The sequence below is a fragment of the Leguminivora glycinivorella genome, chromosome 6 (assembly GCF_023078275.1).
Source record: "Leguminivora glycinivorella isolate SPB_JAAS2020 chromosome 6, LegGlyc_1.1, whole genome shotgun sequence".
In the NCBI taxonomy this organism is placed as follows: domain Eukaryota; kingdom Metazoa; phylum Arthropoda; class Insecta; order Lepidoptera; family Tortricidae; genus Leguminivora; species Leguminivora glycinivorella.
In genome coordinates, this window is record NC_062976.1 from 16,816,478 (window position 1) to 16,947,956 (window position 131,479).

A 131,479-nucleotide genomic window follows, 5' to 3' on the forward strand; every position below is an offset into this window, starting at 1 on the left:
AAATGTTTGATTGATTGATTGACATACTTAAGGGAAGAGCATGTAAAAGACTGTAATGAAAAGCTTTACCGCCAATACGATAGGTTTCCAAGTTATTCGGCACAACAACATATAAGAGGTTTTACTATATCGAGATTAGATCACGATCTGTTTACGTAAGGAATAAAGAATGGAAAGAGGAGTTCTTAAGAAGCAAGTTGGTTTTAAGCGCGCCCTGTAACCGCTATAAATCGGCCGTCCAAAATTTACGAGGGCCCTCCGCAAATCGGTTTATATTTTCGATAAATAAAATTGGCGCGGGTTTTGCTAGGTAAGCAGAGACCGTTAGGAGCGCGTCGCCGCCGCCAGCTGCCGCGCTCACATAAACCCGACTACCCTCGCGTTTTCTTGCTGACAATTTTTTCCTGCCCCGGTCATTACACAGCTGGGCCCCGAGACAAAACGGCGAATCGTTTAAGCCCTCTCCGGAGACCGTCCAATTTTATTGTGTACCTAGTGGAAATTGATATGCCGCGTGAGTGTCTGTCGTCGTGCCGCGCCTGTGATGGACACACCGGCTCGCCGGCACATTTGCCGCCTCGCTACTTTGTCTAACTAATACCATACCTAAAACAAATACATGATTTCTACTAGGTACTTAAGAGCAACTTAAGAGTTGGACTTATACCGATAACAACCATAGTGGAATGCATACCAAAGAGTAAAATACACGCAACAATGAAACCTCTTTCTAGCGCAGAAAAAAACTAAGGCAAATTTGCTTTTAAAGACAGTTGTTGTCACACAAATGTCAGGCGTCAGCAAGCGTGTCACGCGTTATCAAAATTTCCAATGAAATTACACTTTTCTTCCACAATCATTCAGATTATTTTGGGCAACACTTATGCCTAGTAACAACGTAGAATGGGACTGGCCAACTATAACGGGTGCGCTGCTGGCCTTCTCGCTGCCCCTGACCCTGCTAGTGCCCGATTTCTCGTTGTGGACGGTAGTTCCTAAAGTGCGAGTGACCCGTTTCCACATCCTCGCCCAGCACTTCACGTGGTTCCAGTTGAATACAGCCGTTTTTACTATAGTATTACTTCTGTTTTTTGTTCAGCTCGAAATTAGAAAGCGAAAGTAAGTACCAAAATTACATAATCATTTAATGGTAGAAATTATAATTGTTACTCAGGTAGATAATACATTTCGCATGTCAGTAACTACGTACGTACTTACTCCACCTAAGTACATCCTGGGTAGAAATTACAATAGTACCTACCTAAAATGGATGATCGCTGCAAAGTAGGTACATAACACTTCATTTACTCACTCATAGGCAGAGATCGGATTTTTGTGCGTCATCTCATACTAAAAGTCATTAAAATGACGTAAGTCACTAAGAATGTCGCAAATTCGTCCGATCTCTGCTCATAGGTGTACCTAAATGACCACGCACCGCGCGCTTTTCTGGCCGCCGATTTTTAAACGTGTTAATTTTCATTGTCATTTGTTTTAGGTTGGATGAAATGGTAGAGAGGGTGATGCTAGTAAGCCAAGCAGCGGACAAGACAGTGGAAGAGGAAAGCTTCAAGCAGGCGGGAGCCATGCGCGCGTGCGTCCAGCTGCTAGACACGTCTGCCGAGCAGTACGAGCAACTGGTTCTGCTGCGACAGGAGCTGGGCCAGCGGGGACGCAAGCAGGGCCCGCCTGGCATTGACAGCTCGCAGGATATCAACGACTAGGTGAGTGAACAGCTAGTAGTAGAAGCTGGATACCTATACCTGGTGCTGTTGCGGTAAATGCTATAGGCCACCGTGAGCGCAAGCAGGGCCCGCCTGATTAGGTGAGTGAACCGCTAGTATGTGAAATACGCCTGGTGCTGCTGCCTCAGGAGCCTGACAATGTCATCAAGGGCTCAACAATATGACTGTTTGTTCTAACGAATAGAGTCATGAAAGGTAAGCTGTAAGAAGGTTTTCCTTACCCCTACCCCTTAGGTACCCCTAGGAACCTATACTTATATACCCTGCAGTGAATTGAAGGTACCTACCCTAATCAGCAATAAAAAAAAAAACATTTTCAACAGCACACCAACTGTAAATTCACGTTGTACGTCGTTAAGAGGACCGCTGCGAAGAAATTCGATTTTTATTCAACGCTCTCAGCGCTAGAAGTGTTCATTAGAGTGTACTGGGCCCCGCGGGACGTTGTCGACGCGAAAAAACCAATCTGGAGCCGGCAATTATGGCAAATGACCTAATTAGACTCGGGACGGTCGCCACCGCACGATTTTTCACCGCGTCTTTGCGGTGTTTCACGCGAATTGCCTTTTAATAAGCGGTGAACGATAGCCGTTTGGTCGGTTTGGTTTAAATTAAGTCGCAAGGATAGGGCGCAATGTTGTGACAATGTAAAATGTAATAAAAAATGTAAAGATAATGCTCTGTTCGACCACATAATAACGCCATTGCTTGCTTTTGTTTTACTTGAGAAAAAGTAGTAAATAAAAATAATTCAACCGTCAATAAACGTTCGAAAATTGGGGTTGTTGCAAAGCGTACCAAATAGGTACGCTATATAAAATGTAGGTAATTAATACCTGCGAGTACCTAACAACAACAAACGTTTGTCGTCGTATCAAAGACATGAGCATCGCGTGCTATGTTATGTAGTTACCTATATAAGGTCAGTGTGGGGAAGACCGTCTACCCGGAAAGACCGTCTATTGACTATAACTTTTGTGTTTATATATCTACGCCTCTCACACCTCCGAAGGTATACTAGTTTTTCATCCTCAAGCCATTGGTCTTCAATACATATCCCTAGGACGAACACTAGTTAACAATAATCTTGATTTGTGTTTCGAGCTCGAACACCGAGTTCAACATGGTTCCGCAAAAAATTAAAATAAAATAGAAGCAGTCGGAATATTTGTATATTTTATATGTAACGTAGTCATTTAATAACCGTTCTTTCTGACTAGTACTATTAATCTACTCAAAACGCGCTCAATTTCTAGTTTTATGTTCTGAAATATGTAACTTAGAAATTGTGCCTACTCAGAAAGTCCGGCATAAAAGAGAAAGGCAAGACCGGCATATGATAAACAAGGAGTTGCCAACCTTTTTTAGGCTTTATTGAAAATAAGTCGAGTGTAAACGATATCAATATATAAGTACGTTTTTGGCTTATGGTAGTTGTACCGTTTTTGATTTTAACTTCGAAATACAGTTTTGGTAATAATTCGTATGGTGTTACTAAAATCATTCGAAAGTATTAAGTAAAAATAAAATATATGTGACATGGTTGTGAAGAATGATAAGAGGTGAACAGAAGTAAGCCTACACTGCATTATTCATCATCATATATAAGTTGGTAGAATTATCATAAGTTCTACCCGTTTTTTATTATTTTTGTTATGTAGAGTGTGCAAAATGCGGCGACAAATATTTCAAAAGAGAGTAGGGTTTCAAGTTGGTCATTATTTTTATAATCAGCATTACCCAACAGGGACCGTATAGGTACCCTTAAAACGGTTTTGACCGACTATTTTACGGCTACCCGACCCTTAATTGACATTGCGGACTGCCACTTTGACACAAAAGTGGTCATGGGTGTCATCAAATATGTTTTCGGGAGTGCTGATTTAAAAATTAAACACCACTTTGGAATCTGACATTGCTGATGACTGTAACTTTGACACAAAAGTGGTCATGGGTGTGGTCAAACAGGTTCTCGGGGGTGCTCATTCCAATAACCATTACAGCCAAAAAACTGTTTGATGACACCCATGAAAACTTTTAATTCAATCTGACAGTCAACTATATCAAATTCTAAATTGATCATTAATTTAGGAATCAGCACCCCCGCAAACTTATTTGACGACACTGGACACACCAGACGACTTTTGTGTCAAAGTGACAGTCAGCAATGTCAGATTTCAAATTAGTCATTAATTTTGGAATCCTATCTGACCTATCTGACGACACCTATTACGACTTTTGCGTCGAAGTGACAGTCAGCAATGTCAGATTCCAGATTGTTTATTAATTTTGAAATCAGCACCTCCGAAAACTTATTTGGCGACAACCATGACGACTTTTGTGTCAAAGTGATAGTCAGTAATATCAGATTCCAAATTGGTCATTAATTTTGAAATCAGCACCCCTGAAAACATATTTGATAATGTCTGGGACATTGCTAAGAAATGTTACCAAACTATTTCATGTACCTAATATCCTATTACCTTTACTTAATAACCAAGTTTCAAAAACAAATAAGTAGTTGGATTTATATGAGCCTGTAATATCGTGACTAAATTGGACCTGAAAAGAAAAGGTTATGAACCCCATCTACGGGACATATGCCGGTCTTGCCTTATAAATGGAAAAATGCTTCTATGTTTAAAATTTCAACGTTATTTTATTAATTATCTAGCACATTCTGCCCTGTTATTACGTAAAATAACAACGATCATGATTTTGGAACCTAGTCTCATATGAAATTACGGGACAACAAGCACTAGACGGTCTTCCCGTGCTCACCGCGGGGGGACGGTCAACCCGCCGAGCCTTAAAAAATGAGATTTTTATCACTTAAAATTACCTTATTTCGCCAAAATATTATAAAAGCTTTGTAAAATATAATATTTGCTACCCCATAGGACCATGCGCATTACGGCAGACTACATTAATTATAGAGTTTTATCCACTCAAACTTTATTTCAAATAAACTATGCCGGTCTTGCCCGCACTGACCTTATAGAGAAATAGTAAGAAACAAAACGGGGCAAATCTCGACAGGGGGACAATTGTAACTAATCCATTTTTTCCATTATTCAAAGAGGCATTGAGTTCTACATGTATCCACCGAACACGCCTACCATAACCGGTGGACACTCTATTTAATAATGCAAACATTGTAAAACATGGAAAAATGGACCAGTTACATTTGCCCCCCAGTCGAGATTTGCCCCGCTGTGTTATTAAAGAAGATTATAGATATCATGCTTTCCAATAAATGTATTATTAGTTGATGTCCCGCTAGGAACGTGTGACAGTGTTCGGTTTACGACACGGTTTACGAGAGGCATTAATTCGCGACCGAAACTCGCGCCCGTGCAAGTTTGTTACAAAGAGCACTCCGCCAGTGTTAACAATTAATTTGATTTAATGCGGCAATGTGTTCCACACTTTAATTGAAGTCTAAATAACGAAATAAGTGAGCTCACTCCGAATTTATTTCCGGTTTAACGTCGGTTAAAATTTGAACGATATATTCGATCAATTAAAGCGTTTTCTTACTTTGTAAATTACTTATTGTATCTGGGTATGAGCAGGTGAAGTCAATAAAACATTAGTGTTACTAATATATTTCAAAATATCACGATATGATGTAGGTATGTCTTGATATTTGTGTGTACAAGTTTCTAATGGGTTGGCAACGCGCACGTGACACTTCTTGAGTTGCAGGCGTCCATAGGTTACGGTGACCGCTTTCCATCAGGCGGACCGTATGCTTGTTTTCCACCAACGTAGTATAAAAAATAAATCTAAAATAATACCTATGTGTATATATTTATAATAAAAATAATAAATATGGAATGCGGAATCTAATGAGCACCAATTTATTTTATTTCTCTGTGGCCAAGAGTAAGCCCATTTATAATAAAAAAAAATTTTTTTGGACTGGATAGTAGCCGAAATATTTTTGCACAAAGTGTACATACTACATGACTACGTAGTTAAATAAGTACAACTAAATATCAATTTCTTGTAACCGAAAAACGCTCTCACATCTACGCTCCAAACGTTCGCATAGTAAGTCACAAAAAACGGAATAATATTTCATGCATTTGCAAATACCGGGTCGTTCCCATCGGAACAAGCAGTTTGTCATTTGCAATTCGCGTGCGACGAGCCTCGGGTCTAGTGTTGGTAGGAACTCGAGTTCTTTGAGTCTAAATGAAGAACTCGAGTAATTTTTACGCGACTCGGCCGGAGACAAAAGTCCTTCATTGAGCATTTTATGCGGACTTGAAAAAATATCTAGCGACTTCGGATAAAGACTGAAAAAGTGGTTTTTAATAAATGGACAATAAGGAAATACTTTTTATGTAAGTAGGCATTTATATGTAAGTAGGTAGAGTACCTTACCCCCTGAGTTTCATATGAAAACAATGAGTTTATCAGCTTATCTCATTATGTGGGTATTTTTTACCTTTGAATGACTCAAGTATTTAAAGAAGACGCATGTTTCATAAGAACTCAAGTTTCGACTTAATGATTAATGTCTGAAAGATCGAGTCGAGTCCCAAAGCAGAAGACTCAAAGGACTTAACCAACACTAGTCGGGCCAGACGAGCGTCTGAGGATGCGGAGCGGAACATCTTCCTCTATTTTCATTAGACGCATCCGCGGGGAGGATCAGAGTCTGGCAAAAATAAATAAAACTGTTATTGAGATAAGCATCTGCGCGGCGCGGCTTTCCGCTAAGTCCCGCTGTGTCGCGCTGAGAAATGTACCGAGATATGTCGGGATTACGCGCCCGCCTTCCGCGAGACGCTTTTCCGCAACGAGTAGTTATTGAAATATTTCTATTATAAACTAATGAAAATTGATTAAGTTTAAATGAAAATTGTTGATATTAGTTTACTTTTTTGGCGCGATGACCTTATTAGACTGGAACAATCATTAACATATGGAGCCACTCGACTCCTCTGGTTCATTTTTAGGGTTCCGTACCAAAAAGGTACAACAGGAACCCTTATGGTGCGACTCTGTCCGTCTGTCTGTCCGTCTGTCACATTCCTAAATATCTCGAGTACTACTAATGCTATCAACTTGAATTTTGGAATAGTTGTGAACATTGTAAACCTCTACAAATAGAAAGTATATTTTTTTTAAATATATTAATTTTAATTGTGGAAAATGGCCAAAATGAAAGGGGGGCAAACTGTAAATTTCAAGTTACTAGGTCAAGTGGGGTATCGTTGGAAAGAGCTCAAATTGAACGTAAATAAGCTATTATTTATATATTTTTTTGTTGTGGAAAAAAAAAGAATTTTGAAGGAAAATGTAAAAAAAAAATACCGTTCCCCCCCCCTTATCTCCGAAGTTTACCAACAAAAAATTATGAAAATTTTAGTAAACATTGCTTTTATGCTATATATTACAGGAAAAATATAATCGTGTTTGTATTTTGAATACTTTTTTTTAATTCACAAAAATCTTTTCAGATTTTTACTTTCAATTTACCCACCCTTGCGGATGTATATCGTACTTCAAATTAATACGAGGTGTTACGTAAACCATCTTCTGTCCAATAAAGTAAAAACTGTTTAAATCGGTTAACATTATAAAGAATTATCCCTGAAAAACCAGGTCGCACAAATTAGTTAGCAAATTGACCGGGAGATGGCGCTATACACTATAATACTCATTAGTGCCCATACTTTTGTCTTCTAGTCAAGTCATTAGAGTTATATGAAAATATGAGATTATTTTTACTAGGTAGTTTGAAAGAAATTTTGTACGGAACCCTCGGTGGGCGAGTCCGACTCGCACTTGGCCGGTTTTTCATGTATGAAATTAAATCCAATTTCATAAGTTTACACGAATAGGATGCTGAACGAATACACGGTGAGGAAACCGACACCACGCATTTTTGAGACCAAAAGAAAGATAAAATGTTAAATGACGACAAGCAAGATTCGCCGAGAAAAATTTTTTCACATAAAATGTAGGTACCTAAATGTTATTCGTATAAGCGGCATTTAAAATAAAATTTTACATTTTTTTCTCTAAAATTACTTTTTGCAATGAGTCACTTGTAACTATTTTATATCTATCAATGAGGATAGTAAGATTATCCCCGATAATGGCATCATCGCCATCAAAAGAAAAGAAATACCTAATAAATAATTGTAATTTTTTAATATGCTATAACTCTGAAGTAGGCGAAATTCGGAAAGTTTTTATGACATTGTAGTCTTCTAAAGTGATCAGGAATACACTGTGTACCTAAATTATTCGGTTTCCTCGCGTTACACCGTGTATAATGAATTTGTGGGGATACACATGTCAATCTAGTCAATCTATGTATATGTATATTATGTGTATCCCCACAAATTTAACGATTCTCGAAAGTTGTTCAATTTTCACTGAGTGGTGACTTGGTGGTCAGTCAGTAAAACTTTTAGTACATATTTGCAATAGGTAAGTATAAATAATCCTATATAAGTATATGTATTTAGCAGTGGCGGCGCGTGAATATATTTGGAAGGCAACACAGAGCAAAAAATAAAAACCGGCCAAGAGCGTGTCGGGCCACGCTCAGTGTAGGGTTCCGTAGTTTTCCGTATTTTTCTCAAAAACTACTGAACCTATCAAGTTCAAAACAATTTTCCTAGAAAGTCTTTATAAAGTTCTACTTTTGTGATTTTTTTCATATTTTTTAAACATATAGTTCAAAAGTTAGAAGGGGGGGGGGGGGGGACACACTTTTTTTTCCTTTAGGAGCGATTATTTCCGAAAATATTAATATTATCAAAAAAACGATTTAAGTAAACCCTTATTCATTTTTAAATACCTATCCAACAATATATTACACGTTAGGGTTGGAATGAAAAAAAAAATCAGTCCCCACTTTACATGTGGGGTTGTACGTTGTACCCTAAATAAACATTTTTTTCCTCTTTTTATTTTACCACTTTGTCGGCGTGATTGATATACATATAGGTACCAAATTTCAGCGTTCTAGACGGTTACTGAGATTATCCGCGGACGGACGGACGGACGGACGGACGGACTGACAGACGGGCAGACATACATGGCGAAACTATAAGGGTTCCTAGTTGACTACGGAACCCTAAAAAACGCAACCTACCTTAATATTAGTTAGGTACCTTAGACGCCCATCCAAGTGCATTTATCATACAGTCCGCTATGAAAGCGCTTAAAAAAGCCATCTCTCCGCTTATAACTTATATTTAACTCTGGACGATCACGGCCTCGCGTGTCAATACATTTCTTTATTTCGAATGTTTGCGTCGAAAAACGTGTTGATTCATTTCGTAAGTAATCTATTATACAACAGTCAAAATGAATTAACGCTGCCATTACTAAACAAACCAAAGAAAGTCCTAACTATCTCTTAAAAACAGGTAGTATCTAACCTTGAAACTCTGGCTTGCACTATCACTAAAACACGACACCGAAACACTCCAAATCATTTAAATTTCACTGATATATTGCACGTAATGAGCAAGTTAATAAAAAAACTGAGAGAATAACACAAAACATTTGAAAGCACATGAAGCCTCGGTAACAAGCGGGACGCAAGTGCTGCAGTGATATGATTCCATTTTCACCCACGAATTTAAAAACCTTTTCATACAAACAAAGTATATCTCAAGAAACGTTCATTAATCACATTACTAAACTTAAATTAAATAAGATTCTCGGTTTTTTAATATAAATTATCAATATTTAAAGGCTTTTATTTAAAATAAATATATGTGCGATAACAAAACACAATAAAATTTTACCCATTAATACATTTATAATTTTAGTATGGCAATATTTAGCATGCAATTATTACACTGTAATATCAATCTTATTTGTTTCACTCAAAGCTTTAAATTCAAATGAACAAGTGCGAGCAATCGAATGTTGTGCGCTTGGCTGTCTATGTGTTCGCAAATGGCGGTCACCCTTCTCTGTCATCTCAATCCTGCTATGCGTAGAGTAAAAGAGATAGTTGCGCCCAAATTACGTACATAGGAGTTCGCGATAGGCAAACACTCACACGCGCGGACTTTGTGAATTAGTATGTGCGTGTTTTCAAATATAAACCTTATAACGCATTGTTTACGGTTTTTATTCAAATGAATAACTCGATAAGAAGCCGAGTTGCTTTGGAGTTTAGTTGAGCGGGCTGTCTTTATCAGCGTGTGCGTGATTTTTGTATCTGTGTGGAGTGACCATGAATGAATATGAAAGCTTAGGCATAAGTAGCTTCACTTCGCGTTCGCGCGCCCGATAATTTTAGTTTAGGTACATATTTGAATTTAAGCAAATGGTGTTATTATTTGTGAGGCAATACGTAATGTTTTAATTATAATTATTATAAGTATATTTTTTATTTTAATGGTGGTTTGTAACTTTGGTATTTGTTGCGGAACATCTAGGGCAACTCGGTGGGAATTGGATTGTATGAGCGCGCCGCCACTGGTATTTAGTAATTCGTTGCTAAAGAGTTATTAAATAGTTATGCCCCTCAGAAATCGACGTGTTACACCTTTTTAGTGCGTTTTTACATTGAACGATACGATATCGGATGTCGGACCGATATTTCATACATTACAGGCGCCATCTTGGATTTTTTCCATTCAAATCCTTCCGACATCCAATATCGGATCGGATAATGCGAAAACGGCGTTACGTGTAAGATGGCGATGGTCTGACGTCCGACAAAGGTTTCTGTTGCACTAGTTGCTAATTCCTTCATTTTTATAATTTTGACTAGCTCTAGTACTCTTACTTCTTCACCTGTAAATTAACACACGAGTTAACCTTTTTTTTATAAAATTCATCATCATCATCCTCCTTGCGTTATCCCGGCATTTGCCACAGCTCACGGGAGCCTGGGGTCGTCGCTTTGACAACTAACCCCATGATTTGGCGAAGGCACTAGTTTTTACGAAAGCGACTGCCATTTGACCTTCCAACCCGAAGGGTAACTCGGCCTTACTGGGATTAGTCCAGTTTCCTCACGATGTTTTCCTTCATCGAAAAGCGACTGGCAAATATCAAATGACATTTCGCACATAAGTTACGAAAAACTCATCGGTGCGAGCCGGGGTTCGAACCCGCGACCTCGCAGTTTGAAATGTCGCAGGCTCTTACCGCTAGGCCACCAGCGCTTTTTTATAAAATTCATACCATAACTTTTATATACCTATATGTGTTTTAAATTCAAAGCACGTTGCGAGGGCTTTTGTACTTTTTATATTAAAGGAAAACCTTATAATATTTTCGTAGCATAAGCCTGATTATGCCAACTTATTGTTCAATTTCGCCAGACACAGCCGTAAAGACTGAAGCAGGGCTTCAAGGAGTTTATTAATCAAGTAGGACTGGGCTTAGTGGCATTTTTCTCCAAGGATGTCGTGTTCATTATTTCTCGAGAAGGTGGGCGGCATGATGAGAAATTAATCCGGGGGTGGGCAGGTGGCCGGCCGTCGCCGCAGGTGCTGTGGGCCAATTTGCGACAAACAGTGTCGCCCGAGCCTACCCGATACACGGTGTAATCCGGCCAGATACGTCTTCGACTAATACCTCGCCGCCTTAAGATTTTTTATCGCCGAGTTCCCGGGCTTTTCATTTTTTCCTACGTGGCGTGGGGCAAATTTGTATGACAGCTACTTATGCGCGTATATTAATAAGACTATAGTCACGCAATGTATCGTAATGTAAATAAAATCTACCTTTGTCATAAGCAATATTTTCAGTCCTTTTAATTACCCATATCTACACACTTTGAAGGGCGTGCGATTTTTTAACTCTTACATATGATATGAGTTAGTTACCAATTTGTGCTGTCACTCGTTTTAGTTTTAGTTTAGTTCTTAGCTTAGTTTATTAAGTCAGGGTCCCACTGAAAATCAGCGCCTTATCTTGTATTTGTCCAATTTGATGTTAAATAAAGTATATTCTATTCTATTCTATTCAATTGTAGCATTGATTATTGATGATTATTTACTAATACATATTATATTTTAAATGTACTAAACATTTCACTGACTCAAAGTTAAGCGACATTTTTTATTAAAGTCGGAATTGGCGCTTCGCCGGCAGCTACCGCGGGTTAAGTAGCAATTGACAGTCATGTAAAATACAATTTAGGGAACTATCAGCTTTGAAAATTAAAGAAATCGTCAAATGGTAATGGCGGTCACTTTCCTATCTCCCAAGATTTAGATTTCGGTTCTAATTAGAGCCCTTAATGTGGACGAGAATCGGTGTTAACGTGGGTTACGTTTACGTGGGTACTCTTATCCGTGCGTTTACCAGCGGCAGACGCAAATGCCTTCAAGCTCTAAAGCACTTAAAATAATAAACTTTAAAATATTAGTGATACCTCATATTCAACTTAAAACCCTAATGAGGGCGGGAACCGGTGGTAACGTGTAGAATACACACGTGCATTTAACAGCGGCAGACGCATATGTCAATTTCAGGCTCTACGGATCTTGTCTCGCATGCGTAGGTATATGTATTATATTATATTACTTTCATCGTCGCAGTTAAGTGTTTTGTTAAATCTATGCTAGGCGTAAATCAGGGAAAATAATATGATTATTCATTCAATCTTTCATGGTAAGTACAGTTTTGTTAATTGATACTGACGCTAAGAAGGGAGGTAGGTGTACCTAATTCATTATTTTGCCGATATAGGGATACAGTACGCAAACTTAATACATATTTCAAAATGCCTTTTTAAGTAGTTATGCAATACATAAGTATGCATTCAGACCATTTAAACGAATTTATTCGTAGCAGACCGCAACGGATATCAACAAATTACACTGCTTACATGTAACGTCTTGCACCTTTTGCCCGGTATTTGTAATTTCGGAATTACCAAAATTTGATTTTAAATGGAGACATTGTGACCACAAAGTCACGAAGGCGACAGACAATGCCACAAGACGGCCGCGAGCATCTGTCGGTTTGTCGCTCTTTCTTTTTAATGACAGTACTTGAAAACAATTATTTGCTATGACGTATTATTGTGGTTGAAGTTCGCGCGAACACTTGTAACAGAATGCCTGGAGATATGTAAATTGAAATAACAATCCAGAAATTTATATACTTATTCCTGTACGCAATTGAAGTTGGTGAATGCGTTGTGGCAATCGTTATATAAGCTAAGAAAACGTAATTAACACAATCCACATTTGTGATTTATGATTTTCAAACAAAAGGTACCTAGCTAACACCATTAAATTACTATTTATGTACTAACATTATACCTCTAAGAACAAATTAAATTATTTTCATAGAAAATATTTTAACTTGTATTTTTTAAGTAGTAACACTACTATTATGTACTATTATGTCTCTCTTCGCTAGCTTGTAATCACCTGAGTTGATTCAGCTAGGAGGTCGAACCACACTGTTCTACCTCAGGGATGGCAGAGGGCGCCACGAGCCTTCGGGAATGTCATATACTTGGAAATTTCGACCCTTGCCTTCGTGCACCGATGGCCGAGTGGTTCAGGCATTCGCCCGGTAAGCGGAGTACGCTGGTTCGATTCCAGCTCGGAACACTGGAGGCCTTGGTCACTTTTTCTTTGTATATGACATTTATTTAATGTTTATAACATTATACCTCAATGCCTAACACTTAGATTAAATGTGCCAGTTTCCGTCAAACGCTATTCGCGTCCATTTGACAAACGTTTGAGTGGACGAAAACTGTCATAATGCAAACTAAGTAAATACAAAGAGGATCGAGTATTATAGAGAGTTACTGTCGAAGTAAAATGTGTAATCACAGTGCATAGACTGCCATCTCTTGACACAGGCTTAAAACTTTTGAACCTCAGTTTTGACAAGTTAGACCATATTCTTAGCTTGATATGTGTTAAAATGTCAAATATTAATATTAGCGCCATCTAGCTGAGCGTACCTACCCTAAAGGTACGGGGGCCTAGGCCCCCGTACCTTTTTCTGTATAATGGTACTGAGGTACGTTTCTTTCTTAGACTATCTGTCTATACGGAGTTACATATGTTTTTGGTAAATATAAATATATAAAAAAAAAAAATTAGGTATACGCTTGTTTATTTCATTAGGTACTTACACTGAAACGCCCTACAAATAATTTCCCTTATATGTTTTTTCTAGGTTGTTAGCAAAATTTTAAAGGTCTTTATGTAGGATGTAAGCACGTAGGTATGTTATACATATTGATTATTGGCTAAATAACACTTCTTTATATAGTAAGTAAGTAAATAGTCTTTTGAGTCTGGTTCATCACACAAATCATCCAATTTGTTTAGTAGCCGGTACTTAAGACAGTGAGTTCTTTTCAAACATAAATTTGAATTGTCTTCTAGACTTCGGTCAGAATTATTTATGTCAGTATTTATTGTATTAACATAAATTGGACATGAGTTATTTTATTGCCCCGAATGCGCCGAGAATGCGCTGCATAAAGGTTATGATTGTAATTCGGATTTGTCATAGCTCGTAAAGGCATGATTGTTTATTTGTATTTATAACCATGATGTTTTTCGTTGTATTCCGTGTAATGGATACCAATGACACGGTATTGAAGAGGATTTAGTAAATTTATTCGCTTCTAACACTATATTTTTGGTATTCTTGATCGGCTTACCTGAGCTATAATTTTGTAAAAAATGTTAATAAAAGCTCACGTACTTAGGTGAAAAAAAAAATACGTTGCTTAGTCCCGTCTGTAAATGTTCTATCTACTTTCATCTTCTTTGGATACGCTGAATCAAGCCTATATTGTATCCACGTTGTTTTTTTTTAATAGATCAATATTAAACTCAAATTACGATAGCGTCGCGTCATCTATTTTATAAAATGTCCCTAAACACCACTTCACCCTCATTGACATTTGTTGTCGCTAACCGTTCCATCATTCGTGTCCAAACACAAACACAAAATATCACATTGATATTATCCCGGCACAAATCTGTGTAGTGGTCGAATGGAGCATATTTGTGGGTGAAGAGAATGGCCCTCGAGCGGTGGGGGTCCGTCGTTCAACGGTCCTTGTGCTTTAATTTAATAATCGCATTTTGAACATGACGCTAAACCCACATAGCGTGGCCTAGCTGAAGTGACATTAACGCTACGTTGCGGTCGAAATGCAGTTTGGCTCCGTCGCGTCACTACATAAGAGCAATAAGGAGAGCTAGCCACAAAACGTAACCGATTATGACATTTGAGACGTTGGCTAAGTACCCTGAACGGCGCGAGTTACTGTGACATTTTCCATGAACTTAATGCGTTTATAATAAAGTTCAAAGTCTTTGATTTGCTGTGACATGATTGCCTGTCGCGTAGTATAGAACATCGATGCGACAGTCTATTATTGCTTTGCTTGATTGTTTATCTTTGAGTACAGATTAGGTGTTAGATTCAGAGGGATTAAAAATTAAAGAAATTGTTACGTACGATACTATTACGTATACCTATACTTTATGACGAATCCTGCATTAAGTTATCCTTAGTTAATTATTTTCTGATTCAGATTAAGGTTGAGAATGTATTTTAAATTGAGTTTCGTGGAAATTCTTCAACTGCAGATAAAACTCAGCCCTCCCCCCTTGCATTTTGTACCTATATATAGAAATGCTTTGCGAATAATATTTGTTACTATACTGCCTATTGCTGATTATAGTATTCGTGCCTTGACATATTTGAGACAGTCAGCCTTCCAAATTGCTAAAATGATAAGTATATCCCTAATATATTTCGGGATAGTCCCCTCCCTTTGATTTACCTGAACTTGGAGTATTCTATACCTGGACGAAGTGTCCACAGCCTCAACTGCTCCGCGCGTAATGGCGTATTGTTCGCGTTGGCGCCACGTGGATGCCATAAGTGTTGTCATGTTATGTAATATATCTCAGGATCATCAATGTTACAATGTCAGCCCCGTGTTACTGCGGTACACCCACACTGTCTTTTCTATTAGTATCAGGTACCTACACTTTTATAAAATAAAAAATAAAAATAAAAAGTCATTTTCCCCTCACTACCTCGGAAACACGTGTTTTGTCCTTTAATGCCAGCGGGTAAAAACGCATTTTATCCACTAGTGGGTAAAGTAATTTGACCTTGAATAAAGTCAAATTAACTGCTTTAAAATTAATAAAAGCAGGTGAATCTAGTAATAATAGTTAATTGTTATACAAGGGGGCAAAGTTGTATTTTAACGCCGAGTGTGGAATTGAAAAACGAGCAAGTGAAAGGATTCTATATTAGATGATTTACCACCTGTGGAACTACTGGAAGCAGTGATAAACGCATTTTTTGCGTTGTAGTTTCCTCGCTATAGTGAGGGGAAAAGTTTTGTGTTACACTCGGGTGCAAATGTATTTTACTTCTCGTGTGTTAAAAAACTCGCAAGTTCAGAATTCTATTCTCGAACCACTCGCTTCGCTCGTGGTTCAACTATAGAATCCTTTCACTTGCTCGTTATTCAATTCCACACTCGGCGTTAAAATACAACTTTGCCCCCTTGTATAACAAATAACTATTATTGTCGCAAATAATTTTAAGGTACAATTACTTATGTATTTATTTCTATCATGCAACTAAGAGTAAGCTACGCTATGATACAGTACAATCATGTCTATATTCTATATTAGCTATGATCACAACTTTGAGGACTAAAATAACTAAGTAACTACCAACAGTTAAATACTAGGTGCGACAATAGGCTCGAGACTCAGCTTGTGCCGCGAGTCTAGTGACTGCACAGCGCTGTTTTTCAGCCCGTACCTATTTCTTTGAGTGTATGAAAAAAAAGAATTGCTAGCTATCTGGGTAATGACTTCTAACCCGCGTTAACATTTGAATAGCTGCTCACAGGAGTTAAAATAACAATTTATAATAGGTACTAATAGCAATTTAAATTTTAAATTTTTGCCTATAAAGTTTTACATTGTGTGAATAGTACTAGTATTAACCCATCCAGAGATACATGATGGGTTTTCAGGGTAAAGCCATCATGTATCTCTGGATGGGTCCCTGATACCTATTGGTGTTACAGTACCTACACCCAGGCCGTATTTTCTACTAGTAGACCGGTCTAGTCTAGTTCCAGGCATTTATTTGTGTGATGAGTAAACATATTTGTTCCGGAGTCATGGATGTTTTCTACGTAGTATTTGCATATTACTACACAGACTATCTTGAGCTTATTCTGGGACTCGGTCAATCTGTGTAAGAATATCCTATAATATTGATTTATTTATTTAATACCTATCAATATTTATAGGCTGAGGCTTGTAGTTGATCTCGAAACTTCAGACTTTTAGGTTTTGCGCATCGGTGAGGAAATTTGCACTTAAACGCGTGCTATATTTTGCTACATTTGGTCTTCACGCACTTCAAAGTACCATTTTATAAACGCGTTTGGTTGTATATAGTAAGTAGGTAATGCTTATTCTAAATCCGAAAACCAGGCAGGCAATTATGGTCGCGCTATAAATGAGAAAACGACTGGCCGTCCCTATCGCACTTACAAATAGTGCGATAGGGACGGCCTGATGTTTTATCATTTATCGCGCGACCATACTTGCCTGCCAGATCTCAAAACACATAGGTGATGATATTTAATACATGGTGAACAAGTGGTTTTCGATTTACTTCTTAATGTCACAGTTGTTGGTCTTTGTTTGTATTTTTTAATTTGCCTGTTGATACTTACTGTGAATATAAAATAGGTACTTCATGTGAATGTCAATTAACACCATAACAATTATCGTATTCGTCACAGTCTTTCAATTATTACAATTCATAGACACACGATACACGCTAAATATCACTAAATATGTTATTTTCATAAAGTTGAAAGTTTCGCATTAGGTTACCTAGTGAGTCTGGTGCTCCTACACGATGCCATGAGGAAAGCTAGTAATGAGGGTAGCATATTTTACCAATGTTGAATTGGGATGATAAACATTTCATTATTATATTAAGTCCGGTTCAATAAAAGTGAACGCCTAAAATATGGAAAATTTATTTTACGACCGCATTTCAGAACCGTCTTTTGTTAAATTTCAAATGTTCGCATATAAAAAATCTTTGAAACGCCTTGTACTCGCCACCACACCATAAACAAAGTAAGTGGACGTTAATCATCACTAAATGTCTCTATAGTGAAGTACCCCCATTTTATTTCAAATGTTAACGATTCAGCCCCGACAGTCTCCGCTTCATAAGCCTTTTCATCTGTCAAGTCTTAACAGCCATGGAATTGGGCTATAATTTACGATTTTATCTCATACGGCACCCCGCATAGGGGTACTGGTCAGTGTTGTGAAAAAAAGTTGCAGCGGGTGATACAGGGATAATGGTGAGCGGTGACCGCCCGCAATGACCACCACGCCCGCTGTTGTGACTTGCCAAAATAGAGTCGTAATAATGAGAGATGGCCCGCGTATATTGCGCGTAATTTAGAGTGATCGCCTAACGAGTAGGCTGCGGCTGCGGCCCCGGGCTGTTTGTCCGGCGTGCTCCTGTTGAATTACTGCTCGAAGGGTGACTCAGTTTCACTTTTGTTGGCCACTTTACGTCCACTATGAATTTATGACCCAGGTAGATAATAGATTAAGTTGAGTATTACGTCACTCCCTTTATAACGCGGTCAGTAGTTATGACTCCGGCCGTAACAACAAATGTCGATAGAGCTGAGACGGATGGGCAGCTGTGCGGGCCGTGAAGCGTCGTCGAGATCGCTAAGCCAACATCCCAGATTGATGCTGTGCGAGTAGCAAGTGCCTGACAAATAGTTGGTCCGGCGGAGGCGTCGCAAGGCGTCTTGCCATAAATAAGGATTACTCTTGTGACCACGCAGTCTTGCGGAGTGGACGCAGCACGAATCCTGTGACGTCTTCTGAGCCCGCTCGAGTCGTTTTGTTCTCGTGTCAAATGTCTGCGCTGTCCGCATCGTTTATTACTATCCACTTGAGCCTGCCCCGTCCTATGCAAGATTAGTTATATAATACCTTCATATATGTACTTACGTTTGAGTGTGTTTAACGATACAACGCTTTAGCTTCAAGATTTCTTCCTTAAGTCGTGAATCTGCGTTATTTCGGCGCCTAAGCCCCGAATTACAAGTTAGGAGACGGGTATCGAGTGGAGTGCGGGATGCGTTAAGCCAGGGCCGTTTGAAATTCGGCGGCGATGTTTCAATTGCAAGTGCGCGGCTTAAAGTCACCCCGCGGGGAGGCGTCGAAACGTGCGTCAAACCCTATCTTACTTGCGCTTTACGCTATATAATAACTTTAACCTTTCAGTAATATAACGCTAACAGACTCTAATAATTTTAAAAAATCTATGAAGTATTTTGCTTATGCGCTGCATTTGCATACCACTTTGATGTTTTGTAATAGCCGCTTGAACAAAGTCAACAAAGTAAATAAAGGTGTGCGGCAAGGAGCCGGTATTTAGGTTGCTTAGCTTTGTTGATTGTTGCCATGTACATTTGTTAAACTGGCTGTAAATTGACACGCTCGATAGATCCGCAACAGAATTGGTTGAGTTTCAGAGTTGAAGTCATCAAGATAATCCTCGTTAGACTAATTTAGAGTTAGTATCAAAGTTTCATTCGTAAGGTTTACGAGTAGTTGCATTTTCCCATTTCGGAGTCGTGAATTGTTTTAATGACAAGTCGGTAATGGTCTTAAGTTTGTTACTCTGCGAGTTTGTCTTGTTTGTCTCGGAGATTGTATCGTAGGTATCATAATTGGTTAGGGGATGGTGTTATCTTGTCAAAGTTCTAATTAGGAGTAGTATATATGGATGTGGGCAGCGGGCAGCGGGCCGGGGCCGGCCGATGGCTAGTCTTCTCACGTCGTGGCTCGGACCCAATTACAACCCGCCGCAGCCGCCCCGATGCCAATATAGCTTTATTAAATATATCCATCCTCTTCGAATATATAAACAATAATCCTCACGCGCTAGTACTTAAGTACCCCAGACTAATTCGTCAACGTGCAGTCCGTAAATAACGTCGTTTCATATCAAACCCGAACCCTTCCCTTTTTATACAACAGAGTCAGAAATTAAAGGGTTACGTTAATATTACACCTACATATTGTGAATTCGTTACTTTTTTAAATGCCTTAATCACGGATCTACATAATAATGTGAAACGGGACTTCCCGTCCATCTGACAAGTTGATTGATGGCCGCTCCTAGATTTATTTGCTCAAAAAAGTAGCACGCCACACGTCCGCGGAGCTTTTACAGACACGGCCGCTGTAATACCTTTGTTTCATTTTTAAATACGGGTCTTTCATAATTAGCGTAATAAATTACAAAATGATAATAATGCGAGGGCCATCTTGTGACGCTTACTGCGCGTCGGGGGGCGCCGCCGGCGACCGCGTGTCAATCACTCTCCCGAATGTAGAACAATTCTTATTTTGAAAAAGAATAAAAAATACGTATCACATTTATTTTCTATCTTGCTCGGTCCAGTTCGCATTGCGTTTGTGCGAGGGGAACGGGGTAATAAATCGGTCTTGTGGTAACATCTGTGCTTTATAATAGACGCTTACGTAGGCTTCTTTTCGGGGATTCGATGCGAGCCCGGTGGGATCGCTTTAACATGATTGATCTGTTTATTTTACATTTTAAAGGAACATTTTTACGGTTGCTTGTCAACTTAATAACAAAGTGTTTTATTTCGGGACACGTTAAGTTGAGTTTTATTGATAGGTTTCTTTTAACGTTATTATTTTATTCGTTGCGTCGGGTCGAAATTGGAATGTCTCAAACATGCACGGTATTTAAAAGACTTGTTGTGTATGTACATTTAAACACGACTGAATTAACATACTGTGTTAAGCCATAATTATTCATAATGCTAATTTTTAAGGGTGTTTAATATTTGGCTATACCTACCTACCTACCTACTTTTAACTAAGGCATGTGAAGCATTCTTTCGAACGTTCTAAGAGTTTTAAGTGTTCACACAAAAACTGCTTACAATGCCGGCTGTTTATTTCTTGCAGCCACATTCAGCCCTTAAACTGAAAGCAATTAGTTAAGAGGCCGCCTAACATAAAAGCGCTACTGTCTGGTGTTAACTCAGACTCAGAGCCGCGTGCGCAACCGATAACGCTCTTAAAACTCACCAGACAGACAGGACAGACAGGTGCACAGATAACTGCTTCTTGGCCGATTCTTATACTATATATGGGATTACATTCATGATGAAAAATATATTATCACTCATCACAAATCCCTTCCTGTTCATTTCTGGCAGTAGATATATAGATGTTTGAGAGTTGTAGAACTCTGAAACCCAAAAAAAAGTTTACTTCGGTATGAAATGTAAAGCTGTCAATTTGGATTTCTTTCAACCCCTTTTTGTCAAGAGTGGCACTGAAACTTAGTAGTTCATGTGCTCTGCCTACCCCTTTATGGGATACAGGCGTGATTATATGTATGTACTTATGTAAAGCTGCAAGGGGTTTGAAACATCGGGATATATTAAAAACTCGTAATACGCAACATGGTCCGTTTCCATAGTTTTATTTCGTAAGCGATGAGCCCAATAAGTTCAAAGGTCGCCGCACATAAAAGCGCTACTGTCTGGCGTAAACTCAGAGCCGCGCGCGCAGCCGATAGCGCTCTTAAAGCTCGCCAGACTGACAGGTGCTCGAATTACTGCTGCGGTAATATCTTAATTGGCCGATTGTTAAATTGTATGAGATAAGGATATGGTTTTAACTTAACCTGATTTAAGAAAAGACGTTTTGTTTATTATGTAGTTCTCGTGTAGCTTCATTCTGAAAACTACAATCGGCAACTTAATGAAAACAACGAATCCCCAATATATAAAATACTTTTATTAAAAAAACGACAAGATTACAATTACACTTCAAATCAAACGATCGGACAGCAATTAGAATAATCGATGTTCTCGTGTCGAGTGCCAACCCCGCAAGAAACGCGCACAGCCGAGCATGCCGGTTTTGTTCCACGAAGTGGCGCCCTCTGTCGACCGGAAACTGCTGCTGCGTGCTACGATAGCACCACCGGAAGCTGCAGTCAGTGACGTTCCTTCTTTGTTGCCAACACGGCCATGCTGCATGGTGTCAGCGCCTGACGCCACACATGACGATAATATGATTCTGAAACATGTTACGGAATGTTAAAAGCTGTTAAAAAAAATTAACTTAAGTACCCAAAAATGAGAATTACTTAAACGTGATATTTATTTTGCATATGAGCCATATGAGCGCTATTGTCATACACCGAATCCTCGCACCCAAAGAGCAAACGCTACACTTGAGAGACCGAGTTGATTCAGTAGCTTCAAAATAGCTGCTTCATCTAAACCATACCTATGTTGAGCTTCATATATACACCTAAAGAGCGAACCGCCTCACTTAAGTGTATCGAAATACTCCAACATAAATATAGCATCATTTAGCTCATATGCATCACCATATCACAAAGTTTCTTTATTTTTCTTATGAAACTATTAATTAAATAGTTGACCTGGACTGTAATCGAACATTTAAATAGTCAATAAGCACTAAATAAGCTACTAATATTTTGGCTTTAAATATTTATTGGATTTGTAAATGCAATGCAATTGTTATCTGAAAGCTAATTAATAAACATATTTGCCAACACGGAATACTCACAGATTTCATAATACTTTAATCAGATGCCCAATCATCTATTTTAATCCACGGCTTCATATTTTCGGCTGCTGCCGTGCCTGTATAATTCTTATTAGAACGCTCAGAACCTCTTAAATCCGTCACCTCATAACGATCATTGCCTAATACGCTTTTTATTTGAAATGGCCCTTTAAAAATCGGCATCAATTTTGTACTTTGGCCATCGTTATTCTTACTCTGAATTTTAATAAGTACAAGGTCACCAATTTCATATTTTCTTGCCCTTATTCTTGAATTGTCGAACCTCTTTTTCTGACTAACTGCACTGGCTTTAAGATTATCATCCACATTCTTCCGCAAATAAGTCACATCCGTAAATAGCCCGTTATCAAGCTCTGATCCCATAATATTATCTCTGTCAGTTCTCAAGCGATACCCAAAGAAAACTTCGCTTGGGACAGCTTTTGTGGTTTTATGAACTGTGCTGTTTAAGCCTTGCTGCAAAATCGTAACGTACTGATCCCAATAATCCTCATCGCTATTTGCACCTAACGTTCTCATGGAATCTAGGATCGTTTTATTAAATCTTTCGACTTGCCCATTCGAACGAGGCATCCCGGTCACAACTGTATGTAGACGAATATTTTTAGTTTTACAATATTGAATAAAATCTTTAGATGTAAAAGCCGTCCCAGCGTCACTTATAATGCGCCTAGGATTCCCAAAGTGCTTGTAAATTTGATCTAATTCCCTAATGACTTCAGCTGAATTGGTTGTTTTTACCGCAGATATAAAAACAAATTTGGTAAAAGAATCTACCAATACTAATAAATATTTATTACCGCATTTTGATTTTACAAATGGACCTAAATGGTCTATGTGAAGCGTATGGAAAGGCTGGGCATATTTTGGCAAAGGATACAACTCTCCCTCTTTTGCACCACCCTTATTTTTGTAATAAATACAATTGATACAGTTTTTAATATATTTTTTTACTGTATGTCGCACTCTTGGAAACCAATACAAGTTTTCGATACGCTCTACCGTTTTATCTACCGAAAAATGACCCAGATCGTCATGATTGCTTTTTATAATCTGCCATATACATTTTTTTGGGACTACCCAACGACGACCTCGGGTTGTTCTTCGGTAGACTTTGTTTCCTAGCATTTCGTATTTACTAAATATATCCGTATTTTCCTCGGCCTGTCCTGATTCTAATATTTGTTTTATTCTAACTAACTCCGGGTCCTGTAATTGCACAGACATCAACCAATCAGCTTCCGTTATCGATAGAACTACTTCCGATTCGGCTCTCTCGCCAGATGGTACCGGATTTCGACTTAGCGCGTCAACATGTTGCATACGCGAACCCTCCCTATGCTGTATATCAAAAGCAAATTCTTGAGTTAACAATACCCATCGTGCAATGCGAGGGATTATTTCCTTTTTTGTTAGCGCATACCGAACAGCATTGCAGTCTGTTATGATTTTAAATGGTGCATCTAATAAATAAAGCCTAAACTTTTGTAATGACGAAATAATCGCTAGAAGTTCCAGTTCAAAGGAATGATAACGTTTTTCGTCGTCAGAAGTTTGCCTGCTGTAATAATGAATCGGTTTCTCCCCTTCATCAGTGACCTGCATAAGAATGCCAGCTACCCCCTCTCGACTCGCGTCTGTATACAAGATTTTCTCTTTTGCCGGATCAAAAATGGATAACACATTTCCAGAAATCAATTTCTCTTTTAACGTAAGAAATGCTTGCTCATGAATGCTTTCCCACATCCAAACTGAATCTTTTTTTAGTAATTTTGTCAAAGGTGATGATATCATTGCAAAGTTCTTAATAAATTTTCTGAAATAACTTGTCAATCCCAAAAATGAACGAAGTTGATGAATATTTTTGGGTGGTGGAAAGCATTTCACCGCGTCTAATTTGGCATCACTAGGCATAACTACGTTTGGCTTGATTTTATAACCCAAAAATTCGATTTGTGTTTTAAAAAAGTGACATTTTTTTAAATTAAGCGTCAGCCCATTTTTACGGAATATCTCGAGAACTTCCTCAAGTAATTTGAGGTTCTCTTCCACAGTTTTTGTAACTAAATATACGTCATCCAGGTAAACAATGACATTCCCAAATCTCAGATTTCCTAACACCTTATTCATCATATCCTGGAAACAAGACGGGCCGTTAACCAAGCCAAATGGAAGCCTTAAAAATTCATAGTGCCCGTCTTCCGTGATAATAGCACTTTTAGGAATTGATTCCGGACTCATTAGAATTTGGTAATACCCACTTTTTAGATCGAGACTGGTAAAACACTCATTTCCTTGTAACCTATCCACTAAATCTTCAATTCGGGGCATAGGATATTTATTTTTCACTGTAACCTTGTTTAACGCGCGATAATCTATACAAAGTCGCTTTTCTCCGTTTTTCTTATTAACTAATACCACGGGACTCGCATATGGAGAATCGCTATGTCTCAGTATATCGTTCGCTAATAACTCGTCGATCATATCACGAATAGTCTGCCTATCTGACGGAGATGATCTAAACGGTCTACATTGAACTGGTCGCGGGTCTGTTACATTTATTACCATTTCATGATTATTGGCCTTGCCTAATTCCTTGACGTTATTAGCTACACAGTCACTGTATTTTCGAAACAGCATCATTAACTCCGCGTGATTTGAATCCGCATCAAGTTCAGGCTCACCAATACTATTGCAAAATTCATTTAACGTTTTGACATAATCAAACTTTAACACTTCACCTATCCGCGAGTACATCAAGTCGGACCGTTCAGTCACATTACGTCCAATCAATATGTCACACCCTACCAGATCATCCATCACATAAAACTCCACATTGTTTACTTCAACCGAATCTAGTTTTAAGTTTGCCTTATAAACATTGGTAACAATTTTTGACGTATCTTTTTTATAGCCATTTAAAGTCACTGGCGAGGGCAACTCGGTTGTCTGTAAACAATGTTTCGTTGCTAATGACTGTGATATAATCGAACAGCTACTGCCCGGATCAATGAATGCATCGTGAGACAAGGCATGGTTTAGGACTACCCGTTTTACAAACTTGTTTCGAGAATTGGAAGATGACACAAATTTCACCTCAGGTTTATTAGTTGTCTGTTCTGTTTTAACATTTTTCTTTCTATGGCATGTCGATTCAACGTGTCCTCTAATTCCGCAAAACTCACACTTTATGTCACAATGCATTCGCTTATGATTTCCGCCACACAAGAAACATTTAATTGTTTTACGCGCCTGTGAATTATTTTCATTTTGACCGGCAGAACTAGACGGAACAGCTCGACTTGTGGCGGCAGTTGCTGCATTATTATTAGTGCTAACCGCGGATGATTGAGCGTGATTTGTCTTTGATACTGAAACACTCGTGTGTTTCTTTGTTTTGTATGTCCGGCTATGCAAATAACTCGCGAATTGATCACACGAACTAAATGAATTCGATTCTATGTTTCCGTCGCCTATATTTCCGAGTACTATTGAAATGACGTCTTGATCCGAAAAATTTAAACGTAACCCATCGATTTTACATTTCTGATCGAAATAAAATTCATATAGGGATTGATTATCCGCTGGTTTTCGTTCTATTATTTCCTTCAACAATTCAAACATGTTCCTTTGAATTTGAAAACTAACAGATAACCTAGTATGCCAATCCGACCACTTCCATGACGGCCATTGGTGATCAGTGCGTAACAATGAATCATACCACAACTTAGCTGAGCCTTTAAGTTTATTCAAAGCTTGATAACGCGTTATCTCGTCAGACCAAGAGAATGTACTTGCGTAAGATTGAATCACTCTAAGCCATGCATTAATGTCATCTTTCAGAGGGTCAAACTCGGGTATAATATTGTACAACGTAGGCGGGTTATTGTGACTTACAGTTTCGGGTCCATTTATGCGTAAAGGCTTACTTGCCCGGTCTCTTTTCTGGCGTTTTGGAGGTGGAGGTGACGGGGTTCGAGCTAGGGTTTGCAATCCGGATATTCGAATATCCGAATTATTCGAATATCCGCCAATATTTTTATCCGAAAATATTCGAATAATCCAAGTGAAATTATCCGGATAAACGGATAATTTCTATAAACATTATTTTTTATTTATAAGTAATATATTTAATAGAAAGAAGTTACTGAAACCAATTTCGATCAATTCTTAATACGGACAATGTTATTGCTAACAAGTTAACACCTATTTATCTTCAAAATCAAACTAATATTTACAAAACGAAGAATGCATTCGTGGACAAGAAGTAAGCAGAATGCCTCACCCCACGCACTTAGTTCTTATCAAATATTCGATTAATTGGATGATTAAAAAAAACAGAAAAACGTTCAAGTATTATTTTTTAATATGAAAACGTTACCCCAACCTACTTTCATTACTGCTAATAGCTAACGTGAAGTTATCTGTAAAACCGTACTTAATAAGGGAGATTTATACCTAGATTTCCTGGTCCCTTGTTTTTTTTTAAATTGAAATTTAGCGCCTCACTCCGAATTTAGCTGTTATCAGTTCCATGGCAATTTAGTACGCCAGAATTCCCTCCACTTCACTAATAAATATAAGGCAATTTCCTTTTAAGTCCTTAGTTAAATGCATACACAAAGATCGGTCTAATTACTACTTATACTTTGAAATCTTAGTCGATCTACAGATCAGCTTGGAAACTAAAACCCATAAAATCGCTGCCGAGCAAATTGAGGCGTTTTGGATTTGAATATTTAAATAAGTTCGCCTTTGTACCTCCTCCTTCTTCATTCTTTTAAATTTTATGTCTTGTATATTTTATGTTGGTGGTACAATAAAGAATTTACTTACTTATTTATCACCTCTCCCCTTCCATTGGTACTTTGGTACCAGCCACTGTGCAACTAAGGTCTAAAATGATCCACACCTGGATAGGAAGTGTCTTCTCTTTTTTTGGTTATTCTGTTTTGAACGAGTACCTATATCTTTCCTCATTCCTGTTCTAAGACCCTAACTAGGACGCTTTTGTTTAGAGCCTACGAAAAGAGTTTTCAACTTTTTATATTAAGTATCCGATCCGGTCCAAGATGGCATCTGGTACGGGCGTAGGCATTTATGCAAATGACTAGTGACTACAGTGGTAGTATCAGCATGGGCAATTATGCCACTGTCTTTCAAGCCGAGACATACGCAATAATTACCTGTGTACATAAGAATATAGTTAGACAAACCCAAGAAAAGAATATCTATATACTCAGCGACAGTTAGGCGGCAGTCAAAGCCTTCACATCGCCCAGAGTTGACTCTAGACTGGTATTAAACGGCATCCAAGCTCTTAACAAGCTTGGAAGGCAAAACAAGGTGCAACTGGTATGGATACCGGGGCACGAAGGCTTCATTGGCAATGAAAATGCTAATGAACTTGCCAAGGCCAGGTCTGAAGACAACGTCACAAGGAACCATTAAAACGGCTATGAAAGACCATACAAAGGCTAATCACCAAAAAGAGTGGGATGCCCTGGTAGGTCTGAAGCATTCAAAGCTCTTTATACGGAGGGTAGAATCTGGATGCAGCAAAAAGCTAGGAAAGCTAGGCAAAAGACAACTCAAAATTATAACGGGGGTGTTCACAGGCCATTACGGGATCAAAGGAATTTTGGCCAAGATGGCACACGCTGACTACACAGATTGTCGCATGTGCGGCGAAGAGGAAGAGACCATCAGACATCTAATGTGTGAATGTCACGCCCTCGCCAGACAAAGAATGAAGAACTTTGGAGCAGGCTACCTAGTACCAAAGGACATCAGAGAGCTACCCATGAGCCTCATCATCCGATACGTGGAGATGGTCGAGAAGCTCCTGAATAGCTGAAGGATCTTAAGATCGAAGGGGTAATTGCACAAAAGATCCCGATGGGTCGAAGTGTATCCGGAAGGGCCCCCGCAGATTTAAGATTAGATGAGTATCCGATCCGATCGAGCGAAGGACCGACTCCTATACATTCTCGAAATCATTCAAGGCGCCATCTTTGATTTTTGCCTTTGACATCCTTCCTATATCCGATATCGGATCGGATAATATGACAACGCTGTATGGCCCTATAACCATCATCATATCCAATGATGTTGTCTCACGTTCCACTCTACAGAAGCCATCCTCTCTACCATCCATTTCCAAGGTAAAGGTGTTGTCAGAAAAACTTCTCGTTATACCTAACACCTAACTAATCACTACTACTAACTGTCTTATATCAACAGCTCACTATCTGATTGCAAGATTCTAGTCATAGAACTAAAGATAGAGAGCTAGGCATGTTTTAATTTCTACAGTTTGCTGATTTACGCAAAAAATAAATAAAAATGTAGGTAAATTTCGCATTATGGCGCTCATCTATCTCAGCCGTTATCAATTCCATGCTTATACGCACCTGTAACATTAATTTTGTTCCCTTTAATAAATTATCCGAAATTATCCGAATTATTCGAATATTCGAATAATAAAAATTGTATTATCCGAATTATTCGAATATTAAAAATCCGTCGGATAATGCAAACTCTAGTTCGAGCACTCTCACTGTCAGAACTACTGATGGTACTAGAACTGCTAACTGATCGGGCGCGTTTATGTTTACGACTTTTCTTCTTATGTTTCCCCATGACACGTGGATAACCACTTCTGATGAAAACTACAATCGGCAACTTAATGAAAACAACGAATCCCCAATATATAAAATACTTTTATTAAAAAAACGACAAGATTACAATTACACTTCAAATCAAACGATCGGACAGCAATTAGAATAATCGATGTTCTCGTGTCGAGTGCCAACCCCGCAAGAAACGCGCACAGCCGAGCATGCCGGTTTTGTTCCACGAAGTGGCGCCCTCTGTCGACCGGAAACTGCTGCTGCGTGCTACGATAGCACCACCGGAAGCTGCAGTCAGTGACGTTCCTTCTTTGTTGCCAACAATTCCGAAGACGCGTTTACTCCAATTTTATTTGTACTATTTTTATTTTAGTTTTTCCGTAGGTAAGGTCAGTGCGGGCAAGACCGGCATAGTTTATTTGAAATAAAGTTTGAGTGGATAAAACTCTATAATTAATGTAGTCTGGCGTAATGCGCATGGTCCTATCCTATGAGATAGCAAATATTATATTTTACAAAGCTTTTATAATATTTTGGTGAAATAAGGTACTTTTATTTAAGTCATAAAAATCACATTTTATAAGGCTCGGCGGGTTGACCGTCCTCCCGCGATGAGTACAGAAAGACCGTCTAGTGCTTGTTGTCGCGTAATTTCATATGAGACTAGGTTCCAGAATCATGATCATTGTTATTTTACGTAATAACAGGGCAGAATGTGCTAGATAATTAATAAATTAATGTTAAAATTTTGAACATATAAGCATTTTTCTATTTATAAGGCAAGACCGGCATAAGTCCCGTAGATGGGGTTCATAACCTTTTCTTTTCAGGTCCAGATATTGCATAATACTGTTTTTACAACGAACACCTGCGATACAATTTAGTCACGATATTACAGACTCATATAAATCCAACTACTTATCTGTTTTTGAAACTTTTTTATTAAGAAAAGATGTCGTGAATTGGTTTGGTAACATTTCTTAGCAATGCTTGGTTTTTCTATAGTTACTACCAGAGTTACCAACTACCTGAGCTACCACCCCCGAAAACCTATTGACGACACCCATGACGACTTTTTGTCAAAGTGACAGCCAGCAATGTCAATTAACGGTCGGGTAGCCGTAAAATAGTCGGTCAAAAGTGTCAAAACCGTTTTAAAGGGTACCCATACGGTCCCTGTTGGGTAATGCTGATTATAAAAATAATAACCAACTTGAAACCCTATTCTCTTTTAAAATATTTGTCACCGCATGTTGCACAATCTAAATATACTTAAACAAAAATAATAAAAAACGGTTAGAGCTTACGATAATTCTACCAACTTAAATATGATGATGAATAATGCAGTGTAGGCTTACTTCTGTTCACCTCTTATCATTCTTCACAACCATGTCACATATATTTTATTTTTACTTAATACTTTCAAATGATTTTAGTAACACCATACGAATCATTATCAAAACTGTATTTCGAAGTTAAAATCAAAAACGGTACAACTATCATAAGCCAAAAACGTACCTATATATTGATATTGTTTAGACTCGACTTATTTCCAATAAAGCCTAAAAAAGTTTAGCAACTCCTTGTTTATCATATGCCGGTCTTGCCTTTCTCTTTTATGCCGGACTTTCTGACTAGGCACAATTTGTAAGTTACATATTTCAGAACATAAAACTAGAAATTGAGCGCGTTTTGAGTAGAATAATAGTACTAGTCAGAAATAACGGTTATTAAATGACTGCGTTACATACATGATATACAAATATTCCGACTGCTTCTATTTTATTTTATTTTTTTGCGGAACCATGTTGAACGTGATGTTCGAGTTCGAAACGAGAAACAAGTTTATTGTTAACTAGTGTTCGTCCTAGGGATATGTATTGAAGACCAATGGATTAAGGATGAAAAACTGCTATACCTCCAGAGGTGTGAGAGGCGTAGATATATAAACAAAAAAGTTATAGTCAATAGACGGTCTTTCCGGGTAGACGGTCTTCTCCACACTGACCTTATGTAGATTTTGTTCGAAAATGTTTAATTAACATTGTAAGTACATTTTTATTTACTTTGACTAGACATGATCTTTCCGTGTATATAATTAAGTACACTCATACATGCAAAAGAATGATAGATACAGTACAGGGTGAAATAAGAAGGACTGTTCAAACTTTGCATAGTGAATTTTGAGGTCATAATGAACAACTTTTATTATGGGACCAATGCTGAAATCGCGAATAAAAAAATTGACTATTCCATAGAAATGAGCGGCATCATGAGAGTCGAAATGTATGAAACAGCCAAATATTTTTTTCACAATTTCAGCATTAGGCTTCATAATAAAAGTGGTTCATTATGATCGCAAAAGTCACTGTATGTAAAGTTTGAACGGTCTTTTTTAGGGTTCCGTAGTCAACTAGGAACCCTTATAGTTTCGCCATGTCTGTCTGTCCGTCTGTCCGTCTGTCCGTCTGTCCGTCTGTCCGTCCGTCCGTCCGTCCGTCCGTCCGTCCGCGGATAATCTCAGTAACCGTAAGCACTAGAAAGCTGAAATTTGGTACCAATATGTATATCAATCACGCCAACAAAGTGCAAAAATAAAAAATGGAAAAAAATGTTTTATTAGGGTACCCCCCCTACATGTAAAGTGGGGGGCTGATATTTTTTTTTCATTACAACCCCAACGTGTGATATATTGTTGGATAGATATTTAAAAATAAATAAGGGTTTAATAAGATCGTTTTTTGATAATATTAATATTTTCGGAAATAATCGTTCCTAAAGGAAAAAAAAGTGCGCCCCTCCCTCTAACTTTTGAACCGTATGTTTAAAAAATATGAAAAAAATCACAAAAGTAGAACTTTGTAAAGACTTTCTAGGAAAATTATTTTGAACTTGATAGGTTAAGTAGTTTTTGAGAAAAATACGGAAAACTACGGAACCCTACACTGAGCGTGGCCCGACACGCTCTTGGCCGGTTTTTATTTCACCGTGTGTTTATGTGTATACTCTTAACATGTCTGACGCTTCCGTAGTACGAGTCATGAATGCATGTATCAATGTTGGGATTTAATTTATTACATTAATATCGTATCGGAACTTGATTCCACCCACGTTACTTTTAAACCATTTACCATTTTTGCTTGTGTAATAAAAGCTTTTTTGTTTAAAAAGAATAAGCAGCGTTTAATACAGTTTGTGTCGCTCGTTAAGCGCCTGCGCTGCGCTGCGCCGGCGCAGAAGCTATCGGAAGCAATTACACGTCGTTCACTTTATTAATTTTCATAACTACCCTCGCGACATCAAAGCGCGCCGCTGGCCCGCGCCCTCGCGCGGCGCTGTGCCGCAAGTGAGCTCGACAAGCGGATTCTAAATGATATATTATATTGATATAAAAATCTATAGAGGAAAAAAGTTAATTTTTTAATTGTTCACAAAAAATTCAAAGTTTTATACTAAAAAGGTCCAGTAAGGCTTTTATATTTTAGATTCCTACATTTCTCAACAGTAATATGTATCTGATAATTTAACTAATAACTGTATAATTTATTATTCTCACTATCCTATTGTTATTCTGACATGGTTGTGTTTATTTTTATTCATATTACTTGACGATCCTTTTTTGGTGATCATTTCATATTCTGCAAATTTAACTTATTTTAATTATATTGATACCATTTTCTTTTACTTTTTTGACGATCACAATATAGATTCTTATAAATTGACATAAATGTAATTTGTACTGTAATCATGTTGTGAAATAAATATATCTAATCTAATCTAATCTAATCTATCAAAAAATATGTATTTTTAAGACTGTCTGTGCAAAGGTTGGGTAGGAATAATTAGGTGTTTTATTTACGTTTGAAAAGATCTTTTGGTCTAACAACTTCTTAAGCCCTGAACTGATGTTTTGTTATAAAATTTTACTGAAAATTAAAATTTAGGTACATTTAATTTTCCATTCAAAAATTATTATTTTTTAGACATAGATTGTCTACTAGAAAATTTGTAATCCTGAAAACTTTTCGATTGCATACGTACGGGTAATGGCCTCCTTAAAAAAGGCACCAATGACTAGAATTTTCCTTTAAAATTACTCTTAATTACTTATTAGGTATTGAATACCAAAGAACAACTGGTTTCGCGTAACTTGCGCCGCATGGTACATTGCACCGGCGCCTCTGTTTGGCTTCTGAAACCCTTGAAGACGCAGCACTGGCACCGACGCCCTTTGATCTCCACGCGACACTTAAACGCGTATAGTCCACTTTTAAACATTACTGTATCTGTGTAGATACAGTCATGTCTATAATACATATCTACGACAAAACATCATATATGTATACTAACTAAATTAAGCAAACATTTAATTTATTAGGAATTAAGAAATGAAGATGCGAACATGTAATAAACTAAACCGCTCGGCTCATCTGTTTCATCAAATTCTGTAATAATTCCAATTTTAAGTCAGCAGTTCTTAAAAAGTTTGTACATAGCCACGTCAGCAAATTTAAATTGATCCTATTTTGTTACCAACATTTAGTAATATGAGTCGACTTTCGTAAGATATGTATATACAGGATAATTGTTATAATTAAGAAAATATAGATACTAGCGAACCTTAATGACGAAATAAAACTTACTAAAATCCCAATTCATCAAAAAAATCTTGGTAACAAAATAGGAATAAAAAAAACAAATTTAACTTTTTCCTTAATTTTTGTACAAACTTTTTGAGAACTGCTGAAGTAAGAGAAAAGGTTAGGGAGGTTTTGATTTTGATTAATACCATTGATTAGGTTCTTAGGAGAGTTCATCAATAAAAAACATATGTACTAATGTAAAATTTATTCAAAGCAAAAATGATCCAAAGCAAAAATGATGATATAGAGTTAACTTTAGTTAGAACTTAGAATTAGTATATAATAGTATCAATTGTAATTTCAACTCAATTTTAAATATTTTTTTAAATACCTATGTACATGTGACGTGTAAAAGTGCCCCTGTGGCCTATTTGCTGAATAAATTATTTTGATTTTTGATTTGATTTTTTGATCCCGGCGAAATTAATGAGAAATTTGAGCAAGTAAATTATATTATAAAATAAATACACAATAATTAGTCTTATTTAAACAATGTTTTCAGTCAAACACATATGCATTATAACTCTCATATGTATGAAATATATATGTAATATATCTATGTACTGTAAGAGAGTCGGCCTATCAGTGGAGAGCATCCAAACATTTAAACAACGCTTTGAATCAATATTTTTTTATATTTTAGGAGCTAAGTACAACCGTTCACTCTCAATCGCTGCTTCTATATGAATGCCCCATTGAAGTGTCTGTTTTCCTTGACGTTCTTATACTGTTCCAATTTTAAATCAGGGACTGCCAGTCAGCGACCATGACTGCTGTAAAAGGTTTCATTCTGAATGCGAAACCTCTTACATATCCCTCCCCCTTATGTTAGAAGCAGCCATTGTTCACAATACTACACCCTATCCTATCCTATTCTACCCTAACTACCGGTTGGCCCTACCTAAGCCAGGCCCCCCTACACACAAAAAAAAAATCTCCTAACACCCAATAGTGACAGCCTCATTCAAGGTAGCCAACATCTAACGCTCTTTGCGTGGTTGCCTAGTCCACGGTTGAGACCGCCATAATTTGGATAGTTGGACTATAGCCAAGGTCCTCGCAAATTAGTCAGATATGGACTATGGTTAGGAAAACCAATGGCAAAAACCTAACCCCTGCCCATCGACTAAACCCTTTTATTTTGAACTTTCTGACAGCTAATTGTCTGTGGCCATGACTAGATGACATTGACATGACAGCTGTTAGCAAATTCACCTAACTTCAAGTAAAAAAACAAGGCAAAACGTTTATTTCACATGAAAAAACATAATAAATTTTGAAGATGCCGATTCTTGTTGGCGGTGGCGTTGAAGTGGGGGCTTCTCATGGCCGCCAATCTTCCCGCCGCGCCGGTTGCGAAGTGAAGTGGAGCCCGAACGGCTCATGAAGATTGCTGCAGCTGTAGTGTGCTGCACGTTGGTGATGACGACGAAGTGGGGGTTGCATATGACCGCCAGCCATCTCGCCACACCGTGAACAGCTGGATCATCTGGTCATCTAGTCGGCCTTGTCTTGATACATGTAAAAGAAATGTGTATGAACGTTGTTCTTTGTAGTCAGGAAATTATAAGGGTGTTGTGACATTACTCTATAACTTTAAACGATTGTATCTATTTATTAAATATTTACAGTTTGGGGTGTGTTTTATTCCACAGTTTACATATTTTCATATAACTTAGCCTTATTGGTAGCTATAGGAAAACATTATGGAATAAATATGCCTATCAAATAGTTTTTATTCTATTCATTGCATAAATAATATGTATAGTATTCTACCTGTTATATATTGCGCCAAAATAATTAGTTCTACGTGGTTATTTACAAATAATTATCCTTTTTAATATTAGGGATAGGCAAATGACATTTTCTGTCACAAGTCGTTTTTCCTTTGAAATAATGTACATTTTAGTTCACAAATCACAATTATTCCGTAAGTTCTACAATATAATGTATAATTAAAAGATTGAAACTAACTTTACATTGCCTATCTAATGTAACCTACATATCTAGGAAGATTTACTGCATATGTGTATGATTAAGTATATAGGTATGATGGAGCTGATGTTCACGCAATTTGCGTCGACGCCCATGGTCACCGAAGAGGAGTCGTAGAGTTTCTTGAACAACACAATCTTGATGGCCCGTTGCTCTGTTGAATGTCTCGCATTCCATTTTTACGTCAATTCTGCACAGCTATATTTTAACTACGGAATGGGTGACACTGAATATTAGATAATAAGAAATATATCACCCGGAATAGCTCTTCGTATTGGCGACGATGGTCCCTTTTTTTTCCTTCTTCTTAAAGCGCGTTTGGCTTATCGCTTGGCATGCGCTTCCTCGCGCTGTGAGGTCGGGGTTCGTTGTCTGAAAACTCTGAAACCGAAACTAGGGGAAACTTTCAGACATTAGTGCCTCCACCATGTAAGAGAGTCGGCCTATCAGTGGAGAGCATCCAAACATTTAAACAACGCTTTGAATCAATATTTTTTTATATTTTAGGAGCTAAGTACAACCGTTCACTCTCAATCGCTGCTTCTATATGAATGCCCCATTGAAGTGTCTGTTTTCCTTGACGTTCTTATACTGTTCCAATTTTAAATCAGGGACTGCCAGTCAGCGACCATGACTGCTGTAAAAGGTTTCATTCTGAATGCGAAACCTCTTACAGTACTTTCAAAAATAAATAAAGGTAGAACCAAAGGATAACATAAATCAATAGGTATTCCCAAACAAACAAAATTTACATGCATCACGAGAGGCGAACACTGGAGCACAAGAGACTTATCTCGCTAAAACGATTCCCACATAAATAAAGCTCATCGGATATGAAACCGTATTTACATAAGAAAAATATAAAGAGGCCTAAACGATAGGTCCATAAGGGCGCCGTATCGGCCCCACTCGGGAGTCTTGAGACCCAGCTCACGTCCGCGGGGAGCGCCTTTAATAACAATACGAAATATCAGTTCGTTCCTCCGATCGCAAATCTACGTCAATAACATATCCAATAGTAGCGCTCAATTCATTTCGACATAATCTCGTATACCGGGGCACGTTTCCCGCCTAAATCTACCGCCACATGTCGCCAAGATGGCCGGTCGGGACCAAAGAAAGAGGAGACCACGAATCGGTAATATCTTTCGAGTCCATAAACTTAAACGTTTATTTGTAGCGATATTTTGTCCTTTTGCGGATATTGGTTTACTACGTAAGCAGCGGCCAGCGGGTATACAGGGCGTTCCAAGACTATGAGACATCGTAGATAGAATATTTTTCAGCAATTCCCGTCAACTTTGTACAAAAATTAAGGGAAAAGTTAAATTTGTTTTTATTAATTCCTATTTTGTTACCAAGATTTTGTTGATTAATTGAGATTTTATTAAGTTTTATTTCGTCATTAAGGTTCTCTAGTATCTATATTTTCTTAATTATAACAATTATCCTGTATATATCTTACGAAAGTCGAATTATATTACTAAATGTTGGTAACAAAATAGGATCAATTAAAATTTGCTGACGTGGCATTGTACAAAGTTGACGGGAATTGCTGTTTTCTGAAAGAAGACTTAGCGTCGTTTTTGAAAGTTAGTAATACTGCATTCAAAAATGTTCTAAAAATTACATGCTTCGTCTGGAAAACGAATAAAAATCACCCCATGTTAATGGAAAGAAGGAACAATACATTTTTTTAAAGGAACAACGTGAAATGTTTGAGTTCCACGACATTTAAGGTATTTTCCCAAGATATCTCATAGTCTTGGTACAACCTGTATAGGGGCGGGCATGCGGATAATAAGCACCTATCAAATATTTACGACTAGGTATCAGGAAGTAGGCCCGGTGAATGTTTGCTGAACTGACCCCGCCATTCCCTATCAATTGCTGTAATTACTTAATTTGGATTACTACTTACTTATTAGTCTTATTACACAGGTTTCCGAAGATCGACTATTATTATGCGTAATTTGTAGTTTCAATGTCCAAATGTAATGAACATTAAATTAAATTTGATTGACTATGATGAAGGTACTTTAGAAATTTCTTAAACCCATAAAAATACTAAATATTTACGTACGTAGTCCTACTGATCAATGCTAATGGTTACTATCAATCCATTGTCTTTTCTATTTTAACTGCGATTTAAAACTGTCAATTCATATGTGTAAAATAATGGGAACTAACTTCAATGATTGTATACATACTTAGAAAATACTTATTTTATGATCGAAGTAAATATCCCTACAATATTATTTATAGATATATTAATATGAAACAGATTCCGTAACATGTTTAACTTAATCACAGTATAATAAAGTGTACTATCGTACAGTATGGCCACTCCCGCTCCCCGCTGAAAGCGCCGCCCACCCCCTCTCGGTTACCTCACAGTTACCGCCTGTCTAAAACGCGAACAGTCGACCTGTCATATTTAACTCATCAAGCATGATACGCGTTTACCTACACGAGCTTGGACTGTGTGCTAGGAACGCGCCTCTTTCATATATTTGATCGCTAGTGCCCGAGATGTGACTTAATTATGTAGGTAACTCATAATAATTTTATTTAAGTCCGTTAAAAAGAAAAGTTTTATTATAGGTAAGTATCGACTTCTTATGTACAAAATAGTTGGTCCACAAAATCAATTCACCAGAATAATACCTTACTGGTATTTCTTTCCGTAATTACCCCGTACCTACACTTGAGGTAGCCACGTAGCTTCCTCAGCAGATAGCTGCACTTACAATGGAGGCAATTTGGGCCCACCGTCGCGTTCGTCAGTACAAATAAATCATTGACTTATATATCACTTTCTAAGGACGTGGCACACGGGAAACAGAAATGGCACCAGCACAGCGGTACCTACCGGTATCGTGTCGGTAGTTCTGGCATCAATGTTAGCTTAGGGTGCACTCGTGCGTTGCGGAGGAGTGCCGAAACGTACCTGCGACCTCGTCCTATAGCCCTGTGGCGGCAATCGAGGGGTTTTAGTGGGTAAACCATGGGTCTCATTAGTCCCACATAACCATTCCAGGCCGGTCCCTGCGCCTGGGATGGTATGCGTAAAGCATTTCCCCTCGAAAAAAAAGGGTGCACTCGTGCAGTCTTTGCGATCAATCGCACGCGTAATGCGAACTTATCATTAAAAAAATAAAGGTGTAGTGAAAAATGTTGTGTTTCACTCGGGGGCCAAATTTGTTTCACCTTCGTGCTTCAAACCTTCCCAATGCTCAAGATTCCACTTTGCGAATTTCGGAATCTTTCGCTTTGCTTGAGTATGAATTTTAGCACTTGAATGTTTAAGCTACTATACAGTCAAACTGAATATGTAGTTTTCAGCGATTTTAACAAATCTTCTAAGTACATACTATAGTTTCGGTTTAGCCAAGGCGGTTTCGATTTCGGCCGGTCACTAGGTAGTAGGTACTTAGGTATCATTAAATCGCGTTCAAGAGAATGCTCAGTGGAAATTATATGAATTATCCTTATCCTTACTTTCAAAATCTCCAAAATAAAGGCACGAAATAGTCTCAATTAAGCCATCCTTTCTAATGTACTGATTGATCAATCATCGGGCGCAATCGAAGTGCTGCTTTGTCTTGGCCGATTGTCCGCGCACGTGACGCGCCCGCTTTGAATTGTTGCAAAGACTAATGAAAATGGTAGAGCGGTGGATTTTCTATATGCTTGCTTATGTACGTATATAAATGAACAGACTCTATAGTGTTGGCTATATCGGGCTTCGGGCTATAATAGAGAGTTTAAAACATGGTAAAAACTAAAAATTTGTTTCACTAATTGGCTAAATGATCACTATGATCAGTTAGTAATATAGCTCATATTATCTACGCAGCATTTAGTTTATACATATTTGTATAACCTAGTAGGTTATTTGATTAATTATAAATTATTTCCAGGAGTGTGCTATCGTGTCAAAGTTACATAACGATATGCCAAAGTTTGTTATGTATTTAGATAACAGTATAAGTTACTATTATACCACTATCAAATAAATCATCATCGATTTAATGTATCTTAAATAAGCTAGAAAATAAAGTTAGATTAAGCTTCAATTTAAGCAAAAAAGTTCAATCTAAACCGTTTCATCCCTTTGGGAGTTAATTTGCAACATACAGATAAACACGTTAATCTTAAACCCTCTGCTTACGTCAGGGGTAAAAATACGGTTTTTAAATGTAGGGGCACTGATTCCACATTTCTTAGTCTATGTTAGCATAGACTGCCGGTGCCGGTTCGATTCGGATTGTGCCTGAGTGTGATTTATTCCATTGGGTTTTCCAGTGGTCTAGATTTATGCAATTTTAATAATTGACTCTACATACAAACCAGCTATTTCGTACAATACAAAATTACAAATACGTAGTATCAATAAGATGTATTTCGGTATCCATAGTCACTGTATTTTAGTGGTAATATCGATACATAGATAATCATATGTTATGTTCTAAATCGTGTCTAAGTAAATGTAGTATTGTAGCCTGCAATATTCATATTGCCGCCTCTGTCTATGTCGTCTACGCGGCATCCATACTAATATTATAAATGGGAAAGTGTGTGTGTCTGTTTGTTTGTCCGTCTTTCATGGCAAAACGGAGCGACGAATTGACGTGATTTTTTAAGTGGAGTAAAGGCTACTTTTTGTCTCTTTCTAACGCGAGCGAAGCCGCGGGTAAAAGCTAGTTTATGTATAAGTTTCCAGCCTTATTTACATAAATAAATAAAATAATTTTTAAGAAAAAAAAAACCGCCGCCTTTGGGGTTCTGGTGAAAGCTACTTGCGAATGTTGGATTACGTATTTTGGTTCTGACCATCACCAACAGTTCCACTGCACCAAATGTCACTATTCTGGACGTAAGTGCATGCTGTTCTTATAAAAATACCAAAGTCACTATAAACGTGCCGTTCAGATTTGAGGAGTTCCGTTCTGACCGTCATCAGCACTTCCACTGCACCAAATGTCACTGTTCCGTACGTAAATTCATACTGTTCCTTTAAATTTTAAAAAATTAAAAAAAAAAGATCCTTTGATGTGTGGACAAAAAACCGACACCAATCGGTTGGCCGGCAAGCGCAAGCGCCAACTGCCAACTTACGGCCAAGTAGCCCTCTACACGCTTGGCCAAGGGGGTTGGTGGAACCGTTGGCCATGTGTGTACAGGGGCCATAAGAGAAACTTATGACAGGCTGATTTGATTTTTTCTAACTCAATGAAGTCAAATTCTTGAAAAGTCAAATTCTTATACCTTTTTTTGTTTTTATATCTACCATTGTTGAAAATGTCAGCTCACATAAATATGAAGTAGCAAATGGGATCAAGCCATTATTTGAAAACCAATTGAAATGGATATGTTGAGAATTGGTTTTTTTAACTTTGCAAGCTCTCCACCATAACAGAAATATGGATTTCTACGTTCACGTTCATATTGTGTAAAGACGTTGTCCACAACTCTATTTTTGCTATAGAAACCCGTTAACTTTATCTGTTGTAATTATGTTTTCGTCAAAGATATCGCGGCAAGATACTCGTTTGCTACTTTCAATAGCCAAACATAATCAGAAAATAAATCTGCAAATCCAGTTTTGTTATAATTGATATAGCTAATATTTGGCAAAGAAAGAGCTATGGGGGTCGCGAAAAAATTAAGGAGTCATAAAGGACCGTGACACCATAAAGTTTGAAAACCACTGCTTTAAAAATATAAAAATCACCATATGTATGCCTTTCAGATTTGAGGAGTTCCCTCGATTTCTCCAGGATCCCATCATCAGAACTGGGTTCTGAGAAAAATGAGACCAATCTGTATGCATATACATTCAATCAAAAAAATTTTTTTCAAAATCGGTCCAGTAACGACGGAGATATCGAGGAACAAACATAAAAAAAAAAAAAAAACATACAGACGACTTGATAACCGTCCTTCTTGAGAGATATGAGGCGACGGTTAAAAAGGGATGTCCTGATAATAAATATCAAATCGAATTTTTGTTTTGAAATCTGGCCTGTACCAGTTGTACTGCACCTCCCATTCTCCACACTGAACAAAAAGGCAAAACAAAACAAATCCAAGCAAATAGACGAAATCAATCGCGCCTCAATCAGCGGGATGAAGGCGCCGAAGGTGGATGCAATTTGTCGGTGATGGGTCGACTCGCCAGCACGCGTCGAATTAAATGGAAATCAATAGTCGCACGTGACCGGCGACCCTTACATCTTGCCGCCGGACGGATAAGTCCTACATAGTTGCTGCGCGGTGGCCGCTAGCTGCCGCCGTGGTATGCGAGTTGAAAATGAATGTAGTATAAGCACATTGGTACCTGCATACTTAGTAGGGAATGCAAAACCTGGCCAATTTAAAACCCGAGTAATACACGAAAATAATGCGCCAACCAGGGTATTACCGGCTCTAAATATAACGGAGTACCCGGGTTGCACTAATACTTAAAGTCAGTTGCAACAAACCGTCTGTCACCACCGATAAAACGTTCGCTAAATTTTATTGTGTGGGAAGTCCTATAGACCTCTTCTGCGTGACGTTGATGCATTTGTCGAGTTTGGTTGAGGCAGCTGGCCCTACTGAAGAAATGGAGAACACTCGTGTGGATATACCTGTTATGTGCACCGGTGCATGTTCTAATGAAAACCCATCCTAGACTGTTAAGAGATTCATTAAGGTACACCGACATTATTATTGTCATTTGTGTCGTGGTTGCTGCTAGGATTTCAGCAGTCTGTATCCACAGCAACCGCGAATAAGGGCAGTATTAGGTTTGGCGATAACAAAATTCATTCACGCATTAAATTCCTAATGTCTAACAGACTTTTATCTGTTCAGCCTTTATATGTGATCGGTCTTGTGCTAATCATAAACAAGAGGAAAATTAAAGACTATGACGTGTTAAAGCCGGATCAGCAGCCTAAAAATCAGTTTCAACAGCGGAGGCTACGGAGGTCAATAAATAATCTATCCTTTCTATTATAAAACACAATGTACAGGTAGCGCCAATTTGAACTAATCAAGTATATTATGTCGAAATTGCCCAGTAGTGATCTTACAGAAAGTGATTGTCGTCGGTCGTCGAAACAATAGCGCGCGTGATTCTATCTCGGGGGCCTCCGCGCGCCGCGGCGATTACGGGGTCCATCGCTGTCCGGTAAATAATACCCTCCATGGAATCTTCAGCAGCTTTCCCGACTCTGTACAGCTACCATAATTTAACTCGAGTTACTACAGAAAAGAAAAAGGGTTTCTACGCCGCACACAATGTTCCCCAACATTTTTTATTTCGCTCAAAAGTTCGCTAATTGAATGCCGTCGTTTAGAGCGTAAAGCTTAGCTACTTGATCAATTACTTTTTAATATCTACCCTTTTTTTGGAATCGAAATTGTTTTTATACAGCCCAGTAAATTTAGAGATGGCTTACGCCGCCCAAAAATTAATTGATCGGATCTCGGTTCTCAGAGGAAACGGCGCGGAAGAGTTTTAATTAGTGAAAAAAAAGCACCAACTTCCGACGTAAAATGCGGGAGACAAGGGTGGGCGTAGCGGAATAAAAATCTCCCGACGTAATGCGGGCAACATTTGTGTTAGGAAGACGCCTAGTAATGGAAGACAAATTTCAATATAATTTGCAATACATAAGCGTGTTACTTTAATAGCCCAGAACCACCCTTCAAATTAAACGGGGCTTAAGTTTTATTTTATTTTTTCCTCCGCTCAGCTGGATCGTGTTGCGGGCGCGTAAGCAAGTGCCGGGGCGGGCGGGGCGCGGGACTCCATAAAGCGCCCGAGAAAAATATAATCCGGCCAAATTAATCGTCGTACTGGCAATAGTGCGCCCGCGATACCGCCAAATCAAATTAAGGACGCGCTGTAAAAACCAAATTAGTGCCCGTTTTAACCGTGAGAGGGTATTTAGTTCAAGACGTTAGTTCAAATCCCGCCATTTTCATTAACAATAAATATCCCCTCGCAGTCGCGCGGAATCCTTATTGTTTTACTTTTTACACCCTTGTGTCCCGGCGGGATATAGCTCGGACGACGTCTTGTACTAAGGCCCGAGCTAATTTGTTCTTTTTGTTTACTTACTTACAGGGCGAAGGTAATAAAAATTTGTGTTGCGCGAATTGTATGGACGTTAAATTTTATATTGCCGGTCCAGGCGAGTTTTGCATTTAATTGGGAAAAATTTAGGGTCGCCGACGCTTCTGTGCGGAATCTTAAACTGTAATTGAACGACCGTTACAACTTTTTTTTCAATGGTTTGGGCAATCGAAAGGAGGGGAGCGGAGATTTGCAGAATTATGCGGTTCAACTCTAAATGGCATTATAGAGATAGTGATATTGGTTACGGTGTGGCTTTGGGTAAATCTTTCAAATTGTTCCGCGTTGTAGACCGGCCGCGGTCACAGATGCAGTTATCACGAAGGGGTGAACTTGATGTGTTTTTTTGCGGCACATTGGCCCTTAATTACAGGCGATGCACTAAATTAGAGGGCGGCGGTGATCTAAAACAATAAAGTGACTGACATTAGCCCCAGCCGTCGCAGATCGGTCTCTCCATACGTAATTTGACCACATTTAGCCTCATTAGTACCTATCTATTATTCATTACATGTTCACAAATTAGATGACAATACCCCGTCATTATCCCGACTAATTTACTGCAGCTAGGTTGATATCAGAAACTATTTGTGAAATTGGGATATTAAATATAAATACATATATGTAAGTAACACCTTTACATTGCACCACAGTAAAAATACTTATAATGTTTATAATAAATGTACTTATTACACATTACTTAATTTATGTAATATATGTAAGTTAATTATTTTATAGGATGTATTAAACGACAACTGACATTAATAATTATTTATTAGCAATTTGTTAGTTCATTGAAACTAAAACAAAACCATTCCGCCAGAATCCATTTCACAGCCAATAAACCACCTTTGGGGTGAGATTTATCGTGATTATTACGAGTGCCATTCTGACCATCTGCCCGAGTCCGTCCCTGTGTGCGGTAATTAATTTAATTTTTAACGCAGGATGAACTGCCTAGTTCCTGGGCAAACACATTAGATGGATATTTTAAGGAAATTAGAGTTATTAATTAAATATGAGCAACGAGCTCGTGGCAGATATCCTTTAAAGCAGGTAAAAGGTAAACTAAACATTTTGCGTCTCTTGTATGTGTTTGGATTTGTATCTAAAAGTTTTGATTTGTACCTTGGGGTCCTTGGGGGTTTGTAAAGCGAACTCAGTAAAGAGTAAAATAGGTTTTAAGCTTCTTAATGATACTATGTATCTAAATTACTTATCATGATAAAAGAAAATTCGTTTCCGCGGTTTAAATAAATAAATAAATATTATAAGACATTCTTACACAGATTGACTGAGGTCCCACGGTAAGCTCATGAAAGCATAGTATGATAAAATTAAATTTGGTGAAAAATTGCTAGACGTAGGATTTAGTACATAAGTAGTTTATTAATGTAATATACAGGGTGAATAAAAAAGGATCGTTCAAACATTGCATACTTAGTGACTTTTGAGCTCATAATGAACAACTTTTATTATGGGACCAATGCTGAAATCGCGATAGAAATGAGCGGCATCATGAGAGTCGAAATGTATGAAACAGCCAATTTTTTTTTTCACGATTTCAGAATAGGGATGACGACTACATTAAAAAAATGAAATTCTGTTCAGTCCGTCAGTTAGATCGTCTAAAAATACTGAACACATATTTTTCGCTTCATCTAATTACTTAATAATGAAAAAATACAAAGATACAGAGGGCATCAAAGTTCCGGAGGTGGGGGCTTGTGACGTCACTTTAAGGTAAGAATTGTACCTACATAGGCGTGACGTCACGCGAAACTTCAAGGCACTGTAATACCGTACCGTCGTAATTTTTCGTTTACGAGAAAAAAAGGAAAAATAAGTGTCCAAAATTTTTTGATGATCTAACTGACAGACTAAATAGTTTTTTTTAGTCGTCATCCCAATTGGTCCCATAATAAAAGTTGTTCATTATGACCTCAAAAGTCACTATGCAAAGTTTGAACGGTCCTTTTTATTTCACCCTGTAGTAGGATAGGTATAATATAAGAAAAAAAAAATTGTATGTGGGTGCAGTAGCTTAAAAAATTATATGACCTTACTAAATAGGTCGAAGTAAAACTGTCACGTGTCATTCAAGGTGACATGTGGCATTGTAAAACACATCCCAAAATAATCGGTGGATATCAAAAGCGATATGTGTTTAAATGTCAGGGTGTTTTGTCCGTCATTACAGGCTGAAAAGCCGAATATCGTAATTATAATTTATTAAAATTACCACGATGATTGCAGGAAACGTGTTATTTAACGTGGAGCGATAGGATCTTATCGCCGCGATCCTAATTCCCGACGTGTGGATATTATCGTTGGAGCTGCCGAAATCGGCCGGTTGATGCAGCCGGTGGATACCTATTCCAATATGCCAGCTTTTACCATTTGATATGGCTTATACAGCATGTCCATTTTTAGTGTTCTTATTTTTTTTTTAAATATATTTATAGGCAAAGACGTGGCCTACGATGGAGTGAGCTCGCCCAGAAGATGCCTGTTCACTCTTGATTTGAAGGTTGCTGGGTTATATGAGCTCGGAAATATAGCCGCCGGCAAGGAATTCCACTCCTATCAGTAAAATAATTGAAAAATTAAATGTGCTCTGGAATAACGCTTACGATATATACTTATTTATACTTAACTAGCGATCAAATTGTAGAATAATAACTTCCTCGATAATCATCTAATAATCCATGAAACCTGCATCGAAAAGCCACCAAGTTTTTCAGTTATATCGCTAATACGCGTAGAGATGGATACGACAGGCGACTTGGTTTTTTAAGGTGCAGTGATACCTATAATTAAGTTAAAGATAATTAAAAAACATAAACGAAATTAACTTAATGTAATACTTTACTTAAAGGTTTGTTCTTTCTGATAAATAAACAAGGATAATTAAATACATAGCGCGCAGCAATTTGTCATTGTGATGGAGCGCGGTAGGTAAACAAGTGAAACACGATAGTCCGCGGACACCCCCTATAAGGCGTTATTATCGAGACAAAGCGGTCTGTTTGTCTATCACGATAATCTGTGGACTGCTCATTTCAATTCCGTGTTGTGTAAACGCCCTAATGGACGCCGGTAATGTGACACGCTTGACGATTTTACTCACAAAATTGTACGAAACTCTATTACAGTCTAATGACAGCCACCGTCTAATTGCAAGGTTATTACGTTTTGTTGTGCACGCGGCTTAATGATAGTGCCGGTAATTATTGGGCGAGGTGAAACCCTGAAGATGTGTCGAATTGAATCGTCGGGCGGGTAATGACGGCTCGCGGCCGCTGCCGGATGCCCTGGCCTGGCTGCCTCGGCGTGCCATTGCCTTGCTGTGCGCGAGCGCAGGCCCTGATCTTGAGTGATCCATTATAAATAGAACTCAAGATACGTAAAAATAATGCAGAATCTAAGAGTACACTTTCATAGATTCATCTGAAGTGTAGATCATAAAACATTCCTTTGAAATTGAGCGAATCATTCCTTAACCAAAATTTGCCATAATCGACTGACCCGTGCTCTGCAAGTGAGGCAGATCAATTAATGCATATAAATTAATTTAACACAGTTTTTCCCGGAGGCAATATCATATAATTTCCTTACATTTCAAGCTTGAGTTACACAACCCCGAACCATCCATCGTAAAGATCCGCATCATAATTTGACGTGTTCGTGAAAGCGACGTCATTCACAAAAAGTCAATATAATGTTGTCACGACTGTCATTAAAGTCTGTGAAATATGGAAACGCGTGTAATTCCCCATATCGCACGATCTCGTCGAAGATTTGGAGCGTCGAATAGTTTTCGTGAATAATTTACCAGACAATGGACTGTCAACTCTTCTATTCCATTATGTCGTGTTGTGGCATCGCATGACACGAGAAAGCCTGTCGGTAAATAACATCCCATTATTTGTTTGCGCAACTCTGTGGAAATTGCTTTTCATTCACAATGCGATTGATAGCTGACATTGTTGCAATAGAGGTTGTCATGTCATGTACGGTACCTATCCAATAGAAGCTAGTATTGAATAGGTAAATAAACCTAGTAATACCTACTAGTGTTATGGATTACCCTCTAAGGTTTCTTCTAACATAGTCTTGTATTTTTAGCAGTTATTCATCTAGTTATTTCTGTGCTCTATTAGCACATAAATAACTAAGGTTGACTTCTAAAAAACTTACGTAGCAAAGATTCTGTTGCTCAAGTCTGTTCTCAGATTTAGAATCGAGTTACACAAAAAATTAGTGTTTGTTTAGCTTCTAATGATTAAAAAATACATTTACAGCACCAACACCTGAAGGACGGGCACACGAGTCGATCCAGCGTAGATATATTGTTACTAAACCGTGTGTGTAAGCGGATTTCAGTGGCGACTCCGTGGTGCTCCGAGCAAGACTCGGTAGCTAGTACAGTAACAGTAGGACAGACAACTAAAACTAAAGAAATTATTGCTGTCCATTAGGATCTTGTTTTGAACCCCCGAAGTAAAAACGTCGGGGTAAGTTTGACGTGTCTGACTGTCTGTCTGTTTGTGTCTGTGTCTGTCTGTGGCATCGTAGCTCCCGAACGGATGAACCGATTTAGATTTAGTTTTTTATGTTTGAAAGCTGAATTAGTCGGAAGTGTTCTTAGCCATGTTTCATGAAAATAAGTTCACTATTTCGCGGTCGGGGGTTTTTCAAATTATTTATTGTGTTACCTATATACTTAGTGGCTATGTTAATAAAAAAGGGTTAGAATTAGGTATATTTGTTGATTCTTAAGACATCTCTTATGTATTGATATTAGCCCCTATTATCATTTTGCGCTCCAAGTACCTGGGCAATGGTGTTTATCGGGTGAATGATGATCTTTGGGGAAAATAGAAAATTCGTTTTGTAATCTCTTATCTTACCATCTGACCAGAAAACCCACCTTGGTTTTCATACCGCTTGTAACCATCTTCTTCAACCCAACAATTTTCATTGTACCTTATATGTATAACATTCATATGTCGTGACGTCCTTCTATAGTGCGCCTGTAATCCTCTCCTACTGTAGTTTGTTGTACCGCTCGCCGTGAGCGATGAAGGACCTATTAATCAGGCCCTATTAAGGCTACCTTAGTCCAAAAATCGTCATGTCCTCCCGTGGTAATGTTCTGCAATTCTCGCCCACTGTAGTTTGTTATACCAAGGCGCTCTAGCGACCTTTTATTTTTGCCGTGGCCTGAGACGGACGGACTGATTTACGGGACGAAGTGCGAGACTACCGACCCAGCTTACTCCTAGCTAAGCCGACACACACGGCACACGCCACACGTCACCGTGATATGGGTACCATTGGACCCTATTAGACTTTAACCTAGAAACTGTGTTGACAATGTAAAGTTCGGAATATCCATACTAATATTATAAATGGGAAAGTGTGTGTGTCTGTTTGTTTGTCCGTCTTTTACGGCAAAACGGAGCGAAGAATTGAAGTGATTTTTTAAGTGGAGATAGTTGAAGAGATGGAGAGTGACATAGGCTACTTTTTGTCTCTTTCCTACCCCCCACTTCTCTAAAATGGGGGGTGGAAGTTTGTATGGAGCATTCCGCAATTTTCGAATTTAACGCGAGCGAAGCCGCGGTGCAAAGGCTAGTTTAACATAAAATTTATTCATAATTTTGCCGTTCGGATTTTTTGTAAAACATTTTCAGTTTTGTTCCATTACAATCTTTATTTGGTTACGATATTCCACAGTTTATTCTTCACCTAAAACATTTTAATTTTATTAGATAACTTACAAGCACATTACCAATTTATAATATGTGAGTTATCAAATAATTAATTAATCTACGGTTGTACTCACGTTATTATATCACTATTGCTGCGACATGTTTCGGGCCAATTTGGAGGCGCCTCTTCAGGCATATAGGAGTTCACGCGGCGGCTACACTCCGTGGACTGTACCGTAGATTCATTATCATTAATTATTTGAATATGTCTCACGAAAGTTTAACGTGTATGTGAGTTGCTTTTAAGTAAGAATGTGTACTTATTAATAATGTTTTTAGATATACTTAAATCATTTAGAAGTAGTTAGGTTATGTTTGCATGAAATTGTCCATTTACCACTTTGTATTTCCTATACCTACTAACAATATTAGCAATTTATAGTGTTTCGGATACTCCATTCAAGAAATGACTGCATAAATTACGGTAAATCTCATTCACGTTTCCTGCGGCCCCGGTGGCCATGGTATTCTCGCGGCTAAAATCTTTACTTTAATTCAAAATTTCGCTTTTTAAGTTATTACACCTATTAAACGAAAAGTAAGAAGACACGTTCGGCCATTAAAGGAAGTCTTAAGATGAAAAAGACGGGCCGCGATAATCGCCTTTTCATACAAACGTCCTTATTTTCTTTCCTGGATATTATCATTACATTCATTACTGAAAATAATTTGATACAATTAGATGCATATTGACAACAGTCATACCCCTATATTTGATTTCAGCCATATTAAAACTGGTATCTAAACGGTGTTTATTTTCTAATATTTATAATAATTTAAAAAATCGAAAAAATTCGAACATCCCTTCGTTTGACTTGTTTCGATTTTTTGGCTTTAGCTTTGGTAATAACTAAATATTTTTCAGTACAGATGGTGTTTTTGTTACGCACTAGTGCGAGAAGTGGTTCATTATATGCCAGGTCAATACTTCGGAGAGTCATCTGTACTGAAAAACGTCGTACGATACACGTGCGAAAAGGAAGTTAGCAACTCGTGTCGATTTAAAACACTCCCTTCGGTCGTGTTTTAATTTATCGCCACTCGTTTCGAATTTCCTTTTTTACGCACTTGTATCGTAATGTACTATTACAAAACCCTGGGAGTAAAATGAGGACGACATTCATCTGGAGAGCCGGCCGCCCTCTTTCCTCTTAAACCTGGCGGGCTGAAGCGCAGGATATTATCGCGCCGCTTGTTGGCCGCGTAAAATAATAATGGGCGAAGTTCCGCCGCCGCCGGCCGACGGCGCCGCGCGGAAAACTCCGAGAAAAACTCCAGCGCCCCCGGCTCACACTTTACTTTGACCGCTCGTGACGTCACTTAATTTATAAACACGAGAGTTACTTTGACGGGTATTCGGGTAATGACACTGCGTTTTGGTTGCTATGTTAATGATATTATGTTATTTGTTCATTGACAAGTAGATAACTTTTCCGGATAATAATTATCTACTCTACTTATTTATTTACAGTTATGTTAGGTCAACAATTTGAAACGAATTGCCAAGGATTGCCTTGATTCTCTTTTCTGACTCCTCAATCAACAAGATTCGTATATAATATAGATAGCTATTTAAAACAGCTTCCAATGAGTTGTTCAATCATTTGATTAATTTTTCACGTAATGAATGTTTCTATGTATACATATGGCAATGCACCAATAGGTATTTTAGTTTGACAATGCACCTGCGATATATCATGTCACGCGTCGAGTCCACTTCGATAACAAGTGAAACTTTGACGGTACAAACAGTCGGAAAATCAATAACAGAAACCGCAGAGAGCGGCCACTCGAATAAATACCGCCCGACTATCCAATAAAACACGTGAATCGTTTACAATTAAAGCTTTAAATCGGCAATAGGTGTTGCCATAAATTGGAGGAGAAAACAATCAGCGGGCCCGCGTCGCTCGCAATTAGCGCTACGCTGCTCGATAAATTTGCATTAATGCTCGAAAAATCCGAGCGGCCATAATTTTCACGTGCCATCTGTATCGACTGTGCAGTAACGTACGTGTAGTGTCGAGCACTCTCGTACGTTTTGCTTGGCGACCGCTGCCAAACGGCGTGTTTTAGGCACTCAAATTTTTATTGACTGCGTCGGCCTATGTCCATGTGACGGTAACGGCCAGTTGCTCGCGTGGAAATAGAATTGTTAGGTGTATGTACTTAATATATTGATGTTCCATTGATAGAACACCGATATAATATTCAACAATGAGTAATGTTAAACAAGTCTGTTTTCAATGCATTTCATGAACAGCATGATCAGTAGTAAGCTTGTCAGTAATCTGACACTCATGATGTACACAAACAACACAAGACAAGCTTACGCATAATGTATAGGTATACCTAGTCCAAACACAGTAGATCTGTTTCACGGGGACTGTTGTCTGTTATACCTCGCTGAAATGTAAGTACCTACTTTTAAGTGATTTCACAAACAATACATGTTTTCAAATTGTAATGGATTGAATTCAGGCAATGAATTCGATCGATTAGTAATAGATATGACGTACATGTCATGTCAACTGACATTTCTTTAGTCACAAACGTCACTTTTCACACTGTCAAATCTGATCCAAAACAAACCAAAAACAATTTCATAGCCTGAAAAATCTGAATAATACTAATACCAGTGTAAAGTAAAACACAACCCCATTTCAGGGTTGTCGATTTGCGCCATCGTAATAATTAGCGAATATCGGAACCATGTCACGTAAAATATAGGCACCTACTTAGTGTGTTTTCATCACACATGATTATAAAGGGATTGGCAATATTGACACTTAGTATGTATCTATCCAGTTATTATATATTTATTTATCTATTGACAGTAGAAAATAGTTACTATCGGAAATTAAAATTTCATAACCTCTTAAAGTTCATTCTGCCTAGTCAATAGTTAAGTACGACCCCCGACGAGTACCGAATGTAGAATCTAGATATATAATTCCTTTACTTTGTATACTGAATTTCTGCCTTTAAAAACCAGTATACAGTATGTAAACTAACGAAAACCATTTACTGTAACCCGTAAATGTCCAGGTGATACTGAGAAACTTTTACTATGGGATCAACCCCGAAATCACGAAAATATCTTCTGACAGTTTCATAGGTAGGTAGTTTTATTTTATAGTATAAGAAGATGATATGATCCTTTGGAAGATGGGACGCCCTTTAGTTTGGGATGCTACATGTGTGGATACCCTTGCGGCGTCCCATCTCCCAGGGACTTCAAACAGAGCTGGTGCTGCCGCCAACTCCGCGGAACACCTCAAACGGCGCAAATATGCACAGCAATTGATTCCAGTTTCATGTTTGAGCCGTTTGGGGTGGAAACGCTTGGGCCGTGGGGTTCAGGTGCTCACAGTATCTTTAAGGAGCTTGCCAAGCGCCTCGTCGACGCGACAGGAGACAAGAAGGCTGGCACTTACCTAGCGCAACGCATAGGCATTGCCGTTCAACGTGGCAATGCCGCCAGCAGCCTTGCCACAGGGAACCGATTTAGAGCCGATTTTTTATTTATAAAGTATTTATTATATTATTTTTATAGTTACTTAGGTTAGTATAGTTTTTAAGTTAGTTTTATGTCATTTTATAGTAAGTATTTCCTATGGGAGAGTAAATTTTTATTTCGCGTTTTGGGTGTTGGTCCCATAGTAAAAGTTTCTCAGTATCACCTGGACATTTACGGGTTACAGTAAATGGTTTTCGTTAGTTTACATACTGTATTTCTTTCCACATTAAATAACACATTTTAGAAATATCCATCGAACTTCGAACCTCCATACCGTATGTTTTTTTTCGATCTTACTTCGTGGAATGATGACCATGATTCACAGTGTACCTATTACATAGTTAATTTCTATGTAGCTTTCAGTAACACTTGCCCACATCACACCTTTTGCACATTGCAAGTTTGGCATCCTCATTAATACCGAAATTCCAGTCAAATCTAGCCGATACACGGTTAAGCATGAAATACCCCATTTCAGCGGCGTCGGTACTCCGCCGTGATTTACGTAACGCCCCCCGCCTCACTGCACTTTACACTTTTGCAGCTCCGCGCGCCCGAACGCCTATTAATTGATATTCGCTACGACACACTCGCTTCTGATATAAACCCGCGCCAATAAAATCACACCGCTTCGCGCTTTGGATATGTAAAAAAAGTTTGGTAGTTAACGTTGCGCGCACTGTGATAGGATAGAGATCAAGGGAATTATTTGAGCAAGGGTGGCGCTGAAGTTTTTAAATCTCGATTTCATTACCATTTTCATCACTACATACTACTTATAAGAGTTATTAGTAGATAGGTACAAGCAGTGACAGTTAGAGCGTTTTTCACGGTTGTTTAACTTATTGTTATTGATTTGGCACATTCTTAATTCTCTTGCTATCAGTGTCACATCTGTGGAATCACACATATTATTTAACTTTCCATAGTGTGATTAAACAAAAGTTTTCCTCTCTGTTTTGTCTCATTACCATTCTATGGAATCACTACATTAAGGTACATGTGCCTGTTGTGCCTAAATATGTACTTGACTATGTCAGGTGATTTTCGAAGGTGTATGCCGATGTAGTGGCAACCGGTACTATAAATCACATTTTCCATAATTACCTACAGAAATTGTATTCACCCACAATGTAAATTTAATTTTCGTCACATTATAATGGAGTCGTAAAACAGGTGTTCTGTATAAGATAATTATAACATTTGTTAGTCAAATATTATCATCGATTCACCGAAGCCTGAGAACAGTGTCCCGTTGCGATATCTACGTTTAACGTAGGCGGTGAAAAGAATTTGGCGTGCTAACTAAGCCCCCCGCCGAGTGTCTCAGCTCCGTTATTGGACATCCGGAGATTCCGAGCCATCTCGGCCCCGATTTCTTAACTACGTCTCCAACCGATAAATAGTCAATCAACGTGCAAATATAAGAATAACTACTAAAAAAAGCATAGCTTAAACACTGAAAACTTCTTCATTGCTTTTTGATGGTGTAATTATTTAAAACTGGGTTTTTGTTTATAGATTTGTTTCAATTTGAAAACCAAATAGGGCGAGGGACGCACGTGGTGTCACTCCGGGCGTCAAGTCCAATACGTTTCGATGTTTATGTCTTGGCCGTGTGTTTATGTGGGCTGATTGCTTCGGCAATGGATAAACCAACGGCTCATTTGTCTGCCCAAACAGGATGTTAAGCGAACAATTATTTTGTATATGTTACACTAACGACCGTGTCACGAATACTGGCCCATATTAGATACATAAAACTCCTAATTAATTATGTGTACATTTATTATTTACAGTGATATATGTTGGTAAATTAACGGTAATTGTTGTAATTGTAATGTAAATTAATGTCTATAAACAATAAACATGATGTATACAAATTTATGTACGAATATCTAAGGAAGAAGAACTTCAGAGGACTTCATAGGAAGTGTAGACGGTACACTAATGACACAGTATAATAAAGAGTACTATCGTACAATATGCCCACTCCCGCTCCCCGCTGAAAGTGCCGCCACCCCCTCTCGGTTACCTCACAGTTACCGCCTGTCAAAAACGCGAACAATCGACCTGTCATATCTCACTCATACAAGCATGGTACGCGTTTACCTACACGAGTTTAGAATGTGTGCTGGGAACACGCCTCTTTCATATATTTGATCGCCTGTGTCCGAGATGTGCTAATGATTTACTCGTAGATATATAAAGTGTATGTAGTTACTTAGTTGAGAAGTGATCAAAATTTTTGTAACTAAAAATCGACTATTTACAACAATGTATGTATGTAGTTTAGCAGTGTTTTACACGCCGCGCCGCCGTCCACTCCGCCCACGCACGCCATACGAGAAACAAAGGCATTGCCATTGCTTACTTTACTAAGCATCCAGTATAAATGCGAACTCAGCATTCGTAACAACTGAACGCTCCCAGGGATCAAAGCATACACTGGTTTTTATGGTTTGCGATAGGAGCCAGGATTTACAACCCGTTGGTATGACTTATGTCGCTCGGTGCCCTTTGAGAGTGTAGCTTACTTGCATTACGAGTGAAACATATGCGTGTCACGAAGGAAACCGAGAGACTTCGCTAGGAATCATGAAGACCACACGGCACGACACTCAAACGTTTAGCTTATTTTTTTTTGTTTTCACAAGAGGTTTATCAAAGTCTGTATTAGGCTTCTCATTTGATGTCAGAGGACAGTATTTTTATGACTATGTACGAAAATGACCTCTGAAATTTCGGGAAAATAACAAGTACCTGTAGTCCTGTACCTAGGCAAAATTGTAACAGGGCCGGCCCCTTATATAATAAAGTGAGAAGTAACCCATAAAAAGCATAATTTTGAAAACTTTTAAATTATATTTAGGTCATCATCCTCCTCGCGTTATCCCGGCATTTGCCGCGACTCATGGTAGCCAACTCCGCTGTGGCAACTAATCCTAAGATTTGGCGTAGGCACTAGTTTTACGAAAGCGACTGTCATCTGGATTTCCAACCCAAAGGGTAACTAATAGGCCTTATTGGAACTAGTCCGGCTTCCTTACGATGTTTTCCTTCACCGAAAAGCGGCTGGAAAATACCAAATGAGATTTCGCACATAAGTTACGAAAAACTCATTGGTACAAGCCGGGGTTCGAACCCGCGGCCTCTGGATTGTAAGCTGTGTCCGCACGCTTTTACCGCTAGGCCACCAGCGCTGTAAAATTCAGCGGTGTTTAAATTATATAGCGGTGTATTAATTAGTCGTAAATATTTCGGGGCCAGGACCTCTAACTCGGGTGCATTGTTACAAAATAATATTTTAGAACGAAACCATTGATTTAGCGTTGGTATTTAAGCCCCCAATACCTGAACAGCTATGCTGGTCACCGTCACCGTTTTGGTGTTGGATACTAAAGTGTCCATGTAAATGATTAAGTGTTAAGTTACGATCATACGATGTCCACAGGCGCGCGCAGCAGGCCCCGGCCCATTCAATATTATATTACTCCGCACCACACCTCGCATCGACAAGATGTTATCGCTCCGGAATGTTATAAAATTGAATATTTCCCATATTTTACCTAATACGCTTACCCCTGCAGCGTCTATGCGAGTATGCGTGTTCCGCACACTCCACCATCTACACAAATATAACGTTTTACGATACATTTTATAACGAATAGAGATGTTATTTAGTTTCGTCGTCAACATGACCACGAATAATTTTAAATTTCGTTTCATTCAAATATCATGTTCCTACAATTGTGAATTATTGTATCTAATACGCTTCCTTACTTCTGTTACTTAGGATATAATTGTCATTGAAAACGTGAGAAGCATAACTAAAATACTTAAGTAATATCGTCTTTTATGTATTTTAAAAATATACGTCTTTGTCTTTGGCTAGTCTGTAAGCCCATTTATAATAAAAAAAAAAAAACTAATTCAAAGAAAAATAAAGTAAAAAAAACATGACAGGCGAATTGATGAAATTTTCAAATCGTTATGACCGATTTAGGACAACAGGGTTTTAGGATTTAGGACACCATCGAAACTTTCTTGAAACGATATTTTCCTGTGTATATCAGAGGTTTAGAATCTACAAGAATGTTAGTTCTAGGTATATTATTTGACCACTTCCCCTGTCTGTACTGTGTCATCAAGTTAATTTTTTCACTGCAAGCTACGTATAACAAATAAAGAGTTTTTAGCTGAAGTCCCTTGCTTGTAGATGCGGGTCACTCCTCTTCCGCTATACCATGATGTTTTTCTTCTCGTGTCGATATCGTGTCATAAGATATTGTGAAACTATCATCCTGGATACCCTACCCACTACTTCCTGTTTGGAAGGCATACCACTCACCAACCAGTTTAGTTATAACATATTTATTAACTTAGGTACAAAGCATACACAGGCATGTGTTGTAAATATTTCATAACAGGAAACTCAACGACGCTGTTTTATTAATTTACACGTATTCGACAAAAGTCGCAGACCTCTCACTGCGAAGGACTGCAAATAAAAAGTTCGCACTATAAAGCCATCTTCGAGAATTGTATACTGCCCGAATAAAAAATAATTCTGCAATAAAATAATCCGCTTATTGGTATTTTTAGCAGTTTCCGCTCATTCAGCAATAGGAGCTACGTAAAAAGATTCGACGATTACGACGGTTAATAAAATGATCATAATTTATCTGTTCTTAATATTAATGGATTTAATAGTACCTATTTAACAGAACAAGATCTCGTTTGCGGCTTCGTCTGCATGAATTACTATAATTCTTCATTCGATGGCCGATCTAGAGGTATATCTATTCTGAGGGATTTGTTTAATTGTCCCTGGGATACCTACAAAATATCTCGGAATTCAAGCAAAGCCAGCGTGTTAAATACAGGAATAAGGTTTGTCGACAAAATCATAATTAACATGTATACATATTATTATTAAGTTGAAACGCTAAATAGGTAATTTAAAGTTTATATCTATTGTCCTTAGCTAATCATTGACAGAAGATGTACCGAAGTCGTTATTGCAGAAGTTAGTGTTTGGTTTTAATTGTATGGAGCAAATGCTATTATTTAATGAGTGCATGGAGCGTCGACTCGTGCTGACCACCGGCACGGGCGCCCGACAATCCTGAGTTACGAGTCCGCCAACAAAGAGGCTGTTAGTTAACGCTGTCCTGCTGCTACCAGCCAGCCCATAACGCAGTTCATTATTTATATTAACAGTTTAGCAGTCAGTGGCCGCGTCTCATCCCAACTTATAGCCGCGTGAATATGCGTGGGCATTATTTGTACCCTTGTTAAGCGCTGAGGATATTATAAAAATGATTCCTTTATCCGTGCTGTGACACTCGCTGGAAATTGGTCGTTTAATTTATGGTTACCATAAAAAAGGATTCGAGCTCGGGCTGGAATTTCATTCATAAGAACGCAGAGGCGTATGGGTCTTTATGGATGGATGTTTTCATTAATTTAAGGCGGAACTGGGGAATGCCACCGAGGTGTCGGGTGTCGCGGACGCAGATCGAGATACGGCTCTTGCTGCGACTACTGTTCCCGCTGCCGCGCATTTGTCACTCAGGATTAACTGACGTCATTGCAACCAACGACACCTCGTGTACGAAATGCCAAGCTAAAAGTACCCATCGAATCGCCTTGATACATCTGACGTGAATAAGTGCAAGTCGTGATCGGGGCATGTGTATTTAAATATAAAATGAATCTTCATTCCTTAGGAGTCAAGTGCGTGACTTAATTTATAGCCACGACCGATGAAGAATAATTCTAAGATATTTCAGAAGACGAATCATTAGTCACGAGGGAGCAGACGGTGGCGATATAGTGCGCGCGCGGCGGGCGCCCGCCGTCGCCGGGTGCGCCGCCGGTAGAAGGCTCGAGTAGCCGCCGGACCTCAGCGCAGCCATCTGATAAGCGACAACTCGCGCTCCATATAATCTCGGAGACGCATTAGTCATCGCGGTGACCCGCCGCTCACCGACACGGACGGTTCGCCTAATCCACTAAAAATATTCGGAGACGAATTTGTCGGCCCGCTCCGGGGATCGAGTGATCGATAGCGCTACTCGCCACAAAACGATAGATAAAGGCCGATAAGTCACAAGAAATATGACGCGAACAAAATCGGGAGATGTACGTAATAAGATAAAAGTCAAACAATGATTCGACCGCGGATTCGCCGCGGCATAATTTATGTGACAACGCGTGATGGACGAGCGGCGACTTTCGGTAAACTATTTACATACGGCGGCGGCGGCCACGCTGTCGGATTGGGTTCTGTTGTGACAGAGGGTGGGGCTTAGTACCGAAAACAAATGTCACTGTTATTTATTAGGTTACGGTGCTATTAAGCCTAAGACGGGAATTATGGTACTCTGGAACCCGTAGTTCAAATTGCGATGGCGTAAGCCTTTTGCCAGACAAAAAAAATGATAATACGTCTAATCGATTCGCGCCCCTGTAGGGGCCTGTGCTTTTGATTTTCATTTTGGAGTGTCTTCGCAGAGTGAACTAGCATGACTGAGATGTGCTCCCGTGGCGATGGTTGTGGAAATTGAATCTAGACGCGGCCCTCACGGCGCGGCCGGCAATTCCCTCAGCGCGCCGACTTAGATTGCTTCCTCGAGATTGTCTTCTGCTAACTGTTTGTATCTACGCACATGTAGGGTATTGAATGATTTATATTATTTTGATAGGCCCTTTCCAAATAACTTAACCACAAAATTAAAATTTTGAAAAAACCCCCGACCGCGACATAGTGGACCGATTTTCATGAAACATGGCTAAGAACACTCCCGACTAACTCAGCTTTCAGACAAAAAAAAAGAAATCTAAATCGGTTCATCCGTTCGGGAGCTACGATGCCACAGACAGACACACACACAGACAGACAAACAGACAGACAGACAGACAGACAGACGGACAGACAGACACGTCAAACTTATAACACCCCTTCGTTTTTGCGTCGGGGGTTAAAAAACAGGTCAATTGATACCATTAGCTACCTACTATTGGATTTCAATTTGTTTCGATTCAGAAGTAGTCATCTTGTATCAAACATCGAATCGTCGTGGATGCATTGACAATAAGATTCTTCGTCGCATAGCATTTAGTGGGTCCAATTGGTCATCCTATTGCATTTTCAGTAAAATCAGGCGCAACCTGGCGTAGGTTGCGAATGGCGAGGCAGCATGTAACGCCGAAGACAGCGTGTCGCGGGGCTAGCCGTTAGCCGCGCGACAAGCCGAAGGCCGGAGGCGCGTCGTTTTTATCTGCTCCGCGCCGCGCTCGCTCGACCGTGTAATTGGATGAGAACGGCGCGATCCCAATAGCGCGCCCTTATCTGTTCGCGGCAAATCCACCCCCGCCCGCTGCCCCTCCGCACCCCCGCGACGCCCGCTGACGCTCCGGCAATAAGTTTTTAGTGAGTAATTCAAGATAACCCCTTGATGTTGTTCATTTTCACACTTCCTTTCGCGAGAACAGCTCTTTATTGCGTAATATGTAACTGTCTCCTCGCCGACGGGTGTCCCGGGGGCGCAGACAAACTTCGCCCCTTTTATGATGTTAATGCGATCGCCCCCGACCCTCCTATCTCTATAATGATAATTGCTTTTTCAAAAATTATTGTTTGATGTTGTCGTTTAATGTGATTTCTGGAAGTTCCGTAAATTGCCGTCTGACGTTCTGACGTTAACAGTTAATAGATTACGGTAATCTCCTATCGAATATCTACATCAAGAGCTGTAACAGCGATTATTATTTGGTCATTAACTCGTTTCTTAATGAAGTTTATCAGATATCTAAAGGCTGATAGCGAAGGGTTGCGAGTAGGTAGGCTAAATTTCGGAGGGACATCATAATTTCTAATTTAATGCATATGTATCATATTTTCTACAGTCTTCACCTTTAATACACGTTGATTTCGTTATTAATTATTCTAAATAATGTAATCTAAATCTAGTAATGTATACGATATCAGCGACCCCTGACGTAGCACTTCCCATCTCATACGAAATAAAAACAAACCTTTTATTTTTCCAGATAACACGGGTCTTAAAAATGCGCAATCGATAGAAAAATAAAAGATAGGATTGCGAGGGCCGGATACAAAGCGGGATGCTGCGAATTGTCGTCGTATTAGCCGGTATCAGATGGGCGCTGCCTCCCCACTGCCCACTGCCCACTACATTCTGCCCACTGCCCACTGCCTGCGCTGCCCACTTCCCGGTTATCGGCGCTAAGCCTGCTTTACAGCGAGTATTCGCTGAGAAAATGCACGGACCCGAGACATCTGGGAAAGCGCTTGCTCGAGTGTCTGAAATATTTATTTCTACCAACTTTTCTATTATGAAATAATGAAGAGTAACTAAACTGAAATACTAATACTAGGTATAACCTTTTTATATTGGTGCGTCGTAGCAAAAATATATTTCCGTGAATGATTTTAAAATCAATACAGTTTTAAGATTTTCAACCACAATCTATTTGTTTTACTCTACCCCTGACCCCCCACTAATAAAAAAAGAAAGAAGAAAAAGAGCACCCATTCTTGAAGAAAAATGATTTACTAACTACTTATACTTATACCTACTGAGTTTCCGTGTGCCTTAACCATAATAACTGAGGTCTCCAATTTGTACTATTCACATTCACACTATGTTATGTGAATACTTAGTACTCAATAGCTGTTGAAGCCTTACCGTGAACACCGAAATTCGCAATGGCATCTTTCTCTGTCGCTCAAATTACGCCTTAACCAGAGTAAAAGAGAAAGCGCTTTTCGAACTTTGGTTTCCGCGGTAGGCCCGCTGGTTTGCGGGCTCGCTTATCAGCCTGCGCTCGGGCTGCAAACTGTCGTCATATTCCATGGCTATCAGATGCCCGCCTATCGCGACTCGACTACACAAACTAGGACGACTCAGCTTTTTGTTTGTGTATAAGAGTATCTAGCTTTACGAATTCTCCACACAATTGTTTAGAACAGTAGTGGGCAAAGTACGACCCGCGGGCCAATTCCGGCCCGTGGGAGGATGTTATCCGGCCCTCCACCGGTCCATCAAAATAATTAGTGTTATTGAACAGCACTGAGTAAAGAATGCATTCTTGGTGTAAATTTGCAAGAGTAAATAGGTATCTCATAGGTAAGCGTGCTCCACCGTAGACCGCATCATCACTTACCATCAGGTGTGATCGTGGTCAAACGTCTACCTATTCATAAAGTGTGGACACGAAAAAATCTGGTCGGACATGAAATGGTATTTTTTTTTTTTTTATCTCGAGTGCACATTTTAAACCAATTTTCCATTTTTAATAATCTATATGTATAAAACTATATTTAAATAAAATCTACTCATTATAATGCATGAGAATGTGTGAGATTTTGCCAAATATATTCCATCATACATTTTTAACCGTCGCCTCATATCTCTCAAGAAGGACGGTTATCAAGTCGTCTGTATGTTTTTTTTTATTTTTTTTTTATGTTTGTTCCTCGATATCTCCGTCGTTACTGGACCGATTTTGAAAATTTTTTTTTGATTGAATGTATATACATACACTTTCGTCCAGAACAGTGACATTTGGTGCAGTGGAATTGCTGATGAAGGTCAGAACCGAACTCCTCAAATCTGAACGGCACGCTTATAGTGACTTTGGTATTTTTATAAGAACAGCATGCACTTTCGTCCAGAACAGTGACATTTGGTGCAGTGGAACTGCTGATGATGGCCAGAACCAAACTCCTCAAATCTGAACGGCATGCTTATAGTGACTTTGCCATTTTTATAAGAACAGCATGCGCTTACGTCTAAAACAGTGACATTTGGTACAGTGGAACTGCTGATGATGGCCAGAACCGAACTCCTCAAATCTGAACGGCACGCTTATAGTGACTTTGGTATTTTTATAAGAACAGCATGCACTTACGTCCAGAACAGTGACATTTGGTGCAGTGGAACTGCTGATGATAGTCAGAACCAAACTCCTCAAATCTGAACGGCACACTCATAGTGACTTTAGTATTTTTGTAAGAAAAGCATGCATTTAAGTTCAGAACAGTGACATTTATTTAGTTATGTTTGTTAAGAATATGGAGTTTACAAGTCAAAGTTTGTCAAGCTTCGATTTCTTATAATATAATCGGATTCATGAGGAATTGAGGAAACTCCTCAAACCTTAACGTTATACGTATATTCATTTGTGTTGCCATCTAATAATTAAAGCATTAAAAGCAGTTTTAAAAATACTTACACATTTCCAATTCGCAATTAGCTTTCACCAGAACCCGAAAGGCGACGGTTTTTTTTTTCTTAAAAATTATATTTCTTGAACAGCGTTTTTTGACAATCTTCAGTCGCTTCCTATCCCAATTACACAACTGGAGTTATATTTTTACAAGCTGTTTTACACACGTTAAAATGTATTTTTCCAAAAAGAAAACTTCCTGAACCCCAATTCGACCTTCGGAAGTCAGGAAGACTTTCTACTCCAAGCACTGAAAGGGAGATTTTCTATGGGAGAGCTTTTTTTGTGAAAACGTTGAATTCACCAAAGTTAAAAAACCTCATAACTATTTCAATCAGATTACAATTAGAAAAATGTTTACCATTGTGAAATGAACATGTAATAACGTATAAATTTTGATTATCTAATTAAAAATTAGACTTATTTTTAACAGGAAAACTTTGTAAAGACAGCCAGAAGCCACTGTTCACAAAAATAATGATACCATGGGTTATACACTGCTAAAATTCTTAGGTTGCCTATAGTTATAGTATGTTTCTATGTTATGATATCCATAAATTATTTGAAAAAAGTGCTGCTTGAAAATTCCCATTTGATTAAAAGATTTACCATTCCATGTCCGACCAGATTTTTTCGTGTCCACACTTTACTTAAAAAAAAAAACCTTCAAATTTTGGCCCCCAGTGGAAAAAGTTTACCCACCACTGGTATAAACTTTTGAGTCTGCGTCTAGTTAGCGCTATGAAAAGTAACGTCGTCGGTGAGTAGATAGTAGTAGTTAGAATTGACTACATGATTTACTAGGTATAGTATGAATTTTTTGAAACGAACGTTTCTAAACAAAGGTATTGTTCCTTTTGTGTTGAGCGGGAGCTTCTGTATTTGCACGCGCTAAGACAACAAGAAGCAACTGTATCCTGATAATTGTAAGGTTCAAATCTGTACAGCAGCAAATTTGAGATAGATTATTTTGGAAATGTGAAGCGATAGACCACACCGCTATAGGTGCGAAAATACAGCGTTTCTAATACTTTGATACTTGGTGGTGGTGCTGTAAGTAATGAAACACGTATATTATCACTGTTATTTTTTATTAATGATTTTGTTAACAATCAACAATTGTATATAGCAATATATAAATAGTAATTACATAAATATTAGGTACAAGTCTTGATAAATAAAATAACATAAATAACTAAACAAACCGTAAACCGTATTTATAACAAAACATAACAATGGCGGTCAGATTGAAAAACCTTATCAGTGTTTATTGTCACTTTGCGATGACACCTTAAGGTGCCAGGTGCTTATCAACCTTTTAATCTGGCAGTTTCGCTGTTTAAACGTGTTATTTTTATTATACAGACTGACATATTACCGATGATTATTATAACTATATGTACTATACTTACACCATCAAGTATCAAAGTATTAGAAGCGCTGTATTTTCGCACCTATAGCGGTGTGGTCTATCGCTTCACATTTCCAAAATAATCTATCTCAAATTTGCTGCTGTACAGATTTGAACCTTACAATTATCAGGATACAGTTGCTTCTTGTTGTCTTAGCGCGTGCAAATACAGAAGCTCCCGCTCAACACAAAAGGAACAATACCTTTGTTTAGAAACGTTCGTTTCAAAAAATTCAAACTATATGACTATTGATACATACATACATACAATACATACAATCACGCCTGTATCCCATAAAGGGGTAGGCAGAGCACATGAAACTGCTAAAGTCTCAGTGCCACTCTTGGCAATTAAGGGGTTGAAAGAAAACGAAAAAACTATTGATTTGATGACTATTGATTGACTATAATAAGTAGGTATAGGCGTTAGCACTCGAGAGGCGCTTATGTGGGGGTGTCTTATTAGCTTTTGGCTGTAATGAGAAAACAAACATATAAATCAGCTATCGTTTGTCATTTCTCTTCCACGAATCTTTGAATATCAATGAATTTGATATTGATAGGTACATCTTATTTTACTTAATTAATAAACATACAAGAACACGTGTGCTTTGGGGTTCTTGAAACAATTTGGCGAGATCAATGGGGGTAGGCTCGTCTAAAGCTCTGTTTACACAAAGCCAGTGCTGGCTTCAATAGGCCTTCGCTCTGTTACTGTTAGTGTTGGAAGCCAGCTGGTTATACGAGGCAAGTAATAAGCTAACGTTTTCTCTGGTGGCCAGCAATCGGTTCTTCTCAACCTAACTTTACTGCCACACGGGACTGGACGCACTATTGGTTCTAAAGTGCGTTGGGGTATCTTATACTTTTAAACGAGCAATTCTTGTATATTTATTTATTTATTTATTTATTTATTTATTTATATATTTATTTATTTACACTGACGATCTCGGAAACCGCTCTAACGATTTCGCAGAAATTTGTTATGTGGGGGTTTTTGGGGGTGAAAAATCGGTCTAACTTATCCTTAGGTCCCGGAAAACGCGAATTTTCGAGTTTTCATACGTTTTTCTTCGCGCGCCATCTCGTGTGCAGTAGTTGTACTGTTAAGACAGAATTCTTTCGGTCGATGTAAGTACTATTTATTGCAAACACTAGATGGCGACACAGGTCAAGGCTAAAACGAGTAGAAAATACACTATTTGAGTTTTTGTGGCGAAATGCGCGCCATCTCGTGTGGAGTAGTTGTGTTGTTAAGGCTGAGAATTCTTTCGCTCGATGTAGGTACTATTCATTTTTGAACTAGATGGCGACACATGTCAAGGATACGAAACAGAACCGAGCGAAGCTCGGTTGCCCAGATATTGATATTATAATAATGATAATAAGTCCACGGCCGATAAGGCCACGGCAACCGCTTTCAAGTCCGTTGCTGTCTCGTGTGATCGCAAGTTGCTGACATAAATATAACCGATCTTATTAGTAAATGTTCGCGGACATTGTGTTACTAGTTATATTATATTGTGAGATATAAAAATTATAACGTTACCTTTACATTCTTGGTCTCGATGATGTTGGCGAATATCCTTTATCTTTTGTTAGTTAAAATTGACAAGTCATTGATTATTCTAGTTGTGCTTTACATTTTCACATAGATTATTTATTTATTACTTAGAAAAAAACATGTTTACATGACATTACAGTAAAACTAATACGTCACGAAACTTAGATAACAAAAAAGAGAAGAACATGAAATAAAAAAAAAACAAACAAAAGTTTATAACTAAACAATTGATTTGGGCGATGACGTAACAGCGTGGCTCCGTTGCGTCGTTTGCCCCGGTGTAGGATTCGGCAGGTTGCCCCCATTGGTTGCCCCGGATCCGCCGAAAAACCACACCTCGGAAGCCAGAAGTCTGCGCTCGCGATGGTGTCCTGCAGCGGCCGCGGCACGCGCACAACGAACGAGCTGAAGTGCACGTAGTGACGCGACTGCAGTTGTTGCACCCTCAGCGTGTAGCCAGTCTTCCGGCGAACGTAGTCCACCACCTCATCTGCCACGGCGGAGTAGTGCAGGCGAGACACATAGAGCGCCCTACTCGGTAATGATAATGGGATAAATAATGTATGTCACGGTTCTCAAACCCACTTTTCTTAGATATTGTTACGATGTAATGTTTAAAAAAAAACACGGGATTCAGGCGCACTTTTTTAAACACCTACGCGTATTTCCCTTGCGGTTAAGTTTGCTTTGTAACGAATCGATTGTTGTACCTTCACGTATATAAATAAGTAAGTACATGAAATTGTAACCATAAGTTAAAGACATATGAGTAGGTATACTAGGCAAGTACTTTACACTTATTTTATAAATACTAAAAATAATTTTTGATAAATACAGCAGTCCAAGAGCAAATTTTTCTATTTTTCCTCAATTATGCAGACAGCGATGGAGAAGGGAAAGGTAGAAATCACACACTCCAAATTTACGTTAACTGGAGACGACTATGATTTATGAAGGAACCTTGTAGCTTGTAGTTTATGGATGCTTGTGAAAAAGCGAAATTCCTATTTATATTGTTTTTACATAGCTCAATTTACTTATGGATCTTTACGAAATTTTCCTAAATGATTCATTAAAAAAATGTTGCTCACAACATTCATATATGACGAAAATCGGTTGAGAAATGTTATCTGTAAAGGAGAACAGTTTAGACAGACGTTCAAGAGAGTACAGTCGAGTTCATTAATATCTGTACATAGTATTTTCACCTTAACTCGTTGCAATAAGTTGAAAATTGTAGACATATTTATGAATTCGACTGTACCATCTGTATTCTCCCATTAACTGGGTGTTGACACCTACCAAGAATAGTACATTACGATACAAGTGCGTAAAAAAGGAAGTTCGAAACGAGTGGCGATAAATTAAAACACGACCGAAGGGAGTGTTTTAAATCGACACGAGTTACGAATTTCCTTTTCGCACGTGTATCGTACGACGTTTTTCAGTACAGATGAGCCTCCGAAGTTTCGACCTGGCATATAATGAACCACTTCTCGTACTAGTGCGTAAAAAAAACACCATCTGTACTGAAAAGATAATTATCTGTCGCCCTGTTTTGGCCCCAAATATGGCCGATATGTTTACTAGAACTCTTGAATGCTGACACAACTTACAACTTGCTATAACACCCAGATATTCGAGATCCCTCAAGATCTGCCGAAAACGTGTTTTTTTAGTGTTCATTATTGAGTGAATTTACGTATACATATATTTACAACGTTTTAAGGTAGCTATAGCTACATATATGGATGAAATGTCTCCAAAATCTGCCCATTGAGTCTCAAAAGCTCTTGAACGCTACTTGAATACTTTTGACTCCAGCGCGGGCCGATTTTTGAGTCTCACGCGTTCGAATTCAGAACATTGTCACTGATGAAAATAATAAGCAAGTCACCGTTTTCAACCGGTATTTTATAGTGACAAAATCCCGTATGCGAGATTCAAAAATCGCTCTCCTGACACAACTCTCAACTGGCTAAAACACCCAGATATTCCCGATCTGCCGAAAACGTGTTTTTTTATTGTGTTCATTATTGAGTGAATTTGCGAGAGCATTAACTTGAGTATAGGGTGGAGGCGTCGGGGCCTATTACGCGCGCCTTGTAATCTCCTGCTGCCGATGCCGCTCGCATACCTGTACAGAAACACTGATACTGGTGACAAATAACTGATGAAATGAGTTTTCACCAGCTAAAGCGAACGATTATTAAATGTGTTTTCGATTCATGATAAGGGTTAGGTACATTTCTAATAGGTAACATCTGACAGTTTGAAGATACCTATACCTGTGCCTAAGGTAGGTAAGTTCGATCCGGTGTCGGATGTAGGACCGATATCCCATACATTACAGGCGCCATCTTAGATTTTTTCCATTGAAATCTTTCCGACATCCGATATCGGATCGGATAATGTGAAAACCGACTAAGTAGGTAGGTATATCATGATTGTTGGTTTGGTTCTTACTACCTACCTACATAAGATAGTTGAGTTATTCCTAAAAATTATGCAATATTGTCTGTAATTTTCAGAATTATCAATTTATCATTTGACGACCGGTCTGGCGCAGTCGGTAGTGACCCTGCCTGCTACGCCGCGGTCCCGGGTTCGAATCCCGGTAAGGGCATTTATTTGTGTGATGAGCACAGATATTTGTTCCTGAGTCATGGATGTTTTCTACGTATATAAGTATTTATATATTATATATATCGTTGTCTGAGTACCCACAACACAAGCCTTCTATCTTGAGCTTACCGTGGGCCTCAGTCAATCTGTGTATGTATACGTATGTATGTATGTATTTATCATACATTCTGATTTATTCGCAAATTTAATAGAATTCGTGGTACTTTTTAAAAGTGCAGAAGTACCGTCCTTTCCTCCAAAATTTGATTGTGTGATTTTTTTTGTAGTTACCTATATTATGCTGTGTGATATTGATACATGCATAGAGTATATTGAATAGAATGGTATAGAGTTATCAGTCACGATTTTCGATTGCAGCGCCATCTATTGTTAATTTCCCGCAACTTTTCATGTGACTTTCCACGCCTGCAGGTACCTTACAGCATATTAAGCATGTGGGTCCTTTAGACATGGAACGCCACATATTTACGGCGGGCTTTTTAAATAGGATTGATGTTTTGCATTCTGAGGCTATGTTCAGATGAACACGCGGCGATGCGCGATTTTCTCACCGCGCGGTTTAAGATTGTAACAAAATTAATGGCGTTGTGTACATGACCGCGCGTTGCCGCTTGTGATCGGTCATGTAAACAGCACATTTGATTTTGTAACAATTTTTTACCGCGCGGGCGGCGAAAAAATCGCGCGTTGCCGCGCGTTCCTCTGAATTTAGCCTGAGTCTGAGCAAACAGAACCCGATTACAGTTATCATGTGTGAAGTGAACCTTCAATGCATTTCTCACCAGGAAACTGCTACAGAAGTTCACACAATGCCTAGACCAGTAGGAAATCAGGAATATAATAAAACAATGAAGCAGGGGAATAGTTTTTAATAATTTATTTTAAAATATGTTTTATAGTTACGTAATTGGTGGTGATACTACTTAGCTTCAAAAACCAGGAAAGAACTAGTCGAAAGCGTTTAGAGAATTACTTCTCCTAATGCGTCTTAATTATTTCAAGCGCAGTGTTTCCTACCGACAATTTTCACCACACCAACACGAGCAATAAACGAACTGTAAAAAAACATTTCAACAATTAAATAAACATTTCCAATTCAAAATCATTACTAAAAGGTACATTCTACCAGCAGTTTAGAACTTCAATTTAAAATTTGAATCAAATTACTTTGCACTCTTATGAATAAAATGGACCTTTCTTATTAGTTCAAAGAATCAAGAAAGAGAGAGAGAGAGAGTGTGTGTGGGTGTGGTGAAGAGAAGATGTTCAACGATGAAACTCCTAATAGCCTTTTGAAAAGATGTGTTTGTGGATAGACACATAAGCTTTTTTTAATCTTACAGAATATTTTTCTTTTGTCTCAGTAAGGTTTTTTATTTGTTTGGCCAAACTGCTAGCTTCCGTGAAAAATCGGGGTGTGTGTCGTGGCGCGTGACCTGAAATAAATTCTGTAATATAGGAGCTGTTAGATATCACTAGGCAGTCGTGTGGAGTTAAAAATATAAAAAACTTAAATATGGTACTAGATATTTCATATACATTACATACATTTGATGTACAAGTGTGACTAAAATAACTTAACATCATCCAAAACTTTAAATATGTTTCTGGGCTTTATCGTCCATATTAAAATAGTGCATTGTGCAACAGGGGAGGCTAGGGTGATATTGATAAGGACAACCTGGAGTGAATTATAGACACGAGACTGTTTCTATACTGTGTAGGTACCTATAGCTTAATAGTCAAATTCTCTCAGTGCAACGAAAATGCTTGACATGATGGTATTTATTTTTCTTATCCCTCTTTTAGGAATAAAATGGTATGATGTAGTACTCGTTCAGTACACGTAGATGCAAGAAGACCTTTTAGCAGCAAATGTGATGAAAAATACACATTATGTTATTGATATTACTATATACTACTTATTTCAACTGACCTGAAGTTGACGGCTGAGAACTGACATCAGTGATGTTCCTCAAAGGGGCTCTGGGTATTTGATCATCTTGCATCGGTTCTTGAATATTGCTAGCAAATTGCAGCGATGCGGTTTGCTTGCTTATCAATTCCTGAAATACATATACATAATATATTTAACTAATTTAATGCTGAAATATTAGTACTTAAACAGTAATGTTATAAGAATTGAATATAACTAGGTAAATGTAAGAGGCAACGGGTAAATATTACCCTAATGTACCCTAATAAAAACAATTTTTCCACTTTTTCAGCGTGATTGCTGGAATTGCAATAGCACTGACCAAGTCGAGTCTAGTCTTCCAGATGAAGTATTCTATTTTTTGTCAAAGTGAATACATAATATATTATTGATACTACTATATAGAATCAACTACATTTGACTGACCTGAAGCTGACGGCTGAGATCTGAGATTAGTAGCCGCCCTGTGGGTACTGAACTGATTGGTGATGTTCCTCAAAGGGGCTCTGGGTACTTGATCATCTTGCATTGGTTCTTGAACATTGATTGGAAATTGCAGCAATGTGGTTTGCTTATCAATTCCTGAAAAAAATATACATATAAATATATTCAATTTAATTCCGAAATATTAGACAACCATATAAATCATATAATAAAGTATATTCAATTAAAGCTATAAATTAAAAAAATAAATGAATGCTCCACGACTCTTCTCTTTCGGAACAGACTAGACATAAGAACAAAAATCTATGCTCACACAAATAAATACCAATACCGGGATTTGAATCCAGGACCGCAGCTTTGCAGGTAGGATTAAGGATAGGAATAGGCCAGACCAGTCATCAAATGTTAAATTATTATTGTAACATCTTAAATTTAAAAGCTAAAACTTACCATACCCCAAGACCTCAATAGAGAAATGGGTAAAACGGAGCCTTCCGCTTGAAGTATTATATTTTTTCTTAAAGTGAGTATGACACAGTTTTCCATTGCTAACACATCACTGCCATTAGAAGAAGAAACCAGTCAGGCTCAATAATTGGATTGGGTCATTGGTGAAGAATCATATTATCTAATCCTGAAAAAAAACATACAGATTGTATTTTGATAGGTCTTATTGGAACTTCATAGATTTGCGAAAATACATACTGAATGCGAGCAAATTTGGAGCAAGTGGTAATTTTTATAAACTATTTTTATATGGCAATAGATCCCATTGCTATTCAGGATAAAAGGCTTTTATGAGACAAAGAAATCAAATTCCGGCCTCAAATCGAAAAACTTTCCCCTACTATTTTGTATCAGTTTCATAAGTGAAGTGAATCTCAACGAGGTCAGACTTTTATTCTAGATTTATGTATTATACTCGTAGCTAGAAAAGATGAAATACTTACGCGTTTTACCGCAATTAAGTACACAACACACAGCACTTATAACCATTGTTACGACAAACGAATCTAACGAGCAAATCAAAATCCGTTGAGCAGAGCCGGTATATTCACAAAAAAGCAGATTTATCGGAGTCCAGGGCAAGCACAGTCGTTGTATAGTTCAACATCATAATTTTAAAGTTCTTTCTAGCAAAGCAAAGCATCGAACATCACAAGAAAGTGAAGAATTGAAATAATGGCGTTATGGCGGCTTTGAAAAAAAAACATTCCGTTCCATGCCTTTTTTTTAAAGTTTATCATAAAAGTTTCGCACCTTCAGATTTTAAAACGGACCAATTTAAGAACAAAAACTTTAGATAATATTTGTTTTTTTTTGTTAATTATAATTAATAACATTTTAAAAGGCTAATTAAAAATAATACAACATTATTTTTGTCATATCTTTTATTTTGTTAATTGCGCGTAACGGAAACATGGAATTGGTATCACAGATTAGACAGGAATTTATAGAATAATTCAATTGTTTTTCACGCCCTCTATTGTCGTGTTCCCCAAGTATATCCAAAGTACATCGGATTTACTATTTCCTTTGAGTGAAAACACCGTGGATACATGTATCTTTTTATCCGTTTATAACATCGATATACTATATATAAGTAATTCAAAGGCAGCGCTAGAAAAGAAATGGCTTATTTAGCTAATTTTTATCGGATCTATAAATAACCAGCTATCAAATTTTATTCGCCTCGGATATCCGTTGAAGGTTAATAGTTTATTCAAGTCAATTTTAACACTTTCGAATATGAGGCTAAGTTATGGTTTAGTCCGTAGCATAGAGTAATTAAGTCCAGAAGGTTCGCTCCTTAAAAAGCTATACCTACTATGAGTTTTTTTAAAATCAAATAGCGTAAACTTCACGGAAAATGTAATTATGTAATTTTTGGTTCTGGTATGTTTTTTTATCATTTTCACGCTATCGAAGAACTTAAAAAACTTATGATAGCCATAAGATACGGGAAAAGTATGTTTTGTAACATTAGCAACGTATTTTTAAAGATCGGGACAATGCACCTGTTTGTGGCACGGGAGAGTAAAATAACCTATTTTCGGCGAGGTTATTTATTGAACCCTGAATGAAGCAAAATATTTTCTAATAGAATTCCAAGTATAGTTGTTAAACTGTAATCCTTAGTGTAGTGAAGGATTCAACGTTAACTACATTACGATACAGTGAAGTTAATTTCCTTTTCGCACGTGTATCGTACGAAGTTTTTCAGTACAGGCTGTCCTCTGAAGTTTCGAACTGCCAAGAAATGGACCACTTTGCGCACTAGTGCGGGAAAAAAGCCCATCTGTAGGTAGGTACTGTTTTTTTTAACTTGGATATTTCCTCAGCTAGTGTGCCCTCTGTATCGGTTAGTCTGCGGGCCCGGCAGCGGGCCGTTACTCGCACAACGCGCCATCGGCGCGCCCGCCCTGTAATTTCCTTCCTAATTTGCCCATTTTAAACCTGTGATCCAAATTCTAATTTGCATAAAAATGTTAATGAGACTTAGCGCAATATTCGATGTGTTAAAACAGCGGTAGACAATTTTGTTAGAAATAAGTAGGTAGGCAAATGGTAATGAAGTAGGTCCCAATAATTTATTTTATTTAGGATGGTTAAAGAAGCGAGTCTGTTAAAATACCGCATTTACTCGATACTTGATTTTTTTTGTGTTGATAGAGTATATTCGTATAGTAATATGTACAGTACTATCATATCAGTGTCTAAATAGTGGGTAATACTGTAGTAACTAGTAACTATCATTGCTGATCTTTGTAAAATAATTAAATATTTATTACTTTCTTGTACAGGCGAATTTAATTTCGAATTGATGAAGATGTATAAATTTATTATAGATTTTAGTACTTTTTTTGTCTTAAAATAACTATTGAAACAGACGGTAAGTAATCCAAAACACAGCATAATAAAATCACGCTGGGTGGCAATAACTTAGTTCACCAACACTTTATTGTAGTCAAAATAATGATTACGCGCGAGAGCTGGTGGCGTGTCTCCGGGCCGCGGCCTGTAATCTGGCCATTCCTGGCCCGGCCCCCAATCATGCATTTCTCACCCGAGCGCGTTGAAAAAATAACCACCTGAGTTTGTCTATAATTTGCCAGACGCCGCCGTTCGTAACCAATATGTAACAGCTGAATCATTTCTATTCTTTTATTACTTTTATTTAGACAGTAGCTTTCTAATACACACTCTATAATTTTTTGTAAGTCGATAGTGTGTATTACATTTTATTACATTTAGAACGTTTCATTATAGTTGGTTGAGATATTTTCCTTTTTGTTACGGTATGTAAATGTGACTTAAAGGTCTTAACTTTGGCGAGTTTGGCGTTTTAGAATAAGAACGTTAGGTTACTCGATAACTTAACAAGTATGTTATATATTAATTTTTAGATGTACTTTGACATTTAGAGACATACACCTTTTATTAATTATAGTAACCTTGTAAGTTTGTACCTACTTTAGTTGAATTCATATTATTTATTGTAAAGTTGACATGTAAAAGTGACCCTGTGGCCTACTTGCTGATTAAATGTTTGATTTTGATTTTTTTGACATTCATTCTATGTAGAACAGCACACCCAAAGGGTTACTTAGGGCCAGTTGCATCAACCATATTTGACAGACACATCATCGTCACGCAAAAGACGTCTATGAAACTTCCCATACAATAAAATTTTACGAACGCTTTAACGGTGACAGACGGTTTGATGCAACCGGCCCTTAATATAACTAAAAATAACAAACTTTTTCCGAGACGTTTATACACCGTGTTTCACTTAACACTAAAAACCTGAAAACTGTTTGTTCAGAATCGAGAGTAGAATCGATTGAGCTATATCTTGATGGGGGTAATATTTTTTGTTTTAATTTTAATTATTAGTTATTGTTTACGTGCCCATTCTACAAATTTGTAATACAACATTGTGCATATCATATTATTGGAGGTTGTATACCTTTTTCAGTATTTAAGGGTATTAATACTGGCTGGTTACTTGGACGATTATTTTTTCCGCTACGAGAGAGACGTTGTGCGTCAGTTTAATTTTAAAGTTTATCATAAGTCATAACAAATTGAACTCGTACCTAATTACAACCTTGTCATTTTGAATTGTAGGTTTAAATTTGCTTACTGAGTCACCTGTCCAATTTGAAGTTTACTGTGACACAGGTTAACCCTTAAATTGGCAAGAGTAAAAAATGTCAAAAACGAGTGAGATAGTATAATACCTTTATTGAGTAGTGTCTTAGGGTCTACAGAAAAATATTTAAAAAAATCCAGCATTAATAGTTTTTCAGAAAATCTATGTACATCACCATGCACGTTGCCAATTTCGTGGCAATAGAGCTACTTTCTGGTATGTACATGCTGGTTACCGCTGCCAAGAAGGTAGTAAATTATTTTGTATAAAAATAAAAGGAAAATTATACAAAAAAAAATTTTTTTCTCATCATTAAAGCAATTTCTTTTTTTCGTTTCTCCTACAACGTCAAAACAAAGAGGCATATTGTATTTGGTGCAGTAAACTTAGCCCTTGCAATATCTGCAGCGAACATTTTTCTGTCCACTCTCAGGAAATAAGTAGTAGTAGATTGTGTTACAAGGGAATAAAATAATTTTGTTACCATGTGACATATACTGATTTTCACATCACCTGTGAAATCCTAAAATAAGTTCTTAATCGACATTTTTTTGTACATTAGGTATATTATATGTGCTTACACGTTTTGTGCGCTAATATTTTATACTGGCAACATAAAGTTCTTAAACAGAAAATTGTCACTTTGCTCCCTCCTAACAGGGAAGAAAAGTACCCTTTCCGAATGGGTGATACAATGAAAATGTCCTATGTTGTAGAACCTAACACTATTCGTCGAACCTTACTGTTGCCTCGAAATATAAATTAGCTCAGGACACGTAAAGAAATTGTCAACGTATACAAATACATTAACAGTTTTTTTGTATACTTTTGCAAAAAACAATTACTATTTTACTACCTAAGGTAGTTGAGTTTCCGATTCGTTAAAACTGTATGCAACTAGTTACAAACAAAGAAGGAAAATTCTTCCCTTGCCCCTGGTTGCGAAGCATGGTTGCGATGACAACCGAAAGGGTATCCAGCATACATTACGAAATAAAAATAAGCCCCAATAATACTCCAGTCTTTACGAAGTTCTTACATACTCATTTTTGATGTTAATGCTATATCTTTACAACCTTTATAAGGTATCATCATTCTTATCTGTCGAATCTACATCTCTAACTTGCATTCAAGGTATTTGTAATTCAGCTTCTGATTTTATTGATGGAGGTGAATGATCAACTGTAGATGGAGTGGCTATGGATTGAACAGACTTTAATGTGGGCAGTGCATCATAATTAACTGTAGATGAAGAGGGTAGAACTTCCTCTATTATGGATGAAAGAGAAGTAACGTACATGCTAACAGAAATAATCGTGCTTCATGATATTTGTCAATTGTCAACCTAATCTCAGACTGACAAGACAAGTAGTCTAGCAAAATTTCATTTGATGTAATCGATCCAAGGAAGAATTTTAAGAAACTGGATCAGGGCTATTCTCAGAATCTTGTTGGTGCAGACCAGAAAAATCATCACTTCATCAGACCATGCATTTTCTACGGGCATCAAAGCCAATCTTATGCGATCGACTCTGACCCTCCAGCTAAAGAAAGATATAAACAAGTTAATTAAATGAATAAATAAACATAGTGAACGTAAAATTGTTACATTTCAATAAAAAAAAAGTCTCAGGTAATCTACCGAGTAGTTGGCAACGTACACGGTGGTTACCGTTGTTCAATATAGGTACTTCACCACCAACTTGGCAACGGTAACCGTGGTGTACATTCCAATTTATCCACGATTATCATTTTTAACATGCTTTACGCCAACAAAATGACTATTTTTTCGTATTCTTCAACTATTTTATTAAAAAGATCAAAACATAAAAATCACCACTTGCATACAAAAAAGTTGTGAAACTTTAATAAAACTTTCCCGAGGTACTGACAGGCGTCGCCGCGTCGAACTCATTTTTGACACAAACGTTAATTTTAAATTTGAGCCACACCAAATATTTTTTTTACCATTTAAAATGAAATTATTTATTCGTTTTTGGTAAAAAAAGTTTTAGAAATGTAATATATTAATGACAGGAATTTTCACTACGCAACGTACACGGTAGTGCACAGTGCCAATTTAAGGGTTAAGGCTAGGCTAGAAGTATAGGTTCTCTAATGAGCATAATTGTGTTTAGCGCCACCTCTCGACGAATTCGCGAACTTGCTTGCGTGAGGTCTTTTATAACGTTAACCAAATTCAACATTTTTTATTTTATTTTAAAGTAGGTGTTTTATGTAAAATTTCGTAGCTATAAATTTTAACACCTTTATTCATAAACGTACACTAAAGTTATCCAGCCGATAAAGTTCTTTTGTCCCTTTCTATCACACCAATACGTCGGAAAGGGACAACCGAACTTTATCGGCTTGATAACTTAGTGTACGTTTATGAATAACGGGGTGAGTATTACCGTACTGTAAAAATGAATTTAATATAGATAGGTAATTATTGATATGTGGCAAAACGAAGGAAATTGTTTACACCTTCGCAATAAGTATCTAATGATATTTTTTTAATTTACCATGTTACTTCACGTACCTACTTAGGTACTTATTTTAAAAACTCTAAAAATGTCTATTGAGTTTCTTTTGGGGGTAGGCAATAAAACTGTCAACACATCAGCTGTAATTAAAAATATATTATATTATATTAAAGTAATTATTTGGGATAAAATACAATTTTTCTAATGTATATTTAGTACCTGTTGCTCACCAGCAGTTATCTCCATTCTCCACTCACTAGTTAGATTTCTTCACTTCACAAGTTTATTCTAACCTAAATCTACACAATGGATTCTGTCAAGCAGTCAGTTCACGATATGACAAAAAACTTCAACGAGCGGATGGCAGCCTTCCAGAGCCAGCTTGAGAAGAGTGCCCAGACGAACCCCACAGTTTCATCGCTGTCGGCTGAGTTCAACACTTTTCAAAATTTTACATTAAAAGCACTAGAAATGCTACAGCTGCAGATGAAGCTGCTAGAAAAGCAGGTGGACCAGATGGAAATGAGAACCCGTCGTAAGATGCTCCTTGTCCATGGTGTAACTGAGGTCAAGGATGAGAACACAACGGAACGGGTACTTGATGTATTCAAGAAGCACTTGAAGACGGACCTCGCTCCCACAGATATTGCCCGCAGTCATCGCATGGGCCGGCCTCGAGCCAACCAGTCTCGGTGCATTCTTGTGAAGTTTAGTGACCTCTCTGATCGTGACACTGTGTGGTATGGCAAAACCGGACTGAAAGGGACTGGCATTACATTGTCCGAGTTCCTCACGAAGCCCCGGCACGATGTGTTCTTGGCTGCTCGCGATCGGTTCGGAGTGCGTGGCTGCTTTACTCGTGATGGAAGCGTCTATGTAATCGGTGCGAATGGTGAACGCCGCTGCGTGGCGTCCCTCGAGGATGTGAATAACTTCCAAGTGGACGCTAATGCCAATAAAGCGGAAGCTGGAGTTTCTTCAAACCAGTCGGACAAGGAAGCCAAAAAAGCCCGGAGACAAGCAGCGAAGTCGCGCACTTAGGCCCGTTTCTTGGTACTTTATCTTTCTTCCATTCTTTTGTGTTCCTGGTCAAGTCTGTCTTCATTCGATTCAGTGTGACTTTTAGTTTTAGTCGTATTATCTGTTTTCTTATATGTTACCCACTTTTCTACTTATGGTAATTATTTACTTTTGCTATGTTTTGTGTTAAAATAAGGTATCTTGTCGTTTGGACTTGCTTGACAGTGACAGTACTGACAGACGTTCCTCAGATGACTTTTCTTTGAAACTTGATAATGTTGCCAGGGTGTAAATAGTAACGTTTCGTTACTTTTAACTGTTTTAATAACGTTTTTTAAATCGTTTTTTTTTGTGGTTAGATTTTATAAATCTTGTAAGTAAACTTGTAATGTTTTTACTGCTGGCGGGTAGTAGAATGAGATTTAGACGTATTTTCTATATATATATATATATATATATATTATTATTATTATATTATATAAAAAATATAATTTTATTTTATTTGTATGACACTATGTAGTTTAGCTTGCGACAGTGATAGTGATGAATATATTTCTTTTTCGTCCGGTAAAGACGACGACAGCTTTCATAGTCTTTCTCCTTCACTTCATGATTTTCTTGACGGACAACTGAATGACGTGCCTAAAAACTTTAATGTTGCGCATATCAACGCGCAGAGTATTCCTGCCCATTATAAAGATCTTTTATTAACGTTTGACCTGAATAACATACACGCAATTCTTGTATCTGAGTCTTGGCTTAAACCATGTCTACCTTCTACCTCGTATTCCTTACCAGGATTTCAGTTGGTGCGGAATGACCGTTCTGGTAGAGGCGGTGGTGGGGTTGCAATTTATCTTCGATCTAACATCCCTTTCTCTATTGTCAGTGTGTCGCCCCCTTGCTCAAACGAAGCCGAACATTTATTTCTAGATGTTTCCTTATCCCATACAAAGGTTCTTCTGGGTGTTTTTTATTCTCCGTCTTTGAATATAAATTACTTTTCCTCGCTTGAGAAACTCCTAGAAGACCTTATGCCTTCATTCAATCATCATATCATTATGGGTGATTTTAATACATGTTTGCTTAAGAATGATTACCGATCCAATGCATTGAATTCCTTAGCTGGAGCTTGCAACCTAACTATCCTCCCGTCTGGGCCTACTCACAACTTTCCTAATTGCTCCCCTTCTTTATTGGATCTCACTCTTGTTTCCTCTTCTAGTCATGTAGTTAAATACGAGCAATATTCAGCGGTGGAATTTTCATACCACGATCTACTTCTACTATCCTATAGAATTAGACCACCTAAACCAAAACCTAGAATTTTGTTGCAACGCAGTTTTCGTAGAATGAGTGTGGAGAGGTTGTGCGATGATGCTCTTCGAGTGGATTGGGACATGATATTTAGGGCTAGTGATGTCAATGACAAGCTTCTTTTGTTTAACTCTCTTCTATTACAGCTTTATGATACACATGCCCCAATTCGCCCTGTTAAAATTAAGCATTTACCGGCTCCTTGGTTGACCGAAAGTATACGTTCCTTAATTTCTAAGAAAAATGTGGCCAAATCGAGATATAGAACTAATCCATCTGATAGAAATAAGGAAAAATACCATTCGCTACGCAATAGATGCAGCACTGCTTGTCGGGATGCCCAGAGACGTCACATTCATAGTTCTATCGAAAATGGTGATCCCTCTAAGACCTGGAAATTCCTTAAAACTTTAGGTGTGGGAAAATCTCAGCATTCCCCTGTGAATAAAGATGTTGATCTCAACTTACTCAACCAGCATTTCTCTGCTTCTACTACCTTCAGTGGGCCGGCTAAGGCTCAAACACTCGACTATCTCTCTAACGTTACTACTTCTGTTTCTTCTAAATTTTCCTTTTCAGAATTCTCCGAATGTGATGTCAAGAAAAATTTACTATCGATATCTTCCAATGCTATTGGTGTGGACAATGTGAGCCGTAATATGATCCTACCGCTACTTGATCTCCTTCTTCCCATCATTACCCACATTCTCAATTCTTCAATTTCTTCGGGTATTTTTCCAATGCTGTGGAAAGAAGCTTACATTGTCCCTTTACCTAAAAAATCTAATCCTTCTTCTTTCACTGACTACCGTCCCATATCTATTCTTCCCTTTCTTTCTAAAGTTCTCGAGCGCTTAGTTCATCAACAACTCACTTCTTATTTAAATAGAGAAAGCCTCATGAACCCTTTTCAATCCGGCTTCCGTTCTGGCCATAGTACGGTCACATCACTAATCAAAATCACTGATGACATCCGATCTGGAATGGACAAGCGGATGGTGACGGTATTAACGTTGTTGGATTTCAGTAACGCGTTTAATACCGTCGATTTCGATATTCTTATTTCAGTGTTAAACTCTCTAAATTTAACTACTCCGGCTCTTAACTGGTTTAGAAGTTACCTTGTTGACCGTCGGCAGAGAATCAAAATCGAAGATGCACATTCCTCTTGGTGTAGCACTCTTGCTGGCGTTCCGCAAGGTGGCGTTCTATCTCCTCTTCTCTTTTCAATTTTTATTAACTCTATCACCAACAACCTTACCTCTTTTTATCACTTGTATGCCGATGATTTGCAAATTTATTCACAGGGTGTGCTTGACGATCTCCCATCCCTTATTAACACTACAAATAATGATTTAGAAAACATTTTAGATTGGAGTAACCGCTACGGTCTTATAGTCAATCCATCTAAAACGCAAGCTATCATTATTGGTAGTCAGAAACTTATCTGTCGGATCAATTTTTCCGATTTACCTAGGATTTCGTTTAACGGCACTTTAATTCCTTATTCATCTGAAGTAAAAAATTTAGGTATAATAATGGACCGTACTCTGTCTTGGATTCCTCAGATGAAAGAGGTAAGTAGGAAAATGTTTGCTGCAATAGGATCCTTACGGCGACTACGTAACCTTTTACCTTATTCGACCAAAATTGCTCTAGCTCATACTTTGCTTCTCCCGATTTTAGATTATGCAGATATAAGCTACCCTGATCTTTCTGAAGAGCAACTTAGCAAACTCGAACGTCTTCAGAATGTATGTATTCGGTTCATTTATGGCTTGCGAAAGTATGATCATGTCTCTTATTATCGTTCGCAGCTCAAGTGGCTGCCTATACGTCTGCGACGCAATTCTCATATTCTCGCTCACTTGTACGGTATACTTTTCAACCCCTCCACCCCGCTCTACCTGAAGGAGCGCTTCAAATATCTTTCATCTTTAAGGTGCGCCCAGAATCACCTACTTGCCCAAGTTTCCTCTTCTTCTAAATTCTATAACGACTCTTTTACCTTTCAAGCGATTCGGTTGTGGAATGCTCTGCCGTCTGATCTAAGGCGTGCCAAATCTCTCCCAATTTTTAAGGCTCAACTGAAATTACACTATCTGTCACTTCCTTAAACTTCTTAAACATGTTATTCTGTTGCTTTTTTATATGTATATATAATATTATGTTTATGTATGTGTATGTATGTATATCTATATAACTTATATTAGTATGTATATTTCTACGTAGTTACTTGTGCTGGTTTTTTTTTTTTCTCACACCACTTATTTTTTGCTACCCTTATATTTCTCCGTTACATTGATCTCTACTACCCGAAGGTTGTCTGGTAGAGATCGCTTTTTAGCGATAAGACCGCCTGTTGTTGCTTAATTTCTTGTTTGATCTTATTTGTTGTATGTAATTACTTAATGTGCACAATAAAGAATATTATTATTATTATTATTTATTATGACAGTCAAACGATATATTTTTGTATGAAACCGGCAAAAAGAAAGTGACATTTTTAACTTGGTACTCAAACACTTGCATTGTAGTAAAGAAAAATTTACATCATATATTCGATTAAGTATATCGAAAACAGTTCACAGAAGTACAATTCATCCATTGAATTACTATGTACTAACATACTAGAAATTACACCCCAAACAAAGTCTGTGCTCCGGCCGGCAGCGCGCGGCGCATGCGTGGGGAGGTACCGTGTCATAGAGTAAGACTTGACCAATGACCACCTAGACGCGACACTCTTAGTGTAGACCTTTTTTATACTTTTTTGTAAAATACTAACCCCTTATTCATAAACGCACACTAAAGTTATCAAGCCGATAAAGTTCGTTTGTCCCTTTTCGGCGTATTGGTGTGATAGAAAGGGACAAAGGAACTTTATCGGCTTGATAACTTTAGTGAACGTTTATGAATAAGGGGTAAGTAGTTTAATTTTATCACTATCATACATTGTGCTATGTTTAAGTTCTACTAAGTGAAACAAAAATACATTATTGATTTTTTTCATATACCTACTTTAATTGCCCTTGAAGAAAATCATAGGTTATTATTGTATGAAAATGTCGATTACAACTCGTGTTAGAACTGTGTAGTATTCATAAGTATAACGTGAAATAAATTTAACATTTCTCTTTTATATATTACAAACAGAATATAATCACAATTACTATACTTCATTACCTACATGTCAAGTCTGTGCGATTATGATGCGATTAATCTATGATTTCGTTCAACAAAATGGCAGCGATAGCTTCGCGTTTGAGGAGCGCGTGAAGCGCGTCCCTTCATTGAAATAATTACTTAAATAAAGATCGATTAACATAGCGTGTATACTAACCGATTAAATGTGACACGTCAGTTTTATTCGATTTTCTCGTATGGCTTAAACAGCATCTTGTTGCACAGGAAGGCATTTTTACATTTTATTTGTGTGCAGGCAGAAACATAAGTCCAATGGACTTATGTTTGTAGCGCAAACGTTTTGCTCGCAGTGTCCTCTCTAGTATTACCTCAATGAGTTCATCATTATCTTTAGTGAAGTCAGTCATTTTCCATATCAAGACGCCACCCGCCGTCCGTTGCTATTGTACAAAACGAATACAGACCGTCGCGTGCGGCGTGTGACCTTCGCCCGTCGAACCACCCGCCGCCGGCGACGTTTCAAAGAAACCACCCTCAAACATTTCCGAACAAAACATTCGAACGTCGTCAGTCGCGGACCCGCGTAAAAAACCACAACACGTTCTATGAACATCGGTCAAGTGCGAGTCGGTTTTCGACTTTTCCATACAAAGAACTCATGAGCGCCTGAATGACTGTGATGGCAAAGTTAACTTTTCGCACTTTCAAGACTTTACGTATATATCTCGGAAACGATAAGAGATAGAGCAAAATGGACTTCAGATTTGGGCTGTCGTTGGCACAAATTCTATGTTTTCGTCAACAGAGACCTTTTTTTGGACCGATTTGAACAAAATTTTGCTCAGTCCACTTACAAACGGTCTTAAGCGCCTCCTTTTTAGTAGGAACTTAAGTCATTTTGGCAAATGAAAAAAAAAATGAACAATTTCTAAAAAGAAAAAAAGACAGAAATTAATTTCTTTCTACCTGTCCATCACGCTTACAAAATTTTAAGACGTTTAGTAACTGCTTGCAGCGTCAGTGAGTGAAAATCTTAATTTGAGTTTTTTTCTCGTAAGTCCGACTTACACTTGACTGTAGATTTCTAATAGGTTTTCCTGTAATCTACAGGTAGAGGGCTATCTCGTGTATTTTTTTGAAAATTTTACGCTAAGTAGTTTCGGAGATAAGGGGGGGGGAATGGTCATTTTTTGTCTATTTTCTTAAATTACTTCTAAAGTACCAAAATTAAAAATTAAAAAAAAATATATTTCAAATGCTCATAAAATGCTCTTTCATTTGATATATAATACAATATAGTTTTAATAACTTTGATTTTTAATTTTCAAGTTTACCCCCCAAAAGTGACCCCTATGATTAAATTTCATTTAATTAAGTTACATGTCCGTCTTTGGGCCACAGGTTTACATATGTGTACCAAATTTCAAGTAAATCGGTCCAGTAGTTTCGGAGAAATCGGCTGTAACAGAGGGACAGACAGACACACGAGTGATCCTATAAGGGTTCCGTTTTTCCTCTTTGAGGTACGGAACCCTAAAAATAATAATCATCAAATTAAAAAATGAACATTCTAGATACGTTTAAAAAAATAAAAATCAGTTGGGGTGTCTGAGCTTTTGAGTGATACCGGAAACACCGTGTATACTCTATCAAGTAACATACTAAACTAAAACTTCGAAAACTCGTGGTAGGTACGTAGATGCTCAGTTACGTTTTTATCACTTTTCGACAAGAAAAGTTAAAAAATCCGTCACAATCGCTTCAACGATTTTCGATTTCATGTCACACACGCGATAAAACTCTTCCATCACATGCGAGCAGTTGGCTTTGATACGAGTGATTTTTTTCCTCCAACAATAACTTGATTTGAAACGCATTATCTGGTAAACACCTATTCAATTATTCTATTATGCGTGTTGTTGTGACAACATCAGAAATGCCGACGTTTAGGGAAATGAACCGCGGAATTCATACACGCGAGTGATATTTTGACATTTGAGTGACAGTTACTTTCAATGACGTATTATGTGGAACCGAAAACTGACAGAAAGTTGACGGAGAATCGTTCCTTTTATTTGTGTAACAAAGGAGATAACACCCGGGCTCGCGGACTCGTCACAGTGTGTGGAAGTACTGGCGTGAATTTTTTGAATGAAAAACTGGTAAATGTGGTAAATATTATGGTTATGATATGAGCCATATGAGATTTATATATTCAAACTTTATTTAAAGGTTGACTCAACTGACTGAAAAGTGAAAGCTTCAAGTTGCACTCTCATATTCGAACGATATAGCAGCAGTTCTCAAAAAGTTTGTACAAAAATTAAGGAAAAAGTTGTTTTATTTTGTTACCAAGATTTTTTTGATGAATTGAGATTTCAGTACTTAAGTTTTATTTCGTCATTAAGGTATATATCTCACGAAAGTCGACTTATATTACTAAATGTTGGTAACAAAATAGGATCAATTAAAATTTGCACAAACTTTTTGAGAACTGCTCATAGGTGCCTACTCAAATTTTGTACTTGAAATTATTGTTAGGCATTATATATTAATTAGACAAGCTAAGTAGGTATTTAAATTATGGTGAAAGAAAAAGACACATCGCTTTAGTTTGCGCTTATGTTTTAGTGTCACATACGAGTGCCAATTACCTATATTTCTGAGTAGGTAGTCTTATTTCAGCTGAAAATATTACCTACGTTTAAAAGTGAGTATCATATTCTTTGGTCTAACATAAGTTCCATTTTTTATAAGTATATATTAAATAGGTAAGAACAAGGTGTCAGATACGTTCGAGCGTGGCTGCCATTCTTCCAAGCAGCTTGCCCTGTCAAAGCACATGAAGGATTACTTTAGTCAGCCACCGTTCACCGAAAGTGTCCATTCTTATGAGAAGAAATCGTGTTATTATGCCAGAAAATCGATGTTAATCTTTTTATAATGGGAAACCGTTTTATGATACGCATTTTTCGATACAGCCTTGGAGCATAAAAAAAGGATATCGAAAGTGGCTGCAGGTATGATGATCGACAGACTATATCGAAATTGGAACGACAAGAGCGTGTCGTGAAAAGTTGTTGTGATTTGCGGCACACGATACGCCTGCTATAACTATATTTTAGTTTACTTTTAATATAATAAAAATATTTTAACTGTACTGGTATACTTATATACTTACTCGTATGGATAAATGATTAATTATTGCAATTACTTACGTGTCAAAAAGTAACGCATTTGACGAAAGATGGTAAAACAGCGACAACTGAAGCGTGAAGAAAAGATTCAAGAGTAGTAAGTAGTATAGTAAATCACATTATTTATTAACACCGCCTTTATATCACAATTATAAATATAATAATGTAGACTCTTTGATGCTGGAAGGAAGACACTAGGAGTAGTTATAAAGTTAAAAACCTTAGTTTGGTACTGTCAAAGAAATTAAAACTCGAACATTGCAGCAAAATTATTTCTGTGCTAACACTTGCACTGAATCATGTAATGGCGATATGTTTCGGAGAAGTGCGGATAATTTGCGACTAAAAATAGTTATTCTGCGCAACGCCAATATTGTATGGTTATAATTTAGCAATTTTCGCATTCTCTTCTCACAAACTTGGTGAGTACTGTTAGAGTAAAAACACCAGGTCACCACTATTAATTATACAGTTTATTAAACGGAATCTCAAAATACAAGTTCAATGACGAGCTATCTTCAAGTGACGCTCTGAGTCCGTCTGCCGCCATTTTTGACAGCGATGCCTAGGGATGGGGACCAGCGACTAGTGATGTCCTTACATTCGCCCATTCTGACCTTGACCTTTCGTCCCGAAGGTCTCTGCTATCCATGCTGCTACTGATGACTGCCGCAGTCAACGCAGCCGAAGCAGGCCGCGCCTCCAACTGGTGGCGGTAGACTTCATCTGTTCATTTGTTCTTTTCTTTTCTGCAAAGTGAACAAGAACTTTGTATACTCCAGCTATACACTCAGGCCCTGGTCCTTTGAAGTGATTAACTCGAGAACCGTTGGAAACGGCCGGTGTAGTTTAAGACTAACTTACACCAAGATATGTAATTGGCCTCATTTTATAGTCGAATCATAGTAATGACATAACTAAACTCAAGATTGCATGACCAGACTAGCCTAGTACAAGTAAGTCAGGTCATTATTTAACAAATCCACAGCCAGTAAGGCTTTAAAACTATTAAGGTGCGATGGTACGAAAAGTACATGTTTTACCGCCATGATCGATACTATATATTAGTCAAATTAATTATGTAAAATAGATGACATCTAGCGGCGGGCAGGTAATTACTGGTGTACAAAACACCATCTAATATTTGCTTGTAAATAACTTCACCCATCAATACATTTCATTTATTTTCAGGCAAGTATTATGCCATTTATGCCTTAAGTTAAGACTTACGTGAGCGGTGCATTCCAAACTAACCAACCGCTCAATATAATAATGATGATTGGCGTCGTTTAAATAGCAAATACATGGAACAAACTCACAGTTGGCTTCGTCACTGTAGGCTGTGAAGCTCCCCACATGCGCAAGAAGGCGTACAACTCGTGAGAGGTTAACATGACACACCCTATGCGTGATCATAGCCACCTTCCAACACAGCACAAGCTCTTGTTAAGAAGCTCTGTAACATACATGGGAAATACTAAGTTCCTTAATGTAACGAGAGCGTGATAATTTTTCCTTGGAACTAAGCCAGTAGGTGATAGAATCAGTACAACACAACTGTCGTTCAAGTAACATGATAAGGTTACGAGAAATTAATTTACAATTGGCATAGTAGGTGCTCTCAATTACAGATCCGGCTTACATAGCCGTTAAATAATTTAGTAATAAACAATGACAATCAAGACATTACAAAATATTGTCATGTATTTTTTTTTTTTTTTTTTTTTTTTAATATATATTAAGCAGAATACATGGCTGTTCCTTGGCAGGACCTTTAACAACCGCTGATTATTTTTTTCTTTCAACATGATAAAATTAATAAATGGTAATAATCAATGTGTACTAGCCACCAATTTTGCTATAAGACAACACACATTACCATATCAAATCTTCATACGAAAGCCACGGTGATACGGCTTCTTTCGTGGCTGTCAGCGCAACGACCGCAGAAGTTGGCCCTTCATGACAAGGTTGTCGCGCAGCCTGTAGCATGCATTCGTTCAGCTAGGCATTCCGAACAGTTGCTCTCTCCGCTCTATTGGAAACCGTAATTTCACCAGCGACCTCTGGAAAGTATGCATGTAAGTGACCCTTTCAAGGTAACCTTGAGATCATTACTCTTTAAGGTCATAAAACATGCTTTTGACAAACAAGGTCTCAAGCTAACCTCTTAAGGATATACCTCTTAAGGACTATATAACACATGATGGCATCTCTGAAGACCTTCATCACAAATAACAGAAGCAGAACAATCCTCTTAAGGATAGACTATATAGCACATGATGGCGTCTGTAAGACCTACATCACAAATAACAGAAGCAGAACAATCCTCTTAAGGATAGACTATATAGCACATGATGGCGTCTGTAAGACCTACATCACAAATAACAGAAGCAGACCAATCCTCTTAAGGATAGTCTATATAACACATGATGGCGTCTGTAAGACCTACATCACAGATAACAGAACAGAACTAGCCTCGTAAGGGTAGTCTATATAACATATGATGGCGTCTGTGAAGACCTACATCACAAATAACAAAAACAGAACAATCCTCTTAAGGAAAGTCTATGTAACACATGATGGCGTCTATGAAGACCTACATCACAAATAACAAAAACAGACCAATCCTCTTAAGGATAGTCTATATAACACATGATGGCGGCTGTAAAGACCTACATCACAAATAACAGAAAGAGACCAATCCTCTTAAGGATAGTCTATATAACACATGATGGCGTCTCTAAAGACCTACATCACAAATAACAGAAACAGACCAATCCTCTTAAGGATAGTCTATATAACACATGATGGCGTCTGTAAAGACCTACATCACAAATAACAAAAACAGACCAATCCTCTTAAGGATAGTCTATATAACACATGATGGCGTCTGTAAAGACCTACACCACAAATAACAGAAACAGACCAATCCTCTTAAGGATAGTCTATATAACACATGATGGCGTCTCTAAAGACCTACATCACAAATAACAGAAACAGACCAATCCTCTTAAGGATAGTCTATATAACACATGATGGCGTCTGTAAAGACCTACATCACAAATAACAAAAACAGACCAATCCTCTTAAGGATAGTCTATATAACACATGATGGCGTCTGTAAAGACCTACACCACAAATAACAAAAACAGACCAATCCTCTTAAGGATAGTCTATATAACACATGATGGCGTCTGTAAAGACCTACATCACAAATAACAAAAACAGACCAATCCTCTTAAGGATAGTCTATATAACACATGATGGCGTCTGTAAAGACCTACACCACAAATAACAGAAACAGACCAATCCTCTTAAGGATAGTCTATATAACACATGATGGCGTCTCTAAAGACCTACATCACAAATAACAGAAACAGACCAATCCTCTTAAGGATAGTCTATATAACACATGATGGCGTCTGTAAAGACCTACATCACAAATAACAAAAACAGACCAATCCTCTTAAGGATAGTCTATATAACACATGATGGCGTCTGTAAAGACCTACACCACAAATAACAAAAACAGACCAATCCTCTTAAGGATAGTCTATATAACACATGATGGCGTCTGTAAAGACCTACATCACAAACAACAAAAACAGACCAATCCTCTTAAGGATAGTCTATATAACACATGATGGCGTCTGTAAAGACCTACATCACAATAATAGGTCTTATGCACATGGTCCGCCTCCTTAGGCCTGCATTGCATAAACAGAACTACTTAAGAAACAATAATCAAAGTGCTAAATGTATAGCAGACATTAAAGTAATCATTATAATTATGACTCACACTTTAAGTGACGGAAATCACTTCATTTGTGGATATCACATTAATTACACTACCATGGATACCACAAGATTCAGGTACAATGTGCTTATCAGGAAACCCTGTGAACAGAATATATTATTAACATTATGTAAAGGCAACACAACTCGGTTCTTAATCCGGCGTGTATATATGCAATGGAAACTCAGTTCTTAATCTGAAAGTAATAAGACAAGCACAACTCGGTTCTTAATCTGAGACTAATAAGACAAAACACAACTCGGTTCTTAATCCGGCGTGCATATATGTAATGACAACTCAGTTCTTAATCTGAGACTAATAAGACAAAACACAACTCGGTTCTCAATCCGGTGTGCATATATGTAATGACAACTCAGTTGTTAATCTGAGACCAATAAGACAAAACACAACTCGGTTCTTAATCCGGCGTGCATATATGTAATGACAACTCAGTTCTTAATCTGAGACTAATAAGACAAAATACAACTCGGTTCTCAATCCGGCGTGCATATATGTAATGACAACTCAGTTCTTAATCTGAGACTAATAAGACAAAATACAACTCGGTTCTTAATCCGGCGTGCATATATGTAATGACAACTCAGTTCTTAATCTGAGACTAATAAGACAAAACACAACTCGGTTCTTAATCCGGCGTGCATATATGTAATGACAACTCAGTTCTTAATCTGAGACTAATAAGACAAAACACAACTCGGTTCTCAATCCGGTGTGCATATATGTAATGACAACTCAGTTCTTAATCTGAGACCAATAAGACAAAACACAACTCGGTTCTTAATCCGGCGTGCATATATGTAATGACAACTCAGTTCTTAATCTGAGACTAATAAGACAAAATACAACTCGGTTCTCAATCCGGCGTGCATATATGTAATGACAACTCAGTTCTTAATCTGAGACCAATAAGACAAAACACAACTCGGTTCTTAATCCGGCGTGCATATATGTAATGACAACTCAGTTCTTAATCTGAGACTAATAAGACAAAACACAACTCGGTTCTCAATCCGGCGTGCAACTTGTCTTATTTTTCCCGTGCCCCTAAGGTAACACGCTTACTATATATACCATTATTGAAACACATTCCAGTCAAGCAAGAATAATCATATGGCACTTGGCTTGACTTATCGAGGTTTCACTACATTCAAATAATGTAATATTTTATCTATCATTGTTCACTTACCAAATGGTTCTTGACAAAGGTATTTATATATCATCATCAGGCATGGTGCATAAGCTTAATAATTAAACCATCAAGCTTGCCAGACACACTAGAGAGGTGCTCCAGCTGTAGGTATATGTGCAATTTAAAGCACAACATTATCCATATAGCTGCCACCTGCACAACTACATAATTTTGTTAGTTGTGTTAATACTATGCATATGCAAGAATACTTAGTACAGGTGATTGAGTTTTTATAACAAAATATCATTATTAGAAGCTCCAATTAAGTTATTTACCTCAGATTATTGCACATCTGTTAAAAACTTAACTGATTGGCATGTTTCAAGCCCAATTCCAAATCAAACTGATTTGTTGTAACAGACAAGTATAGCATGTAGACCGTTAAAGTCCATCAGATCTATAAATATCAAAATCTCTTACCATTAGCTATGACAAATTTTACCAGTGTCATAAATAGTTCAATAGATATCCAGTTTGGTGTTTCCAGCTTTTAGCAAGATTTAACCTCAGGAACTTCTGGAATCATGCCTTACCAATGCAAGTATTTTCAACTTATGGTCAATATTCACCAGGTTACCGGCAGGCAACTACTGTAATCAATAAATTAATCTGGAAAGGAATGTAATTAAGGAACAAATTATATCACTGATAATGCATTAAATGGACACTGGACTATGTCATGATAATAAATGTTCCAAATGTCTGTCTAGGTAATATATTTGTCTTTGGTTCAATTTAGAACATGATTACATTGATTACATTTCTTGTCAAAAATGTTTGCAATGCTAAACCAGCATTATTATAAACAAAACAGCATCAACAATACACTATACTTCAGTGCTATGCCCTTAATTTTAACACACATTATGGTTTTAACAAGATGCATAATTAACCTCATCAAAATATTATTATTATTTTATCAACATTTTTGATGAATTTGTGCCATGTAATATAGCAACATGTTTCCTCATTTAGAAAAATGCAAGATCATACAGAGTTTATATGCATAAGAATGTCACTAAGACAGATTTCAAAATACAGTCCCCGGAGAAGTGTTAGTGAACTTATAACAAAACACAAACAAGACAAGACAGTTGTCAAAGTTTTCTTATGCTTATTTACTCATCCCTTTATACCAACCTGTAGTGAATTTAAAATGTATTTACTGTCAGTATACTTACATAAGCCAGATGCAATGGTACAATATTATTGAGTAGGATAAATACCTTATTCCATGTCATTCCGGACAAACTTATATTTAATATGACAAATAGGGCAAGATAATGATCATCTCTCTTTGTAGATCATTAAACCCATAAAGTCACCTGTTATAAGGAATCATTTAGGTGTAATTTAGATCTAAGTACTTGTATCTTATACTCTGTTTCACTGTGACACTGTGACAATTGTCAATATATCACAAGTAGGTTCAATATGTATTATGTATTCTGAAACATATCTGGAAGCACAAAAACACAACACACAAGTGAGCTAATGATTATTCATTACTGCAGCCCCTCTATATATACTGGTAATACTCTTTGCCCGGAGCATTATGTGAATGACAACTTGGATGTGGTTAGCATCTCACCGTCCATGACTTACTGTGGTACTTATTGTGATACATTTTGTGAGTATATAAAAGTATTTAGTATCTTCAACATGTACATAACTAAGTTGATCTGAAAGAAAGAAACACAACACAGGCTACTATAGTGGATGTTGATAATTTCAGCCCCAGAGCACTGTGTTTGGATCACTTTTACTTCCGATTTCACACTCATTATGATAAATTATTACTCCAAAGTGTGAATATCTCGTAAACTGCAATGAATCTGAAAGACAACACAAGACACGCCAGCACACTAGGCATGTTCTATCTCTTTGTTGGCACAATTACGGACAGGTATTTGATCATAGCCTTTGCCTTTTACACTTTTAACTGTAGTATATGGTGCTAGTGTCTTTACTCGTCGAATCAGATCGACTGGTGTTAATTAAATACTGTTGGATGACAATGAATGGTTACGAGCGCGGCGCGAGAATGATGACATTGTCAATTTCGGACAAATTTCATAGTACGGGCGTATCTTCAAGTGACGCTCTGAGTCCGTCTGCCGCCATTTTTGACAGCGATGCCTAGGGATGGGGACCAGCGACTAGTGATGTCCTTACAGTACTATTAGTAATAAGTTCAAGCAAAACAGTGGTGTCGTGTCATATCAGTTTCTCTAGAAGTAAGCGTTTTTAAAATTCGACATACTTCTCCTTATGCCACATTTACACATATTAATTTTAACTTTTACGGTAATTAATTTCTAATTTGTTAATGGTATAACCATCCATTTACCCAAATTATTATCCAAAAATGTATAACACACTTATCCAAATTGAAAAAATATCGGAAATAAAATAATATATTTAGGTATATATTTGGCCTATTTATTAGTAACTTGAAAGTCCTGATTTTATTTGCTTTTCCATTCAGTCCGTGTTATGTATACTGTATCACAACTGGTGCAGCTGGTCGTACGTATAAATATAATGTCCCATTGTCCCTTATGACTCTCGAGTCATATCGCTTACTGACGGATTACCGATTTTAGCCGCTTACTGATGCCTCTCTATTGTCGGACGGGCTTTGGTCCGGGCCGACAAGATGCTTAGGCTGATGTGAACTTTGACGGCAAATTGTCGGTAACAGCAAGGTAGGGTGTTTGTAGTCATCATCGGAAAAGGTGAGTCATGGTATAAAACTGTTGCGCTTGCAGTGTCTCATGCACTTGAATTTAAAACATATTAGATAAAATGATGAGTACAAGGTACCTACAATATCACCCAATTTTTGAAACTTACTAATCTACTATATCTTTTTTTTTAAACCAGAAACACTCTATTTTAGCCATAGTAAGCAATTACCATGTGATTAAGTGATTAAAGTCGCAGTAATAAAACAAAATAATTAATAAGACTTACTCACCAGTCATGCTAAAGACAAAAGTTGTTTACAAAATTACCATGAAAATCAAAATGTGGTGGGACATTTTATTTGTACCTCTAAAGCTTATTTTAAGTAAGCGAGTAATGCTAACCAATTTAATACATGACATAAAGATTTAGATCCTATTGAAACGAAGTCACGTATCATCTAAGCTTAGATTAAGGATGTGGCTCGAATGACCCTTGCGATTAGTTGCTCAATGGTTGCGTGGTGACGGCGAATCGTTTTCTGTGGAACTGGACCTATATATTTTGGCCTTACATTAATGTACATTTACACGAGGCAAACATTAGTCACATTATCAGAACAGGGTATGGTACTATTTTGTCGTTGTTTGGTTTCAATGGTTCAAACATTTTGATATTTTTTGCATCGAGGAAAGGTTTTGCGTACATTTAATGAGCCCTCGATACTCACATGATGTAAGCGGTAGTATTGTCAAGGATTGACACACAAAGCTGTTAGTGATTGGTTTCTTTCGTTCCAAAATGATGAAATTGGTTGAATGAAGTGTGCAATGTGTATCGTACTCGTTAAGTCGAACATTAGCTGAGCGTTCAACTCTCACAAGTGTTTTGTGTTTTAACATCAGCACAGGTTTGCTCACTGGTAAGGTAACGCAATTCCAAGTAATGTAACGGGATTCCAACAGATATACAATGTACAGATTAGCTGAGCTCTCAACTCTCACACGTGCCAGACACACGACACTGACAAGTGATTGGTTCCAACATCTCTATAGTGTTTAAGTTTTTTGATTTGAGCATCAACTTGACATTCTTTAGCATAACAAAATTTATCACCGTGTTTACGTTAACTTAAGTTGGCTAGAATAGATGATTAGTCTGCCAAACCAAACGTTTAGATGGATCATAATAATCTGCTTTTCAATAATTCTGCCAAATGAAAAGTTGCCATACAAAAAGTTGCTAAACGTTAGTTGTCAAAATGAAACTTCGGTCAAACGTGGTTGGCAAATGAAATTCGGTCAAAAATATTTCTGCGAAAAGGCATAACAACGGATTATCTGAGCCCTCACACGTGGCAAGCGTGAGTAACACTAGTTTCAGTAGGGTCCCAGTATTGGAACGCAAAGCTGCTAGTAATTGCGGCTTCGGCACCGGCCCCGGTAATCCCTCATTTGGCCCGAGGATGTTTGTTAGTGACGCCCCGCGCTAGGGAAAATAGACTAAGTAGTGGACTGAATTGCTTTATTCTGTTAGCGGGCTGTTTGGTTATTGGTCCAAGATTGTTTGATAGGGTTGATTGATAAGTGATAATAAATAAAATAAATAGTTTTTTGTAAATATATAGTGTTATGTTGTGTGTAAATAGATAGTATATGCCTGTGATATATAATTGCTATTAAAATATATCACTTACCTATAATGTTCTGTCGTTTAAATACATGTATAGGTAGTAGTAGGCAGTGGTAGTAGTGTCGGAAATATACCACGGCAGAATCATACAATTTTAAACTACTTATTTGAATATTTGAAGGGAAAACGTATACTCGCCGTTTTCCCATAAATGGTGCCAAACTAAGTAAAAGCTCTTAAGTGTTCACTTTGACAGAACGTCAAATTCCTTTGAATAAGAGTTTTGAATGATTCACGGTTATTTTCATTAGACTTCAAAAAAGTAATCACGGTCTATATCCCGGTCAATATAAGTCTAAATTCCTTTGAAGTTCCGTATATATGTGAAATTTTAAACATTATTAGTTACATCGAAATATTTTGTAGTAATTGAGACTATGTGATGTTTATCAAAATAGTAGGTACCTTATGATCGGTAAGTCGTTATTCAACTATAGCTCTGGAATTTCCAAGTAATGCTCAGTCATGGCCGAGGGATCAACAACGATAGAAAACAATGGCTTCTGATAAATTGTCTCGCTAACTAACTGAACAGCAATGCTATGCCATCTTTCAGCGCCAGTCATGGTGGTGGCCCATTGTCGGTACAAGCTTCTATACAACTTACCACTTTTAGACCATAACTGGTTCAAATAAGGTTGAAGCAAGGTTGATTGGTATGTCGATGATGGTACAAAGCATGGTTGCGACCTAATCTGACATCGCATCGGCCGATCATCGATGATCATGATTTACCGACGTTATATAGATACAGACAACTATGGACGGAACATTTTAGTAAATTTAACAAGTAAGTACACAATATGATTAGAAGAGGGGCCTCCGAATTGGCCCGAAACATGTCGCAGCAATAGCATGTCACGGAAGTTTAACGTGTATAATATGATTATTATTATTTATTTACTTACTAAATGTGCATCTGGATAAGGTAATTATTTTAAAATTCGATTTAGCCATTTTCCACAGATCTTTAACGAATCAAGTGCTTGAAGACATAAAATCGGCCCCAAAGCATGATGAAATTGCTTTGATGAAAAAAATCTTTGTAATGATTTGGTACTTACTTAAGGAAAATCGTTGGTTTTTAGCAAACTGATCAAAATATTTTTCGGGCAATAAAACCGATTTCCAAAATGAACTAACCGTTGTACGTTATGCAGTTCGGTGATAGGTGATCTGACTTCTAACAATTGGTTCACGGTTGTTAAACTCTCGCGCGCTAACCATCCATCTTCTTTTACGTATTTTGGAAGTCCAGGGTTCAGTCGATCCCACTCATGTAGACGCCTACGTTTGAAATATATATTTTTAATCGCGTGAATCTCAATATGTAACAACCCATCCTACTCATCCTTATGTCATTATCATTAAATTAGACAAAGACGTGCGATCTGTCATGGTGAGATACTGTCGTGCCAATCATGTGCTTGCCCTGCAATAAAGTGTTCAAAAGTATAAAAGACAACAAAAACAGTTCTGCAGACCATTCTACTCAATTTAATAATGATTTATAAACATTTATAAGCAGTTTATTACTGAAAGTGACTTGTGTAATAGGTCGATATCCGAATAATCTCGGGCCTGATGAATGATGATTGATGAGCTTCAGTTTGCATTGCAAAACGTAAGCATTGTTCGCTATTTGGTAAACAAGGTCAGCGGTTACATTACACGGTGTGTTACGCTGGAGAGAATAAGGGTTAATTACGATATCTTTAATTCCATCAGCCTATAGCCGAATAGGAATGATGTTGGAATATGAAAGTGGAAATATCGATCGATCACACACAACGCCGTCTCGACTCGCCTGGGTGTCTGCCGAGATCAAAACTGTTGTTTCCCTCGACCTCTCCGAACGTCGAGTTCAAACAAACCAGTCTAAGAGTGACTTGCCATACGGATTTCATGATCAGATTTATAGTGGTTTGTACAAGGCGAATGCTCGGTGAGAGATGGGATCGTGAGCAGCGCGGGCGGCCGTCACCCACCTGTCCGAGCATCACCTCTATTGTCAGACGCCCGCTCGCTGCCGGCATGCCACAAATTGAAATCTGTTTCGTTATGCCCCTACGCTGTCAAAGTATCTAGCTGACATACAAAAATGCCGCTGCTACAAGCCGATTATAAATTAGGAACAACCGATGCGCCGTCACACGGCCACAAACAGTTGCGTGTTACATTTTAAAATCAATCAACATGATAGTCACTCAACAATATCAAGTTTCCATTAACCGGCAATATCGAAACAATCGATGCCTTAATTGATTAGAAAAACATGGTTAGGGAGCTTCGTCACTCGCGAGTGTTTACTGCATACGAATATTAGTCTAAATTAAAAGTAGCGACGGATACCAAATGCCGACCATTTAGCCGGGCGGCCCTAGAGACTCCATTAGGGGCAATAAAATGCCTATTATTATCGAGGACCGAAAAGCCAATGCACGCGATGCAATTACTTGATTGGCGATGTTCTGGCCTGGTCTGGCTGAGCCGTGATTGATGGTGTACGTAATTAGAAAATACTTCAGCATGTGTCTTCATCGTATAATCTTAATTGCGGGCAGCACTTACCTCGCTGAGTCAGCCGGCGGCCGCGGCCGGCGCGTGCGGCTCTCATGACCACTTGAAAAATATTCACATCTGATGCGGCTATTATTGAATGAGTACAGGGAAGTCGGTTCTGAAAGCGCCAAACGTGGTCAGATATTTGTAAGCCTAGCAATTTTCGTTGTTCTCGTAGTTAGGTAAATAAGTAACTATGAATGCTCAGATGTTTTATTTATGTAGGTTAGGTAAATCTCTGACCACTGTATTAAAATGTATCATATGATATGTCAATGATTTACGCCCCGCAGCAAAAGAAACAAAACGGTCACTGTCGCACTAATATTGAAGAGTGATCGAAACACAAAGCGTTTCGCTGCTGTCTTTAACAACAGGGTGGCTAGCCGAATGGCACAATCGCTCACGAAACGCTCACGAAACGCTCACGAAACGAAGCGCTAGTAGATATCTATCTCTATCGCGCTTGCGTATTGGCGCGACAGAGCCAGCGGCGTATCGCTTTCGTTTGGCGTCGGAGAAATGCCATTCGGCTACGGGGCCAGGGTGGCTAGCCGAATGGCACAAACGCTCACGAAACGCTCACGAAACGAAGCGCTAGTAGATATCTATCTCTATCGCGCTTGCGTATTGGCGCGACAGAGCCAGCGGCGTATCGCTTTCGTTTGGCGTCGGAGAAATGCCATTCGGCTACGGGGCCAGGCCGATATCTACTAGCGCTTCGCTTCGTTTCGTGAGCGTTTCGTGAGCGTTTGTGCCATTCGGCTAGCCACCCTGTTCAGAACGTCTGAGCGCCTGTTTTATACCTGTGCGAATAGTTATACCCCCAACTATAAAATATCGCCATAATCGCAGTAATATGTTTTTGATCTTTGTTTATGTAACATAATACGTCTGCGTGATTCATGATTATCTCTGAAACGAACTCACTGTATTGGCACCGGAGCAGTGTAAACCAATTGGAGTTCGATCGAGCATAAAGTACCTACTTGAGAGTGTTGGGAGTTCATAGCCACATGATGGAGCGAGCTGAAAATATCAATTTGTCTGGAAATATCCGCGATATCTGCGCGCCATAAATCTGCGAGGTGTCGGTGATATCGGCCGCTCACTCTGTGATGGTAAATATCATTTGAAAAGCAGCTTATAAAACGTTTTGAGTAGGTTGCCATTGCCGCTGCATATACATACATATGTAGGAAGCAGTTAAATTTTATTTTGTAGGTACCTACTTGGAAACATTATATAAATCATTCATTCTTTTTTAGTTATGGAATTTTGGAAAATACACCTACTCTTATTTCTTAATGCTAGAAATATATAACATGCGTAAAGCCGAAAATGATAGTATATGTAACTACAGTTAGGTGCCCAATTAATTACATACAATATCCTCCTAGTCCTCCTACAGTTATTTCATTTCATTTCGTTTAGCTTAAGCCGAGCCTATAAGTAGGTAGGTTACTCATGTTAACGGGAAAAGCGTTGTAGTATGTTTCTCGGCTTCGCAAGTCACATTCGAGCCCATGCACATCGGAATCTATTGAAAAGATGAATGTTGACCGGGATACGTCTGGGAGGACATCATCATCATTTTACTACGTCGGTTGCAAACAAGACTTCAGCCCATCCGGTCATAGGTACCTAGGCAGTCTTCGTAGCCTGCAGCAGAATATTGTGTTAAAAACATTAAGCGGAAATACATCATATTTATTCCCGCTTTTCATGTGCGTTGTTTCCGCACTTAAATTTGTACTGCGTTCTTGGGTAATCTCGGCTAGCCAGCGAGTCTGAAGACTGGCGGTTCCGGTCCTGCTACCCGCAAGTAATCGACCTATTAATAAGGGGCTCAGTGCTAATACGCCTAATTAAAGCTGCCATCTTGAGACGCCGCAGTTTTTGGGCGCACTCCAGCGGATTATCCGACGCGGCGCGTTACAATGTTTTATCTGGGATGCACTTTTCTGCTTTTAATATTGTCGAAGAAAGCTTTGAGTTGTCTAGTCATACATTTTTTTGGCTACCAGTAGGCCTAGCATACGATGACCGCGAGAGTATGTCGCCGCGAGATAGATCACACGTCTTCTAACTGTATTAATAACATAAGGACGGGTAGTCTATCTCGCCGCGACATACTCTCGAGGCAATCATGTGCTAACCCTGCTGGGATGATTACCTATGTTTTTCGAGAGTTAGGTACCAGTCATCATATTTTTAAATGAAAACGGAACCGCGCAATATTTTCGTTTATTTTTGACCCGACTTTACCCGTATTTATGTGATTGTTAAATTAACAAACGAAATAGCCTTTTAGTACTACACGTGCACGATGTGATAAAGATAAGGTACTTACTCGTAATTACCTACTCTTATCGATTAGTTTTACTTCTGAAAATTACAAGGAATTTTCAGAATCACCTTTTCTTTTCAGGCTTCAATTAATTTACTACCAGAATCTCCAGATGCACTAAACATTTTTGAGGCCGTAGGTAGCACTATTACTTTACACTACGAGTGATACATCTGATCTCCGTCATCCTATTTCTTTCCGTCATTCTTCAGAGCTGGTGCTAAACTACCATGCAAATAGTTCTCCGGCTATGACGGATCTTATTTTCACAGATTCGGTATGGACGTATGTAGTGCAAAACAGCTCTTACGGTAGGTTTTTCAAAACCATTCGCTCTCACACGATTTATATATCACAATGGGCATTATTCATAATGCCCGGGCATTATGTATAGTGCCCGATTTATCACTTGGTCCATAACATATATATCTTATCTATAGGTAGGTACTATAAAGCATTATTCGCGAATCTCCATTTTTTTTACAAAATCAGTATGCAAATGCTATCGATTGGTCTGTAACGCTCATCGGCCGTAATTTCAGCCCGCGGGCAGCGTTTAGAAGGCCCGCGACTGTGTTGACAGGAGTACAGGGCGCGGCGTCTTTGTCGGCGTCTCTTTGATGCGCGGGCGCCGGTAGCACAGCTTCGAGTGCCTCTTTACGACCACTGGCGCGTTTTATTACTCGTCTGGTTTAAGAAAGAGTACGAAATAGCCTTTATCTACAAATGTAATCCTCATTCTCCTCCCTAAATATCGATAAATCGACATTATTTGAAATATTTTTACACAATCTGATGTATGTACATTAATCAAGCATACGCTTGATGGTAGTAGATCTACGACTAAAATACTTACACACTTGATGTACATAAAGTATTGTGTGAAAGCATTTACCAATGTTATAAACAGGGAAAATGAGGACACATTTGTATAGAAAACCGGCCATCCCATTTCCTCTTAATCAATGAGCGAATGGCCATCCAACGACCCACGCGGCAGTGTAATGTAAATGTATGAACTGTATCGCCCAAATTTTGCACGCCCGGTACTCATCAGGGCTTTCCGATTTTCCGGATTCGTTTTGGGGCTCGGTAGCCTGAGGTGGAAATTATAAGTTGTATTGTACGATTTATTGAAACATATTTACAAATGGCGGATTTAATGCCTTGGCCTGAATATGGATGCAGTGAGAAAAATAACTTACACGATATAATTATGTAATAGTTGATCTCACTAATTTGTCTCTTACTGCTGATTTAAAAATAATACAAAGTTGGTAAGCGTCTACAAGTCGTCTCAAGGCTGATCGATTGAAGAAGCACGTCGCCTGTTCCATTTTCGGTGTCTGAGCTGGTTAAGGTAACTCGGATTCAAGGTAAGTCTGGACGAGCCGAGATTCGAGGAGCCTGGCCAGCCACCGCCGACTGCTGCATCGTCGCCTACAGCCGAACAAGGTGAGTGCTTCCCACAATTGACCCAGCCTATCTTAAATTCCCTAATTTCTTGTCGTGTCGTTCGTGTCGTTAAGCTATAAAGTTAATCGAATACAGTCCACATATATAATTTAAAGATATCGAAGTAAAATAATCCCCTACATTTTTTGGTCAGTCCAAACAACCAAAAAATGTAGGGGATTATTTTACTTCGATATCTTTAAATTATATATGTGGACTGTATTCGATTAACTTTATAGCTTAACGACACGAACGACACGACAAGAAATTAGGGAATTTAAGATAGGCTGGGTCAATTGTGGGAAGCACTCACCTTGTTCGGCTGTAGGCGACGATGCAGCAGTCGGCGGTGGCTGGCCAGGCTCCTCGAATCTCGGCTCGTCCAGACTTACCTTGAATCCGAGTTACCTTAACCAGCTCAGACACCGAAAATGGAACAGGCGACGTGCTTCTTCAATCGATCAGCCTTCCACAAACTCACACACGATTTTTCACGAGTATATTATATTTTACTTTAATTTCGAAAAGATTAGCGCGACATGCTCCTCGAGACGACATGGGAAAAGACGACATGGGAAAATGATGAGCCGAGTATAATAACCAGGAAAAGGAATCACTTTTTGAAGGAGGGGTAAAAAACCAGTGAAGTGTGTCTTAGTATTTAGGTAAATTTAGTACATGCATGATGAACGTTGAACGTCACGAAGACTGTTTTTATAGATAGAAAAACTTAAATCGCAACCCGGAACGAAAGTGACGCTTTCTAAACTACGTACTTAGCTAATTACTTCCCGACAGTAGGTGTCGCCACTGTCGCCGTGTTCGCGTCCTAGTAATTGACTCCCCGAGCGTTTAAAACAATTAAGTACGCCCGTCTCATGCGCCGCGTTCCCGAGAGCAATATATTTAGCGTCATTATGGGCGTCGTTTATGCGCTATAACACCACTACCGCGAATCTGCGCGCAAAAACGATGTTTCATCAACACCAACCCCGGTCGAGGTAATTAGGTAGTTTCGATTGGGAATTGGACGGGGGTATACGAAAGGGCGCCAGTGCAATGCGACTTTGGATGAAAAAAATGCTGTTATGTTGCTATTTCTATGATTTGAACTCCATCTAAATGAGAAACGCATTTGGGAGCATAATTTTATTCAATGGCACTATTTTAGAAAATTCAGTGTTTTACTTACTAAAACAATATTAAGTACTTACCTACCTATTTACTGTAAAGTGTAATGCTTGTTATTATGCCCTTATATTTCTTAGTAACTCTTACCAAATTAATACTCATACCCAGCTAGAAATATGATGCATGCAGGTGCATACTGCGAAGAAAATATCGGTTCACTAGCCAGAAAAGCACATTTTCCAAGGTTTTTTTTTCAGGTTCTAAAAAGAATGAATATTATTTGGAAGTGAGAACACAATATCCTCGTGATATACTATTACTGACTTCTATTGAAAAATTCCTTTATTTTTTTCTTTTTTAATTTCTTGGTTCCCTATTGCATCAATCATTTATTGGCAATAAAATGATATCGTTACAGCTTAAGGCTCGCTATAATAGGCGAGGCGAGACCGATCGCCGCCGAATTTGCAAAAAACTTCTCAGCTCGGGAGCAGCTTCAACCAGATTGCAGTGTAGGGTCAGAAACAACGTAGAGACTTTGTATCGTAAATGTTCATATAAAAGGAACGATATTGCATGCGATTTTAGTTACATTAGAATAGAATAGAATAGAATAGAATAGAATAGAAAACGTTTATTTGGTGAAAATATACAAATAAAACAACAATAGCCTTAATCTATAATTATACATCTTAAACTAAAGTCACCAAAAAGGATGCCACTCAGCATATGCCAATGGCTAATTGGTATTAGCCACGGCGCTGGTTTTCAGGGCAACCAAGAAAACAGGATGGGATTTCAATATTTATTTAATATTTAATTTTAATATTTTTTTTTATTAGGGATTGACTTGTTGATATTACATATACAATACCGCAATATTGTAATGAATTATCACACCGTGTTATAAATGAGCCTTAATTGTGAAGCTGGTTGCTGAGTTCCATATCTATCATGTTGGTGCATGATGCTGATGTTACTGTTCTTGGCGGCCATTTGTAACCAAGGTATGAAATTGGAGTAAAAAATCATAATTGAATCAAATACTAACTATTTATTATATCACAGTGTTTTCTAAACACTTAACTCACCAATTACAAACATTAAAGTTATGGTTGTCGGCAATTTATACATTTCGAAGTTAATGAATATTTGTGAACACCTTCGCAAAGCAAGGTTATGACAGAACTGACAAAAGAGCCGTCAGCAGTGCGACTCGGCCAATCTGTGCCTCGCGCAATGCGACCGGGTTGGTCGACGTAGCATCTGTCAGATTCGGTCCAAATCGAACATTTAATATTTTTAGTCTATTATCGACAAGTAGAAATTAATGCAAACATTACGTTGTAAATTACATAAAGCTAACAGTCATGATATTTCATACCATGCTAAGTTGGCAGCGATATTGACAGCCTCACCGGTGCATATGTTATTTAAAATAAAAAAATCCAATGAAATTATAACAACTCATTTACTGCACATGCAGTATTATCTCAGTCTGATTTTAGAACTATTACGGTAAGACGACTAGATACTATTTAATACCTAGAATATTTAATGTTATTCCATGTCATAACGATTGTAATAGCCTAGTGTCCTTCAAAAATAAGATAAAAAAGTTTTTATTAGATAATTATCAGAAATCGGGTTAGCGTAAATGTATCAATTAGACATTAGAATTAGTACCTAAGTAATGTAGTTTAATTAGATTAAGTATGAATCAGCATCAAAATTGTGCAATGGTTTCACAGTTCTCCGACCGCCTTCAAAACTTGTTTTTGTATTTGTAGTTAGATAATGGCCACCAGCTGGTCGGACAAGTGTGTTGCTGTTGCTACCTACCTTACACAGTAGACGATAAGGAAATAATAGTGAGTGCTTGCATTCGCCAACAAACTGTCATACAGTTTGGCGAAAATACTATAATTAGAATAATACTGTGTAACCTTTTTTGAGTAAATTAAAAAAAAAAAGAAAACGACCGGAATCGAGGTCTTACTGAGATTAGTCTGGTTTTCTGATGATGTTTCCCTTAGTGCGTTTTCACATTATCCGATCCGATATCGGATGTCGGACCAATATCCCATACATTACAGGCGCCATCTTGGATTTTTTCTATTGAAATCCTTCCAACATCCGATATCGGATCGGATAATGTGAAAACAGCCTTACACGAAAAGCTATTAGCAAATTATATCATATGGCATTTAGCTCATAAGTTCCGAAATCCTCATTGGTACAAACCGGGGTTTGAACCCGCGTCATCCGGATTGAAAGTCGTACACTCTTACCGTTATTCCACCAGCGATTGTTAATTCAATTAATATTTTTATTATTCCATATACTAAACTGAAATGATTCTGCCGACGGTGGTGTGAGAGCGGCGGGCAACACAAAGCACAGGTAGTACAGGGTGCTTAAATCGCGATTAAACATAATCGGGCCGAGTTCCTCGCTGCCCTGTTTTCCATCTCACATGATCAGCACTACCGGTTATGTCTAAGACGCTTTTTCACGTCAGGTAGGTGCCTATTAAGTTTCCTAGACGGTGAATAGCGGCAAGCGGTAAATTCAGTTTGTGAAGGCATCAAAAACTGTTTATTTATTAGATATGTGTGTCTTTCGAAATTGTGCTATCTACATTAGATTTTCTGTAAGTATATCTTTGGCTGAAAAACATCACGGACTCAAGAACAAAAGCAACCTTTTAGTAAAAGCGCATACCAAACATAGTACGTAACAGTACATTTTTGATACATTCAATGTTGTAGGGAATTAAATCTCAATAATAAATCAAATTTTGCGGAAATTATGCAACACTCTGTGTATTTAAGTATGTATTTATCTATGCAAGAATGTATGATTAGCACCCATAATACAAGCTTTGCTTAGTTTGGGGCTAAGTTGATCTGTGTAAGGTGTCTCCAATATTAAAAAAAAAAACTGATGCAACAAACCGATAAGAAATCAGTTGAATAACCTCTTTTTAACCCTCCCATCGATATCTTCCTTATATTTACGTCTAATGAACATCACGCAAGTGTTCAATAAGAGGTAGTTTCAGTGCACTGTAATTCGAGTTTTCAGAGAGCGTTCTGTTTCAGGGGCCGTAATCTCCAGAGATTAACACGAGCGTCCCCGTAACTAACACTTGCCGCGCTTATCATCCACAATGACGCGTGTTTTGACTCATATGGCCATGTTATTACAGGTTGGTTTTGTCAAGTCTGTGCGACATCTTGAATGAGACGAGGTGTAGTGTTGTAAAACGCCGACAGGGCCGGTGTTAGGTGGCTGGCGCCACATCTCTTAGCTACCAGCTCCTGGACATTATCTTAATGTCTTCCCTTGATGAGACCAGAATAGATTGTAAGTGCTGTAGAAAAAGTGCAGCGCATGAAGCCTAATAGGAAGGTACTTGTGGTTCACTCAATGGCGCTTAGTTAATGCACGTTGCAGTAGTAAATATACGCTTCAGTCAATTTACGATGATCCGATATAGATATGTCGCAGTAAGATAGATAAAGCCGTTATATAGTTATAACCCTAGGAATATAATTATACGTCGTAACATAGTTAAACGAAAACGATTAATTGCTATCTTACTAGGAATATAACTATAATACGTTACTAGTTTAGTCATGTAGTTATATGACTGGATTCAGTTTAGTGAAATGATTGTAGGCAGGAGTGCGGCGGTGCGGCGGAGGAATAGTTATAACCCTAGGGATATAATTATATGCCGTAACATAACGATATCACAGAAAAAGTGGCGAAAATTCAATAAATAATTATGCACGAAAACGCAACCGCGACGTGAACGACAACTGATGCCGAACGACTGCCTTGTGGTAGCGGGTAAGCCCCGGCCCCGTCTCCACTGCACCCATGCACTACACTGCTACAATTATACTACTGAACTTAATCCAGTAATGTAACTATATTACTTAACTAGAGACGTATTATAATTATATCCCTAGACTAAGTTTAATCCAGTGATATAATTATATAACTAAACTAGTAACGTATTATAATTATATTCCTAGTAAGATGGTAAGGAATCGCTTTCGTTTAGCTATGTTACGGCATATAATTATATCCCTAGGGTTATAACTATACCTCCGCCGCACTGCCGCACTCCTGCCTACAATCATTTCACTAAACTGAATCCAGTCATATAATTATATCACTAAACTAGTAACGTATTATAGTTATATTCCTAGTAAGATAGCAATTAATCGCTTTCGTTTAACTATGTTACGACATATAATTATATCCCTAGGGTTATAACTATATAACGGCTTTATCTATCTTACTGCGACAGATACATAGATCAAAGAATTTAGAAAATAAAATACACAATAGTACAAATTATCCATACTAATATTATAAATGGGAAAGTGTGTGTGTCTGTTTGTTTGTCCGTCTTTCACGGCAAAACGGAGCGATAAATTGACGTGATTTTTTTAAGTGGAGATAGGTGAAGGGATGGAGAGTGACATAGGCAACTTTTTGCCTCTTTCTAACGCGAGCGAAGCCGCGAGCAAAAGCTAGTATTACATAATTGTATTGCTGTAGTTATAAAATAATATTTGATGTCCTCCAAAACTATGTTTTATTTCACTACATTTACAAGCTTTAAACTTAGTCCAAAATTTGACTTGAAAATACAATTTAGTGAAGTAGATCTGCAATGGTAATACCAACCATTTTATAACTTAGAGTTCCGCTAAATACCTACGACTTGAAATATAGACCAAAATAATTTCCATCAACCAGCACCCATGAAGAAACAGTCATTATCAACACATCTGTTGTGTGGAAACGTCTCTCTTCACCCGGACGGCCGGCGATCGCAATTGTCACCAATTAACAGCGCGGGCGCAAAAAAGACCACCATCGTGGAAACACCTTGGCTAATGTGTCAGTTGACAAACCAAGGCTTCGGGCGAGAACGAACCGCGGGGGTGCGCGCCCTAATAGGGTGAAGTGTCCAAACATGGGCTCGGACCACGTGGCGCTAGCATATCATCATTTTTTGCACATGTGTTCGTTTTTTGCGGGTTCCAGAGAAATCTGGTCAATGGTGGATTTGGATCAGGTGTTGATTGAGGTTGTTTTTGCTTTATTTTCGGTTGGGTATTTCGATCCGGAAAACACTTGGCATTTGCATAGCAATAAGGGTTTCTACTTTCTACTAAAATTCTTCAATATACTGATGATGTTCACGTTGATGATGATGATGACGTCGATGAACATATATATTAGCTCTACATTACTTTAAAAAATATTAATCATCTAAATAATTAGTTAATTACCTAACGAAAATATTTTCCTCACAAAAGTGCTAATTATAAGGTTTTTAATACTCTTTTCCATCTGAAATTTCAACAAATATTGACAAAGTGTTAAGGTTAAGCATAAGGACCCTTCTCTATGGACAGCCACAAATGAATGAACTAAAAGTAAAATGTCGTTTGAATTACCAGTATTAATATAAAATAAAAAAATAACAATACCAAGACCACACCACGCGAAACCATAAATTAAAGTGCTGGTTTGTGGCCAATCATTCGCCCCCAATACTTCAAATAATAGAACAAGAGATCAATGGAGACATCTTCATACGAATATTACAATAGTCGCGGGCGTGAAGTGTGCTCTGGAAAGCCCAGGGGGTAGCTAATGTCTAACGTATGACCATATGGTTGGTTTTGTAGGAAAGAGTAAGCTCATTCGTAATAATAATAAAATAAAAATAAAACTTATTGTGCTCAGTTTTCATGAGTTGGATGCCATTAGCCTTTTAAATGGCCAAAATATTATTTAAAAAAAACGAAACTATTGTGATTTGTGACTCATAAAAATCTATCTAGGCTCTCAATTTTAGAAATAGCGATAGAATTATTCAATCTCAGTGCAAAATACATTATTTAGGTTATATAATAATTCTGAACTTAAAGTTCGCTCACTTTATGATTGTTGCGTTAATGCAGTCAATGCACATGAATTAACACATTTAAACCAAAATCTGTATGGCCATTACATTGCCATATTACCTACTAGCTTTTGCCCGCGGCTTTGCTCGAGTTAGAAAGAGGCCAAAATGCAGCCTATGTCACATTCCATCCCTTCAACTACCTATCTCTCCACTTAAAAAATCACGTCAATTCGTCGCTTTGTTTTGCCGTGAAAGACGGACAAACAAACAGACACACACACTTTCCCATTTATAATATTAGTATGGATGTTACATACATATGTATAATTATGTTTTTTATTCACAATTACTTGTTTGCTGGATGGATGGAAATTATTCAAACTCCTTTTAGACGTAAATATGCCTACGAATTATTACTGTCATTGCATGCGCCGTTATACCTACCTATTTGTGATTTAATGAAAAATGACGAAATGACGAAGTACCTACCTATTTTTCAGTACCTAAGTATACAAAACAGAAGCCAACAATAATTACCTATTGTATGTATTTAGTAACAAAAGGTGTCGTTAAATACAGTTCCGATATAACCGTAAGTAGTCGTAAACACATGCCATCTCCAGAACAACTGGCTAAAGTCACACGATAATTATCCGCTAGTGGAAAGGCAAAATACCACTTTGGTGGCACTTAAAAAATTAACAATGTTCGACTGTCATAACGATATAACCCTTTTTCTTTATGCTTACAACTTTCACACAATTATTTACGCATTGCGTTTCATATAAAGTTCATGATTGATATGTACCTCAACCAATTGGAACCCTAGGCCACTCTACAACAATGTCAAAATGAGAAGCAGTAAGAGATTATTTACAATCTGATTTATAACGTCACTATGACATAGTTCTACAGTGGCCTAGGGTTCCAATTGGTTGACGTGCCTAAGATAGAACTCTCATGTTTGAGTATTATTTATGGCTCGATTGTGACTTATATTATTTTAAATTAATTGTAACTCATTATCCAATGTAAAGAAATACCTTATCTATCATTTTGAACCTAAACAATAACTTTACACTCGATATTAAGGGTAAGAAACGCAAATGTCAGTAAATATTGTGACAACATCATTTAAAACCATTCACCGAACAATAGTGTAAGTTCGGAAGATGAATGAAGAGTGCAAGAGAAGGAAACAATGCGAAACAAAGGATGTACTCAAAGCGAGATTCATCTGGTACTGAATAGCTGTGTGGTTTAAAAGGCAGTTTTGTTTAATTGTGTAAAATTGATCGGTGAAAATAAGTTGCTGGTTTCCTATTTGTGTTAAAATGGGTTAAACATGGCTATAAATAAATGAAGGAGATATGTTACAGCCGTTTTAAGTTACATGCCCGAATTTTTCTATCAATACATACACATATAATCACTTATAATTTTGCTCAACTAAGAATTAATCACATTTTTTTATAAATTTAACTATTTCGGTTGCATAAGAGATTTACAAATAGGTACAATGGGTACACTTTCTGCCATATTTGTACTATAGATGTGAGTAAGATGTCAATGCTATATCATAGGTAATACTCATATACCGGTTTTGAGAAGTTGAAAATAACAACGTCATTTGTGACACCGTCATATACGATCCACATCGTATATCTGGATATAACATTTGACTTATATTAAAATTCTAATAACCACATAACATACTAGATAATTAGGTAAGAAGTTTAGTGGTCATTGGCCACCCTAGGCGACTGACAAGCAGGCCCTACACTAATCATAAAATATTTATAGCTCCAATACATAACGACAATTTTATTCAGATTTATGTTGCGAAAGATGGACACTTAAATTATCGACCGCGCGATGCAAAGCTATGTAGGAGCACATAAATATGTAGAGAGTTTATAATGACTTTTTAACAAAGATCAGGTCATATTTCAGTGTTATGTTAACGCTAGCAAGGTTGTCATGGAATTCAATAAGTAGGTATCTGAAATTGGTTAACATAGGGATCTTAGTACTCTATCAAACTCCGCTTTTCGGGACATAGGTAAATTAACTTATTAATCAATTATTCCTTTTTAATCTAAATAACGACAATTTTAAAGAACTTTAAAATCAAAAACATTTCATTTTAAAGTGTACCTATGAAAAAAGAAGACAAAGGGCCCATTTAGACGAGTACGAGAACTCGCATGCGAGTTTTATTACATTGCTGTATTTGATGGCTGTGCAAAATTGTATGTAACCTCAACCGCCCGCAATGTAACTAAAATCGTATGCGAGTTTCTCGATGAATGGAATTCCCAATTCAAAATTATTATTATTTCTGAAGTTTTTACGCAAAGTGCTCTTGATGGCTGTAGTAAACATGTGACATGGTCAGTATTTATCATCTAAGGCATAATAAGTTCAGTTGGAATGCGAGTCGTGTGGAGTGAAGGCAACTCTGGCCAAGACAGATATGTCTTCGTCAAAATTTACATAAATGATGTATGTGATCCGCCTAATGCCGTCGGTTGGTCATTTATTAAGCAGTTAGAGCGAGGCTGTGCGCATGCGCATAGCGCGCGTGCCGCCGTGCGCGCCGACAGCGCCGCCGATGCCGGACCACACTGAAACACCTCGCGCTCGCGGCCCCGGCCAGCTCAAACCTGTTGACGTCCGTATGCCAGCCTTATCTATGACATCAATGCATGACCAAATTGATGGATGTGCGATCCATAAGAAAAAGATAATGTTTGTCTAAAGTTTTTGCAATGTCAATAAAAAACTTAGGGTACCGTCCACGTGTGAAGCGCGCACGCCCTCGGGCCGGTGCGCGGGCGCCGAGCCCGGCGCGGGTGGTCTGCGCGCGCCGCCCGCAGGAGGCGTCAGCTTCACACGTCTACACACCACACACACATTTTCTACTACCGCTCACCGCTACACTATAGAGCCTATGACAACTTACATAAGGCACCAATTCTCCTTCACCGACAAAACAATCTCCTCGAAATATCAAGCCGATATGAGCAACTCATTACGCATGATAGTAGGTCTACCGAAAGAAAAGCTTTGGATGTAATAACAGATGGGTGTTAATTGCTATCATGAGGCGTCAATAATTGTTTTTTTAGCCACTAATGGCAATGGAAGTTCCGGGTTATGAAAGTTTTTGTAGGGTATAATCAAGTCGTAATCAGTGGGTCGCCGCTAGACCGTGTGAGCTACTCTCCGCGGACTCAACTTCACCGCGAGGAAATTATTAGTTTGGTGAATTTACCCGGCACTAGTTTCGTGTTGAAGCGCTGGTGAGTATCGTATGAAGACATTAGAGGGATCTTTATGAGCCGTTGCGTGTGGTTCTCTGTAATTCATGGTGCAATCACATATCTCGTGTCCCTGCAATTTACGACTATTAACAGCGGGTAGGTAACGCTATGAAATAGGAGATAAATTTGCTTTTTGTTACGCGCTGTCATTGAGCGGACGTTTAGCAATACATACCTTAATTGATATATTTACTTTACTGATATTGATCCTTATGATGGTTATTTTTGTGTAAGTAATCTAATGTTTATTTGACCTTCGTTAATAAATCAGCTGTAGATTTCATTCAAGTATTTCAGAAAAAGTGCATTGCTGAAATATTTTAAAACTTATCTGCCAGTTCTGGAACAGTTTTTGTACAACTTGTGGCAGTTTTTGTGGAAAGGAAGGCGACGTGAGTGCTAATGAGACGAATTTGGGAGAGGAAACGTTAGTTTTGGGATGAAAAAAATTAGCTTAGTAAATTAATAAGTGTTGTAACGAGGCGTGAAAGGAACAAGGTAAATATGGCAGTGTTGCGGGTTCGTGACCCCAGGGCCACCCACGCGGCCGCGAGTCCACGCCGCGTCACTCGCCGTCGCTCTTCATCTGACACCAACATTAATAACACCGCGCCGCTCTTCAGCTGTTTATGGATAACATTTTCATCACGAATTCTGTACCAACGTAGATTAAAATGATTATACTTTGATTCCGGCTTGAGAGTTCCTATTCGTTTGTTATTTAGATGCAGACAGCCCTCTAGCACAACTTGCCTTGTCGCGCGCGAGTCCATACTTGAAGTAGCGCTTGATGTATGAACTCGCGCGCAACAAGGCAAGTTGTGCTAAAGGGTCTGAGCTCTCGTTGTACCGAATAGACAAAATGCGTAAGCACAATTTACAAACCCTTTGGTAAACATGATTGCGGCGTGAATAAACCTTATAAGGACAATCAAAACAGGAAAACGATCTTGCAAATAAATGGAAGCGTACTACTTACAGAAAACGCGATCCGACAGATCCTATCGCAAAACCCACTATTTTCCATCAGCGTCAGCCATATTTTTGTCAATTTTTCGTCTGACATATCCTATTTCCTATTCAGAAAAACACGGAGCAGACGTTGGAAAACAAGGGAATAGAAAAAAGAGGTTCTCGGTCGAAACGACAGATAATCGTGTTAGCCGGCCGCAGCGGCGAATAACTGATGCGGCCGCCCGCTGCACCGAATGGACCGAACCCAATGAGATTGCGGTGTTTTTTCCGCCGACGCTCCGCGGAGACAAACAAGGGATGCAAATTCGTGTTGACACCGCGATCCATCTTGTTCGCCTCTCCGGAGACCAGTTCCTGGGCAAATAGTGCCGTGATTGAAACGTCTACGCGCTTTATTTGTGCAAGGTTTCTCATGTTTTTGTTTCCGCGTGCCACCTGGTTGGGGTTAAAGACGGGCCCTTGATTCAATCAAATTTAATATTCTGTGAGATTTGCAGCTACGAAAGAATTTTTTGTTAAGTAAATAATAAGTAGTTAGGGTACTTACCTACGTTTTATATTTGTGTTAGAATACAAATGAAATAGGTCAGTAAGCTATGGAGGCCGGTAGTTAGTTTCGCTTAATCTTGAAAACAAAACAGTATGTGCATCGTAAACCAGAAGCGGTGGCGGGCGGGCAGCACAAACTGCGACCTCGCTCGCATGATGGACGGCGCTCGCTCGCTGCACCGCGCCTTCGCTGGCGACCGCTCAAATATTCACTACTGGGTTTTACAGTTGGAATAAGTGCAAAACTTTCAGTATTCAAGCGGATGTAAAATTTAGCTTGGCTTAAAATATATCGCCTGTGACTTTGAAGGGGTTATAAGTTAAAAAAATAATAATTTGAAAAAAAAAATCCCGACGTAGTAGACTGATTTTCATGAAACATGACTAAGTACACTCCCGATTAATTCAGCTTAAAAAAAACTACATAAATCTAAATCGATTCATGCGTTCGAGAGATACGCTGCCACAGACAGACACACACACAGATAAACAGACAGACAGACAGACAGACACTTATAACAAACCCCGTCGTATTTGACGACCGGTCTGTCAGTCGGTAGTGACCCTTTGGTCCTCGAATCCCGGTAAGGGCATTTATTTGTGTGACGAGCACAGATATTTGTTCCTGAGTCATGGATGTTTTCTATGTATATAAGTATACGTATTTATGTATTATATGTATCGTTGTCTGAGTACCCACAACACAAGCCTTCTTGAGCTTACCGTGGGCCTCAGTCAATCTGTGTAAGAATGTCCTATAATATTTATTTATTTATTTGCCTCGGGGGTTAAAAAATATAGAATATCATAATAGTTACCTACGTATCAGGACTGTGTTGAGGATTTTGGTGATTTCGATCTTGAACTGGGTTAAGTAATTATTATGACATTTACCCATAACAACTGATTTTACTGTTTATGTAAATGACTTTTGCTATTTTTATTTCAGCAAAACAGCGAAAAGTCAAATACAGCAAAAAATGCTGAAGGTGTAATTTCAAGGTGCAATATACTGAAAGATTATATATTCTAGGTGTCTTAGATCTCTGCATCTAAATAGGGAAACAAGTTTCATTTCCAAATCAATTCAACAGATACTAACTTTCTTCACGAACATGTTACAACTGTTACAAGTCAGAAATATGTGACGTGGGTGCCAGGCAAATGGATTAATTTCAATTTTCAAATCATATTTTGACGACCGGTCTGGCTCAGTCGGCAGTGACACTGTGCCTGCTAAGCCGCGGTCCTGGGTTCGAATCCCGGTAAGGCCATTTATTTGTGTGATGAGCACAGATATTTGTTCCTGAGTCATGGATGGTTTCTATGTACTTATATGTATAAGTACCTATGTAAGTATTTATCTATTTAAGTATGTTGCTACGTTTAAAGGCGGGGAAGTAGTAAATTAAACAAAAGATCTCACTTCACAAATTTATTCCGCTTAAACCGTCGCAAGCATTCGAAACAATCGTCGAAGGGTCAAAGTCCGTTAACCGTCTGATTAATTTTACTCCCGGATTAAGAAAGCAGCTGTAGCCCACACGCTAGTACTTCCCTGGCTCCGCTATGTAGGTGAAGTGACGGAGTGCTGAAGAACGTCAGCCGTGACTGCCAGGGTCAGCACCAGGTCCTTGGAGTCAGCGTGATGGTGGTCTCATGGCCGGTGATCACCCGTACCATAGCACCCTGGAATTGTTTAAATCCGTCTAAGTATAAATCCACGGAACGACCCCGCTGACTGTGACCGGCCTGAAGAAATAGAAGCGCAGAAGCGGAAGAGAAAGTACTGCGTGATATTTAGTGGTATGAATGCCTTGGTGATGTTATAATGTCACAGTCAGACGGAGCTTACACAATAAGCAGTCAATAGTTAAACACTGATTCGAAAATTACAATTCTAATCCTGTTCTAAATTATGGAAAATTACATTAACATTAGCATTATAAGGGTTTCAAGCGACAATAAGCCTTTAAGTACACTACACTAAAGCAATCTGAAAAATCAAACAAAGGAAAGTTCGTTACAACATAACGGAAAATAACCGTTAAGCACACATTCAAATTTAACTGCTTCCTAACGACATTTAAAAAAGTTCAACACTTACCCAATTGGGGATTTAAACACTACTCATTTACATTTGAAGATATTAAACGATACAGATATCTATTAAAATATTAATCATTTGTCGCCGGCCACACGATAGTCACTGCGCAAGGCAAGCGAGCGTGCGCCGGCGACTGATAGCTAAATCTGACTGACCGCTCGGCTGAGGCGCGTCTCCGCGCGGAGAGAGGGTCCGCGGGGGGAAGGGACGCAGCCAACCGGTATACGTTTGACAAGAAAGAGTTGTCAAAGTACAGCGCGATGCAGATAGCAACAGCCGTTACAAATAAACAGTAATAATGTACGATTATTTAGTACGTACATTTTTAAAATTTATATGATTATAATAAAATAAGCCATTTAATTAACGAATTATTTTTCAATAACAGGTAACCGAGGTTACGTAACGTAACTACGTTACAATGTATATCGTCGCTTAGCACCCATAGTACAAGCTTTGCTTAGTTTGGGGCTAAGTTGATCTGTGTAAGGTGTCCCCAATATTTATTTATTTATTTATCCATATTAATAATATAAATGGGAAAGTGTGTGTGTGTCTGTTTGTTTGTCCGTCTTTCACGACAAAACGGAGCGATGAATTGAAGTGTTTTTTTTAAGTGGAAATACTTAGTTGAAGGGATGGAGAGTGACATAGGCTACTTTTTGTCTCTTTCTGACCTCCCGCTTCCCGAAAATGGGGGGTGGAAGTTTATATGGAGCATTCCGCAATTTTCGAATTGAACGCGAGTGAAGCCGCGGGCAAACTCTAGTTTATTTATATAAATATGAAATGCTAACCTGACTCGATAACGTTACAAATGAACAAATCGGCGATTTCTTACGCCACTATTGTCTCGCTGCAGTGCACAGGCAAAAGTGTTGTGAATAGATGCGCCTGGTCCGCTGTCCAATAAATATATTGTTTGGAGCGCGCCAGCTCAGATAAAGCAAGCTCGCGCCTCGTTCTGCCTCGCTGCGTTCGTGGACTCACTGCTGGCGGATTTCAGCTGTTACTGAAAAGTTATTTAGAGAACCTACATATTATTATATTACCAATATTACCAATTATCCACCCAGAAATGGCCGTTTCATGTCCGAGTTTCTGGCCCCATATTAGCTAGACCATAGACATACTTAGGAATTAGTATTTAATGCTCTGAGAGCTAGACGTAAACATGGCTGATTTCATCACTACATCCAGAAATGTCTACAAAATTGTAAGTCAAGTGTCAAAGTCGCGTCACGAAACAGGTCACTTATCAAGCCAGGCAAGGGGACTGGTTTTGAACACCCGACTTAGGATCTTAGATCTCGTCCTAGGGCGGCTAAATATGTAGAATGTCACCCTAGGGGTGACATTTTTTTTCCTTGGGAAGGTGCCAGTGCCCGGCAAGGATCTGAATAAAAAGCGTTCGCGATTATGGATGCACCAGCGATTATAGATGCGTAAGATAAACCCAAAAACTAAAAATATAACATAAATAAAAATAGTATAATTATCGCTCAGCTAGCAGTGGCGGCGCCGCGGCCGGCCGGTGTCAGCCGAACGCGGAGAGCTTGGCGTTTGCACATTATGACTTTGTGGACGCTGCGCGGATTATTTTATCGGCCCCGATGTTTTTCGGCTGGAGACAAATGATTAAATAGGAATTACCTAGGTCTGTGATTCATGGCATGTTGTTCAATTTCGATACTTTAAAAAAATACGTCGGTTCTATTGCAGGTTAGGTATACCAAAATTGCAAACTCGCCAGTAACAGTAGCTACTTTTTACTTAGGAAGGTAAGGCCATGGCCAAGGGTCTGCATAAAAAGCATCAGCGATTGAATATTATTGAGCATTATTTATGTATGTATATATAGATAAAACTAGTTAGGCAAATTTAGGTATATGTATATAGTTCCTTGTTATTTCACTACTTAACTGTTTTTATGACCCTGCGCCAACACGATCTCTCGGTTTAGCCCATGGTTGACTGGTAGAGTATGCCTGCTAGCATTAAGTCCGCCCTTTGTACTTTGTTTTGAATTGTGCAATAAAGTTTAAATAAATAATATCTAAATAAGTTGAACATAAAAACCAAAAGTGCATAATTTTAAAATGGTAAACCGCTCAGCTAGCAGTGGCGGCGCCGCGGCCGGCCGGTGTCAGCCGAACGCGGAGAGCTTGGCGTTTGCACATTATGACTTTGTGGACGCTGCGCGGATTATTTTATCGGCCCCGATGTTTTTCGGCTGGAGACAAATGATTAAATAGGAATTACCTAGGTCTGTGATTCATGGCATGTTGTTCAATTTCGATACTTTAAAAAAATACGTCGGTTCTATTGCAGGCTAGGTATACCAAAATTGCAAACTCGCCAGTAACAGTAGCTACTTTTTACTTAGGAAGGTAAGGCCATGGCCAAGGGTCTGCATATGTCTGCATAAAAAGCATCAGCGATTGAATATTATTGAGCATTATTTATGTATGTATATGTCGCAGTAAGATAGATAAAGCCGTTATATAGTTATAACCCTAGGGATATAATTATATGTCGTAACATAGTTAAACGAAAGCGATTTATTGCTATCTTACTAGGAATATAACTATAATACGTTACTAATTTAGTCAAATAGTTATATGACTGGATTCAGTTTAGTGAAATGATTGTAGACAGGAGTGCGGTGGTGCGGCGGAGGTATAGTTATAACCCTAGGGATATAATTATATGCGTTTAACAAACAAACCACAGTGAAGAATTGTTTAGGGCAAGAATTTGTTAATTATTTCCAATTCAATGTGCTTATTGTCTCTAAATACACAAACGGATGGACAGAGTCGCGACATAAGGGTTCCTTTTGATTTTTTTTTGGTATAGAACTATAAAGAACCGAGACTCCCGGTTCCAGCCCCACTTAGAGACGTATTATAATTATATCCCCAGACTAAGTTTAATCCAGTGATATAATTATATAACTAATCTAGTACCGTATTATAATTATATTCCTAGTAAGATGGTTATGAATCGCTTTTGTTTAGCTATGTTACGGCATATAATTATATCCCTAGGGTTATAACTATACCTCTGCCGCACCGCCGCACTCCTGCCTACAATTATTTCACTAGACTGAATCCAGTCATATAACTATTTGACTAAACTAGTAACGTATTATAGTTATATTCCTAGTAAGATAGCAATTAATCGCTTTCGTTTAACTATGTTACGACGTATAATTATATCCCTAGGGTTATAACTATATAACGGTTTTATCTATCTTACTGCGACATATATATATTAGATAAAACTAGTTAGGCAAATTTAGGTATATGTATATAGTTCCTTGTTATTTCACTACTTAACTGTTTTATGACCCTCAGACCAACACGATCTCTCGGTTTAGCCCATGGTTGACTGGTAGAGTATGCCTGCTAACATTAAGTCCGTCTTTGTTTTGAATTGTGCAATAAAGTTTAAATAAATAATATCTAAATAAGTTGAACATAAAAACCAAAAGTGCATAATTTTAAAATGGTAAACCGCTCAGCTAGCAGTGGCGGCGCCGCGGCCGGCCGGTGTCAGCCGAACGCGGAGAGCTTGGCGTTTGCACATTATGACTTTGTGGACGCTGCGCGGATTATTTATCGGTTCCAATGTTTTTCGGCTGAAGACAAAGGATTAGGGATTTTGGCAAAATATGGAGTGAGATTATGCATTAGTCCTACATAACACATTTTTTTCTGGCTACTTATTAACCGCCGCCCAAATCTCAAGGGAGGAGGTTCTCAATTCGTCTGTATTTTTTTTAAATGTTTGTTCCTCGAGATCTCCGCAGTTACTAGACCGATTCTCAAAATTTTCTTTTATGATTGAATGCATATATATATATATATATATATATATATATATATATATATATATATATATATATACAGATTGATCATTTTTATCACAACCCATTCTGATGATGGGATTTTGGAGAAATCGAGGGAACTCCGCAAATCTTAAGGGCATACATATATATGTCTACATAAAGTAGGTTAGTTTCATGTTACTTTACGTTACATGTTAAAAAAATATTTGGACGGGTTGCTTGGTACCTGTAGGTACTTAGTTAAGTACTATAAAGTAAAAAAATACTAAATTGATAATCCTGAATTCACAATCACAAATTAAAAGAAAACAACCATATACACAAAAACGATGTGTTCACCGTTCGGCATTGAAAAAACACCTAAATAAACAAATTATAGGAAACCAATACGATTTAGAGCGTCCCTCGAGACAGTCCCGTTCCGCTTGTCCGCCGCTACGGGGCGCATTGTCACCCTACATGCCGAGATGTAGGTAAACATAATGCTTTTCGAAAAGATATCGCAAGGAGAAAGAGATTTTTCTGGAATTGCATTTTATTAGGATATTTAAAAAAGTGTGAGTTCAATCAGTAGGGTAAAAATGTGGATTGACATGAAGATACAAATAAATAATTTTGAATTTTGAAAAAAAAAAGATATGTCATGTGGTTAAATGCATGAACGCATGTATAATGCGTTAAAATTAATGGGAAAAATTCACTATGAATTTATGTTTCATATCATGGGAAGGCGAACTTGTAATCATCTCCAGCACTAAATACCTAGCGGTCCGTTAGTGGACCTTATTGCAAAGGGATAGGAACCACTGATGGTCAGCTGAGGGTGTTGTTATTTATTTGTTTCGTAGTTGTAGTTTACTTTAATATGTAAGTAGATGGGGGTATACTCATTACACACTTGTTTTTGTTATTTTAGAGTGCATTATTCGCCAACAAACTGTCCACTGTCCACTTAAGTTTTCTTTTGTTATAAATAAATTTAAAAAAAATGTAGGCTGCAATTAATTGACGTCACGTACCTAGAATATTTGAGTTTCGCGACTTCTGTTTCAGAAGTAGGGTTCTAGTGTATGTAGGTAGTTGGCTATACAGTAAACGGATAATGTGTGATTAAGTAGGTAGATGTAAATTTACTTACCGACTTACGATTATATACTCTACTATTCTGCCATTAACAGATCATTAGTAAACACCCTGCGCTTAGAAAACGGCAGAAAGGTTCTTAATCACGATAAAAGTAGTAGTCGTATGTGTCGCACATTAATTAAGACGGGACGGTCCTAATTTATTCAGGTGACGTGGGGTCACCGCGCGACGTCCGGGCTTTGGGTGTGTGTCTCAAGTTGCCACGTCTAGTGTTGGACTTAGGAGTCCTGTCTCTAAATATATTATGAATACGTGGTTACTATACTGCTGTTGTATGCAGCTGCTCGTATACGTAGTAAGTGTTTACCGTTCCCAGTTAGGTAAGATGACATCAAAAAAAAAGTAAAAAAAAAGTTTGAATATATATTTGCGTAAAATCTTACTTCTAATTTAAGTAGCGAATATTCTGACAGAGAGACACGACTAACTGTTTAATAACCACAAAATTAAAATTATGAAAAAACCCCTGACATAGTGGACCGATTTTCATGAAACATGGCTAAGAACAAAACAAAAAAAAACTAAATCGAAATCGGTTGATCCGGTCGGGAACTACGATGCCACAGACAGACACACACACAGACTGAGAGACAGACACGTCAAACTTATAACACCCCGTCGCTTTTGCGTCGGGAGTTAAAAATATTTCCAATTATCATCAATAATCATCATGATAGCCTTTAATCACCAACTGCGGGGCATAGGCCTTCGTGGCATTACCTATGTAGGTCCTGGGCCAATCTCATCCTGCCGGCGTACCATGCTTCCAATTTTATCACTTATCCACGTATATAAGACATCTGTCACTCTCACACTGACATACTTGCCAAAGCGTGACAGAAGTCTTATCCACGTGGATAAGTGATAAAATTAGAAGCATGATACGCCGGCAGAAGATGCCCAGCGATTTCAGATATCATTCGGCGTTAAAATATTTTCAATGACGTCAATACCCAGAGAGAAAAATGAGTATAATTATTGTATAGTTTTGTATCGACAATCTTTTATCTTAAAGTTGTTCAAGATTCGAAACTTTTGTAGTGTTGTTAGACCCTCATCTTTTGACAACATATGTAATATCCCGCCTAGTTACCTACCGTCTAGTGTGTATCGTACCAATCTCGTATACTAAGTATGCTGCCAATAAGTTCTGTGCTAGTCGATATGTATCATGTCTTGCCTTAGGTACACCCTCTGTTATGTAGATGAGAAACTGCAAGCTGCAAGCAATTAAGCTGTAGCTCAATGTATGTATGGTAAATATTTCGAATTGAGTAAATTATGCTGAAATTGTTTCAGTTATTACATTCGAACAGTGCTTATAAGATGTCACACCGATATGGTACCGATCTGTCAGGATCAAAATAATAAGTGGCATTTTTGGTTAAATAAATGCCACCTTTGACACAACTAAATCAATATTGTATCGCTGGGGAATCTTATAAGCATTGTTTGAATTGAGCCCATATCCATATTAATATTATAAATGGGAAAGTGTGTGTGTCTGTTTGTTTGTCCGTCTTTCACTGCCGTGCCGTTTTGCCGAACGGAGCGATTTTTTAAGTGGAGATAGAAGAAGGGAATTATAGTGACATAGGCTACTTTTTAGGGTTCCGTAGTCAACTAGGAACCCTTATAGTTTCGCCATGTCTGTCTGTCCGTCCGTCCGTCCGTCCGCGGATAATCTCAGTAACCGTTAGCACTAGGAAGCTGAATTTTGGTACCAATATGTTATATCAATCACGCCGACAAAGTGGTAAAATGAAAAGTGGAAAAAAATGTTTTTTTAGGGTACCCCCCCTACATGTAAAGTGGGGACTGTTTTTTTTTTATTCCAACCCCAACGTGTGATATATTGTTGGATAGGTATTTAAAATGAATAAAGGTTTACTAAAATCATATTTTGGTAATATTTATATTTTCGGAAATAATCGCTCCTAAAGGAAAAAAAAGTGTCCCCCCCCTCTAACTTTTGAACCATATGTTTAAAAAATATGAAAAAAATCACAAAAGTATAACTTTATAAAGACTTTCTTAGGTTTAGTAGTTTTTGAGAAAAATACGGAAAACTACGGAACCCTACACTGAGCGTGGCCCGACACGCTCTTGGCCGGTTTTTTGCCTCTTTTTAACGCGAGCGAAGCCGCAGGCAAAAGCGAGTTTTCATTAGATCTAACCTAACAGGTGCTGTATTCTTAATCTGTTTTGTCGTAAAACAACCACCCATCTTAAGTTTCGACTGTAGCAATAAAGTGAAGTAATCCCACAGTGCCCACAATTGTAGTGGGGAAGCAAATGCAAGTCGCATACCTATGATTTAGTTGTTTTAATATCGAGCTCCTACTAAAATTTTATCACCTACCTACTACGAATTTCATCGGGAACCATATTAGATTTGGTATAAGTATAATATAACCGTATGTAGGCACATTTCAATATCCATATACTTGATATTAAATAACCACAAAATTAAAATTTTGAAAAAACCCCCGACCGCGACATAGTGAACCGATTTTCATGAAACATGGCTAAAAACACTCCCGACTAACTCAGCTTTCAAACGAAAAAAACGAAATCGAAATCGGTTCATCCGTTCGGCAGCTACGATGCCACAGACAGACACACACACAGACAGACAGACAAACAGACAGACAGACAGACACGTCAAACTTATAACACCCCGTCGTTTTTGCGTCGGGGGTTAAATAAAAACACTTTGGTTGGTTGCATTTTCTTGCCACTTATTTTAAAGATACTTGTAAATAAGGTACCTAGAAATATACAGGATGTAACATTAATGCCGGTGATCCATTTAAGAACATAACCGGTATCGAATAGCGGTTACGAATACCACTTCCTTTTTTTAAAACAAACACCATGAAAATTAAAGGTACTATAGAAGGTAAAGCCGTAGGATTTATCTTCGGCAATTATGTTACATAGTGTAGGTAGATACATTTATACATAATGACACTAACAAGTGATAGTAATTATTTAACAGAAAAGTGAAAGAATATTTTATAAATAGACCATATTACTCAATTGACGAATATTTCGCTAATTTATTCAATTAATTTGACATTTTTTTTCTTTTCTTCATCTCAATCTTTTAAATTGTATCTGTGACGTATTTTGAAATCTGTTTAATGTTAATCAGGTTTTTATCTTAAGATTTATATTAGCAAATAAATCAAATCAAATCAAATCAATCATACTTTAATGACTTAGTATAATACCTGTATAATTTGGTATTAAAAGATTTAATAAAAATAAAATGTAAAAATGTAAGTCAGTGTGTTTATAAGTTTATCTTAATTCATGAGTTGGTCTCCACGTAGGAATTAACAATTATATATTTTGTTAATAATATACTATTTTATATGTAGTAATATTGCAGCTTGTGTATAATACAATTAGTCTCATATTGCCTATTTAACATGCTTGAGTAATCCATACTAATATTATAAATAGGAAAGTGTGTGTGTTTGTTTGTTTGTCCGTCCTTCACCGCAAAACGGAGTTAGTTTAAGTGGAGATAGTTTAAGGGATGGAGAGTGACATAGGCTTCTTTTTGTCTCTTTCTAACGCGAGCGAAGTTTACTATAAAAGGAAACAGAAATGATATATATAACGCAAGTAATTTTCTACCATAGGAAACATCAACGTGAAAACTTCTAAATATCCGCGTGAAATATTAATTACCTGTCTAACCATAAACACAAAAAACAAGCAGAAATACAAAATTGATTTCCGACAAAAACTCGAGAATGTGTTGCAAAACGGCGGATTCTATAATGAAAGGCGAAAAAATCCCGATCGCCGCACGGACTTGAAAGCTACTTAGCGACCCCTCTCATACCAGCGACTTGCATTAAATGCATCTAAACCACCAGCTTTACTTTGCACTTTTTCGATACAGACATAAAGTCTACTCCTCCTTGCGGCGTGGTGTCCCGCCTACTTGGGGCGTCGCCCCCCTCTGTGGGCGCAGTGAGAGCGTTCACACGACACGCTCGCTTTAAATTTTTAATGAGAAGTACAATTGTAGTTGATTTTGACAAAAGTGAAATGGACAGTGTCATTGCGCGGTTCTGAAATTTCAGATATTTTAGGATGATGAAGCCGAATTTATACTTAGGAGAATTTAAATATGGTTCGTTGGCAAATTGTTGCAAAATATTATTACCATTCAACATAATTTTATAGTACCTACTCTCACTTCATAGCTTCATACTCATACTTGGCTATGGTTAAAAAAAATCTTACTTAACCATTAGAAATGTTGAGTGAAAATAGCGAGCTTCTTTTATTTCTCCATTTTTTAATTTTATCGGCTAAATAACTATGGGATTTTTTTTTAACTATTTCATGAATATATTATAAAAACAAGGAGTATTTATTGTTACCACAGTATGTATACAAAAATCTTATATCAGCAGTCGTCATATGGGAATCCCCAAAATATTTTGAAAAATATGTTATTTAGGTATTTTAAATGTTGTGCTGTTTTAATAACATTTTATTGTTCTATTAAAAATTAAATATGTCGTAAGCCTATATTCGGTATATTTATGTTTTTACTGCAGCAGCCACGACACAACACACTTACTTAAATTTTTGGCTGTGCTTAAAATTTTATTTTTTATCGTATATTTTATCCTCAGATAATGCGGAAAGTCAACGCATCCCTGCGAGCCGAACTTAATTAAATGTATGTTAATTTTTTTTCCTACTGGAATCATTAACAGAAAATACATAGGTAACTTTAGAATTTCTTAATAACGTAAAACGTAGAAAACATGGGAACAAAACTTATTGTCTTTTTTTTTTCTCAAAAATATAAATGAGAATAATCAGGAATATTATAAAACTTCAGTGAATCTCAAACAGTTGAAATACTTACCTAATTTTCAACGAATGACAGTTGAATTCATAAAAATAATACTCTAATATAGGTAATAAATTTAAAATACTCTTGTAACAACTAGATTTTTTATGATAAATAGATATTTATGTTATGATAGTACATTGATCTATATCCTGGTATCTGCAAGAAGCTGTGAAACCAAACGTTACTGATAAGTATCGAAACAAACCATTAAAAGTTGCGTACGAAACTGAAACTTTTATCGTCGTTTTCACCCTAGGCAAGAATTTATTCTATGGTCATAAGATAGCTAATTATTGCTGACAAATCGGGCTCACAATAAATCAGGCTCAATATTTTTCAATCATCACGCTCATTATTGTAAGAAAATGGTAGGATACTACATGTGTGTGTGGCATTTTTTTTTAATTTCAAGAAAGTGTAGAATTTTAGAAAATCGAAAAACTAAGATAGATTATTATCCCGGAGCTGTTCACATCTTTGACACATTTGTTTTGAAGTAGGTTTGTTGCAATGTGGCTAAGACGTATCGCTTTCCAAATCTAGCGATTATTTACGAATTGGTTGAATCGATTAGGCCCAATGTACAAGGAGGCGCTTAAACAAATATACGATTTCTACTTACTGAAATGTCATTTGAATCGAAATGAGAGACTCTGCCACAGCACTAGTTTAAAAATAAAAATGAATGATAAATGACATAATGCTGCGTGATAAATTTTCGTTAAATACTCACTAACGAAGATCCGCAAAAATGTAACTTTGACACACATTACTGGATTTTATTTAAAATTTCATTAGGTCGCGCCAGTTTACGTTTTGTGAACGCTGTTATGTGTCAAAAAGAGGAACTTACAGCTCCGGGACAATAAGTACATCACATTTTCTGCGCCCCTAATTGTAAGACAGTTCAAAAATCATTTGTTTTAAATGTATACTTATACTTACTTTTTGAACCTAAAAAAAGCCAGCGTACAGTCAAATAAAAATATTTAATTGACTTTACATTATGTAAATACTTTTCGAAAAAATAGCAAGTATTTAGGACTATTGCCAATAATGCATATTTTTAGTTGGCCATTATTTTGATATAATATATTCAGAGATTAATTGATGTTATGACGTGGTCAACGTGGCGTATGTCTGTTTAAATTCAGTAAATTCAGTACCTAGGTAATTTTTTTTTACAATAAATACAAAGTTTTCGGAAAGAGAAAGAAAACTGCGATGTCTGATTTCAAAGAAAAATTTGTCGTAGTCGTAATAAATACACCCTTATAATAAAATCACTAGAAAATGTAAATAATGACATGTAAACTGACATATGTCAAAGTTAAGGAATGTGACAAAAGCAAGTTTTAAATTAAACGTTATAACTAGTTGTAGCTAGACAAGTTTTCAACTATTTTGACAGCCTCATCGGTGCAAATATTATTTAAAACGTCAAACTTCGATGAAATTATGAGTGACTATGACGTTTGGGTTTGGGTTTCGCACAGGTGGGGCTATTAAAATCGTTGAAATCACACTTCCATATTACATATTTCCCAATTTCCAATGTAAATACGAAAAGAAAAGGAAAAAATTGTTGTTAATCTACGACAGTCTATTCAGGTTTATAGATAATTTACTTTTTTGAATTTCGCTTAGTTTCAATAATCCGGTCCATGAAATCCGCCCATGAATGAAACCTTAGTCGAGCTGCAATATGCGATCGAAGAAGAATGGGCCGGCGTCCCTCAAGATGTTGTGAAAAAATTGATAAGGTGCATGAGAAATCGAATGACTGCATGTCGTAGGGCTAGAGGAGACAATACACGATATTGAAATGCTGAAAATTTTCCCAAATTTTGCCTCGTACCCAGACTTTTCAGACAAATCAAGAGTTTTACTCTAATACGCATTTTAGGGCAGAGACGTGTGTAACCCTGAAAAGCTGGAAGTGTTGAACGGAAACTTTTGAAAAGCATATGAATTAGTAAAGTAAAACCTTAGCTTTCAGTTAGTACATAGCACAGTTTTTACAGAAATTGAGCAAATGTTAAAAATGCTGGGGTGGTCCGATTTCTTTGCACCCGAGTAGATGTCAAAAAGTGAAACGTAAGGCATTGCTAAAAGTAGGTTTTAAAAAATACATTGTTAAAGTTAATTTTAAGAGCCTATTTTACGATAAACATTTACTTTTCATGTGAAAGTATATCCAAAAAATATTTAAGAACATGGCGATGTTTCCTTCAAGACATAACATTTTTTTTTTTTTTGGCTTCAGAAATCTTTCGATTTCTTAATGTTACACCGTGTATTTCCATAGTTTAGGTACTGTACCTACGATATACAGAGTATTTTTTTTTATTTATTAAATTATTTGGAATGTAATGTTTTTTACGTAGGCTGTTGTATTTATATCTAAATGTCTTTTGCATCTGATGTATTGACTTATAGTTGTCAAAAAGAGGAACTTACAGCTCCGGGACAATAAGTACATCACATTTTCTGCGCCCCTAATTGTAAGACAGTTCAAAAATCATTTGTTTTAAATGTATACTTATACTTACTTTTTGAACCTAAAAAAAGCCAGCGTACAGTCAAATAAAAATATTTAATTGACTTTACATTATGTAAATACTTTTCGAAAAAATAGCAAGTATTTAGGACTATTGCCAATAATGCATATTTTTAGTTGGCCATTATTTTGATATAATATATTCAGAGATTAATTGATGTTATGACGTGGTCAACGTGGCGTATGTCTGTTTAAATTCAGTAAATTCAGTACCTAGGTAATTTTTTTTTACAATAAATACAAAGTTTTCGGAAAGAGAAAGAAAACTGCGATGTCTGATTTCAAAGAAAAATTTGTCGTAGTCGTAATAAATACACCCTTATAATAAAATCACTAGAAAATGTAAATAATGACATGTAAACTGACATATGTCAAAGTTAAGGAATGTGACAAAAGCAAGTTTTAAATTAAACGTTATAACTAGTTGTAGCTAGACAAGTTTTCAACTATTTTGACAGCCTCATCGGTGCAAATATTATTTAAAACGTCAAACTTCGATGAAATTATGAGTGACTATGACGTTTGGGTTTGGGTTTCGCACAGGTGGGGCTATTAAAATCGTTGAAATCACACTTCCATATTACATATTTCCCAATTTCCAATGTAAATACGAAAAGAAAAGGAAAAAAAAATCTGTTAATCTACGACAGTCTATTCAGGTTTATAGATAATTTACTTTTTTGAATTTCGCTTAGTTTCAATAATCCGGTCCATGAAATCCGCCCATGAATGAAACCTTAGTCGAGCTGCAATATGCGATCGAAGAAGAATGGGCCGGCGTCCCTCAAGATGTTGTGAAAAAATTGATAAGGTGCATGAGAAATCGAATGACTGCATGTCGTAGGGCTAGAGGAGACAATACACGATATTGAAATGCTGAAAATTTTCCCAAATTTTGCCTCGTACCCAGACTTTTCAGACAAATCAAGAGTTTTACTCTAATACGCATTTTAGGGCAGAGACGTGTGTAACCCTGAAAAGCTGGAAGTGTTGAACGGAAACTTTTGAAAAGCATATGAATTAGTAAAGTAAAACCTTAGCTTTCAGTTAGTACATAGCACAGTTTTTACAGAAATTGAGCAAATGTTAAAAATGCTGGGGTGGTCCGATTTCTTTGCACCCGAGTAGATGTCAAAAAGTGAAACGTAAGGCATTGCTAAAAGTAGGTTTTAAAAAATACATTGTTAAAGTTAATTTTAAGAGCCTATTTTACGATAAACATTTACTTTTCATGTGAAAGTATATCCAAAAAATATTTAAGAACATGGCGATGTTTCCTTCAAGACATAACATTTTTTTTTTTGGCTTCAGAAATCTTTCGATTTCTTAATGTTACACCGTGTATTTCCATAGTTTAGGTACTGTACCTACGATATACAGAGTATTTTTTTTTATTTATTAAATTATTTGGAATGTAATGTTTTTTACGTAGGCTGTTGTATTTATATCTAAATGTCTTTTGCATCTGATGTATTGACTTATAGTTATGATTCTATAGTTGAACCACGAGCGAAGCGAGTGGTTCGAGAATAGAATCCTGAACTTGCGAGTTTTTTAACACACGAGAAGTAAAATACATTTGCACCCGAGTGTAACACAAAACTTTTCCCCTCACTATAGCGAGGAAACTACAACGCAAAAAATGCGTTTATCACTGCTTCCAGTAGTTCCACAGGTGGTAAATCATCTTTATTACTAGATTCACCTGCTTTTTTCAATTTTATAGCAGTTAATTTGACTTTATTCAAGGTCAAATTACTTTACCCACTAGTGGATAAAATGCGTTTTTACCGGCTGGTATTAAAGGACAAAACACGTGTTTCCGAGCTAGTGAGGGGAAAAATATAAAAGACGCCTAGATTTGTAGAATAAAATTTATAATTATACATAATTTTGAATTTGAGGTAGCCAATTAGCAAAGCCAATTATGAAATGTTGTCAATTCGTAATATTCCTTCTTCTATATTCACATTCAGTACGGAAAAAGGACTGTCGTAAATCTTATGAGCTTTCTTACATCCCACAACTTTTTCCACACAAACTAGGTAAATAATATATGAATGTTTATTTTACCCACCATTTGACATCAATGTTCATACTAAACTAGGGCCTAATTAACTGCAGCAAACTTGCATGCAGATGTAAACACTGCAACAGGTAGAGCGGGTCAGGCTTGTTTGCTATTTTGTTGTATGTATTAAGTGGCGGTAAAAAATAATTAATATACGCGGCAGTTAGGTGGATGATACAGAGAAAAGTAGACTTACCTACTAGCAAATACAATTTATAAAAATATTGTTTAGTAAAATAAATAGGGACTAACCTACCAAATTACCTATTCAGTTAAAATGAGCCACTAGCGAAAAACTAAATACATAATACCTAAATATAGGTATACTAAGTAGCTTTTGCCCGCGGCTGTGCTTGCGTTAGAAAGAGACAAAGAGTAGCCTATGTCACTCTCCATCCCTTCAACTATCTCCGCCTAAAAAAATCACGTCAATTCGTCACTCCGTTTTGC

The 131,479-nt window shown here is 37.8% G+C and overlaps 1 protein-coding gene and 4 long non-coding RNA genes across 6 annotated transcripts; 1 reads left to right on the plus strand and 4 right to left on the minus strand.

Moving 5' to 3' along the window:
• The first annotated feature begins 814 nt into the window (after positions 1-814).
• LOC125227617 lies at positions 815-61,630 on the plus strand. Of its 2 annotated transcripts, none has more exons than XM_048131973.1 (3): positions 815-1,119; positions 1,499-1,724; positions 61,198-61,630. In XM_048131973.1, the coding sequence occupies exons 1-2, from the start codon at positions 884-886 to the stop codon at positions 1,722-1,724; spliced, it is 462 nt and encodes a 153-aa protein (XP_047987930.1). In that variant the 5' UTR covers positions 815-883; the 3' UTR covers positions 61,198-61,630. The 2 variants fall into 2 exon arrangements, with proteins under 2 accessions (XP_047987930.1, XP_047987931.1); XM_048131974.1 differs by lacking the exon at positions 61,198-61,630 and adding an exon at positions 2,069-2,200.
• Positions 21,597-22,861, minus strand: LOC125227619. The gene is made up of 2 exons (XR_007177204.1): positions 22,421-22,861; positions 21,597-21,901 (listed from the first exon to the last, which is right to left on the minus strand). It is a non-coding gene; the product is annotated as an uncharacterized LOC125227619 (long non-coding RNA).
• Positions 61,631-69,874: 8,244 nt separating the features above from the next.
• LOC125227337 lies at positions 69,875-72,625 on the minus strand. The gene is made up of 6 exons (XR_007177175.1): positions 72,351-72,625; positions 71,851-72,034; positions 71,383-71,538; positions 70,957-71,086; positions 70,362-70,456; positions 69,875-70,075 (listed from the first exon to the last, which is right to left on the minus strand). It is a non-coding gene; the product is annotated as an uncharacterized LOC125227337 (long non-coding RNA).
• A 15,260-nt stretch (positions 72,626-87,885) lies between these two features.
• LOC125227217 lies at positions 87,886-89,040 on the minus strand. Its single transcript, XR_007177155.1, has 2 exons — positions 88,603-89,040; positions 87,886-88,179 (listed from the first exon to the last, which is right to left on the minus strand). It is a non-coding gene; the product is annotated as an uncharacterized LOC125227217 (long non-coding RNA).
• A 26,781-nt stretch (positions 89,041-115,821) lies between these two features.
• On the minus strand, positions 115,822-116,914 carry LOC125227472. Its single transcript, XR_007177184.1, has 2 exons — positions 116,509-116,914; positions 115,822-116,090 (listed from the first exon to the last, which is right to left on the minus strand). It is a non-coding gene; the product is annotated as an uncharacterized LOC125227472 (long non-coding RNA).
• Positions 116,915-131,479: the final 14,565 nt, after the last annotated feature.

Excerpts from the sequence above, each read along its gene's own strand:
- LOC125227617 (XM_048131973.1), top strand. The coding sequence starts at position 884 with ATGCCTAGTAACAACGTAGAATGGGACTGGCCAACTATAACGGGTGCG. Across the intron at positions 1,120-1,498 it reads CTCGAAATTAGAAAGCGAAA|GTTGGATGAAATGGTAGAGA; the intron begins GTAAGTACCAAA and ends CATTTGTTTTAG.